The 144,179-nt window shown below is 42.6% G+C and overlaps 2 protein-coding genes and 2 pseudogenes across 4 annotated transcripts; 3 read left to right on the top strand and 1 right to left on the bottom strand.

Moving 5' to 3' along the window:
* The first annotated feature begins 35,442 nt into the window (after nucleotides 1-35,442).
* On the top strand, nucleotides 35,443-38,697 carry LOC147619898 (uncharacterized). Of its 2 annotated transcripts, XM_086772660.1 has the most exons (6): nucleotides 35,443-35,612; nucleotides 35,714-35,801; nucleotides 36,133-36,331; nucleotides 36,634-36,765; nucleotides 37,280-37,540; nucleotides 38,125-38,697. In XM_086772660.1, the coding sequence occupies exons 3-6, from the start codon at nucleotides 36,173-36,175 to the stop codon at nucleotides 38,326-38,328; spliced, it is 756 nt and encodes a 251-aa protein (XP_086628786.1). In that variant the 5' UTR covers nucleotides 35,443-35,612; nucleotides 35,714-35,801; nucleotides 36,133-36,172; the 3' UTR covers nucleotides 38,329-38,697. The 2 variants fall into 2 exon arrangements, with proteins under 2 accessions (XP_086628786.1, XP_086628787.1); XM_086772661.1 differs by lacking the exon at nucleotides 36,133-36,331.
* A 2,103-nt stretch (nucleotides 38,698-40,800) lies between these two features.
* On the bottom strand, nucleotides 40,801-117,875 carry LOC147619895 (uncharacterized). 2 transcript variants are annotated; one of them, XR_015270100.1, is made up of 19 exons: nucleotides 116,981-117,875; nucleotides 101,768-101,971; nucleotides 101,545-101,628; nucleotides 93,048-93,107; nucleotides 92,571-92,615; nucleotides 92,249-92,454; nucleotides 91,550-92,140; nucleotides 91,307-91,421; nucleotides 91,027-91,224; nucleotides 90,712-90,801; nucleotides 74,675-74,737; nucleotides 60,512-60,586; nucleotides 60,333-60,383; nucleotides 58,303-58,380; nucleotides 57,903-58,037; nucleotides 57,676-57,783; nucleotides 41,725-41,790; nucleotides 41,381-41,513; nucleotides 40,801-41,281 (listed from the first exon to the last, which is right to left on the bottom strand). XR_015270100.1 is itself a non-coding variant. In XM_086825756.1 (18 exons), the coding sequence occupies exons 1-18, from the start codon at nucleotides 117,275-117,277 to the stop codon at nucleotides 41,445-41,447; spliced, it is 2,535 nt and encodes an 844-aa protein (XP_086681882.1). In that variant the 5' UTR covers nucleotides 117,278-117,875; the 3' UTR covers nucleotides 40,801-41,444. The 2 variants fall into 2 exon arrangements, 1 of the variants encoding a protein (XP_086681882.1); XM_086825756.1 differs by having other exon boundaries at nucleotides 40,801-41,513.
* Nucleotides 81,452-82,316, top strand: LOC147619897 (uncharacterized; annotated as a pseudogene).
* On the top strand, nucleotides 82,465-83,636 carry LOC147619896 (uncharacterized; annotated as a pseudogene).
* Nucleotides 117,876-144,179: the final 26,304 nt, after the last annotated feature.

The following is a 144,179-nucleotide window of genomic DNA, read 5'->3' as shown; positions in this document are numbered from 1 at the left end:
TGAAAACCTTGTGCAGTCAAGTATGCATGTATCTTTTCATACCAAGCTCGTGGAGCTTGCTTTAAACCATATAAAGCCTTTTTCAACCTGCACACTTTGTTTTCCTGCCCTCTTTGAACAAAACCACGAGGCTGCGATACATACACCTCCTCATGCAAATCTCCATTCAAGAACGGAGTCTTTATGTCCAACTGATGTACATTCCAACCATTATGAGCTACCAATGCACAAATGCTACGAATGGTAGTCATACGACAAGTGGGAGCAAAGGTCTCATCAAAATCAATGCCCTTTTCTTGAGCATAACCCTTTACAACAAGCCTAGCCTTATAGCGATCAACACTGTCATCTGGCTTTCGTTTCAACTTAAGAACCCACTTACATCCAATGGCCTTCTTACCAATAGGCAAATCACACAAAGACCATGTACCATTCTTCATTATAGCATCATATTCACCCTGCATTGCAGCCAACCAATTTTCTGATTTTTGTGCCTCATCAAATGAAAGAGGTTCTTCCTCTTCACACATACTAGACACAGCCAAAGCATAACAATCTGATGCACAAGAGGCATGCTGAAAACCTGAACGAGTACGACTAGATATAGGTGCATCAATTTTACTATCACGCAAGGTTTGCACCAGCCATTTAGGCATACCTCGAGCCTGCTCATTTTCAACCCTATCCTCAGAAATTACATCCTGTAAATCTGCATCAAAAATAGGCTGATCTATGATGTCGTTTGAAATCTGCATAGGCTGAATTTTTGCCACATTAGGACTTACATTTGAATTCCCACTTGTAAAGAGAGGCAACAATGTATCAAATACATCCCGTGAGCTCACACCGTCTCTTTGGTACATGATAACAAGGGCTGCACATCATCTTCCACAAAAACAACATCTCGACTAATCAAGATACGCTTTGACTGTGGATGATACAATCTGTAACCTTTGCTCTTAGCACTGTAACCAACAAAAATGCATTTGACAGCCTTATCATCCGATTTTCTGCGTTGTTGCACAGGCACTAAAGCATAGGCCAAGTAACCAAAGACACGCAAGTGACCAATAGAAGGTTTTCTGCCATGCCAAGCTTCATAATTGAGTAATCATCAATGAAAGTCACGAAGTACAAGTGTTTACCAAATGACGGAGTTTGCATAGGCCCACATACATCACTATGTACAAGTTGCAATTTGCGAGTGGCCCGCACAGAACCATCCTTTGGAAACGCAGAACGTTGCATTTTGCCCAAAATACAGCCTTCACAAACATGTTTCAATGGTGCCTCAAGAGGGGGCAATGAAGCAACCATATCAAATTTCTGCAAACGCAGCAAACTAGCAAAGTTCAGATGACCAAAACGAGCATGCCATAGTTTTGCATCTGAAACTATCTTTTTATCAGAAACTGCATTTGCTGAATCTTCCACACACTTGTCATAAGAATTGAGCCTATACATCCCATGAAACAAGGTGCCAGATACAATAATCGTATCACCAGAAGTCAAATCATGAACAGTACATCTGTCATCCACAAATTTGACTACAAGTCCAAGTCTAGCAAGCGCAGAGACAGACAATAGATTCTTCTTTATCCCTGGCACATACAAAGCGTCTGAAAGTGTGAAAGCACTACCATTTGTAGCAGTAAGCATAATTTTACCAATGCCCTTCACTGGGTAAGAAGCATTATTGGCACATGTGACAGTATTCCCATTAGGGACAGCCTCAAGAGAAGTGAACATATCACGATGCGAGGTAATGTGCTTTGTAGCACCACTGTCAAAATACCATACATGAGAGTCAACAGAAACTGCCAAACATGCATCATGTACAGATGGGTCATACTGGCAATACACGCTAAACGCCCATTCTGTATCCTGCACAACATTTGTAGAATCTGCATTTGTAGAAGCATCCGCTATTGTGGCTGCATTTGACTCTTTCTTCTTTGCCTCTTTAGCCTTTAGCTTAGGGCAATTCTTAATGACATGATCATTTGCCTTACAATAGTTGAACCTGGTCTTTTTCTTGCCTTTATCAAGAGCCTTCTCAGACTTATTGTTGCTACTTGTGGAAGGAGAAGAAGTTGCAGACCTACTAATACGAGAAGAAACAGTGGAAGGGGCTGCCTTACCACTTCTTCTCTGCTGCTGGGCAGCAATAAATGCTTGATCAACTGCACGCTGCCTGGCCTTGTTTTGCTTGGACTGCGCTTCTTGCAAGAGCTTGTTGACTAAAGTATCATACTTGACAGCATCATCAGGTTTGTCCTCTCCACGTGGAAGCAAAAGTCTGATATGTCTCAGGTAAAGCATCAAGAACAGTCTGCACAAGAGAATGATCAGGAATAATCTCACCTGCAAAAATCAACTGTTCTTTGAGATCTTTAATCTTAGCAAGAAAAACATTCATGTCATCATCTTCCGGCATAATCTTCAATTCTAGCTCTTTACGTAGGTAAGAGATTTTTGCCTCGTTACGACCTACATACAAACCAGCTAGAATATCCCAAGCCTGTTTTGCTGTTTTAGCTGAACGAATATGTGGGGTGATGTTACGTTTGATAGAAAGTGCAATCAAGGCATGAGCATGCGCAACTTTACCATCCCAATGAGCTTGTTCAGCAGTGGGTAAAACAGCAACAACAGTAGAGCTGCTAGAACCTGCAACATCCTCAAACAGATCCTACATCCACAGAACTTGGACGTACATCCATACCCTGCACAATGTTCCACACTCCTTTTGTAACCAAAACATGCTACATCATGTATGCCCAAAGTGGGTAGTTTCTATCTCCATCCAATTTGTCATCAGTAGATAACATGCGAAATACATCATTGCTGTTATCAGCCATGGCCATTGACTGAAACTGATGTAAAAGCTACCTGTAATGAAGCAAAGACTGAACAGAAAATAACTCATGCTATGTAGCACGGTCCACAATAGAGTACGTATGTCTGTTTTGTAGAAAACTACACTGTCAAAATTTCTGCACAAAATGACAAAAACACCTGTGCAGAACTTGAAATGCAAAAACGGAGCCCGAAACGACCTCAGATGCGATTTCTGAGAACGCCAAGCCCTATGGGCTTTTTCGCAGAGTAAAGGGACCTGCAAGCACTCGTAAAAGCTCACCTCAATCGGAGAACGTGAGTCGGAGGGTGCTGGCGGCGTAGCCCTGGGAGCCGATGCCTGCTCTGATACCAATTGTTGGAATTAGGGTTGCATGAAAGCACACAAAGCTTGGAGAAGAAGAAGCAAGAATGCACACAACACAAAGTGTATTAGATTGTGTCAATGTACAAAAGATAAGTTAGCCCTAGAATGATGGGTGTATATACAAGCCGGGGGAAAAAACCTCCTAAAGATGGAAAAAGTGCCCCGGCGGTCCTAAGTGTGTTCACACACATCACTGCCTATGTATATGGCAACAGCTCTAGTGTTTGAGATATTTTTGTAAAAGTGGAAAAGCAAGCCCAATTTTGTACGCACAACTATTAATAGCTCCTTGGGCTATTTATTGAATACAATTCTCAAAATACTCATGTCATGGAAGTGGAGCTACAAGCATGAGGGGGGAGATTGCACCCAATAGTATCTTGATGGGGATGTTGTTCTATTTCTCTTGTTTTATGTCATGCTATGCTCTATCATATCAATTTGATTCAAGTCTATGCTTTAATCTTTAATGTATTTGTGAGTTTTTAATCAAGAAGTGCATAAGTTCGTGTGACACGTGACTGAAACTCAAGCTTCTTGAGCACACTCGAGATTCATTCAGAATTGGAGTAACAGGACGATGCTGAGATTAACCTTTTGACAAACTTCAAACCTAAATTTAACACGGTTTAAGAGCTAAGTTTCTCATCTTTATTTATTTATTCTCATCATAAATTACACTTTATTTATTTATTTGTTTGTAATGGCCAATCTACTTGCACAACCCACTATGCAAGAGCAAATTTTTGCACTTTAAGAGAAAATTGTAAGTGAGCGTGAACTCCGACGCAAGCTAGAGTGACATGTAAAGCGTTCTAAGTAGTGCCAACATGACTCTTCTAACTCTGATGAGGAGGAAGGTGATCATGTTAGGCACAAGTTGCCAAAGCTACTTTGCGTGCTCAAAGTTCTCGGAAAGATCACAGATTAGCCAAAAGGTGTTCACTTTCCAGAACTATGATGGCAAAAAATATGCATGAGTACTTATAGCATGGCTTAGTTAATTGGATGACTATTTTTCAAGCGAAATTGTTTTTCCAGAAAAGGACAAGATTAAGTGTGCTTGTAATCACTTGATTGAAAGTGCTACTTTATGGTGTGGAATGTGATCAAGGAGGGTAAACATCGACCTATGCCATGGAAGGAGTTCCAAAAACTTTTAAAGAAGCACTTTCTACCTTCTTAATATACAAGACCAAAGCTCATTTACGATGGGATACTTTATACACCAGGTTGAGAAAGAGGATTTCTAAGCCCACAACATCGACAAATTATGGGACATTCTATCACAGTTTCAAGTGATTGAGAAAGTCAAAGAAAGAGAGCAATGAAGAAAATTCATTGCTGGTCTTAAGCCTACTATTAGGGCTGAGGTCAATATGTTTCATTGCTGGTCCTAAGCCTACTATTAGGGCTGATGTTAATATGTTTCATCCTCATAGTCTTATTTCTGCTATGGATCTTGCTTTAAATTTTGAATGTAAAACATCTATTTCTAGAGATTCCAGAATGCAAAAAAAAAACCTTTTACAAAGTCTTCTAAACCATCTTTTCCTTCAAGTACTTTTGATAAATCCAAAATGCACAAGAGTGAAGATGTGGTCAAAGGAGATGCTTGAAAAGACAATTACAACAAACCCTCTCATAGTCAGGCTCAAGAATCGAATCATCATGTGTTTCAGATGTCACAAGCAAGGACACCTTGCACAAGACTGTCCAGAGAAGAAAAAGAACTCCACACCTATGGCTTGTCTCAATGTTATTGAAGATGATGATATGATGATTCTTTCAAACAAGAGAGTAATTCTGTTCCTGACTATTCAGATGAAGGTAAGGTCTCAATTCATGTTTTATTAATAATTCAAGGAAAAATAAAAGAAAAATCAATTTCTATATTGCGTGATGATGGTAGCTCACATGACTTTATTTTTGAAAAGGCATTGAAAGAATTTCACCTAGATGCATCGTACTCTAGTTATAAAGTGAAAGCTGAATTTTAAATACTAAGTACAATTGCACGAAAGAGGTTAAGAATCTAGAATTGGAAATGGATTCATTGAAAGAAAAGACAACATTTTAGGTAGCAAGGTGTTGATGTTATCTTAGGAATACCATGGAGTTATGAACATAATCCCCAGATTGATCATGAAACCCATATAATGTGGTTAATGGAACGTGAAAAAGAAATTTGTCTCCAATGTTAGACCAAGGTGACTTAGGTCCACTTTTGACTCATACCCAAACAAAAAGAGCTGTAAGGAAAAAGAAGAAGACGTTTTTATTCTTATCAACCAGCTTAGTGCTGCATAGGCTAACTCTAAACCAAATGTGTCTCATGATCCTTTCATCTCTAAGTTCTCTAATTGCTTTATGGATGACCTACCTCTTGGCTCACCCAAATATCATCTAGAAGATCATAAAATTGAAATAATCTCTCGTAGCTCTCCGCCATGTAATGCTTCATAATGAGTTAACATGTTTGAGCAAAAAGAGATTCAGAGACAAGTTGAAGAACTATTAGAGAAAGAATTGATTAGACCCAACAGTTCTCCATTTGGTGCTCAAGTTGTTCTTATTAAAAAGAAGAATGGGAAATATTGAATGTGTATTGACTATCATGCCTTAAACAATATTTCTTTCAAGAACCGATATTTGATACCATGAGTGGATGACTTGCTAGATAAGCTTAAGGGAGCACAAGTCTTTATTAAGATTGACCTCAAGTTTGGTTATCAGATTCAAATGGATCAAGGGATATCTTTAGGACTACTTTTAGAACCCAAAACAGTCATTATGAGTTTCTAGTTATGCCATTTGGTTTGACTAATGCTCTGGAATATTCTTGAAACATCAAATTTTTGTTGGTGTTTTTTGATGATATCTTATTTTTCAATAAGAAACATCAAGAGCACAAACATCATTAGAAAAAGTGTTCTCACTTCTTTAAGAGAATCAGGTCTATGTCAATTCTAAAAAGAGCAAATTCTTTCAAGAGGTAATTGAATACTTGGGGCACATTGTTTCTGTCGAGGGTATTCGAGTAGACTCCAAAAAAATTGAAAGCATTGCTAACTAGCCTAGATTGCGTGATATTCACGAACTCTAATATTTTCTTGGATTGTGTAAGCTACTATAGGAAGCTTGAAAGAAATTTTGCATATATTGCACATCTTTTAACTGAACTCCTTAAGAAAGCTAGACATTTTATTGGACTAGTAAACAAGACTATTACTTCTCTGAGCTTAAGAAAGCATTGACTCATGCACCAATTCTTACACTACCAGATTTTCAATGATTATTCTTTGTTGTAGTTACTGATGCAAGTGGACATGGATTTGGTGATGTTATCATGCAAGATGGACATCCCATTGCTTATGGAAGTCGTAAGCTTAAACCAGCAGAAAGAAATTATAGTACATATGATAAGGAATTAGCTACTGTTGTACATGCTTTAAGATGTTGGAAACATTATTTAATGGGATTTGAATTCTTAATCAAGACAGACCAACAGAGCATTCGTCATTTGACCTAGCCATTATCAAATGGGCTTCTTTTATTTCCAGAGTTTCCAACCCTGTTAACAATCTAAAAATGGGATTGATCATGGTGAAGGACATAGATTAAGCAACATAATCAAGGTGGATTAAACCACACTAAGAACTCCATGAGAGAGAGAGGGAGATTGCACACTCAACAATAGCTCTATTCTATTGCATATCACAATGAACCATACAATGATATAGAGCCTCTAACCTTATCCCACTTTACACATCATCATTCATGTGGCACTCCCTTTTCCACTCTTTTGGTTAACACTCACACACCATTCAATATTACATGTGGCATTCTTATCTTGCCACAATATCTTGCACCTCTAGGGTGCTTTCCCACATATACACAACACCACGATTACATCTCTCAACACCCCCTCTTAATAGAGGTATTCCACAACTCACCCATCATCCATCACCCATATCAATGTAGCATTGCACAACCGCAATCGCTACCTCTCAACACTCCCCCTCAATGATACATTGGAGTGTCCATCAAACAAACATGTGTGCGTGTGTCTACCAAATGGATCTGTGACAGTGGCTTTAGCTAAAAATTAACAATTACCTCGAGTTTTTTTGAAAAGGGAAGTAAGTATATTATTCATAAATCCATAAAATACAATCTAAATCAATCCTGTGAGAAGCGCCTTTGTGATTTTGTTTCCCAAAGATACGATTGTGGTTATAAAGAACATCAAGCTACTTCATGGATGCAAAGCAATCAACAGTAAGAGAAGCATCAACTTCTTCGTGGATGCAAAGTGATCATTAATGCTAAGCTTCAAGAATACATAACAAAGTCAATGTGTTGGGCTAGCATACACCTATACATGGTGAGTACTCATTCTAAAAATACTAGAAGCGGCTAAAAAGCACTAAAATAATCTTTCTTTTTAAGGTTTTTCTTTAGTTGATAAAATGTTCATGCTAAATATTTTTATACAAAGATAAGAAATTCGTATTCCCTTTGTAAATCTATTTCAAGTGTTTCAAAGAAAAATTAAAAGCACATATTTGTTAAACAAGAATTGCATTTGTAAATCTATTGCACGTTTCAAAAGAAAATTTTAAATAGCATTGTTGTAAAAGGTTCTTAAATAACAACCATAAAGGATATGTGGTAATTGTATTAAAACCATTTTACTAAAAGAAATTAGAAGAGAAACAATTACTTTAACAAAAGTATCTTAAGGCAAAAAAAATTGGATCCTTATTAAAAAACAAGACTAGTAAAAGCTTAAAAAAAGAATCACAAAAAGTAATGACAAAAAAAAGAATCACAAAAAATAATGCAAATGAACTCTTTCTAGTTTTTTAAAAAATTCATAAAATCGTGTAAAATTGCCATAGTTGTAGGGAATCTTTAAAAATTTGCACCTTATGATTTTTAAAGGTAAAATCATGGTGGGTTTTAAAGTTTTTTTTTAAAATTAAATAGAAGAAGATATTTTTGATTAACCATTATAATGAGTCAAAAAACAACCCATTTTACATCATGATAAAATTAGTAAGTCAAGTTGGGATCAAATAATGTAAGCCGTAATGCCATTATCCAATTTGGGATGTTAGTAACAATGTTTGAGTAAAGATAGACTCTATGCACTTTATATATATGGAATGAAAACCATGATTAGCTAAACTAAGTAGTATCATGACATTATCCATGATGGGATGTGAATATGAGTGAAGGTAGGCTTTGCACACTATGCCATTATCCAAATTGGGATGTGGATAAGAGTAAAGGTAGAATCTGTGCACTATGGAATATGAAAGCCATGATTAGCAAAACTAAGAAATATTACTAACCTTGTTTCATAATTTCTTAGTTATCTTGATTATTTAGCTGTGAGGTTAATTATTTGCCTTGATGCTTTCTGGCTCTCGATTTCCAACATTGTACCAAAGCTAGGTTAGTTATGAGCCTAGGGTAGGATTAGGGTTCTTTCACTCTTCCCTCTTCACTCTACTCTAGTCAAAAATTCATTTTCATGGTAGAATATATGTGTGTATACATGTATGCATATACACACATACACACAAACACACACACACACACACACACATGTGTGTGTGTGTGTGTGTGTACACATACATATATATATATATATATATATATATATATATATATATATACATATCACACACACACACACACACACACACACACACATGTGTGTGTGTGTGTATTCGTGTGTGCATGCGTATATACATATGTGTGTGTGCATGCGTATATATATATGTGTGTGTGTGTGTGTGTGTGTGTGTGTGTGTGTGTGTGCATGCATTCGTATATATATGTGTGTGTGTTTGTGTGTATGTATGTACACATACATACACATATGTCAACCCAAGTGTTTTTAAAGTAATTTTCTATTTTTTCTCGACTTTTATAGGATAGGACATCATCTTTTACACAGAGAAGCACTAGAGCCAAGAGAGGGGACTACCACCACATGTATTGAGACACAAGTGGGAGTTAGCAGGAGGGGTGAGGGGATGCAGTTTTATTCAGGACACACTTACAACATAGCAATCAAGAGGGATGAGGAAGCCTACTACATGTAGATTCAGTTATAGTTTATAGCCCACGAGGTGCGCCTATGTCGAAGTATACTATTTCATCCCACATTTTTCATGATATGCCCCCCTAGGACCAGAGGGAGTATCCATACACATCTATCTCAAGGGCATATGAAGAGCATGGTTGCTCTATCTAGTGGCACAATACATTCATGTGTGTGTGTGTGTGTGTACATACATATATATTCATATATACAAATGTATATATGCATGTATGTATACAGTATGTGTGTGTGTGTGTAGAGAGAGAGAGAGAGAGAGAGAGAGAGAGAGAGAGAGAGAGAGAGAGAGTAAGAGTCAATAAGATCTTCACTACAAACTACGTAGTTGTGTCTAGTCATCAAAGCACTAACAGTTCAACAACATCTTCACTGCAAATTATATAACATTGGCCCCTTCTTAATTTGCAAACACATGTTGGCATTAGCCTAGATGTAGAGAAGGTGGCCTCTTTCTATGCTCACATTAGCACCACATGTCTGTAACCACATGTTGGGATTAGCCTAGGTGTAGAGAAGGTAGCCTCTTTATATGCTCACATCAACACCACCTCAAAAATAATTCTCCTTAGCTTAATGACCAAAAATCATGTCGATCTTTTCACATTCGTATGAAGTGTAAAGAGAAAATTAAGAACTTATGTTTAGAGCCTCTTCTTTGTAATGGCATCTTTACAAATGAGGATAAGTATTAGGAGATACAAAATTTCTAAGTTCTAAGACTAAAAAAATTAGTGTAAGGAGACCTTAATAATCATGCTCTAGGGCCTTAACAAGACATTAACAACAATCATGCTATAGGACCTTAATAATCATGCTCTAGGACCTTAACAAGACATTAGCAAGCATGCTCTAGGACCTTAACAAGACATTAACAAGACATTAGCAAGCATGCTCTAGCCATGCAATATGAAAATCTACTGTATTATTTTCTTTAAATGCCTTGATTTGATGAAAATATTAGGGTACATTTAATGCCTTAATGTGATGAAAATAGTATTTTCTTTAAATGCCTCGATGTGATGAAAATATTAGGGTCATGCCTCCCTTTCTTGGTTTCATGCAACTAGTTGCATGTCCCTTTGCATCCTTATGGGAAAGGTATATATACCTTAGTTTATTATGGTGACAATGAGGTTCGTTTCTCACCTTAAATCTCAAGATATAACCACCCATATATATGCATAAGAAGGTGGAACATTAACGCTAAACACCCAATCCCCATTTTTGCCTTGGAAGGGCGATGCCATATAAGAACAATGGATGCATGTGAAATTGAAAGCTCTAATCCCAAGACATTTTAGTTTTGGAAAGAAGTCCTCTCATAAAGATAAAAATTTCTAATTAAACTATAACATCGTAAGATCATGGGCTAACTCAATAAATTTTGGGTTTTTTTTTTCCATTTCAAATCTCAAGAGGTTCACATTATATGAAGCTCTATGGATGCCCCCTTCTATAAACTTGAAAGTGATGAAAGTATCACCTTATAAATTTGAAATTTCCTTATGTATGCGAGTGTATGAAAAATAACATCAATTCTAAGTTGGTTTAAATATTTCTAAGTAAACCTTATGAGAACCAAATTAAGGTTTTTATTTTCTATCTTTAAATATATGGTAAGAAAATGATTACCACCATTGGTGAGCATGAATTAAGAGGCATAATGTCATCAACAATGTAGTATCTTATAAAAGACTCATAAAAGATAAGTGCCCATTCGAGCAGGTAAGTGGCAATGCACCTTACGGTAGGTCAAGTAGGTGAAACCATGTTAGCCTACAAAGTGGTTAACCTACCCCCTTCTTTATGGTGATCCCATCCTCGCTTCACTCATCGCCTTCTTTATGGTGATCACATCCTCACTTAACTCATCGCTAAGTTGGAGAGGTGCGGCTAGTCATGTGGGTATTCTATGAAGCAAGGTTAAGTGGTAGATTAGAACCAATCTAGCTTATATACAAGGCTTATTGATTTGGATATCCTTGGTGGTAGGAAGCTTGTCAATGCTAAATGAAAGCCATGTGTACGATATTGAATTTCTTCATGCAGGGCCTCCTTCACTATTGCCAAGTTAGAGAGGTGCGGATGGTCTTGTGGGTGAGTGGTAGGTTAGGACCAATTTGGCTTATATACAAGGCCTCTTGATTTGGATATCCTTGGTGGTAGGAAGCTTGTCAATGCTAAATGAAAGGTATGTGTACGATATCGAATTTCTTCATGTAAGGCCTCCTTCTATTGTGGAAATGGCTTGGTCCCTTCACATTCATGCGGTTGGTAGAAGTGGCCTAGTCCTTCTTGGCATGACAAGATATTGTGCCTAGACCTCACATAGCATGTGATGCTTAGAGAGTGGGCTCCTTTGTGGTTAATACAAAGGGGCTACTCATGGCATGGAGTAGGCATGGGAGTAGGTCACCATTCTTGAGAAAAGGGAGACCAAAAAAGCCATGGAAGCTTGAAAAGTTAAAATTATGATTAGTAATAAATAATGGTGATTAGTAAACTTACAAAGTTATCCTTTATACTACCAAGCCCCATGTTTATACTCACTTAAGCCTTTGGCCCCCAAACTTGGCCTCTCTCTCTCTCTCTCTCTCTCTCTCTCTCTCTCTCTCTCTCTCTCTTTTTCTATCTCTTTATTTGTCTCTCTCTATTGCACACTTTTGTGAGGTATTGATAATAGTCAATTCCATACCTGAGACATTGAATACAAAATCTCTCTCTCTCTCTTTCTCTTTATCTCTCTCTTTTATCTCTCTCTCTCTCTCTCTTTCTCTCTCTAATTTTGTCTCTCTTATCTATCTCTCTCAATCTCTATCAATAGCAAAATAAAATTACTCCAATAAAATGATACATCCCAATAAATTGATACAAGCTCAAATAAAATTACTCCATGGAATTTTTTTTAATAAAACGATACCCAGAACATGGTTGCACATCCCATACATCTCTGAAGTAAACTTAGAAAAAAGGTTGTCTACTAAACCAATTCAGGGTAGGTTCGTTCTCTGCATAGACATTCGGTTACCTCCCTTTCTGTCAAAATTAGTTGGTGAATAAAATTATTTTCATTTTAGCTCAATCCCATGAATCTCATGTACACAAAGTACAAGTGCTTGCATGCTAAGTAGGGTTTTTGCTAGTTGACCCTTCCCAAAAAATCTGGACATGAGCATGATGGATGCATTTTGATATGCACATCATAACTTCCCACATGAGAACCTTCTCCAAAAGTCTCAATGGTGAAAGTCTTATGTTTGGAAGATTGAAACACCTACACTTGTGTAACTTGTGCATTTATGTCTAGTGCTTTCTTGATCCTTTTTATAGTTTCTTTTGAAATGCATGTTCTGTATCTTGTGACCATCTCGTGACATATCATTTTGAATATGTTTGTCTCTTCTCTAGGCACTTCTGGTTTACTTGAGCTCAATGGAGTTTGTTGCTCCCTTCCCAATGGCTTACATTGTAAGTTATACCTTGCAAGCACCAATGCATTTTTCTCTTCAACTGTCAGATTTGTGCCTTCAGCCACCACTGGCCATATAGTAGACACATTGTGTGGGGGATGGTCAATGTTCTTGTCCATAGCCCATGTATGCATGATGTCATTATTGCAAAATGACATCATTTGACTAGTCTTCTCCCAGCAGCATGGGACCTTGTTGAAAAAACTGATGGTGTAGGTACTCCTTTTGCACATCCTACAATCATGAGACCACACTTACTACTACCTATATAACCCAAACACTTTACTATGTTGCCCTTTGGAGTTCTCCTAATTGCCCAAAATGTCGTGTGTATGAGTGCTTCCATTATGATTTTGTCACTTGATTCATTTCTTGTGTCCACATCTTCATCCATGAAGGGTATTTTCCTATGACGTCTAATAGACTTCCTATCTGTCACTTATATGTTGTACTCAGGTCTATGACTAGCATCATCGTCCACATCAATTACATTACATTGTTGTCTCTTGGGTCGGATTGATTCTCGATCACCTGCCATGAGTTGGGGCCTTGTACATAGGTTTATTGCAGTGGTACTCTTTATTGTTCTTACAACTTGTGCTGGGCTGCTTGGAGTTGCGCATTTGCCCTCTCAATGATCTTTTCAAGACTTGGACCTGCTTTGATATGCTTTCCCATCATGTATGAATTTTTCTTTGCACTCTGTAATAAAGCGTTAGCCATGTTTGATACACATGCATTGTAGAGTGTTATTTTTTGTTTGAAACCCTCCCTAACTAACCAGCTTCCATATTTAGACTCTGACAAGTTTGTTCGTGGTGTGCATGACTGATCACCACTCTTCTCCACCTATGCAATAGTTAGAGACATATTAGAAACATCAATAAAGACATTGGTATTAAAGACACTGGTTTTAAAGACATTGGTTTTAAAGACACTGGTTTTAAAGACAGTGGTTCTTATACATACTGAAATCAGCATATTGCGCACTTCCCACCAGCTCGAGCCAAAGATCCATGGCAGGTATATTTGAATCTTTCACATTTCCACTATGCCACCAGCTCCAGCCAAAGATCCATGTGCAATGCGCACTTCCCACCAGCTCCAGCCAAAGATCCATGGCAGGTATATCTGAATCTTTTACATTTCCACTATGCCACCATTGTCGGATAAGTCGCCCTTGAGCTAGTGCAGCCTTTTTTGTTGACTCGGTCCACTACTTCTCGCACATGCTCTTATGCATGCCTTGGAAGGCCTTTATAACATACTTTGCGGTATGTATATTTAGGCTTTGTGCCCAGTGAAATAAACATGAGTGTTCTTAAGCTTTCATTTCTTGTCCTTCATTGTAGACTTCTCTAATAGCATTCCAATTTGCTTGGGCTTTATCTGCCATGAAACCAAAGAAGTCCGCCTTTTCAAATCCTTGCAATCCCTCTTCAAACGTAGCAAGTCATCATAGCCAAACGATGACTTAGGTGGTCTTTGGCGTGCGTGAGCTGCTGACCTTAGAAACCTACAAGAAAGGAAATTTTAATCACTTTGTATATATGGCCTTAACAAATGCTTCCATAATTTAACTCACCACTTGTTCTCAACTAGCGGGCCGAGTTCTTCTAGCACATTATTGAATTCTTTATCCTTGATCTCCTTCTCGGACTAATGACGTTATCACCAACTCCTTTGGCAACACACATCTACACCTTCCTTGGACCAGCACACCTGCATCTACTTTAATTACTCTTTCAACCATTGCTTTAGTCTTATCAAGCAATGCCTTTGATGTTCTGGCCTGGACACCATGTGAATGAATTCCGGTGTGTATTAGAAGCCGTGTTAGACTATCATCACTAGGCATAACATAATACACATAGCACGCACAAGATGCCTTGCAAGTAGCTGTCTTTTTGAAATAGTGAAAATTGAGCTTTCCATCATTAATGGCTAGGACACCAACTTCACAAGTTTTCTTTATGCACCCTTTGATGAAACTAATGTCATTAGGAAAGCCATTGTTCAAATACCAAGGGCATGTGGTGTGTAAACAATCCATTTCACCAATGCAATGGCTTATTCTACACAGCCCTGGAAAGTTGACATTTAATGTAGCTGCCTTGTCAACATGTGGCCATTGTACTTATGATCCATGCCATCCATGCCTGCTCTAGAACCCTTGGTGGTAGAAAACTCAAATATTACATCCCCATCATAGAATCTAGGAAGCTCATTCACCTTAAACACCCGTGGTATACATCTCACCAGCTTTGTCAAAGTGTTCTCCTTCCTCATGTTCAATAAGAACTCTACAGTGCTTTTCGATTTCAAGGGTGAAAGTACTTCATAGTTGGGTAACTGGGTGTGTAGAGGCACTGCATCTAATACAGATGTCTTCTGTAGCACACTATCATCAAAATTTGTTGAACTTTCCATATTCACATAATTAGAGGTACCAATTCATGTATTGGATTTTGAGCTTACACATACCTCATATGTAAGAGATTTCAGGTCATCAAGACGGTAGAGCTCCTTGCCTTCTATATCTTGAAGTGGAACAAGGGCCTCACGTGTCTTTATTTGTTGTGATTGTGATCACCTCTAAACCCTTGAATTATAACGATGAACATTTTCAAATAAGAAATTATTTGTTCACAAAGCCTTTGCCACCATTGCTCAAAGGCACCCTCATCTCACATGTATCATTGTTGGGGAAAATAAGCAGAGCCTCTATAATAGAGATAAAGAGAGAGATGTGTGTGTGTGTGTGTGTGTGAGAGAGAGAGAGAGAGAGAGAGAGAGAGAGAGAGAGAGAGAGAGAGAGAGAGAGAGAGAGAGAGAGAGAGAGATAGACAGGGATGTGTGCATTTGTGTGAGAGAGAGGCAATCACTAGCTAGGAGGTCCTAAATAAATAATTACCAAATATCATTTACGTTACCGTTTGTATTAGTATTAGGGTTAGGGTTAGTGTTAGTTTTAACCATTTTAACTTTTGTGTTAAAAAAAGTAAAAATTGTTTGTTTACATTCATTTTGATTGTAGCATGTGTGATGCTTGTTCAACACCTTAGTGTTCTCCTTTGGAATCTCAAAGACTCCAAGCCACCAATTGTCCTTCTCAGATTGAACACTGAAAGAAGGGATTCTATCCTTGTCCTTTGCATATGCCATTGCTTCATTCATATATGTGACTCCCATTCGCTCCAATCTTTTCCCTTTTACTAGTTGAACCTCATCCAACTTCAGTATTTCATTATTTTGGGCACCTATTGATTACTCTATTTTGGATAGAACCCATATTATTTGTTGGCATTGAATAATTATTTTCATAGAGAATATAAAATCTCTCTTGTAGATATTTAAATTTTGATGCAAAGGTTGTTAATATTATTGGGTCAAAGTTTATCACCCAATTTTGAGAGAAAGACTTACACATAAAGAAAAGCAAGCTATTTTTGTGTTCGGAGCTATTTTGAATCCCAAAGGCTATTTTTGAGAATAATTGAATAAAAGACCCCATGAGGAAGCGTGAGCTTACTCATGTGTGAGGGCAAATTGGACCTAACCTTGAGTATTGTCTTTTATTGGTACAATACCAATAAAATCAAATTGCTTATAATTAGATTTATTAAGGTTTGGTTAGGCTTGGCACCCAATCGAATAGGCTATATGCAAATGTGTTGGAGCTAATATTTTCATATCTAGCCACACTAAGGAAAGAGGGATATCTTCCGATCGCACACCATCCTTAGGATCATGAGATAGCTTGAGCAAGTGTCCGGACCATCTAGGAAGGATCCAAAAGCTACATTAGAACCTATAGCCTTGTATTTTTTCTAATACCAACCGAGTTAAATGATGTGGTCGATTGTCAGCTAGGTGTAGTTATGTTGAGAAATGTGGTGCCACTGACTATAAGAAAGGTAGGGGGAGTGAGTATAAGTAAGCCCAAACAAGTATCAAGAAGCTTCCACATGAGCAAGCTAAGTTATCCCACATGAGCTAGCAAAGTGTTAATCCCATTTGGATTAACACCATGATCCTCAATTGAGGACATTAATAAGTGTCATGTAAAGGCACTATAAAGTTGTACATTATGAGACATTGGCCACCCAAGGCCTAGTTAGTAAGCTTTGGGCTCCCAAGTGTGAATAAGGGCAAATTGTATATAAGGTATTTTCTCATAATAAAAGGACACAATCCCCTTTGTGCTATTGAGAGCTCTTCCCTTGTACTTGTGAGAGAGTAAAGAGTGAGAGCATTCTAGCATTGTGCCTCTTTCATGCTTGTGTGTTTATGCTTGTATGAGAGAGTGAGAGAGAGTGTGATTGGCCTAGGTGATGGTGTGAGCAACTCCATGGTGACAGTGTGGAGGTGGAGCTTAGAGTTTGGAGCATACATGTGAGCTTGGAGGCTTCAAGAGACACAAGCTCAAAGCATTGGTAAGCACCCCACACGACGGTTGTGTTTCATTGCTCATCCATTAGGTGAATGTGTAGCGTTCCCTCTTGGAGGTGTGGTCAAGCATAACATTTTTGGTGCCGCTCTGCTGCCGGGGAAACACCTTTGTTTCTTCCATACTCTTTGAGTTTCAACTCCTATTGCATAGTATTCATTGTTGCCTTTGCATTTTGGTAATGCATTGTATGGAAAATGGAAGGATAAGGTGTGTGTGGTTGAGAAAAAAAAATATTATAGTTTTGATATGCTGTGAATGTTGTGGAAAGTAGTTTAGGAAAGGATTCATTGGTTACTCTTGATAAGTTTGATGTTAGCACCACAAAAAACACCGTCGTGAAGAAGCAGGTTGTGTGTTGTTTTCTTCTTTTTTCAAAAATTCAAAAAAATCAAAAACATAAGGGACCATTGATTGAGCCAGGAACTTGCATTTCAACCCCTAGCATTGGCACGATCTAATTTTCATCAATTGCATAAGTATTATGCACCCAAGACTACAAATTGTCGACGCGAAAAACTTCACATGAAAGTGCAGGAAGAAGTTCACGACGTGAACCATTTTCGTGCAATTTCATGCTCGCGAGTCGCTCACAAAATCAGCACCGAGATTTTAGCCAAAAATCATGGGATTACATTCCAAAATTAGAAACCCGTATCCTAACACCTCTGATTGACACGATTCAGTCTGCCAAAAATTGGATCAGTAGACTTTCATGACGAGAAACACTTTCGAAGTAGTTCACGACGTGAAACACTTTTTGTTTCACGACGTGAACTCAATCCTACTGTTTCACGAGAAGACCAAAATAAACGAATTGACAAAACTAAGGCTGTGAGGGTCAGATAAAGAAGGAATTTAATCTTAAGGAGAAAAATTGGATCACGTGAAAGTGCAGTAGACTTTCACAATGTGAACCATTTTCAAAATAGTTTACGGCGTGAAACACTTTTGAAGCAGTTCACGACGTGAAACACTTTTGAAGCAGTTCACGGCGTGAAACACTTTTTGTTTCATGACATGAACCATTTGTTTTGCAGTTTCACGACGTGAACCATTTTTTCATGACGTGAACTAAGTCTTGCTATTTCACGATGTGAAATTTTCTCTGTTGAATCAGTTTGGGTTGGATACTATCTTATCAAATCATACATACATGCACTTAAAATCTGGAAAACTCACCGGAGATGATCTTACGCCTGACGATAGTGCATCAAATCATCTAGAAACTTCCTATCAAAGAAGTGTGGGATCAGCACAGGGATCAGGACAGTCTGCAAACAACAAGCACACACTTAAGTGTCTTGAGAAACTTGACCATCGCAGAAACCAGTAGTGAGGAATCCATGGAAGAAGGGTTGAGATACACTAGGTTTGGGGAAGGTGACAAACCATACTCTCTAACCAGGTCCAGTGGGATCATTGATATAGCCCAGGGAGTTTTTGGTCTCCAAACCAGTCATGATAAAGAAGCGCAATCTGCGGGCATGGGTCTGTCAACTAGTGCGCTGGACTCGGTCCAAGACAAGAAGGGCCATTCTAGATGTTGAATTCTAGGCTATCAAAATACTAGCACCCCTTGAATTAGACGAGATATGGAAAGTGAAGTTAGGATGGGTCAAATATTCTTTCTCACTATCCATCAAGGAAATGGAATTGGACTTCCAAACGAAGTGAGGTGGAACGACAACTCTGAGAATTAAGCTTAAGAAAACAAGAGCTTGTTACTCATAGGACAAGAGCTGAGAGAAAGGAGACAGATAATGTTAACCATCACTAATCACGAGGAAAGAAATCTGAAATTGCTATAGGTAGAGGCGATGGGGATATGCTGAATCTGGAACCCATTAATGAGGAATCAAGAATGGAGGAAGGGGTTACAACCAGAGAAGAAGAGGGTAACATAGCCAACTTGGGTGTAGAAGTTGAGGACCAGCTCTATACCAAGAAGGACACAGAGCTAATGATCAATCACTCTACATTCTTACAAGATATGGAGCTCTTAATTACACAAAGACTCACAGAGGCTACTATTGGGGAATCCCACCAGGATACCACAATCGGACAAGTCCACGAACCTGAGATACCAAGAAGAGCCAATATGGGTAGGAGATGAGGTCTAGGAAGGGGGGGAGCAATTCCCCAGAGACCTAGAAACGATCCAACCATGGACCTTAATGGAGCCACAAGGACAGACTTGTTGAATATTGCAGCAGAGCTGAGATGGGTAGGGGGATGGTCAAGGAGTTGGGTTCTACTCTAGAACCTCGACCTTCCTAGATGAAACCCCATATCATCTCAAAACTTGTTTAAAAATTCTCTGGGGATGGAGATCCTATCCACAGCATGTAGAGATTTTTGAATCTACATGTGAAACCTGCGGACCAGTCAGTGATGTGACCATGATACATGCTTTTTTGTTGACCTTAGAAGGAAAAGCTCATCAGTGGTTCATAACCCTTAAGCCTGAGGACAAGGTTAACTTCACCAAGTTAAAAAATATTTTTGTGTCTAGCTTTGCACGTAGTGGTCATAGGTGGAGCCCTGTGGCCCAACTACATAACATCAAATAGAAGGGAGATGAGTCTATGAGAGACTATGTTTCTCACCTAAAACACTTGAATTCAAGATGAAAAAATTGGGAAAGATTGACAGATGATCAATTGTTACCTTGTTTCAAGAGAGGGGTTAGAGATCATCCTCGGGGGGTGCACTATATGGAAGCCCCTCCTACGACGTGCGTTCAAGGGGTATTTAAAAAACCCCTTATCTGTGAATTTTGAGCTAATAAAACTACCCCTTTTTCTTTATAGACTTACGGGTTTTTTTCCAAAGTACAATTAAAATACCCCTCTTGTAATTGTATTTCTGTAAATTTACCCAATATTTTGGATTAAAAAAACCCCACCTGATGATCGCACGTGGTAGACTTACATTTTTTGAGGTGCACCCCCCGAGAGATCATCAAATGCATGATTACTTGGTACTAGCTTGGCCAGCTACCCTTGATGCATGCTGCAAATTGGCAATCGAATACGAAGATAACATGTTAGAATTGCCACAACTTGAGGATGTTAGAACATTGGCAGCAACCACAACTTCGTGTGTCTCGAGAGTCATCAAGAAATTGGAACTCGAAGTAAACGGACATATGACTGTGGATGAGCTTAGCAATGCCATATTGGAGAAATTAAAGGTAAGGGAAGGAAGAGAGATGTCAGGCCATGGGCATAGTCACCTTTACCCCCGCAGGGAACTGGTGTGGAACTCTATATGCAGACTAAACCATACCACCATTGAATGTCCGCAGTTAAGGACAAGACCATTACTATATTGTGCACATTATGTAAAATTGGGCAATCATGACACATCATCGTGTAGATTTCCAAGGTTTCAAAATATAGCATAACTGCAACCAAATAGAGCCCCCCTGGCCTTTCCGCGGCACCACCTGTGCAAACCACTGCCCCCACTGTTGTACAACCCAACCCTTCTTACTTACCTAGGGGGATGTTCCGGGTACAAGATGCTTTGCCCTTGCCACCACTAGTTCTACCCACCACACAACCACCACAGGCCAAGATCAATCAAGTAGTGATTGAAGAGCCATCAGAAGATATTGAATTGGAGTGGGAACTAGAATTTAGTGGAAAATACTATGAGGATATGGGTGAGGTCACGCCAGATTATTATGTCCCTACAGAATAACAAGCCACTACCTATGTTTCAAACCACGGTACAGTGGAAGAGCAAGGAAATCAACTCAAATATGAGAAGAGGACCTTTATAATGCTATGGGTGTGGTGGGCCACATTGAGTAGCTGAATGTCCAAATAAGAATATGACTCATACACACCAGCCACAACAAGTGGTGACCACACCCAATGACATGCCAATTCTCACTTGCACTAAGTGTGGAATTGATCATCTGGTCAAAGATTGCCCCTATCGAGCAAGTGGTTTAGCCTCTACTACTAATCAGGCCACCATTCGTACCATTAGTGTACAATTTGAGAAGATCACACCGCTCAATGTCCTAACACGAGCTCAAGCTCAATTAGGTGAAAAAGGAAGGAATCGGGCAAATGCTATTAATTCCAAATCTGGTTGTAGGAGAAGAGTGAAGAAATTAGGAAAGGGGGACACGCAGGTTACAATCCAAGATGGATCCGAAGAAGATACAATTGATACCCGGATCCACACAATCAAAGGAAGAAGGGGTCAAGGGATCGATCTGGAAGGGTTAGACCTAGGAAAACAAGGAGAACAACTAGAAACCGCAAAGGGGGTTGGTGAATATCCTAATGCTGAGACGAAGAAATAAGGAAGTTAGAAGATGCCAAGGCCCTAGTTGAAAAGTACCAACAAATTCATGAAACTAAGCCTAGGGCTAGCTGAGTAAGGGGATACCATCTATCCACTCAATGTACCACCCCGCAATAGGGCTTTGAACCTACCCACCCCGATTTTCGAAGGAACTGAAGCAGAATCCCAAACAAACACAATGACTAGAATGTTCGAGGAAAATGAGTTGAGGGGGGGGTCCATTCATTCTTTCCCCGTGGAAGAATACGAGACACCTCGACGAGACACCTCGATGGGAAGAACACTCTATATCTAAGGAACCCAGGGATATAGGAAGCCTAGCAGCTGTGTTATCCACATCTATCTAGATGCCCTTGGGTCAGTTGTTACACGCAATTCACCCACCCTATGGACAGATGTAAAAGAATGGGTTGAAGGAGGTCTAAGGCCAACGGAGAATATGGATGAGGCTTTGCCACCCTTGGTAGAAAGACCCTTGAGGCATACAAAGCCAACGTTTCGCGATCCCGCAAAAAAAGAGACAAGATGCCACTAACCCCCATCATTGTCAAGAAACCATTTGAGAAATGGGGAATAGATTTTGTGGGGCCTATAAGTCTGGCGGCTCATCCATCACAAGCCCGCTACATAATCGTAGCCATTGATTATTTCACAAAGTGGACGGAGGCCAGAACTTCAAAGAAAGAGGATGCGCAACAATTGTGAAATTTGAATATGAGCAAATCATATCACGATTCGGCTGCCCATTGGAATTGGTGAGTGACCGCGGCTCACATTTCATTAATGAGGTGATTAATCAATTGCTTGCAGGATTCTTGGTAATCCATCAAAAATCATCACCATACTACCCTCAAGGTAGAAAGTACCAATAAGATTTTGTGTACCATCCTGACGAAAACTGTGGAAACAAGTTGAACAGATTGGGAGCATAAGCTTACAACAGCTCTTTGGGCCTACCGTACATCCTATAAGGTGGCAATAGGATATACTTCTTTCCGTCTAGCTTATGGTGTTGAAGCAGTTATGCCCATGGAATACTTAGTCTCTAGCTTAAGAATTGCTATATAAGAACGTCTAACTGAAAAAGCATTAGCTGAAAGGCTAATTGACTTGGAAAAACTAGATGAAACCCAGTTGATAGCATCACACGGACTCATGGTTGAAAAGTTGTGCAAAAAATAGTGGTTTGATAGAAACCTCAAGCAAAAAGAGTAAAAAAACGGGGGACCATCCTCATGTATGGTGTGGGAGCGCTAAGAAAAAGAAACTCAAATACCGCGGTCTAGGACCATTCCACGTATCAGAAATCACACCTCAAGGGTCTGTCTGAATAGAGACAATTGACGGCATCCAAATGGAGGGCTATTTCAATGGGAGTAAACTAAAAAAAATACTTTGGACCATTAACCCAGGAGATGCTCTTCCAAGAACACCTCTTAAAAAAATAGAAGCAATTAGCAAAAGAAAAGATCCAACAAGCGCAAGGCTAAAGCTAGGCAAGCCAAAAGCTAAAATGTAGAAGGACTTGATTCATGTCAATATGGCGTCCATAACCATGGTGGACAAAGAGGATCTAAACATTGAACCAGCAAGACTCAAGTTGGGACTCACAACAAATAAGGGCATTGCAACAAATGTTGCATTGATAGATACGGGATCGACGAGCCACAACCTAATCTCATATGATACTTGGATAGCCTTAGGGAGACCAAACCTGGAACACACGGATGCAAAAGTTTGTAGTGTGCACTTTATAACCACAAAGGCCGTTGGGTATTTAAATGTTAACATTTCCATAAGTAATAATCCCTTGGTTGGAAGGGTGTTTGTAATGCCTGCAGGTACAATGGAAGAGGAGATGATCTTAGGACGATCCTAGATCTGTGCCAACAAGTGCAATATCCAATGGGAAGACAGAACAACATCGCTAACCATCGGTGAAAAAGTCATGTCCATACCATTATGGACCTCGGTAAATCAAGGCAAACAAATCGCTGTGTAGAAGTGGTACTTCAGAAACCAGAATCTACACCCACTGTGTTCAAATTGCCTACACAAAGCCTAACATACAAGAGTACATATAAATGGGTACCCAAGATTCACCCAAAGGATCAACCTGAGAGGAAGGAACCAACAATGAATGATGAACGTTCTCATGAGAGAACCCAGTTCAAAAGTCAACCATTGACACCACCTACTACAAAGTGGTGGTAGAAGGTCAAGAACTTGCAGAAGCCTCATGACTACTCTCAACAGTGGATCCGAAAAAGGACCTACTCTGCAAGCACAAGGCTACTATCAAGGCAATACAACAATATGGCTACCCAAAAGAAAATCTATGACAGACGCCACAACAGGTTTGAATCAATATACAAAAGAGGGTAAGGGCTTTCAGCATCAACTCCCCCCAAAAGAACAAACCCCACACCTGCACTTGTGTGGAGAAGGAAGCAAATTTAGTAACGTGAATTGAGAATGACTCAAACAACAATACCCACAGTAAATAAAGAATTGGACGTAAAGGAAAAAGCAAGGGTGTCCCCAGTATAAGCAATACACAACCAGACACCGCAACAAAAATATCTAATTGGGTGGAAGGAACACTAAAAATCTCCCAATTAGAATTAAAAATATTTCATCAAACAATGCCTAGAAGTACCAAAGAAAACCTTTGGTTTCCATGGTAAAATTAAAAGAAAAGGAAAATCAATGCATCATCATGTGCATGCAGGTGTGTTTGAGCACAAAAATTCAATTTTATAAACTTCATGTGAAATAGTAGAAAAATACTTCACGCGGTGAAGTACCCAAAATGTTTCACGACGTGAACTATTTTTGGTGTTTCACGTCGTGTGAAGAACCCCAAACTATTTCACAACGTGAACCTTTTTTTTAGTGTTTCACGCCATGCAAAAGTACAAAGAAGTTCACGCCGCAAAACGGTAAAAACTGCAAAACCAATCACAAAACAACATGTGGATTGATAATTTAACGTAGCTGCCCTGTCCGATAGCTACGCTATAAAATCGATTTGCTTTCTTGATTTCGTCACTTTCATTGGTGATTTTACGTTCTCTTTCATCGATTCCTTGTGCGCTTTTGACTCCTTGCTCAAGACATCACCTTCCCGACCTCTCAAGGTGGGAGATATACCTTTTCTTCTTTCTTTTTGCTCCTTGTTTTTTGTTGTTGTTTCTTTTGAATGTGTATATTTTTTGGGATAGGTGTTGAAATTGTATCTCTTTTGATTATTATTACCGATTCATGAACTGATCAATAAATGAAAACGTAAAAATGCAAATGTAAAAACGTAAGATATCAACCTTCCAAGAAAAATCTCCATGAATACATAAGGTGTAGGAAACAAAAAAAAACTAGCCTCATTGTCACGCAAAATTTGTAAAAGTTTGTAACTTCGCGGGAGACCTTCACGTCTTCACATCCCATAACTTCATGGGAGAACTTCACGTCCCCGAACTTCACGAGAGAACTTTACGTCCCCAAGTCTGCAACTTCACGGGAGAACTTCACGTCCCCGAACTTCACGGGAGAACTTCACGAGAGAACTTCACGTCCTCGAACTTCACGGGAGACCTTCACGTCCCCAAGTCTGCAACTTCATGGGAGAACTTCACGTCCCCAAATTTCACGAGAGACCTTCACGTCCCCGAACTTCACGGGAGACCTGCACGTCCCCGCATCACATTCACGTCTGCTGCTTCATGCAGAAACCTTTTACGCCTTCAAATTCACACATTCTACTATATGCAAAGGCCCTCACGAACCTTTCCCTAACATACTAACACCAATTAACACCAAAAAAGAAAAAGAAAAAGAAAAAAGGGTGGCTTCCACCCGTCATTCGACTGACAATATATGGTTGTACAGATGTCTATGTCAGAATCTGAGTCCTGAGAGCAACCACCTCCAACACAAGCCAGCAGTGCCAAAGGGTCCCAGAGTGCCAGCAAGCTAAGGAGCAACTTCTTGGGCCCTTACTCCCAGTCCTTCCAGGAGGGAACTCTCATCATCATCAGAAGACATGTCACTACACCACATGGGAAAATCACTCTACAGTGCCACAGTAAGGAGTGCCTCCATCTATTAGAAGATGTGGAAGTAAAGGATAAGCTGAAAAAAGTCGGCCTCGGTAGAATGGCTATAATGCTACCTAGAGGGATTGACACAGACCTCTGCGTAGAATTTCTCCATACATATGACAAGCAGACAAAGAGAGGAAAAATTACAAAGGCAGATGGTACCACGGAAGAGCTGCTCATAATAGAAGACCTCATTAGAGACGCTTTACAGCTCCCGCGCGGCAGTCAAGGCCCACAGACACACAATAGATACAATTCCCATCAAGGAGATGCTAAAGAGAGATTCTTATAACTCTAATGGGGTAGAGTACAAGAACATCAAGGATGAAGCCATGGAGAAAGCTTGCAGGGCAATGCCGTTTGATGATGCAAATCAAACTAGTTGACAGGTATAACAGGCAGCCTTAACAGGATTGCCAAAGCTCATGAAGAGGAGGAGGACGATTGGGCCTTTTTTATGCACAAAGAAATGGAAAATTATCTCAAGGCACATCAGTCCAAGGTCAACAACCCATACCTGTTAACACAAATAGTTAACCATGTGGCACAGTGACCAGTGAAAGATGAACCAGAGGAAAACCTGTCGCTAGCCCTAATCCCCAGTCAACCTACACTGAATCTAGTGGAAGGGTGGATGAAGGACAAGCAGTGTTAATGGAGACAGAACAACTCATAAAGTCAATCAAGAAAGATCAAAAGAAGAAGACTGGCAACAGGATGAGAGGGCTACTAGTGGATGTTACCACATGATCTTAGCAATTGGAAGCGGCTGTGGCATCAGAGATCAAGACATACCAAGAGGCTCTCCAAGAAAAACTACAAAGCCCTACTATGCAAGAATAACACCAACAGCTCTCCCCTCCAACGAGCCCTGTACAACTAATATTCAAAGACCTCTCCCCACTCAAGGATTCACAACTAGCATAGATACACAGAGAGGAAGCTAGAGAACAAACACAGAAAGATCATACCTTGGAAGGACCAGCATCATACGAGGAGGCATCAGCTGCACAACAAGAATTAGAGAAGCCAACAGAATCTAGTAAGAGGCCACACTCCCTAGAGACGTCCATGCCAAGCAAACAAAGAAGATTGGATCAAGATGAGCCACTACCGCATCTTGGTTCTTTCAACAAGGAGGTGGATTCTCAACAATTCCTCCAAGATACCTTGGAAGGCCTCGACACACTCCTCCATGATCCCCTTACAAAAATAAGTGTGGCCACTAGTACCAACTGGGAACAAGAACAGAAGGTATGGCGTTGCCATTTGTTGACAACACACATGCTGCACGACAAGGATGTCAGCCTATGGAAGTAGCTAGAAGAGGCCAATGCACAAACACAAAGTGTGAAAGATACCTTGGCGGAATTAGAGAAAACTCATAAAGAAGTAATCATAAAGAGTTTACAGGCTGCAGAATAACAAGAAACAAGATACAATGCATTAGAGAGAAATAACTTGGTTTTGAGTCAAACCATTGTACAAAAAATAAATGAGAATATTGACTTGAATGCAAGGCTAGATCAAGCAAAGGAGCAGATACAAAAGGAGATAGCTCACACACAGAGCCTAACAACTAGGCATGCCAAGGAAATGCAAGAGTACCAGGAGAGTGCAAAGCTTATTGAGGATACGCTTCGACAACAAATAGAGCTCCTCATAGCCAACCTCAAAGAAGAACAAGAAAGAGTACAAGGACTGCAACATAAATGAGAGCAGGTTAACAAAGCACATGCAGAAAAACTCAAGGCTCTCAATGAAATAATCATCACTAACCAAACAGCGGGGCGTAGGGAAGCCAAGAAACAATATCACAACTAGAAAACCAATCACACGATGCACAAAGATTGGCAACACAACAGGTATTTCAAATTATTGAAGCCAATCAAAGAAGCTACTGCCAAAAGAGCACAAGAGGTGGCAAAAAGAAGATTCGAAGCGCTGGATGCTGAACGGATGATCAGAGAAACAACCATTTCTACAGAGCTCAATAACATTTATATCTGTATGCAAGAACTGGCCCACCAACTGGGCCACACAAGAAAGGAGTCAAAGGCCGGATCCCACAGATGACTTACGTACCCTCCTTGAGCGCGCCTCGGAATTGGGACAATTGCCAGTAACTCCTCGGGCCCCTTCTCAAACTCTTACCTTGTTTCTGTCTACACTAACACTCTCATTACTTCAATATGACATTAACTTAGCTGAAGATATAGGTTTAGGAGAATTAACCCTTATTAAACAAAATACCGAGTGAGATGCTGACCCAACCATCATTATGGGCATTTTCAGTGGGGATCTGATATTAACTAGCCCACAAGATATCTTCTTTTATCCTTTGCATCCAACCAATAGTCCCTCAACCTCTGTAGTTGGTGTCATGTCTTACAAAATTCAAAAATTCTGGACAATAGGATCGACAAACTCGGCCTGTTTGTTCCACATGACATACCAACAACACCAACCAACTACGAAGTTGTGGCTAATACTTATCAATGGGTAATCAGTCACCACGGGTGGTTAGAAGTATATAATACTCACCAACATTTAAATCTTTGTGGGTCCACCTTATATCACCCACCAGTGGGCATCCTTAAGCAATATACTAATATCCATAAGCATTTAGAAGCTATGCTTACGAACGTAAGCAATAATTTTGATGCAACTCACATAAATTACCCAGATGTGGATAACAAAGAAATCCCCGAAATTCAAACCTTTTTCCAAGTTCATAAACCTAGCCACCAACCCCCTAGTTCGGGTCACGGGGTGAGAAGGAAGGTCCATCTTCTTTTTTTAAAAACACCTACCCTGTGTATACTAATATCGCCAATAGGCTTCTTGATCCCTATCCAAGCACGTCTACTACTACTTCTTCACAAGCTAGATGCATCTACTCTTCCTTCTCCCCACCAGAATTAGAATTTCCCACTAACACTCTCACCCTCGAGGAGATATTGGCCCTGTTCCGTCTCCACCAAGGCAACCCTAGGAGGTATGTAATCTTCCTCCAGTTGATAATGTTACACCTTACACTGACAATAATGTTTTGGATTCCTTGATAGCTGTAGAATATGAAGAGTACATTTAACAAGGTAATCCAATGTTAAAGCCAGATCTTATGTTCAAGGCGCTGATGCAAATTACCCCATTCGATCCTACTAGAAAGATTCTTTCAGAGACATATTCTATAGTCACCCCTACACGGCAACATTATGTGCCGTACCCTCTCCGGGCCAGTCGTCCAGAATTAGAGGAATTACTACAATTAGCTCGAGAGGGAACATTATGGGCCAATGTCACAAAACACACAAGGATGGCAAACCCTCATCTCTCAGCACCTCATATAAAAGAGGTCACTTTTAAGTAATCAAATGTAGCAAGCTCTCAAGCCTCTTTATGAGTACAAGTCTCAATCTTGTTACCTAATCGTGCTTGAGTCTAAAGCTTAATTAGTTTAGTTTATTCATCATTATGATCACACTTAGGTATCATCCCCCTTAGCTTAGCCCTCAGGGGGTGCACTTCTAAAAAATCATATGTATCACATGTGTTTAAGGGGCATTTAAAAAACCCCTTAACTAAAATTTTTCCTCCAATAAAACCACCCCTCTTTACTTATAAGCTAACGGATTTTTTTTTGAAGTTGAATTAAAATACCTCTTGTTCTTGTAATCCAGTTAAAATTTTTCCAAAATATAAATTAAAATACCCCTCCTTTTGATCGCATGTGGTACACTAAATTTTTTTGAGGTGAACCCCCCGAGGCTTAGCCTATCACTAATCAAACTATAATTAGTACATGATTAATTAGCTTAGCTTAGCACTAATCACCCTATAATTAGTACATGATTAATTAGCTTAGCTTAGTACTAATCACCCTATAATTAGTACAAGATTAGTTAGCTTAGCTTAGCACTAATCATCCTATAATTAGTACAAGATTAGTTAGCTTAGCTTAGCACTAATCACCTTGTAATTAGTACAAGATTAGTTAGCTTAGCTTAGCACTAATCACACTATAATTAGTACAAGATTAGTTCACCATGGCCAAAATCAACTAATAACAAGTACATATACTTCCTTATACTATATACCATATCTTTGAAAAAAATCCTTGAGCAACTAGCCTAGTTGTCCTTTAATTTGTATATCCCTTTTGTAGCCTATAAGAATTTATTTTCTTGTGGTGATTCATACAAATTCCAAGTTTGAACTTTGTTGTAGCTTCTTTCGATTCCCTTTTATCACATGCATGTTCAAGGACAAGTGGTTCTTCATATTACTTAGTGTAATACGTGTAAGTAGGACAAATTTTGTCTCTTCAATGTTGGTTCAAATTTGGACACATTACCTCGTTGGTATGTTAACCTTTGGGGTTTTTTGCTTTTCACCAAGTCTATGGAAAGTTTCGAAGGGCTTGCACCCATCCCATGTAGAGTGAGATGATTTGATTTTCATGGACTTTATTCTTAAGAGTGACTTGCCTAATAATGATACAAGTGAGATGGGTGTTTATAGTGCACTACCAACACCATGTCATATGAGGATAGAGAACCAAATTTGAGAAGGACTTCAAGGAGAGTTTAAGGGAGGGTTCTTGGGTTTTATTCTTAAGGGTGACTTGCCTATTAATAATGATACAAGTGAGATGGGTGTTTTTTGTGTGCTACCAACACCATGTCATGTGAGGCTTAGCTAAATAGATATGGCAATGTAGTGAGAAAGGAGAGTTCAAGGGAGGGTTCTTGGGTTAGCGAGGAGAATGACTTTGCAGGGTTCCAAAGGAAGGCTTCTTGGCTTAACAAGGAGGACTTCAAGGAGGGTTCTTGGTTTAGCAAGGATAAGGACTTCAAGGAGGGTTCTTGGTTAGCAAGGAGAAGGACTTAAATGGAGTTGGGTTAGCAAGGAGAAGTACTTTAAGAAGAGTTCCAAATGGATTTGGGTTAGCAACAAGGAGAGGTTTATTGAGAATGTAATTAAAGAACTATAAGGAGAGGACTTAAATGGAAGCAAGGAGAGGTTTAGTGAGAATGTAATTAAAGAACTATAAGGAGAGGACTTAAATGGAGCTAGGTTAGCAAGGAGAGGACTTAAATGGAGCTGGGTTAGCAAGGAGAGGTTTAGTGAGAACATGCTCTTCATCTTCTTCATCAATCTCTTCATTGTAATGACCGACATGATTAGTATGTGAAAGCCCCATGTAGCATGATGACCATTGATGCGGTCAATATGTGAAAACCCCATGTAGTACACATGTGTTTAAGGGGTTATTAAGAAATCCCATATCTGTAGATTTTTATAATCTAGGTACAACCCTATGTAAGTTTTAAGATGATAAAAGTATCCTTTTTGTATTAATATTTTCATTTTTTAAATAAAAAATATATTAAATTCATGTGTTGTGTGCTTGCTAGTATTGTTTGTTTTGAGGAACACTTGTCCCTAATGGTACAACAAAGGAGACATGTTGTGATTACCGTAACTATGGTTGTTGGGCTTCTTGTTAGTCGCGGGGTTAGCTTGGGATAACCCTCTCTTAGGATTAACATGAAATGTTTGAAACATTATGGCATCCAACATGGTTTGACCACTTTCTGAGAGGGTGAACCTTGAGGTTACTAGTCTTCCTCCCACTTCTTCATTGGAGCTTTGCCCAAAGATAGGGTCATTTAGTTCTCTATGAAGTTTATGGCGCTGTTTACAGAGCCAGTTGGTGAATGTGGGCTCCTCGGAGGACCATGGTGTCTCCTATTTCTAGGTGTTCTATTATTCCTCTACTCACATTTGTGTTTAGTGTTAGCTCATTTCTTCCCAAAGCTCCTCTTTTGATGTGGATTGAAGGAGTCTAGCCTTGTTATCAAGGGGGGAGGGAGACACTCTACTAAGTGGTTAGTCATTTTCTTGGATTGAAGGTTAGGTGGGTTTGAGGAAGTCTGGTTTGATGCACTATAGTCAATTGTATTATTATTTCCGGGTAGTTGCAAGATCAGGGTGCCCAGTTTTGTCCACTCAAGCACCATGTAAACAGTAAAAAAACAGGCATTTGTTTACCTTTAGTGGCTTATCTCTCAGTAAATGAAGGAATTTCGTTGCAATTTCTTTTGTTGGAACATCATATTCAAAGTTGAAAATATAGTTGCATGATTTGATTAAGCATTAGATAGTTAAAAGTCCTCATTTTCTTAGGTACAAAGTTGAAAATATAGTTGCATGATTTGATTAAGCATTAGATAGTTAAAAGTCCTCATTTTCTTAGGTACAAAGTCAATGTATACACTTTGTCCCAAATTTGAGCTGATTCCATAAAATGCTAATATCTTTTACATATAAACTCATATGAGATTCCCACTTTGTACCTTAGATCTTCACATAATATGGAGCTTAACTTGATTTTTTGAGAAAATTTTAAGATATTTGTCTATTTTCTTTAAATATTTCAAGGTCTTTAAAGTGTTATAATATACGCCACTTTTTGTACCCACAATAGCTACCACTTAAAATCCTTAATCTTGTAGATCAAAAGAGTGGCCAGATACTGAGACATTAGTAGAATGTGGTAGTTAGTAAAAATTGCAAATCCAATGGTTGGATTTTTAATGATCTCTTTTTCAAAATTCTTCCAGACTATCAGAAGGCCTGTAAATATTAATAATCTAATTAGTAAAATTACATTTTTAATGTGAATCATCTAAAACCTATAGGGACTAGTGTACTTGTAATGGTGCATCTATGGAAAAATAAATTGGTTCACTCTAAGTATGGAAAGATCATTTGTTTATCATTTCATCATATTTTTGATTAATTTTGATTAATTAGACTAATTTATATTAATTTAAGTTATATTGGGTTAATTTAAGGGCAAGCATATTTTCTATTATTTGCTTGATCTCATTTTAAGTACCTTGTCCTCCAAAATTTGCTCTCCAAGCATTGTCCCAGTCCAGCATAAACTCGATAAAACTGGACACCCTGATCTTGCAACAACCCTTCCAACAATTAGTTTCTAGATCAGGTTTGTATTAAGGAGAGCGGTCTTTAGTGCTTCTTGAACTAAGTTTGAAACTCAAACACGTGTATTCCGCTACTTATGGTCTAATCAAGCTACAAAAAAATAAATTAAGTTTTTTGGGATTTTGAATTCGTAAATTTTTTATTTTATTTTTGCTAGGCTCATGTCTTTAGATTCACACCTCTAAACTCATATGTCCAGGCTCACGTCCATAGGTTTATGTGTCTATGCTCACGTCTTCACGCTCATGTCTATAGGATCACTTCGATAGGCTCACATCTTTTTGTATGAACAAGGCTCACATCATTTTTGTATGAACTAGGCTCATGTCTACAAGTTCACGTCTGCAGGTTCACATAGGTAGGCTTATGTACTTTATTTTTATGAAATAGGCATACCGAAAGGAAAAGGATTTTCCTTGGAATTTATAGCTAGTACAGATTGTATGACAAGAAAATCCTTAAAGGACATGAGTAGGTATGTCCTTACAAGTCTTTAAGGCAGTAATAATGGGTTCGTACAGTATTGGGTGTACCTACCTCACGTCTGTTGGCTTACATCTCCAAATTCATGCCTACGTCTGTAAGCTCATAAGTCTAGACTCACATATTTTTTTGCGAGATTGTGGACTCATGTCTCTAACCCGAGAGCTGGTTTGGCCTAGTTTTTGGAGTTTTTTAAAAGAGTTTTTAGAATTGATGGGGAGTGATTAAGTGTGAATGGTGGTTATGCAAGTATTTAAGTATTTTTAAATTATTTTTTAATAGATTTACATGCTTCTAAGCTACTAATTCAAATAATGCATCAAATGCATGAACATATTTAATTATTCCACTCTAATCCCCACCTAATGAACCTTAATGCTCATGTTGTGTTTAGAGTGGATTTCACTCTTAACCATAATTGCTTATAGCTCTATTCCTTGGCTCACAATAAAATATAAGCCTTTTAAGCTCTAAATTATGCAAATCACCAAGAAACCAAGGTTTTTCCCTTCAAAGATATGAAAACAGAATGCCTAGATGCAAATAGACTTCAAATCAAAAGAAAAAACAACAAACCAAACATGTCCAAGACTCTAAAACTGTATGTTTTTTGGAGTGTGACCTCCTAATCAACATCGAGCAATATTGGGTAATCCCAATAGCTTGGAATGGACTAATGAATGGAGCTAAGCCGTAGGCTAGTCCTCATGGGCAGTGCTAAATATGTTCAAGTCAAGAGTTTACCTTAGCCTTACTGAAGCATGTGTGTCATTAGGCATTACCTTAGATCCACAATTGCAACTTCCCGATGTGGGTGCACGAGCTTGTTCATCCTCACTCCGTTGTTCAAGTCAAGAGCTTACCTTAGCCTTGATGAAGCATATGTTGTTGGCCATAATTGCAACTTCTTGATGTGGGCACGCTAGCTCATTTTTCCTCACTCCACAGTCACACCGGAATGCTTCTTTGCCAGTGAGGTGAAGGGAGAGCTCTCTTCGCCTAGAGGCAAATAGAGATAGCCCTTTGCAATGGTTCTCTCTCACAAAAGAAGACAGAGCAAGAAAGGAAGCTAATGCAAGCAAAAAACCTACAAGCAATCCTATCTAGCAAGCATCCATCAAAAGCGATAGAGAACAAGCAAGAAAGAGTAGAAAAGGAGGTATTCTATTGTAAGGGAATGATTGTGTATTGCTTATTAAAAAATGGCTTATATATAAGTGACTAGTTTTCACACTAGGCCGACCAAACTTAAAAATAGTCCAACCTCTATTATTAGTCTTAGGCAAGTACGTACGTGGAGTCCCTATACTTTCCTGATTTTGACATTAAGCTCAAGGTATTCCAGTGTCCTTATGAAAGATAAGAGCAGGTAAGACGATAAAGTGTCTTATAGTGTATGTTGGGCAAGGGTAAAACCATGTTAACCTATGGAGTGGTTAATATATGGCCTACAGGGGACATGTCTACACAAATTGAGGGGGTCATAGGCTGAGCATTACATGTGGGGGATAGTCTTTGTTGTAGTGCATGTGCAGAGGGGGCGGGGGGCAGAGGGGGGGGGGAGAGAGAGAGCACGATGGAGACAATGTCGTGGAGGAGTAGGTTGGTTGTGGCAGGAGGAGAGCGAGAGAGAGAGAGAGAGAGAGCACGATGGAGACAATGTCGTGGAGGAGTAGGTTGGTTGGCAGGAGGAGCATGCGAGCAGTGTCATGGAGTGGGGGAGGAAGGGAGCAAGAGGAGGTTGAGGTAGGGCCAAGAAAATGTGGAAAATAGGAGCCTGGACTTAGATACTAATCTTTTACATTGATGTGAATCAATACCTAAGTGAAGAGGATACCCAAATAGAATTAGGTCGAGGAACACGACTTTCTGTGATGAACGAGTAGACTCTCCTCTCAGAGGTTTATGAACCCTTCAAAATTTTGTTAAACATTTTCCCTTTTATGTAAATACATAAGGATCTTTAAAAAAAACATAAGAATCTTCTGTTAAGCATTTCCCTTTTATATAAATACATAAGAATCTTTTATAATCTTTTGTTAATTGTATAAATACATAAGAATATTTTATAATCTTTTGTTAATTGTATAAATACATAAGAATATTTCGGGGGGAAAAAAAGGATAATATGGTTTTCAATAAGTATTGCTTTCATGCATTATTTTGAGACGTGAAAAATCGTGAAGTGCATGATGGAAAGTTTTAACAACGCGGCTGTTGGTCCAAAACACCGATTCGCATGATTTTTCTTCTGATCAGTGCTAGTCCACTCCAAACCCTCGATTTAATTAACAAATTCCAGGATTACCACTGCCCTTAATCAACTCGGTCGATTATTGCTAAACGCTTTAAAATTTGACAAAACCTTTAACGGATCCGACGCTCTGCATTGCTTTGATCACAGGTATTTTTCCGATCATACTAAATCTCCAATTATTCTGATGATTATACATCTCAAATCATCCTGATATTATTGCTGATTAATTGATTCTTTACTGTGGTCAGGTTCCTAATTATTAGTTAGTGATCTACAAGAAGCCGTGCTGCAGTCGGAAAACCTTGCCTTCGTATGAATAATCTAAAGGATTCCAAGGTACCGACCGATTTTCAATAACCTGTTCTAATTTATCAATTCTATTGATTATTTGTATGAAATTATCGTAGATAATGAAGCTCTGGAAGCCTGCTAATTATTGCATGGGCACGCACTATTTATCACTAATAATCTACATAATCCCAGTTTAAAAAACCTAAAAGTTCAGTTGATTAAACCTTTAATGTAATCAGAAACAATGCCAAATAACTAGCAACAGCCATTTAACTGATTTTTACTAAACTGCTAATTTAGATGATAATTAGCAATGCCAAAATAGCGACACTTATCGAAGGAGTTTATAACTAATATGATTAAATTGCTAATCTAGATGATAAACAATGCCAAAGTAGCAATACTTATAGAAAGAAATGGCTGCATGTTATGACTTGGGATTCAAGAAGATCCTCAGAAGGCCATTAATCTCTTCGGATTGTGCAACAAACAGCAACAATCACACTAATTATTTTCCTGCAACAAGCAAAAGAGCATCCGGTTTCTATGATCTCTTTATTTCAAGAGAAAAACCGGTATAAATCTTTGTACTTCACTTATTAATTGACTTTTACAATACATTAATAAAGCTATTTAACAGGCACGTTCCCCAGATTCGATTGTATAACTGTGCTTTGACCATGGATTAATCACTTTACAGGGGTTTATCAAAATCTGAACTGATCACATTACATGGGTTTATCAAAATCTTAACTGATCACCATTAAATAATGCCAATTTTAGATTGATTTTGTGGTTTGAGTTGGACATAAGCAACATATTTCCATAAGATGGTTAGTTTATACACTAATCAAATCTGCCCATTTTTTCTTATTAGCCCAAACCCTCTTCAAAACAATTCGAAAACAGCTATGGTTATGAGAAGATATGGCGCCCAACGAGGGCCAAGGTCGAGGGAGCTGGTGCTTCAAGCCTTGGGAGTAACATGACAAGTAGAGAGCCTGACCAGGTGAATTTTCTTAACCCCATGGTGGTCATGTGTTACATAAAATGCAAAGTATTTTGCTTCGATATAAACATTATTAATGAATAATTGCTAATATATATGCTCTTCATAGAATGAATAAGAATTAATCAATAATCATTGAAAAAAAAGGGGCATGTATGGCAAATGCATTGATATAAGTAGGAGTTGGAATGTTAACTCATGTATAAGCCTTCAATTATAAATGCACTGATAAGTAGGGGTTGGAATGTTGACTCATGTATAAGCCTTCAATTATAAATGCACTGATAAGTAGGACTTGGAGTGTTTACTCATGTATAAGCCTTCAATTATAAATGCACTTATAAGTAGGACTTGGAGTGTTTACTCATGTACAAGCCTTCAATTATAAATGCACTGATAAGTAGGACTTGGAGTGTTTACTCATGTATAAGCCTTCAATTATAAATGAATTTTTATATGGGTCTTCAATTATAAATGTTTTTTTCCTTCTAAATTATAAAATGATGCCTTGTAGTGGAGGCCATCTATAAGATACATTGATCCAGGGACGGGGGCATCGATATACTATCAACCATGGAAACCAAATAAAAGGCATATCATACCAAAGGCTCAAAACGTTGAGAGTACTGGGGATAAATCAACAAGGAAAAAGTACATTACAGTTGGCAAGCCTCCCAATGGCTCGGAGTGGCCTTCTCCACGGGCTCCAGGAACATGTATTCCAAGACCACAATGGGAACCTCCTTTTAGAAAAGGCAGCAACGATGATCTCAAGGTACCCTTGAAGGCTCAAACTTATATTTATGCATGCACACATGCAAGAAAGCATGTATCCCCCCCCCCACACACACACACACCCACACACATGCATGCATGCATACACATGAAAATTCATGTGCATGCACACATGTGCACATATGTGCATATGTGCATGCACACTCAAACACATGCTTGCATGCGTGCATAAACACTCCCCTTAACTCACACACATGCATGCATGTGTGCGCACACACATACACCCACACCCCACACGCATGCATGCATGTGCACGCATGCGCACACACACACACACATGCATGCATGTGCACATATGTGCATCTGTGCATGCACACTCAAACACATGCTTGCATGCATGCACAGATACCCCCCCTCTTCCCCCTAACTCATACACATGGTTGCATGTGTGCGCGCACACATACACCCACACCCCACACCCGCACACACACACACACACAAACCCCATCCACTCTATTCAAGAATACACACACAACCCTCCTCCACCCAAGCATATGATTTGAGGCTCATGTATTGGTTGGGTCATAAATAATCAACTTAAGTGGCCACCAATTGTGGATGCAGCCTACAAAGAACCCAAGAAAACATCTTGAAACATTTAGAGATGAGTATGAATCTAGTGGAGTAAGAACCACCTTGGATCCAAAATCCTCTCTACCGCCTGTGATAGGCAAGAGGCGTCTATGCACTTATAGAAATGAGCAATTGTCATTTGGAGTTGGAGCTGCATTAAAATATTCGGACTACAACGAAACAGTTCTTCTATAAATAAAATGCACACATGTACATACAAAGAGAAATGCAGATCGTCAACATCAACAACATGTGTCCTCTAAAAAAAATGCACACATGTACATACAAAGAGAAATGCATGCGGATCATCATCAGCATCAACAACATGGGTCCTTAAACTATGGTAAAGCTCATCTCACTAAGGAATTCCCAAAGGTAGATTACACATAAGACAACACTAAGATTTGTGACTTTGTTTGTTTATTTGTTTTGTTGTTTCTTTGGCTTGAATTCTTTGTACACAAAATGTAAACTTCCTACCAAGATGAAAAAGTGTGGCAGAGATGAGGATTTCCATAATGTTTGTTCATGTATATTGAATTTCATATTTGTGCAAAATTTAGAGCTATTCCATCAATGCACCCCTAGCCCATTTATGTGTCTTCTCATTTGAAATTCATGGGTTGCCTATATTTTAAGGTGATAAGGCAAGGCTCACAATGTGTAAATATAACAACTGGGTCACACCTTTGGTCGCCTAATATTATGTACATGGTTTCTCAATTTACATAAGTCTACTCTTAAGGTATTTATTAAAGTACAAACTTGGGGTTTTTCCTCACCTTAAAGCCACTCACCAGTTTCCAAATTAGAAGGCTCCAAGCCACTCACCAGTTTCCAAATTAGAAGGCTCCAAACCACTCACCAATCTCCAAGCTATTCACACCAGAAGGCTCTATTATATTTTAATATTTTGAAATTTCTTGTTATATTGTATAGGGCTTGCTCATAAGAAAATTACCCTAACTTATTATTGGTATGGGATTTTGATATGTCTAATCGAGGGCATACCCATTGGTACATTATCTTTAGGACTCCAAGTCATTGAATTTGTGTGCGTGTGTGTGTGTGTGTGCGCGCGCGCGTGTGTGTATGCGTGCGTGCGTGCGTGTGTTTGTTATGCATGCATGCGTGCATGTGTGTATGCTTGTGTGTGCATATGAGAGAGACAGAGAGAGAGAGAGAGAGAAGGTGTACCTAAGTAAACATCACATCAGAAGATCAAAAGTACTAACAAATTTGGTATATATAGTGCATGATGATACTAGGTGCTTATATTGGTTTTAAGATGTGAAGGAAAAATGAATACTATTTAACCCTAAGTTTGAAAGTGAAGGCATAGCTAAGTATACATAGCGCATCAAGAGAACTTATAAATTTGGCATATTATGTAGTGTGTGATGACACTAGGAGTTTTCATAGATTGCAATTAAGATGTGAAGGCAAAATTAGTACACTTTTTAACCATAAATCTCTCTCTCTCTCTCTCTCTCTCTCTCTCTCTCTCTCTCACACACACACACACAGCTAAACACAACAACATGCCCTCGCTTTGGCAACAGCAACACCCAACTCTCAAACTCAGCCCTAGAACATCCCTACTCTTGTGTGAAGGATGTTATTAAGCAATTATAGCTTCGAAAAATGGCCTAACACGCCATTTAACCAAATCTTTAGTGGTTATAGTCAAGCTGATTGGCCCCATTTGTTCTCGAATGTCTTTGAGAATTGTGCTGTTGTCTTATTACCTAGTTTTGAAGGTGTTCCACCATATGTATAAGATTAAATTACCTGAGTTTAACACTTTAAAAATTAGCACTAGAATTGTCATTAAGCCATAAAAGTGGCTTTAACTAGAATACTAGCTTAAGGCTTATTTCTACATTTTATAGAAATTTGAAGATAAATAAACTAAAAGACTTATGAAATCACTTGAGTATGCTTAGTTTTCACATGGAAAGAGTTTTGAAGAAAAAAATATATATGTAGAAAATTTGGGATTTTCAAAAGAACACTAAAATTGGCTTTAAAAGGGTGTTACAGCCTTTCTTTGGAGAAGCATGTAAAAAATAATGTTTCTAGTTTATGAAAAACATATTTGAGAATGGTTTATATTTTACTGAAAGTGTGTTTCAAATTGAAACTCAATTTTAAGCATCTTAGCAAAGTACACAACCATGGAAAAGCATGTTTTTTTGTTCTTGATACAGCTTTTCAACTACTATCTTGCATTGGGAATGCTTCTCTATAGAAAATTGATAATATTCATTGAACAACTTAGTGCATAAAAAGAGGACATAAATGTGCTTATGGAAGGCAAATGCCTCATCTTTGGAACCTGCTGAAACCATATTGTGACCTAGATACTATCATGAAAAATCCTTTGTAAGAACTATTAAAAAGCTAATTCTACTTTAATCAGATTCTGACCAAAAATAGTTGCATGGCATGTCAAGTCCATACTTACCTCAACTGAAACAAAAGCATACAAATTCAGGAATTACACTACATGATGGCAATCGCCCCGTTCGCACTGCGCGACAATAAATTATGAAAAAAGGTGTAAAAGTTAAATTGATACTATGTTGAAGACAAGCAAATAAGCAAAGGACAGCCCACTTACATTCAGACTCTTAAAATATATTATGAGTTCAAACATAGGGAGCATTATTGAAAAATCTTTATTAAGAGGGGAAAAATAAACAATAAGAGTGCTCAAGTTTTCTTTTCATAGCAAGCCCAAAACAAATTCTATATCAGAAGTTGTCTTTGTATTACAGCATCATATTCTAAAATCAATTTCTCATTAACATGATCCTTTTCTCCCTTCTGGGCTTTGAAAGTCATCCGCTCAAGTTGTTAATTCATGTCAGATGTGGTGAATGATGGTCCTTCAGAGGGACGACAAGAAGATATGAGGCCATATAAAATGATGCCCATTTGCAAGACTGTAGCCCTACTCACATTAACTTGTATAACTCTTCATTTCATGTACATGACCTTATGAATATATTACCACAAGCATGACCCAACATGGCAGCTTGTTACACTGGTGAGGTATTTTCCCCTCCAAAAGAGAGCTTCAGCACCAACCAATAAGGTTGGCTCTACATAAAAATCGTGAAGCCTCGTGTGTAAGGCCCCTTTCCTGATTCAATTTTCACTTTTTTAAGTTCTAGGCTTGAATCATTAGTACTATACTTTCCCCCCACAATTGAGGGCTCATCAGCATGACTGATAATATTACCTTCGGCTTGGTGTAAAGAAACCAGGTTGATTTTATATATTATATACATCACTATAGACCATCGTTAATTGCTCTCAATAAATGAGAGAACAGCATCCGTATGCATGGAAAAGAGCTGAGTATCCACGAAAAGCTGCTCACACATCAAGAAAATCATTCCTTAGAAGGAAGCATCAAATTTGAATAAACAAAAGGAGAATGCTATATTGCCAACATTCCCAAAAACGCATGACTTATCCATCCTATGAGACATCAACTACAAAAGGCCCATTCAACATATTCAATTCTTGCATCTACTATATGATAGAAAGTAAATGACATAAGAGCATTATAAAGGACTTAACCTTCATAAAAGGGTGATCTTTGCTTTCAAAGTCTTCCACAAAACTATCCTTCAAAAGCAACGACACCTGTGAAACAAGGTGTTTGTTTCCTGGTTAACAAAAATATGCCCAACACAAAGTAGACAGGTATATCTACTAGTAGACAATTAATAGAGAGAACCCTTGCAACTCACATCAAATATAGAAAGTGGACATGACGGAAGGTTTTCTATGTAAAATCATGAATAGCCCAACGAAACGAACAAGAAACATAATTTCAAGAAAGGTGCAGAAAGGTGAAGCAAGCAGGTGTACCAAAGCAGCCACTGAGCTTTACAAGTGGATGCACGTTCTGAACATCCTTTCTACTATCCTGATCAAATGGTGCCAGCTTCAAATCTATCTTTTAAAAATTTTGGCACCATCCAATCGCTCAATGATACACACTATCAAATCCTTCTCTACTATCCTGATCTAGTGGTACTGCCTTCAAGTCTGTCTTGGAGCTTCCACTTGATAGATACCCCCGGCTAGCCCTGGAGTCCTTGAGACAGTTGACACTTGAGGGAGATACAGAGTGCTGGTATGCACAGGTAGGCACTTGGTTTGGTATGCACGGTATGCAGATGGAGGCACTCCCCCCCTTCCAGTACAGCATAGATGCCCCGTCATTTGCTCTCAGCCACACAGAGCGGAATAGGGTTATCAGACTGGATACTCAGAGGACATGGAGTTCACCTAGCCGTCCACTAAGGACAAAGATGGCCTTCTACAGAGATCACCTCCTATGCCTGACAAAGGATGGGTTCATCAACTGTCCACGCTACATGGACATACACCTATCTTTTGGGGTGAGATGTGCCATTGGCCAGATCCGCACCTCGTCCCACCAGTTGAGAGTGGAGACTACCAGATATGGGCCTAGGGCGGCCGCACCAGAGCACAAGATATGCCAGCTCTTTCACACAGAGCCCGAGACAGAGGACCATTACATATGCTGATGCCCCGTGTACTATGAGATTCGGGGGAGGTTCCACTGCCTCTTCCGAGCTGGGTTCGGACCACTTTCCAGGATCATGGACTTCCCGGATCAGAGATGCCTGGGCCTTTTTCTTCTAGAGCTCCGTAGAAACAGGGAGTCCTTAGTGAGATCCAAATCAGTTGTACTTGCTCGAGGACCAGCACAGAGAGCTCTCATTGACTTCTTCCATACCAGCACTTCGAGGGCCGATCCACCCATCATACCCAGACCACACGCTAGTGTAGGAGCTCGGCCGAGAGGTGTGACACTCGACAGAGCCACTGAGTTATGCAGAGCTCGACGCCCCAGACCCCATGGCCCTCGCCCACGGCCACGCCACCACACGAAGATCCGGGCCATCATCTCCCATCATCGCAGGACCTCGTGCCAGCTCATTTTTACCACCTTGAGCACCATGTCACAGCAGCCCATGAGGGATGTATTAGGGTGATATGAGAGCTCTCTGCTCATGTACCTAGATCAGATTTTAAAGTTCTAGATTTTTGTTATCTTTCTTTATTACTATTTTGTACCCAGGATTATGTACCTCATGGATATGATGTAACCTTTTGGTCTCATAGGTCATTTTGGCCTTTTGAAGACGTTAATACAACTTTCTTTCTTTCTCCTATGTTTTGCTTCCACATTGTGCAACTTTATCATTGCCTCATATTGTGTCAAGGATAAATAGGCTCATGGTTTCTCATGCCAGTTGTCTTGGTCAAGGATAAATCACATGGCTCTAGTTTCTCATGCCCAACCCAATACAAGGCCTAGTGCCCATTCAACACATGAGATGCAGATATTCTAACAGCTCATACTGTGCAAATGTCTAAAGAAGGAAAGTTGATGAAGATGCGACCACGGACACTCCAGCATTGCAGATATTGGATACACCGCAGAAGATGCACTTGCCCACTTGTCTCCTCAAAACACAATGCCACCTTGAACAGCGAAGAAATCTGCTTGGCTTAGAATTCCCACACCAGTGTGTGCAGTGAACTCCAAGTATAGAATGATGAGCTCACAGACATACCACGCCCATAATCTCCCAACGATGAACTATGAACACATCACGTCTCAAAACCTCGAACAATGAACTTGGAACACATCCAATCCATACTCTCTATTACACCAAACAATGAATTTGAAACGCATTCAATCCATAGCTACCAAAGCTGGCCTGGTCCTGCCATTTTTGTTTTCATGCTTGGAACTCCGACGCACGGTTCCCATGCACCTGATCCCACTCTTCCACGTGAGGTGATACAAGCAATGTATGTTTCCAGCTCTACACAGAAAACTCTCCTGCAGTTTGAGGATTTGCACCTCCTGGCAACATACAGCCACAATGGCTGTTCTAGCCTGTTCTCTTGCTTCTATTCATTGATTTGCAAGTCTCCATACAAACTGTTGTATATACTGTGTGAGAGTTTTGCTGGGCACACTCTTCCTCGGAGAGGAGCAGCAGTTGCAATGGTTCATCATATTGAGGACCGAAAATGGAAGGATAGATCATAGAAGAGATGCCCAGGCAATGTCTATTATTGCTTTGTTTGTGAAGAGGTCAATTATACCTCATATCAGATTTTGTCAAATACCAAATGATGCTTGGGACAATATGTTAAACACGTCAAAAGTCAAGTATGATGCTCGAGTTTTCTTCTTGAGAAACCAACTGTATAACTTGACGATGCACAAAGGCGATGCTATGACTGATCACCTCAGAACGATCAAGGATTAGAGAGAGCAATTGCTTAATACTCATAAGGTTGTTAATGATAGACAATTGCTGTCTATTGGAAATTATAGTGATGGACGTTGTGACATTGAGGGAGAGTGAGCACCTTCAATTATTTAGAAATGTGCAAAGGCTATTTGTAAATGGGCAAATGTAGAAGAAGAGTCTACAAAACATAGCCATCTCACTGGGGTGATACAAAACTGTCCATGGAATCTCATCATGGAATACCAAGAACATGGAACATGAGAGGAGCATCAGCCCCCAATAGATGGTATACCACTCTCCAAAATATCAAGCATGGGGCTTATGAGTATGGCCGAGAGGTCTCCCTCAGCTACGTCACGTGGAAAGGTAGCTCAATGGTGGTGGAGCATGTCCTGTATCTAGAGCTGATGAGGGGATCATGGCTGACGTCCATTTGCCAGGGGCGTCAAGCATGCTGGAATGCACAAGCCCAGTCCGAGGTAACTCCTCTCGGGTGAGGTGGATCCAGAGCACCCAAGGTGGGTCCACAGGATCCACTGTTGTATGGGTGTCTTCCACCTCCTCTGTCCGGAAGAAATTGGAGATGGTTGGCTAGCAAGGGAAGGGTCGGGATAGCTACGGAAGCTCTCTCAAGAAAGTGTCCGTGTGTCTGCGGAGCTTAAGCAAGAAAAGCCCTAGGCAATGCTGGTCTGGGAAGTCAATGATCCTAGAGAGTGGACCAAATCCCTCACAAAATAGACAGTGAAATCTCCCGTGGATCTCATAGTATACTGGGCAGCAACATAAAAAAGTCACGGAGAGAGTTTTTGAGTTGAGAGCAGCAAGGTATCATTACCAAAAGTCAACATTGGAGCACTCTCAACAATTGGTTCCCTAAAACCCCAACAAAAAAATATCTCCTTATAGCAAACTGAGGCTTAATAAAAGGCTGATAAGAAGCCTGTCAAGAGCAAGCAGTAGAGCGACAAGAAGAAAACATCGAGGCATACAAGACCAACAATTTCAACAGCTTCTTTATGTGTAGAAGATAGCAAGCATCAAGCGGACAATTGCAGCAGCAATCTCTCTAGGTGGCTCCTTGCAGTGTACAACAAAAGCTCTCTCGTGAGGTTGCCAAGGAAAGGCATTTATTCTCTCTACAGAACTAGAGGCCACTTCATACCCATTCTGCAGGCATTATGGATGGCTTCTCAAACTCAAGCTTCAACAAGGAGGTCTAGTAATCCAAGGTGAAGCAGCACACCATGCATAGAGGCAGAAAAGTTCAGGCCACTCACAACCTACAGTAGCTCCTCCAGTTTGAAGCAAGCAAGACCAGAAGGTGGGGCAAGAACCACAGCGCCAACGCAGAGCTCCCACAATGCCCGAGTCCATCCTCTACAAGCTCTCAACAGCCTCGGACTCGTCTAGTGCGAGTAAGTTGTAAGGGTACTCCACTTCTATTTGTCTCCATCCACCTGGAGCGTAAGATTTTCCCATTGTCATGTCGGTGGTTATGATTTTAGGGAAGGGCCAAAATTGGAGGCAACTCGCTTAGACTGCTCTAACCAATGAGTATGGAGTATAAGGACAAGCATGCAAGAGCACCAAGGTATTTCATCACTAAAGAGTGCTGAAAATTATAGTAATGGACGTTGTGTCATTAAGGGGGAGGGTGCACCTTAGATTATTTGGGAATGGTTCATGTGTTTAAAGGTTTGTAAATCAGTAGACGTAAAAGGGAAAGGGTCGAAGAAGAGTCTGGAAGGATGGTCAAATAATGATGAGTTAGAGATTGCATTTACTGCAATCAAAGTTGTCAATGAGTTTGTCATGATCTCCACATAATGTGGGTCATTTGTGTGGCACATGAGGTGGGATCATTGTGCATATGAGCTCATTGGGGCTATAAATTCTAATGTACTTTGGCTGTTGGATTTATAACAAGGTTTGCAATACAATTAGCACTTATGTTTTGAGTTGATCCTTGTTATTAGCCCTCTATTATTTTAATCATTTTACTATGGATTTACTAAGAGGCTTTGACCCACCATGATTTTTCACATGGTTTCAGAGTCATCTCCTTGTAGCCAAGGAGTTTAAACTTTAGCCAAATAGGACTGTAAGCTAGAAAAAGATCACTGATAATGAGTGATAAGATAGTCCTTTTCCTTGTGTGATTAGGTATGTGAGATTATTAAATTGAGTTTAGGATAAGGTATTGTAAACCGGCCTGACGGGCGGTGAAACAAACACTTGCACATAGAACACTTCAACACCATTGAAGACCTAGAAAAGGAAAACAAACAAGGGGAGCTAGAGTGCTCCTGCAAACAGTACACGGACACCGATTGGCCCCAAATCGCAGTGGCGCCCCTTGCGGTATTTCTTTAATTGATTATAAGAGCTTTGATTACAATATAAGGCTGAGAACTCAGCCGTCGCAGTAGAACCCTTGAAGCCTGCAAACAACCTGCATCTGGCTTCTTGTCCACTCGGCATCCACAAACAAATCCAGCCATTGTTCACATCGAAAGACTCTCTCACATTGAGTCTGCATACAGAAGCTTTCTCCCATAATCAAGGCTGCCACAACCATCCATAGCCTCTCACACTATGAACAGCATCACACCCTGACACATCCAGTGCTTCTCCATCACAACACAGACTCCCAAACTCTCTCTCAAAAGAGAACTCGTATCACAGCACAGCATACCATACAGTCAACACACCTGTACCAACCCTCTCTACCTTCCAAGGGTACTATCCATCTCTGTCATGGATTCCCTATCCCCTGTCCAATCAGAGATCCAAAGGAATATGAGAGTGATGTCCCAACTCTTGATCATAAAAGGAAAGATTTCCTAAAGAAGTATGAAGATTGTTTTGCACATACTCTTCTAGGAGAGCTACCTCCTAAGAGACCAAAAGATCATTAGCAGATTAGCATCATGCTAGGAAGCTCACCTCCTAACAGATCTCCTTATCGTGTGAGTCAAGCTCAACAAGAGGAGAATATGAAGCAAGTGACCGAGCTATTGGAAAAGGGTCTGATCAGACCTAGCTCATCAACTTTTTGCTCCCCAATCTTACTGGTTCAAAAAAAGGATGGTTCTTGGCATATGTGCATTGATTACACGGCTCTTAAAACAAGATCACTGTGAAGAACAAGTTTCCTATTCCTAGGATTGACGATATCCTAGATAGATTGGATGGAGCCACTATCTTTAGCATGATTGACTTGAAGAGTGGTTACCATCAAGTCAAGATTGTTCTAGAGGACATTCACAAGACCGCATTCAGGACTACTTTTGGACTCTATGAGTATTTGGTGATGTCTTTTGGTCTTACCAATGCCCCGGCTACTTTCAACCGAATGATGGAAAGAATATTTCGAGCACATAGAAAGTTTGCAGCTACTTTCTTTGATGACATTATTGTGTATTCAAAGAATGAAGAAGAGCATCGAAAGCACTTGGATATGGTGTTTCAGGAATTGCGGAAGCACAAGTTATATGTGAATGGTAAGAAGAGTGAGTTCTTTTTGTCAGAGATTCACTACTTGAACTATATAGTGTCTAAGGAAGGGGTCAAGATGGACCCAGAAAAGGTCAAGGCTATTATGGAATGGCCAGAGTTGACTAGTGTGCATATAGTTCGAAGATTCCTTGGCTTATGCTCTTACTATGAGAAATTCATCAAGTGGTAGCAAGTCCACTACATGATTTGACAAGGAAAGCCATGGGATTTCGGTGGGCCAAAGCTGAGAAAGAATCCTTTGAAAGCATTAAAGTTTTATGCTAGCAAAGGACCAGTGTTGATTATTCCAGACTTATCAAAGTCTTTTATGTTTCAGTGTGATGCCTCAGAAGATAGCGTTGGAGCAGTCTTGAACCAAGAGGGCCATGACGTGGCCTATGAGAGTCGAAGACTTCAAGGAGTCGAAAAGACCACACCCACATACGAGAAAGAATTGATGGCTATCATTCATGCTCTAAAGATTTGGAAGCACTACCTTATGGTGGGTGTTGAGTTTATTATCAAAACGGATCATCAAAGTCTTAGGTATTTTATGTCTCAACCTAAGATATCAGAAAAGCATATAAGATGGGCTAGTTATTTGGCCCAATTTCATTTTCAGATTATGCATACCCATGGTAAAGACGACAAAGTAGTGCGAGCTCCGCTTCTCCCCCCCCCCCCCCCCCCCCCGCTGCTTCTCGCCATCGCGCCCCCCTCTCCCCCCCGCCAGTCCACCGCTTCCTCCGCCGTCCTCTCCCCCGCCTTCTTCATTGCGCCCCTCTTCGCCGTTTCTCCCCCGCCTTCTGCCTAGCGTCCTCCCCCGCCTTCGCTCCCCTGCCTCCCTCCTCGTTTCCGCCTTCTTTCCCCCCGCCTTCTCTTCCCTCGCCACCTTCCACGCTGCCTGCCCCGCCATTCCCCCCGCCGCTTGCTTCCTTCCCCCGTCATTTTTTTCCTCCGCCTCTCTATCCCCTTCGCCTCCTTCTACCCCGCCTCTCTTCTCTCCCCCGTCACCTCTCCCCCCTCCGCCTTCTCTCTCCTCCCTATCGCCTCGCCCCTCCGCCCACCGCTAACTCCTCCCCGCCTCAGCTTCGCCCCGCCCCCGCTATCCTGTAGCCCTCCGCCTCTTTTTTCCTTGCAGGGCTGTGTCCCTCCCGTTGGTGACCCCGGTTTCTGGCCTTTTCCCTCTGGAGGACTCCATGGAAGCCGCTCCGACTAACCCTGCCGATTCCGGTCTCCGTCTGGAGTTCACAGCTGAAGATCTTCAGTTGTTTGTTTCCACAGTTTCCGCTCTTGAGGCCTCCTCCTTGGTCTGCAAGATAGTGGGTAGCCGTCCGATGCGGAGAGAGCTTCGCAACCTTCTGCAAGGCAGCCTTGTTGGTGTGCCCGCCAAGATCGTCAGCGTAGATTTTTTGGGACGTGGCTACTACCAGGTGGATTTCGAGTCCCCACAGGCAGCTCAGATGGTGCTGGCTCGGAGCCCCATTGCCCTCCGCTCATCCCGGGCGTTCCTGGCGCGATGGACTCATGGTTTCGACCCCGCTTCTGGCCCGCTAGCAGGCGCGACAGGTTTCCCCGTCACTATCTGCTTTCCTGGACTCCGTAGGGAGTACTTGCCCCTCTTGTCATCCATTGGCAAGGCGTTCGGGCAGGTGGTGGAGACGCCTCAGACAGCGGCTTCAGTGATTGCTCGGGCAGCAGGACTCCCGGCCATTCGGGTTGTGGTTCCGTCACCGGAGTCCCTCCCGAAGACGATCCTTCTCCCTTGTCTTTCTGGAGGACATATGATACAGCGCGTGGAGTATTCGGGCCTCCCCGGCCAGTGCTACGCATGTCGGGAGATGGGCCATCTCGCACGCGCCTGTCCCCGCAAGGGGGCTCATCCTTCACGCTATGCCGCCTCTGGACCCCCTGTGCAGGAGACCCGAGGGGTGGCCATCCACCTCAGAGACCGGACATCCCTGGCTCGCCATCATCTGACGAGCAGGCGCCATCATCTGACGAGCAGGCCCCGGCGGAGGATGCCGCGCAGTCCCAGGAGGCTGGCGGGTGGCAGGAGGTTCGCCGGCGGAAACGCCCGGCCCGCAGGGTCCGTCGCAGACGCCAGCAGGCAGCACAGGCTGGCGGACAGGCGACCCCGGTTGGCGTACAGGCACCTACCCGCACTTATGCTCCTGTCAGGGATAGGCGGCCAGCAGGTCCCACCCCGATGGACGAGGATTCAGACTCAGTGCCCGTTGAGGCCGCTGGTGGAGCCTCCCACGTGGAGACCCCGCTCCCGCCTCCCCCCGAGGGGGGGCCCGCCCCCTCCTTGGAGCAGATTCCTGAGGATCCTGGGCCGCACTCTTCGACCCCCGGCTCCCCTTCCCCTCACCCGGAGAGCACTCCTTCCACCCTCCCCTCTCCCCCCCCAGCCCCCCCCTCCCGCCTCCCCCGGCGGCCCCCCCTGACACCTATCCTCTGGCAGATGCCTCTCCATCCTCTCCTCGCTCTCCCTCCTCCTCGCCGCGAGCCTCCATCCCTCCCTCGGCCTCTCCAGGTTACTTCGCCAGACCACCCACTGCCCCGGGGCAGCGCAGCTGGATAGGCCAGAGCTCAGTCCAGCGGCTGTTCCACCGCCACTCCGGGCCGGTGGAGATGGCGATCCTTGCTTCGCCCGTTACAGAGTTCTCTCCAGCCTCCCCTGGGGGGCCCCCGCGAGTGATGGGGCTACCAGTGGATTACGGTTTTTTCAGGTGCCTCTAGCTGGACGCTGGCCCATTCGAGACACTGGTCGCGCCCTTGCGAGTTTGCGTGGTATGCCATCCCTCTCGTTCTCCCTCAGTGGTGAGCAGCATGGTGGCTTTCTCCTTTCCTCTCAGTGTTGCCCCAGACACAGCATGGGATAGCAACTCTGTAGAGGAAGTTTTGCGTGATCAGATACTGGAGTTTTCTCACCACTTCAGTGACCTGGGGCTCACGGACCTATTGCAGACCCGATTACACTCAGCCCGCATGAGCTTGTTTGGTATAGGAGACTGGCGGGCGGATCCGGTCCACACCTCAGTTGAGGCGGTGCTTCTGATTCTCCTCCATGCCGCCCCGAGGGTGCAGCCTACCTTTAGATACATATATGCAGAGGATTGGTCTCACGCCTATGCCCTGGACAGGGCGAAGGCGGAGTGGGGCTGGACACAGAGACAGGTCACCCTCTTTTTGGAGAGACTCCGCACCCGGACAGACAGTGATTATTCTCCCTCCAAGCCGGCGCCCAAGACTCACAGAGTGGAGGGCAGATCATCCGGGCCGGCTGAGAGGGGTGAGCCAGTGGAGGCTGCTTCACTTGCCATAGCTCATCCATGAGGATCCTCTCATGGAACATCCAGGGTCTCGGTGGACATCGCTGCTACATTGGTCGGGGCAGACTTCGCCAGGAGATCCAGAGGGCTCTCGTTGGAGGACCCATAGATATCCTTTTCATCCAGGAGCACCACCTTTCTGCCGGGCGTACCTGCACCTGCGGGAAGATCTTGCCAGGCAGGAGTCACACTTTTTGGTCACCGGCATATGGCTCCCAGGGGAACCAGGGTGGAGTATGCATCTCAGTCAGCGAGCAGCTTCTATCCGAGGTTGTGGACTCTGGCATTCTGGTCCAGGGTCGTGTGCAGTGGATCATCCTTCGGGTTGGGGAAGACCGCATTGGCTTCCTCAACTTCTACGCCCCTAATGGGGCGACTGGGAGAGCCGAGTTCTGGAGCACCATTAGGCAGTCCCTCCCCTTGGCAGACCACTGGTGCCTCGGAGGGGATTGCAACATGCTGGAGGATGCAGAGGATAGGATGGGGGGCAGCCAGGAGACCATTCATGGGCCGGAGCTCGCTGCCTGGGAGGAACTAGTGCTACAGGTGAGAGGCCAGGATCCGTGGACTCTCCCGGAGTTTGGCAGGTTGCAGGGGAGTCTTTCTTTCTCGCGCTCGGATAGACGGGCCACAGGAGTTAACCTTTCCCGCATCGACAGGTTTTACATTGATGAGTGGGCCTGTGATAGAGGTGGCACAGTGGGCATACTTGCAGGCTCCTCGTTTTCAGACCACTTTCCAGTGCTTCTCCAGATCGAGGACCCCACGAGAGGAGAGCAGGGCCAGAGCGTCCGGATTCCAGATTGTCTCATAGAGGAGCCCGAGATTGCGATCAGAGTTGAGCAGGTCTGGCAGGAGCTACAGTTCAGGAGAGGATCGGCAGCCAGCGATCTTGACAGCAGCTTGCAGGAGATCAGCCAGATGCTCAGACAGGCTGCCTTGGACCGGCTGGAGGCCTTCAGAGAGCAGGAGAGGAGCCTACGGGGGAGTCTAGCGTCCCTCCAGAGACTCCAGGAGAGGGATCCTACGAGCCCTTGGATCTCAGAGCAGATGGAGTCAGCTCGCACTGAGATCAGATCCATCGAGGAGAGGAGGGTGGAGTTCCGATTCCATGCTCGGGCTTCTTTTTGGACACAGGCTGGAGACAGAGTGACTCGAGATTTCTTTGAGGCGACAGGGCCTCGCTTCAGACGAGAGGGTCTCAGGCGTCTTCGGCAGGCTGATGGCCAGGTTGTGGTGGATCCCCCCAGGGTTCGGGCTATAGCCACAGATTTTCACAGGGATCTTCTCTCTGCTGAGCCAGCAGATGACAGGGTGAGAGAGGCTCGGGAGGCATACTGGAGCTTCACGAGACCGGTTGTGCCGGCCCATTTGCAGCACTCCCTTCTCTCCCCCTTCTCGGATACGGAACTGGAGGAGGCTCTTCAGGCATTACCTCGGGGCAAATGCCCAGGAGAGGACGGTCTTTCGGTGGCTTTCTTCCAGAGGTACTGGGGCCTCTTACATAGGGGCTTCAGATTGGCATTCCAGGAGATTATGGAGTCAGGAGTCATGCCGGACAGCATGGCAGAGGGGTTGATCCACTTGATCCCCAAAGAGGGAGGAGACAGACTGGAGATTAGACAGTGGAGACCGATCACCTTGCTAGGCACGGCCTACAAGGTCCTAGCTAAGGCGATCAACAGGCGGCTTCAGCCTCACCTTCCGGACATCATCCACTCCACGCAGACAGGCTTCATCCAGGATAGGAGCATCCTGGATAACATTTTCTCTTTCTGGGAGGCTACGGCTCTGGCTAGATTTCGACAGGAGGATCTGGCAGTGCTCCTTCTCGACTTCGAGAAGGCATACGATCGGGTGGACTGGGCCTTCTTGGAAGGCACTATGGAGAGGATGGGCTTCCCCCCTCAGTGGATTCGTGGGGTCTCTGCACTCTACACATCGGCTCATAGCCAGGTGCTGATACAGGGCGTGCGCGGAGAGAGGTTCCAGCTCTCGCGCTCGGTGCGGCAGGGGTGCCCTTTGGCGCCCTTTCTTTTTCTTTTTGTGGCGGAGGCCATGAGCACTTTTTTGACGGCACAGGATACAGGTTTGCGGGGCCTCCAGCTTCCCATCCGCACCTCGGAGGAGCTCCTAGACTCGGAGTTTGCGGATGACACTGCTGTCTATCTTCAGGGAGGTGAGGAGAACCTCCGCCGCTTCGCCTTAGCCATGGACAGGTTTTGCAGAGCTTCGGGCGCCTTGATCAACTGGCACAAGTCGTGTGGGTTGTGGGTCAGCTCTATGCCCCCCGCCCCCCCCCCGACTTGGAGGCCAGTTGACGGTTTTCAGTGGCTGCCCCCCGGCACTACAGTGCGTTATTTGGGATGCTATGTGGGCATTGACATATCTCCGGAGCAGCAGATAGCCCCCCTTCTTCTGAGCATTCGGAAGAAGCTTCTGTATTGGAGTACCGCTCGTTTATCTCTGGCTGGCCGAGTAGTTGTGGCCAACCAGGTTCTGCTTGCTACTATGTGGTACATCACTTCTTGCTGGGCCTTCTCTCGGGCGTGCATTGGCCAGGTGCAGAGGCTCATCAGGAACTTTCTTTGGTCCGGTGGCGACGGGCGGCCCGCCAGGGCCAAGGTGGCATGGGCGGTGATCACTCAGCCGAGGGAGAGAGGCGGCCTGGGCATTGTTGATCCTATTTGCCAAAGCCGAGCATTGCTTGGCAAGTTGGTAGTTCGTGGCCTCCTGCCAGGCGCTGAGCCGTGGAAGGAGTTTCTTGTTTCCAGGATGCTCAGCTGTACCCCTTCTCTTAGCGGCCCCTGGACCCCCCGGCATCAGGTGGATCTTTACAGAGCAGCGATCCAGAGGAGTGGGCCTTGGCTTCGAGGAGCATTTTGCAGCTAGCCTTCTGAGGGCCTGGGCGCATCTGAGGCCGTCACTCTTCCAGACTCCCCCGGGCACCGATGAGGAGCGCCTGAGGCAGCCTTTGATCTGGAACCCCTTGATTCGTCTCCCCAGTGGCCATATGGTTGGATCGCGGTCTCACGTGTCGTGGGGCCCGCTGAGCTCTGGCCGAGCCCAGTCCCTAGACGACTGGATAGGTTTTCAGCAGCTGCCTCTAGAGGCTCAGGAGAGGAGACTCAGTGGGATGAGGGGCAGAGAGTTCATGAGACAGGACATTGAGGCGGCCATCCCCCGGGAGTGGCGGACCCCAGTACAGGACCCTCCACCTCCACAGTGGATGGGTGTCTTCACTCGGCATGAGATCCTTCTAGCGGTCTGCGGCACAGCGGAGAGAGTCGCCCCACTCACTTTCGAGGTGGGAGAGGGTGGCCAGCTTCAGAGGACACGACTAGATTTGGATGGGCTCCAGGGATGTATTCTTCAAAGGGTGCGGGTGGTCGGCTTTCATCAGAGACAGTGGCATGTAGACCCCTCACCGGCCTCGATAGGGGAGGACTGTTCTTGGAGATTATGGGCTTGGGACAGCATGCCTCTTATTCGCCTTCAGTGGGATCCAGGTGAGTGGTTTTGGCGAGATCCCTACTTGGCCCCTACCAGCCCAGGCATCCCCTCTTTTCAGTACACAGCGAGGCTGGGGCGGAGGATTCAGAGACACAGGATAGCGAGCACCCCGGCGGCGGCCGAGCATTGGCGGCGACAGGGGCTCTCCCCTGCCTTTCTTAGGGACTTCTGGCAGCGCCTTTGGGCTAGCTTCCGGCCCCGGAAGGTGACGCTGTTTCTCTGGCTCACAGCGCATAGAGGACTGGCTGTGGGGGCTTGGCTAGCTTTCGGTAGTCACCCAGCGTCCTGCCCTCGGTGCGGCCATGCACAGGAGTCGCAGCGGCACTGCTTATGGGATTGCCCACAGGCACAGCAGGTCTGGCAGCGCGCTCTCAGGATGGTTTTTGCAGGCTCACCAGGCGAGATGCTGGTGACGTGGGGTGCGGTGGCTTGGGCCACGGACAGCGGCCCGGCCCTTGGATATGAGGACGTCCCTGGCAGTGCGACCATCCAGGTCTCTGACAGGGCGATGGCGGTGGTTCCGACGCCAGACTTCTCTTCGGCAGCCCCTCAGGAGGGGGTCGGGCACAGATGGGAGTTGATCAGCAGCATGACGACTTGGCACATTTGGAGAGCCCGATGCAGGGAGGCCATTGACCGCCAGGCGACTCCACCGGCGGAGGTCATACAGGCCCTCTGGGTGGACATCATTCACACCTTGAGAGGTCACTGGGGGAAACTCCAGGGCGACTCGGATCGCATGAGAGGGCGCCGCAAGGCTTTCCTCCGCATTTGGCAGCCTGGCCCTTTCCTCACCGCGAGGGGCGAGGATGTCACTTGGCACTACAGGCCTCCAGTTTGGCTTTTCTCACCTCCCACATGTACTACTAGGTAGCCCCCCCCAGAGAGCGGCCAGCCATGGGGGTGGAGCTCAGGAGTTCACTGTGTTTTTTTATCCCTCCTTGCGAGGTGAGCTTTGTAGCCTTATGGCGTTTTCTCATTAACTAATAGAAGGATCTTTTTTCCGGGAAAAAAAAAAAAAAGACGACAAAGTAGCAGATGCTCTATCTCGAAGACTCATGACCCATGCAGTATCTATGGGGTATCATTTGGACTTCACTACGATGAAAGATCTTTATGTTACAAATGAGGATTTCAAGGGCACTTGGAACAAGTTGTAGAACGGTTATGTCATCAAGGAAGGATTCCTTATGATGCAAACCCGTTTATGTGTAACTAAGGATTTGAGGTCAAAAGTAATGGAAGAATGCCACGCCCCACCTTACATGGGACATAGAGATATCTTGACAACAACTCAGACTTTGGAGTGTTATTTCTATTGGCCTAGCATGAGAAGGGACATTGAGCAATATATTCGAGAATGTTTGGTTTGTCAAAAGGTCAAGTTTGATTGACAAACACATAAGCAATAAGGAGCTTAAATTCAGTAGAGTTAGTTGCCATCCTTGCAACATCAATCAAAAAAAAAAAAAAAACCACTCTTATGAACCAATCAAACTCTTTGGTAACTCTTGAAGGAGTGGATTAAAAAACAAGACAGTAGAACAAACTAGGGAAATAGACATCTTGTCCTAGCAAGAAGCATGGTATCATCCTTTCAAACTTAAAGGATGTTGTCATCAGCACAAACAATTTCTGCAAGTGTGGTATGGAAAATCTATACACAAAGCCACTACCTCCCAAAGAGACACTCGACTTATGTCAAAAAAAAAGAAAAAGATCCAAGGGAGTATTCCAACATAACTTGTACAGGAGCAACTCCAGAGCCTTCCAGCTACACTTTCACGGATATTGTTATTTGACACACCTACAAAAATGTCCCAAATGTCCCAAAACCTGCCTCTGTTGCAACTCATGACATCCCTCTCCCCTTCTCCAATAGCAGGTACCGATCTCATTGAAGAACATGTGAACAAAACAAAAAGGAGTGAGACCACAACCACAAGCAGAAATAGCATCACGTAGCATAGGAACTAATGTACTTGGCCTAACACCAACATCTATGAATGTGGTCAATAGCGTAGCAACTATTGTACTTGGCCTAACACCAATGTCTATCAATGTGGTCAATGTAATCACTAGCTCTGCGGCTATGACATCCATATCCTCTGTGTAAACAGAGTCAATCCCTTTGATAACCTCATCAGTCACTGCTTATGACTCCTACATTGGATCACCTCAATTACCAGGGACCCAATCATTCAAGGGCCCTCTGACTCTGTTGCTGGCACATCATCTTCTATGGCTTTTATGGGATCCATCAAATGGCATAAAGAAAGCTTGCTTCATTGTCAGGACCCAGGAGTGCAATCCCTCGAGGCATTGAGTGCAGGAAAAAAGCTTGCTTCATTGTCAGGACCCAGGAGTGCAATCCCTCGAGGCATTGAGTGCAGGAAAAAAGCTTGTAGCCATCACCAAAGCTCTAAACTACTAGGGCAAAAGACCATGGGAACTTGATCACATGATTGCCCCACACATTGTTGCGATCGTCATTGGCAATGTTAGGTACCCTCACCTCCCTTTCTCTCACCTCGTCTCGTTGATAGATCACTTTCTTTGGAATGGAAACAGAAACGACACATGTCTACGCAACAGAAACATCCTGAAGCTAGGCCGCAGAAGGCATGACTTTAACATTATATAGCATTGGAAAAATAAAAAACAAGGGAAGAAGATGAGAAAAACTTTTTGTAGGAAACAAGGGACGGGGATGGGGACTCTTGAGAAATGATGAAAAGTGAAATATGACATATATGTTGCATAACCTTATGAGTAGAAAACTCATGAATCAGTTGTAAGTATATGCACCTAAACACACTTCTAAGTTGCCAGAAAACTATGAAATGTGTGTACAATGGTGGAGAAACGCTCACCTTGTCATTATTTGACTGAACATTTGTGATAGTATGAGAACGCAAGTTTCGGCAGAGTGACTCCAAGTAGCTTCTCAAGACAGCTAAAAAACTTTCAGCAGCATGAGACTGTGAGGACACCCCCAGAACAGAAATGGTACAGTCAATAACATGGTGGTCTCTCAGTTACATCCTTACAAACATGCATGCTTGTCAAATAACAACAGGAAAAGTCTTATGATGATTACCTGAGCATCATTACACACATGTACAGGGTGCCTTTTAGCAAAATCTGCTTCGGCAGCAAGCCTCGAGTGATATGGCTCCAAAGCTGAACTGAGCTCTCTTCGATGAGGCAAAGGAGGAGTAGATGGCATTGATACCTGTTAACAATTTGAGAATGTCAGTAATTAGACAATGTCCAGCACGCACCTGACAGTAAGGGTCTTTACAGATAATCCCCCACATCAGACAGGTGGGGACTTGAACTGGGAAGTTAACCATCTGGGCAGCCAAGATCCCAGAATATGGTGAGCAGAAGATTGGTCATTATAGCCAGCTTATGCTACTTGCAGTTTTTGGCTTGGGATGTTCTATGCATAGAGTTGAAAAAAAGACAGATTTCACACAAGAAATTTGGGTTCAGACCTTGTCTCTTTGTACATTGATGATGACCACACTAGATGCTTTTGTCCGCAAAGCAGAGGACTTGTGCAGCACACCAACCTACAGATATAAGGTTGTCATATCACACAAACTCAGTCAAGTGTGTAGAGCATGAAAGAAGATGTATACCAAAAAACTTGCTCCAAAACAACCAATTTTAGCTCACTCGTGACCCCAAAAGCCTTCAGACTACCCCACCTAATGCAATTCAGCAAGTGAATATAAACCATGCTGGAGATGCCAAAGACAAAAACTTTGGTTAAATGTGTCTCCAGCCTTACAACCAAGTAAAGGCCCTTGAGAACTAGAGAAAATTCAACAGAAATCCTCTAAATCTCATAAGCGTTCTTGGATGCATGTGTCATGTGCTATAAAGGTATTTTCTTTGGAAAGGATGTGTGTAAGTTTGTATGTTACAGTACAGTACCGGACACTATACAGTATGTATTTGTTGCATGCGCGGAAGCATTGTTGTACTGATCCACAGCCCTAAGCCTGATTAAGAACAAGATGCTAAATAAACATGTTTAAGACAGAGGAGGGAAGAGAGAGAAAGAGAGTTAATGTCAAGGTTTTCTTGTATTAATAGTATAAAAAGGTGACTAAAAGACTATACATCTTCAAGGCCCTTCGTCTAACCCCAATATGGTGACCTTTGGCCTTCTACATGCTTCTACTAAATTCTAGACTTCCACTTCTTCAAAACATTCTTAATGAATGATTCAATTGATGACTTTATGCTTTTTAAGATGCTAGAGGTGTTGGTCGGCCACTTCACTGTTGTCAGCCTATTTGTTGGACACGAATATTCATGGAATAATATTTAAATGTTGTGCTTTCTTCAATGCTTTGTCCCAAGTGCTGGCCTTCTCGCTGTCGCCTGGCCGACTGCCTGCCTCCTTGATGACAGGGTGGACACTCTGCCATCCTCCCTCCCTAGACTTCTGACTTTGACCTTCTACTTTGATACTTTGTCTGAACACATTTCACTTCTGATCTCCACTTCCAAGTCTTGCTGAAGAACCGAGCATCTGTTCCACTATTGTTCCCATGCTTGTTATCTCTTTCCCTTAACACATCGGTGGGTCACCTACAAGAATTGATCATGCCTGTTGCTGGGCCTTTGGAACTGATCTGAGAGCTAACTGATGTACTCATTCTCAGTACATACCCCCATAGAATTCTTTCCTCCAGCTTTGCATGTTGTTGCAGACCACTCCATATGCTATCTTGGCTGCATTCTTTTGATGGATCTGCGCACCTCCTTGGGACTATGCTTAGTGGCTGAGCCAGAATGTTCTGATACCAATGTTGGCATGTGTGGGAGCCTTGGTGTATTGATCCACAGCCCTAAGCCTGATTAAGAACAAGATGCTGAATAAACATGATTAAGGCAGAGGAGAGAAGAGAGAGAGAGAGTTGGTGTCAAGGTTTTCTTGTACTATGGTACAAAAGGTGACTGAATGACTATACATCTTCAAGACCCTTGATCTACCCCAATAGAGTGACCTCTAGCCTTCTACATGATTCTATTGACTTCTAGACTCTTGACATCTTCAAAAGATTCTTGATGAACGATGGCTTTATGCTTATATAGATGCTAGAGGTGCTAGTCGGCCACTTGATTGCTGTTCGCATGTTCGCTGGACAAGCATATTCATGGAATAATATTTAAATGATGTGCTTTGTTCAATGCTTTGTCCCAACTGCTGGCCTTCTCTCTGTCGCCTGGCTGACTGCCTATCTAGGTGCCCTCCTAGCTGCTGACTACTGTTGTGACTGCTGCCGATTGGATACTCATGCGATGATGATGATGATGATGATGCTTAACATGCTGTCCTAAATGCTGTATGCTGTCCTAAATGTTGTATGCTGTCCTAAATGCTGTATTAATCAGGGATTATACTGTTCATGCTGAGGATTAGGCCATGGCACGGGTGTGCACATGATAGTAGTGCTGCTCTAACAAAAGAGAGGAAAGAGGGAAAGGACTGAAAATTTTGAAAACTTACAATATATGGAACCGGTGCATCCAAGAAGTCCAACATCTGATTGGGGAGTATCTGAATTCAGAATTAGGACACCCACTTAAGTAGCAATGAAGGCAATGTACATATAATATAAGCCTGACCATTAAAAAGCTTTGACATCGTCCAAAAATAAATAAAGAATCACATAGTAGCTTGCACACCGGCAACATGAGACTTTGCCATTGAAAAGGTCTAATAAGAGGGATTGTTGACAAAACCACCGCTGAAAGCACGCCCTGTTCAAAAATCAGAATTTCAGACTCAGTACTGGCTACATTGAATTCAAGCAAACAGAAAATCTCTCTCTCTCTCTCTCTATTGTATTCTTTTGTACCATGATGAGATTACATGGACACTATTGTATCACTTTTGGTCTCATAGACCCACTGGGTCTTTTGAAGACATTTAATATAACTCTCCTCTCTCTCTCTCTCTCTCTCTCTCTCTCTCTCTCTCATTTTTCATCTTGTATAATCTCAGATTGAGAGATCCTAGCTTTCAGTTTTCAGTTTTAGTCTATTGCTTTTTTATTTTTCATCCATGACGAGATTTCATGGACACTATGTGTCATAGTTATGGGAAACGGTCCAAAATGGCATTTTGTGAGGGCCGAAACGCGTTTCAAGGTAGGCAAGGGACTGAAACGTGTATCGGTAACCCCGAAACAGCTGCCCGAACATTTCAGCTAACAAGGGAAAGTTTCAGCTTGCCGTTTCCCACAACACCACACGTTTCGGAGATCTTTCCACCCAAATCAACATGAAGTAGTAAGAAAATGTCACACTACAACAACTGATGTCCATTTTATTCCCCTTTTATTCTTATAAACCATAAAATTCATGTCATAATGGGATCACATGTGCGTACAAGCAATCATGAACTTTCAAAATCTCCCCTCCCTTAGCCCTCCTTGCGGACGTGGCATTTCCGTTTCCGTTTCAACTCTCCTCGAAATTTTCATTTCCATATCTGTTTCCGTTTTTTTTTCCCCGTTTCCCTCAACTATGCTATGTATACATCATTTTGGTCTCATAGACCTTTTGAGTCTTTTGAAGACGTTAATATAACTTTCTTTATTTCTCCCCTCACAGTTGTAGACTCACCTTTGCTAGATATTCTGGATGGATGAGGATGCTGATATCACACCCACATGAGCCCTCCTTTTCTTGTACCAACTTGGAGATGTATCCTCCACATGTATTTTCACATGTACTCACATGTTCACCATAGTGCAATGATGATGATGAGATAAGACATACAGCTAGTCCATGTTTTTGTAGGAGTTTTTTTCAGTTTTGTCACTTTTATTCCATGGCCTAGTATCATATGGAATTCTTGTTATCACTTTTGGCTTTTTTTTTCTGGACATCCAGAAGACATTGACAGTTGAACATTGATTTGTCTCATAGGTCGAGTTCGGCCTCTAGTAGACGTTAATACAGCTTTCTTTCTTTCTTTCTCTCTCTCTCTCACACACACACACATATGGTCTTCTGAAGACCCCGGATGGAGACCCTCGCCGACCACCACAAGATCACCCTGACCCCAATGCCCCTACTCGTCGATGACAGGCGAAGCAATTCACATTGACAGCACATGTGCCACATATGCCACCCTGCCGAGTCCCACTAGTCCGAGAAGATGCTCCCCCCTACAACTTTAAAGCTGAGAGATCCTCCAAAGCTACGAGAATGCCACTCCGCAGGCAATGGATGTGGAGAGCCTCTATATAGTCATAGATCTCAACGACCCACTTGGATCCCCTCACATTGTATCATTGTAGCATTGCGCCACTGGCAATTACATGGCTGTTGTTTCTTCTCTCAGCTCTAGTTGGGTTTTTAATCGTGTTTTTTTCTGATGATTTTGTCACTTCATGGATACATTGTAACACTTTTGGTCTCATAGACCCTTTGGTCTTTTGTATATATTAATAGAACTTTCTTTCTTTCTATATGCACACATCAACAAAATTGCAACAATGCCACTCATGTATGTCTAGTATATAGCATTCTCAACAAAACCTTTTGAGAAGATGCAAAGAATCTTGGCACTGTAACAGGAATCACTAGTCCTATGGTGGTAACTAGCGAATCTTTTATAGTCAAACTTCATGGCATGTTGGGATAATTTTAGCAGATAGTGAGCTTGTAATAAAAGCTATTGAAGTCATGCTTGTTACCCACTCCAGTTATCATTCCCCATGACTACTTGTAAAGAGCCCACACCATTTCTTTGTAATGCAATCTCATACAGCAGCGTGACTCATAAAGCGACCTGACATTGAGCTTAAATGGGGAAGTCAAAGGACTTCATTGTATCGTTAGAAAATAGCAAATAGAGCTAGTCAAGTAAAACTGGGAACTATTTAAGTTCTAGCCAATCATAGTGTGAAAATTGTTCCTTGTATATAAGGCACTTTTACAAAGCTTTGGCCAGTAACAGTGAAAATTGTTCCTTGTATATAAGGCACTTTTACAAAGCTTTCACCAGCCATAGTGTGAAAATTATTCCTTGTATATAAGGCACTTTTGTAGAGCTTGAAGGACCATGATCAAGGTTTCGTTGTGAGCTATGTCGGGTGGAACTCCATGGTGCACAGAGAGAGAGAGAGAGAGAGAGAGAGAGAGAGAGAGAGAGAGAGAGAATGTTGACCTAGGAGAGAGGCGACACTGGTTCGAAGAGAGAGAGAGGGAGGGGGGACAGGTTCAAACAGAGAGGCGACACAGGTTCGAAGAGAGAGAGGCGACACAGGTTCGAAGAGAGAGAGAGAGAGAGGCGACAGGTTCGAACAGAGAGAGGCGACACAAGTTTGGAGAGAGAGAGAGAGAGAGAGAGAGAGAGAGAGACTGTAGAGGGGAGAGAGAGTGCTGCACGAAGGCGTGTGTGTGTGAGTGTGTGTGTGTGTGTGTGTGTGTGTGTGCATGAGAGAGAGAGAGAGAGAGAGAGAGAGAGAGAGAGAGAGAGAGAGAGACCAAAACGCGGATCGATCTATGAAGGTGCTGATTTAGGGTTTGCAGCTACTGATTTAGGGTTTGCAGCTGCTGAATTAGGGTTTGCAAGTGCTGAATTAGGGTTTTCAGGTGCTGAAATAGGGTTTGAGAGAACGGGTTTTCTTTGCTTTTGTACATGGATTTGGATGACCCGGCTGCTGCTGTTGGTGGCATGGCTGCCAATAGCCTTAACATGGATCTTATTGAGGAGATGATCGAGAAGGATGTGGGTTATGCTTCAGATGCCTCGGAGCAACAAAAACGTCAAAGGCTTGATGTTGATGCAAGCTACACTCCGGTGAATGTTGGAGAGAATGCAGAGGAAAGTTCTCAGGTACCTTCTCCGGAGTTTGCACGTTTGCTCTGCAGATCACTGGTGAGCTTCTGCAAGAATATGTGAAGGCAAATAGCGTGCAAATGGCTGCAGTAGATAATGGTAGTGTGGCTGATGTATGCATGGAGACTCCTTTGTTGCTACAATAGCTAGCAGATTTTCATGATCGTGCTTCTATCTTCTTCTTTACTGGGCGTATTCCGTTGTTGCCTTGTCTTAGAGCATGGTTGGGCCGCTTGGTGTCGCCTGAGGCACTTGAGGAGATTTATGATGGTCCGAGACGCTTTTATGAAATACTTTTTCGCACTTCGGAAGCCCGTAGGGCAGTCTTGGAGCAGGTGCCACTCTTTTTGGATGGGCAGTTGGTTCATGTAGTTCCGTGGAAGCCTATGGCAGAGTACCAAGATATGTTGCGCCAGGCTTGCCCAGTTTGGGTTGAAGTGAAACAATTCCCACCAATGTTTTGGCGTGTTTTACCAGGTCTCATGCGAGGTATCGGTGATGTCTTGGTGGTGCCTCGAATGACATCTAGAAACCGAAATCGTCTATGCATGTTGTGGGATACTGGGAGACCTAGGCCGACACATTTGCGAAAATGCAATGCTTCAAAAGGTTTGTGACTTGGCAGATTGTCCTGGGCCTAGTACACGGCCTTGTTGATTCCTTTTCTGGGAAGGCTTATGAAAATTGTACAATGGAATGTAAAGGGTATTTCTTCGCGCCAAAAGCAATTCAAGCTTTGGCGTACAACTTTTTGTCATGGTTGGGATGTTTTGTGTGCAGTTGAACATAAGCAGCATAAGTTGGCGGGCAAAGCCTATGTATATAAGGGGTTTCATGTTTTCTACAGCGGACATCCTACTTCGCAGTCAGGTATTATGTTTGCTGTTCGTTCGCAGTTTCAGCCTTCTCTTGTGATTCAAGATGTTCATGGAAGATTTCTAGTGATACAGATTGTTTGGGATGATACGCCTTTATGGTTGTTAGGGGTGTATGCTCCAAATAATGCTCGTGCACGCCGTTTGCTGTGGAATGACTTGTGTGCTCTTTCTATCTCTCATCGTGGCTTTGTGATGGGAGACTTTAATATGTGTGTCTCCAGGGAGCAAGCCACGTTGCCTCATTCTGTAATGGATGGCCCGGAGAGAATGGCGTGGGAAGCTTTTACAGCAAGGTCGCTAAAACAAGACATGTGGTCTTGGTTGCATCCAGATGAAAGGGGTTACACTTATGCCTCACAACAGTTTCGGGGCACTTATGCTAGATTGGATAGGATGTATATTTTACATCAAGATCTCTTTTTGCCAGAGGTTCTTACTATGATGGTTGATCAGCAACGGGTTTTCTCAGATCATTGGCCGCTTGTGTTTGAAATGGTCTATCATCCTATGGATGCATATAAAGGCTTGTTGGGATGCTTGCCTTTGCGCTTAAATCACACTTTTTTGGAGCATGAAGTTTTTGATGTTTATATGCGTCAGTTGATACGACATTTCTCCACAAGAGTGTCCATGGCTGATTATCATGCTTGGCCAGTGTTCCTTACCAACACTCGGAAATTAGCGCGGCATTATGGTCTTGCTAATGCCTCTATACAAAAACAGCATGTGGCTCTTCTTGAGTCGCTTTTAAAGGGCTTGCAGGCGTTCATGTTTACTGACTCTATGGATGCTGAAGTTGTGGATGCCATAGAATGGCTGAAAAAGAAGCTTTCTAGGGTGCAGGAAGCACAATATGTTCGCTTTCAACTACTTGCACGTCTTGATGCTTTGCGGGATGCTTACTGTCAATCTCATCGCTTCTATGATAAGTTGCATCAAAAACATATGCATGAGAATATTGTTAGGCTGATGGATGCCCAAGGCAACCTTGTTACTCAACCTTCTGAGGTTATTCAGCATTGCATCAGGTTTTATGAAGATTTGCTTGCCCCTCGAGAGGATGTCTCGCCGGCTGTCTTGGCTGCAAGGGAGTCATTGTTTGCTGAAGTACGATATCAAGTTAACCCTGATGTGGCGGTTCAGCTTCATGCTCAGCTCAGCTACTGGATGCATATGTTTTTTCGTTATGGTCTACGGCGGCTCGGCTGGCTCATCTTTGATGCTTTTATCTGGGATGCTTATTTGGCTAGGAAGCTTTCTTATTAGTGTACAGGTTTGCATGGTCATGATCCTTTAGAGGATCTTTTGTGGGCGTTTTTTTGGGGCCATAGGTTCTGTGTGAGCCATGTGGCTGATGTACATTTTTACATATAATATAAAACACCATTTCACGAAAAAAGAGAGAGAGAGAGAGAGAGAGAGAGAGGCCAAGTGTAGAGAGGATGAGAGAGTAATATGTAACAATGCTTAAGAGAGAGAATATCTGCACAACTTCGCTGTGAGCTATGGTGGGTGAAACTCCATGGTGGAGAGAGAGAGAGAGTGTGTCATATGTAACAATACTTAAGAGAGAGAATACCAGCACAACTTCGCTGTGAGCTATGGCAGGTGGAACTCCACGGTGGAGAGAGAGAGAGAGAGAGAGAAAGATATATTAAGCGTCTACTAAAGACCCAATGGGCCTATGAGACCAAAGTGATACAATAATGTCCATGGCATATCTCATCATGGATTGGAAAATAAAACAGAAAGAAAACATAAACATAGCTATCCCACTGGGGTGATACAAAACTGTCCATGGAAACTCATCATGGAATACTAAGAACATCAAAACATGAGAGCAGCATCAGCTCTGAGTAGATGATATACCACCCTCCAAAATATCAAGCATGGGGCTAATGAGTATGGCCGAGAGGTCTCCCTCAGCTATGTCACATGGAAAGGTAGCTCGATGGCGATGGAGCATGTCCTGGATCTGGAGAGCTAATGAGGTGATCGTGGCCGACGGCCGGGGAGTCGGGGGCGTCAGGCACGCTAGCGTGCGGAGGCTCAGTCCGAGGTAACTCCTCTCGGGTGAGGCAGGTCCGGAGCAACTCGTGGAGGGTCCACAAGATCCGCTATATCGGTGTCCTCCACATTCCTGGGTCCGGAAGAGACTCGTGATGGTTGGCTGGCGAGGGACGGGGCGGGGTGGCTGGGGCCGAAGCTCTCTCAAGAAGGTGTCCCTGTGTCTGCGAAGCTGAAGCAGGAAGAGGCCCATGCAACGCTGGTCCTAGATCAATGATCTTGGAGAGTGGACCAAATCCCTCACGAAATAGACTAAGAAACCGCCCGCGGATCTCATAGTATACTGGGCAGCGGCATATGTAATGCTCCTCCGTCTCAACCTCTGTGTGGCATAATCGGCAGATCCTCTCCTCTTTGGGTCTCCGTATGAGCTTCCCGACTCTGAAGATGTGCTCAACTCTACCTGTTTCCACTCTGAGGTGGTGGGAAAAAACCCGTATCTGGCCAATCGCAATCCGCATGGCATGGCCCATGGGACATGCGAACACTCAAGTAGCCCGGCTGCTGGATGAATCCATCCTCAATGAGAGTGAGGAAGTATCCTACTGGGTTCTAATACTGTACAACTGTTGCACTCCTGATGATGAGCCAGTTTGTCACCATGCACTGAGTGCAGAGTGCATGTGACATTCCCTCTTGCTTAGCTTGGAGGCAGGTTCATGGCTTTCAAAAATCCGCCTCCAAGTAATCCGCCAACAACTGGGGGTACTCTTGGAAGAACTCCTTGTCGAGCCATACGGCTTCGTGAGTGCCTCGATCTCGGAATTTCATATAGAATTGATGTATCCGTCGACCGGAACCATGCTTCCATCGATGAAGAAGGATCTGCTCAGGCTCAATAACTTCTGCTTCGTCTTACCACGTCTGGCTGCTGTTCATCTGAAACATCAAACACTTCTGGACCAACATATGGTTTTAGCCAAGAAACATGGAAAACATCATGCATTGTCCAACTGGTAGGCAATTTTAACTTCATGGAGACATCACTTAACTTTTTGACTATTGGAAAAGGGCCAAAACTATGGAATGAAAGCTTGGGACAATGTTTGCCCACTTGTTTCAATCTCTGTTTCATGATACGCAAATAGACCCAATCCCCTTCCTTGAAGTGGATATCTCGTCTAAACTTACATGCCTGTCTGTGAACTGAATAATGGCCAGGCTCAAAATTGAGGGCCAAACTGGGTTGAGTACCAAACTCTGTGGAATCGATATACTGATCTTCTAAGTCTTTTCCAGAGATGTTGAGAATGGTAGACTCCTGACTGGTCTGGATGCTGGTCTTTCTACAAAGAATATCTGCTCTACTGGGTTATGCTGACCAGGGATGTACTTAATCATTCCTCCAACTTGTTGGAAGAGCTGACCCTGTCTAGTGTGCTGAGCACTCCGCTGGGCACTTGGCATAGTCTAAAGCCACTTAAGTGCTTGGTGGTCTGTTTTCACTGTGAAAGCCTGTCCATAAAGAAAAGGCTTCCAATGTTTGAGCACTGTGATCACACCCAAAAGCTCTTTGTCATATACCGAATAATTCTTTTTGGCGACATCCAACTTTCTACTGTAATATGCCACGGGTCGATTGTCCTCCTGGAGGACTGCACCTATGGCTACATTGCTGGCATCGGTGATGACCTCGAAAGGTTCATCCCATGATGCTAACTTTAATACAGGTGCTTCTGAGGCAGCTTTTTGGAGTGCACGGAATGCATCAAGCGCCTTGCCTGTAACTGAGACTTTCTGCTTGCGAGTCTTCACCCCCTTGAGCAAGTCAGTAAGAGGTGCTGTAAGGTTGGAAAACTGATGGACATGGGTACTATAGGCCTGACAAAGACCTACGAATGAACGGATTTCTTGGGCGGTCTTAGGAATGTCCCAACCTAAGATCTCCTGAACCTTTGATGGATCCAGTCTAATCCCATCGGAACCGATGATAAAGCCCAAATACTGAACTTCCTTAACACCAAAGACAGACTTTTTGGCGTTTATGTAGAGCTGATTATCTCCCAAAAGTTGCAAGACTTTCTCCATATCTTTCTCACGCTGCTCCGCAGTTGGCTGAGAAGACTAGTATGTCATCAAGGAATATGAAAACACACTTCCCAATGTGGACTGCGAAAAATCCTAGACATCATCTTATTGAACGTTGCGGGTGCATTTGTAAGCCCAAAAGGCATGACTACGAACTCGTAGTGACCACGCTCTGTTCGAAAAGCTGTTTTTGGAATGTCAGCTTCAAAAATGCAGACCTGATGGTAACCACTCTTGAGGTCGATCTTCGTGAAAAACTTAGCACCGTCTAAACGCTCCAAAATGCACTCTATCCTTGGCATAGGAAACTTATTCTTGATAGTGAGTTTGTTTAATTCCCTGTAAGTCTACACAAAGGCGTGAAGACTTGTCCTTCTTTTGGACAAATAGGATAGGTGCAGCAAATGGGGAGAAAGAAGGCCGAATGAAGCTCAGATAACTGCTTTTCTAACTCGCCCTCTAAAGTCTTGGAAAGACGATAGGGAAACCTGCTAGGAGGATCTGATCCAGGGACCAAATCAATGTGATGGTCCTCAGGACGAGAGGGTGGGAGACTGGGCGGGAGATCGTCCCTAAGCATAATGTCCTGGTGTCTGGATAGGAGGTCTGCTAAATTGAGGGACTGAAGATGTAACGGATGCTACTAATGAGGGAGGGGCTGTTTGAGCACGAACATAAAGGAGTGCTCCTTCTGCTCCCTTGCGGATAGCTCGTCTGGCCTGGAGATGCGAAATCAATGGGATGCCAAGAATGCTTCTATCCCCATGAATCATGACAGGCTCAGGAAAACCTTTACAAATAGTAAAAGTGTCCTGCCCCCAGTCGGGAATAGGCTCATACTGATCGGAACCACTGAATTCCTAAGATCATGTCACACCCCAACAGAGGTGAGACGATGAAATCTCGTTGAAATGAGGCCTTCTGAACTTCAAAGGCAAATTGCTGTGCCTTCTAGGAAATGTGGGTGCGACGACCGGGTGTAAACCCGTCCACATCCAGATGATATGGGACTAATGTACAGTTCAATTTATTAGCCAACTGGGGAGAGATGGCGTCTTAAGAACTACCCATATCGAAAAGGACTACAAACTATCAGCCTTGGGCAGAGCCATAAGCTCGGATGAGGCTCTTCTAAGAAGCATCGCTCTCACCCTCCTGCTTAGCATCAAATACCACGGATGGCATAGGATGCATGGAAGGTAAAAGTTGAACTGCATTTGAGGTAGTAGGCGGGGCTGGAGGAGCTGGGGAGGCTGTGGCAACTGTGGCAGAAGGAGCTTTGGCGACTTGTGCCGCTTGCCATTTGTGGCAATCCTTCTTACCATGCCCTATAATATGACAGAAAAAACATCTATTTTATGACTGGTACTTCCTTTGCTCCTCTGGGGGAAGATAACCTCCAGTAATGACTGCTTTAGCCTTTTCATCAGGGGTTTTCTTAGGTTCTTTATCTTTCTTATCCCCTGAACTGGAGCTATTACTGCTGTCCTTCTTAGCATCTTTAGAGGACGCGTTACCTTTCCCTGTCTGTGCAGCTGATTGCTACTGCTAGGGTTTGGTACAGGACTAAGATGACTGCTTGGGCTTGCCCCCGTTAAGCTTCATTTCTTCATTCTGAGCGAGAGTCAGAGCCCGGTCATATGTACTTGGTTCAAAGTTACGAACTGTGAACCGAATGTTAGAGTCCAATCCACGAATGATTTGCTCCATCTTAACCTGCTCAGATAACCCTCACTACTGTGCTAAAGTAATAACCTTACCGGAAAACTGAAGCACTGGGGATCCGTTCTGTCTGAGTCCATATAGAACTCGTCTTTGAGACCGTTCATGTAATGGGGCGGGAGAAATCTGGTCTTCGGGTCATGGACAAAGATGTCCAAGTCAAAGGCTGTGACACCTGTGGCCTGGTCTGTATGAATACTAGACCAATGCTACCACCAAGTGACTACCTCACCAGTGAGATGGGGAGCCGCTAAGTGGACTTTGTCTTGAGGGTCTGTGATCCTACCTAATGGAAAATGAGCATTAAACTAATGAATAAATTGATTAACTGATGAATGATCACACTTACCATCATACTTACTGAAGTTTGGTTGACTGCGAATGATGGTGGTTGATGCTGCTGCGGACTGCTACACCTACGACTGGGGAGACTGAGGAGAGCTGCTGATACCTCAAGTGTATGGCCTCCTTTTCCCGTTGGTGCTCGAGTAACATACGTTCTCGATCAAGCTCACGTTGGTGTTCCCGAGCGGCGAGTTCAGCCTGACGCCAGTCTTCGTCGATCCTGCGTTGGGCTTCCTCATAGTCCCGTCTTTCTGCTTTTTCTCTTTTCCTTCGGGCCTCATCCTCTCTCCTTTGTTGTTCCATCTGAAAGAAGAGGGAGATGTAGTCGGGTGCTACTGGAGGTGGAGAAGGACGTGCTGCTGCTGCCTCCAAGAGTTGGAGACGCTCCATGAGCAGGTGGTTCTGAGCTCTAAGAAGAGCTCTGGTGTCTGCTGTAGACGGAAGAACATGGTCTCCTTCGGGGGAGACGTCTTCCAGCTGATGAGTACTCTCTTCTGTAGACATGATGCTGAAGTCGGTGGTCATGCCGCAACACAATCTAACCATCCAAGGATGCCCCCACGCTAGGATATGGTGTGTGTGTGGACAATCTGAATCTGATACCAATGTGATATGCAGCGGAAGTCTTTGTATTGGAAGATCCTGTCACACAAATGCTCACACCGTCTTCTGTATCTTGAGTTTCATGAGTTTAGCAATCCACTTTAATACTTCAAACTTTAAAGAGATATGAGAGAGAGATATGAGAACTGTACACCAGATTGGGTCCCGAATTACCCACCCACTGAAGGGCCCCCTATCCCGATAACGAGATAGTATTTGCTTTATTTCTTTAGAGAGAATGACTGTGGACTGTAGATAAGCCAAACGCAAGATCTCGGAGGATCGGAGATTGGCTGAACCGTACACGGCTGTAGAAACACCTCGATGAACTGATCTCGAGCCTATGCACTCTTCCCAAGGGCATGAGGAAGGGCTGCACACCTGAGGCTGAGAAAAGAAGATGGTGGACTGTTCTAAGCTATGCTAGAATGCTGTAAATGCTTATGAATGCTATGTTACCTTCACCAGAGGGCTGGTGTATGACTGGATGATGCTGATTACTGATGTAAACTGCAGTGGGACTGAAAACGCATGAAAGGGGCTGCTGGAAATCTGCAAATGCAGGGCTGAATGGCTGTTTTCTGGCATAGAACTGAGGCTGGACTGAAACGCTTGCTGAATACTAATGCTGGACAGAAAACGCAAGCTGAATACTGGCCTGAATAGATGCTGCAAGCAGGCGGCTGTTCACATGCAGAAAACGCAGGAATCTTATGCTGATTTGGGGCTGATCTGATGCGCTTATGGCTGTAGGACTGCTGAAGATGCATGCGTTGGAGAACCAAGATTGGCTGAAGCAAACTCAAGCTCTCCAAGGGCTGGATGAGACTAGTCTAGTAATGAAGGCAAGGGAACTCCTAGGGCTGAGGAGGAAAGCTCTTAGCACACTGAAGACTGAATGAGAAACTAAGCCCTATGCAAGCCTATTTATACTAACTAGAGGTTGGTCAAGTTGGCTCGTCATTTAATAAAGTTTATATTTATAAATGACAATAAATGCTAAATAAATACTATAAAATATGGGAAAAATACCAGATAAATCCTAGTAAATTCCCTAAGGCTTCTGGGATGTTCTAAATGATGCACAGGCATATGAATGCATATTATGCAAGATGCACAGTGCTTTCTGATGCAAACCCTAAGGCTTCTACTAACTCTACATGCATGAATGATTCTCTCCAAGTGGGTTAAGGGACTTGACTGACTGACTGACTGACCCGCTAAGGCTAAGGAATGACCTACGTAGCTCGTGCTTGACTTATCCTGGACTGAGGATGTACAATGGGGTCACGGCATACGACAAATATCATCCTACTGGGTTCTAATACTGTACAATTGTTGCACTGCTGATGATGAGCCAGTTTGTCACCATGCACTGAGTGCAGAGTGCATGTGACACATGTACACACAGGAACAAGTCCCAGTAGAAAGTCAAATCCATAGTATCACATGAGTGGCATCAATCCCTTGCATAACAGCCATGGTGTCATGTGCATGCCCGTGCCATGTCTAATCTTTAGCATGAACAATCTTAATCCCTAATTAGTGCAACAATCAGGACAGCATATAGTGTCATCAGTAGCATCAGTAGCATCAAAAGCATCAGCAGTAGTAAATACATCATCGTCTAGCATGATCTACAGCTTAGGATCAGCATCATCAACCTCATCTGGGGGGCATGCAACCCTGTCGGCAGGCAAGCAGATAGATGTTGGTAGCCAACATAGGGTCCCAAGCACTAGGTAGGACAGTACATAATTGGATGACTAGTAGTGGGACACATCAGGCAGAAGCGTAGCATTAAAGAGAAGGAAATCTAAATATTTGTCCAGCATAACTCGCCAACAACACGGGGAACTGGCCGACCTGGTCCTCCAACATATATAGAAGCATAAGTCATAATTCAGTCATTCAATCATTCCATCATCATTAATTATCAATATAAGCTATGTAGAAGGGCCATGGTCACTCCCATGGGGCTGACCATAGCCCTAAGTCATATACAAGCATCATGTAATCTTTTTGTACCATGTTAATACAGAAAACCTGACACCCAATCTCTTTCTTCTTCTCTCTCCTCTATCTTAATCATGCTTATTTAGCATCAATGTTCTTAATCAAGCTTAGGGTTGTCAATCAGTACAACAAAGGCTCCTGCGCATGCAACACATGGATGCCAATCCAATGTATACACATAATGAGAAAGCACGGGTGGACCAGTTGGGTGGCCAAATGGTGACATCTCCCCCGGCTTCTCAACAATTGTCCGCAACTGAAAAGCATCCAAATACATCTGAAGCAAGTGCGGTAGATCTCTAAAGAACTCTTCATCTATCCATTTAGCATCAATGGGAAGATAGTTCTTGAACTTCACAAGGTAATGCCTAACAAGTTTGCCTCCATCAAGCTTGGGTTCCTTGTGATACACAATCTGTTCTGGTGGATCCTCAATGACCGGTTCACTGGGCTCCGACCCTACATACTGAAGGAGATTCACATGAAAAGCATTGTGTATATACCATGACTAGGCAATGCCGACTTGAAAGCCACTTCATTGATCTTGTTGATCACTCGAAAAGGCCCATAAGTCTTTCTTTCTCGAAATTCAACATAACCCAACCATTCTCTTTGACATCAAATTTACGGCGAGTGAGAGCTGAGAGTTGAGGTAGTGCTTATCTTGTCAGAGCGTTTGTATTTGCGTTATATTCATTTCCTTTGTTATCATTTCCCTTGGATTTATTAGCTGAGTTTCCTTTCTCTCCTAAATCCCCTCCATCCTCAAGAGCCAATGTGAGAACGGCGGCTTGAGAAGCGGATTACCTTCTATGTGGATTCCATCGCCACACAAACGCACAGAGGTACAAAGACTCCTTAATATATGCTCGACCCAATTCCAACGTGTCTGTATTTGAATTATATTCATTTCCCTTGGATTTATTAGCTTAGGTTGCTGCTCTTTGCCTTTCTTCTCTTAAATCCTCTTCATCCTCGAGAGCCAATGTGAGAATGGCAGTTTGAAGACTGGATTACATTCTCTGTGGATTCCATCGCCAAACTAACACACGGAGGTGGGAAGACTTCTTATATATGCTCGACCCAATTCCAGCAGGCCAAATAACTATTCATTCCCATGATTCTTGACCAATAACAAAGCAAACGTTTTATAGAGGGTGGAGGACTCAAACCATCAACTTGTGTGAAATATATTCTCCAATGCACAAAATAATCTTACAAATAGATAGCTACTTCCCTTAACAATACACATATTTGAGGTGGTCATTCATATATTTTATGCCAATAAAAACAATGAACCTGAGAGAAAAATGCATGTTTTGTTGGAAACCTTACTGGGTTTGGACAAACTACTACAATCTGCTTCTCTAGCAGCATACTGGTAAACAAAGCAAGCACCTGAAAGGAAACCATATATCAACTTTCAAAATTATATGGTTAGCTTGGAGTGCAAATATTTAAAACTGAACTATAACACAACTCCAACAGCAAGACATACAGAAATACAAAGTAAATAAAAATCCTTACTTGAAGCTGCATAAGTTTAGCATTAACTTCAGCAACCCAAACGTTAATGTACTATATTTGAAACTGACACCAGATAGTTTACAAAGGACTTGAGAAAATACATTACAGTCCATATTTCTCAGTTTCCAGTTTGGGAGGGAGGGAGGGAGAAAAATGCATGTGCACACACCCACACAACAGATGAGATGAGTCTTTTAACATCACAGCAAAGCCAACATAGCTCATGCAATCGACACAACAACAAAGATGTGCCCGAGACCCACGATTCCTTGATAAGAAGCTCGATGCAAAAACTACTACACCAGTACTTCACGTACACGAAGAGGATATTAGGCCCCGTACTTACACAGAGAAAGAGTCATGACTGCACACATAGAGAGGGAAGATGACAACCAGCACGATAATGATCAGCACAATTAAACAAGGTTAATTAGGGATTAAGGGTGTGAAGAGATGATCCGTAGGAAGCATACTTGCGTTATCATATTTTGTCCTTTTTATAGGAGAGAGCCCCCTTTACAAGGTGCATATACCTATGCTGCCACCACATATGCCACATGTTAAACTATGATGCCAAGTGTTCCTAAGAGCTGTCACCTACATGCATCATTGCTTACATAAGATCCTCTTAAGAGGTTGTTCCACACACAAAAGAACCCACACTAGCGGTTGTTCACACACACTAGAACCACTTTATTTAAAACCTAAGATTACACACAGAAGAGTGCTAGTTTACACAACCACCTAACACTCGTTTATTCTTGTTGGGTATTTTGGTGTCTTGTAGTGTGTCCATTTGTGTGATGTCACATGTGGAAGCTCTGGTAGTCTTCTTTCAGCCCAAAACACCATCCTGGAACAACTTGATGCAAAACGCAAGCAAAAGAGATGGAGAGAAGAGAGAGAGAGAGCTGAGTTTCAGTATATTCATATAGTACAAAAAGGTAGTACATCATGGCAAGCCTTTGGCTGCCCCTCAAAAGGTGGAAAACACAGTCTAGTCCACTCGAATGACCCTACTCCCTAAAGGAGTGAGTGACTCAACTAACAACTTGGCATAGCCTTTTATAGGCCCTCTTAATGCAAGAGACCTGGCCGACCTGCTGTCGGCCAGCAGCATCCTCTACCTAACCTGAAGACTGTGTTGGCCAGCTCTGTAGCTGCAGCCAACAGGTTCCTGTTCCACTCCAGGTTTTTGGAGATCCAATACCTTCAATGATTTGGGGTTTTTTCAACATTAAGCCTCCAGAATCAAATTGGAGCTTCTCCATCGACAAAAAATTGGGGTTTTCCCTCTGGTCCTCCCAGTTTGTGCATATATAGGTTCTCTGCCTTGGCCTTAGAGCCTAAAAGATAGCCCAAGTATCCATCGCTTGGCAACGCCAAAGGAAAAGGACATATCTTCATCAGCACATCGCCAGCATGGGTTCTTTCCACACGGGATGTCCCCCAAAATCTGAATCTTTTGGGTTCCTTTTTGTAATGCTCCATCATTCCCTACCTTGAGCATGGTTTTTTTTTTTGGGGCAGGGGGCGCGCGGGGGGGTGGGGGGGTGGGGTGGGAATGGGATGTTGGGGAGTGGGGAGTGGGGGATGTTTTGTCTTGATATGTAGGCTGCCTTTTGTCTCCTGAGACAAGACATGACCTCTGTGTCTTTCGCACTAAGCCATGCTACATGAGCCTCTGAGCCTACTTATTAGCCTCTGAGCCATGTTCATGAATCTATGAGCTAGTTGGGGACTATGTCTTGATTTCTTGCTAGATTTAAGGTACTAAGACTATTGAAGGTTTGGCATGCATCACCTCCATCACTCTGAAGGGGGGTTTGTTGGGTATTTCGGAGTCTAGTAGTGTGTCCATTGGTGTGAACACCCACTTAGGGTGTCAACAACCCTTACTAAGGTCTAGGTCAAAAGATGAGGCTTGATGCCTATAAAAGCAACGTACATGGCGGAAGTACTATCATAATTCATTCATCATTGTGTTCATGCACACTTTGTATACATCATTTTGGTCTCATAGACCCTTGGGTCTTTTGAAGACATTAACATCTCTCTCTCTCTCTCTCTCTCTCTCTCTCTCTCTCTCTCTCTCTCTCTACTGATGTATTGTAGGGCTAGATACTTACCTTCAGTTCTTTCTTTTCTTTTCTAGACAGTGTATCAGATGTCACATGGTTGTAACTTTGGTCTCATAGGTCACTTTGGCCTTTTGAAGACGTTAATATAACATTTCATTTCATTTCATCTCTCTCTCTCTCTCTCTCTCTCTCTCTCTCTCTCTCATATTTCCAACAGCCCAAGATGAAGGCTTGGCTTTTTGACACCCTCGTCACACCAGCCTTGATGTATGGAGTACCTTCTGCGGTCATTTATCCGATGAGGATTGGCAGCAAGTTGAGAGCCCCTAGGTCATGATGTTCTCACATATGATCTGTAGCAAACCATCAGTCCCAAACCAAATTATCCAGGCAAAGTTTGTTCCAGACAGTGTATCAGATGTCACATGGTTGTAACTTTGGTCTCATAGGTCACTTTGGCCTTTTGAAGATGTTAATATAACATTTCATTTCTCTCTCTCTCTCTCTCTCTCTCTCTCTCTCTCTCTCTCTCTCTCTCATATTTCCAACAGCCCAAGATGAAGGCTTGGCTTTTTGACACCCTCGTCACACCAGCCTTGATATATGGAGTACCTTCTACGGTCATTTGTCCGATGAGGATTGGCAGCAAGTTGAGAGCCCCTAGGTCATGATGTTCTCACATATGATCTATAGCAATTATCACCCACTCTTTCTGGCCTCTACATTGATGATATCTCGAGTTTCATTGACAGATTAGGCGGGGCTGGTCCCACACTGGCACGCATATTGATCCCCCTACCTACTTTATGGAGATGACATTATCCTCCTTTGAGATTCAGCGGAGGGGCTTTAGAGACATTTGGATGCCTTACAAGACTTTTACACTCAGCGCAATCTTCCTGTTAACCTTGGTAAAACCAAGGTAATGGTCTTCAATGCCTCTCGATTGAGTTTCACATACAGAGGGAATCCTGTGGAGATTGTCTCATCCTACGTCTACCTCAGTGTCACTTTCAGTGGCCCACGCTTCATCATGGTTCCCACAGCACAGGCCAGAGTGACACAGGGATATGAAGCCTTGAGCTTACTTGAGCGGCACTTCTTCCACGCACATTTCCAGGAGCCCACGACGAAGGGTTGGTTTTTTGACACCCTCGTCACATGTATGGAGCAGCCTTCTTGGGGCCAGATTTATCCGATGAGGACTAGTAGCAAGTTGAGAGCCCCCCAAAGTCATGATGCTCTCATGTATGATCCGCAACAAGCCTTCAGTCTAACACCAAATTATCCTGGCAGAGTTTGTTGCAACCCCAGTGGATGCACTCTTCCAAACAGTCACATACCTCCATCGCATGAGTCACAAGGATCCCAACAAGTACCCGAGGCTTGCCCTCGAGTCCTCGAGACACCTAGCACTCGAGGGTGTTGGGAAAATTCAATGTAAAGAAGTGTGTGTGAGTAGGGTTAGGGGGGAGAGTAGATTAAGGTTTGCAGGGATTAGAGAGGGGCAGCACACAAGAGATTAGACATAAGCAAGATTATAAAAACATTAACCCTAAGCTAAAACACGGGACACATTGCGGGCTACATCTTGCTCAATCTTGTTGTATATTCATATAGGGGTGGCTATTATATAGCCTAAAGTACAAGATCAAATAAAGATGCCCAATCACATTGGGTGACATCCCTGCTTACATAATCCATACGAGGGGTGTTTCACATGCCCCTACTCACACCTTCCTTACATTGAATTTTCCCAATAAAGCCTCCCTCAATGGAAAGGAGTCATGAGCTAAAAATGGCCTGCACTAACCCAATAGAATATCATGCTTGACGATGGAAATGATGGCAACTCCACGATGTCATGCCACAAGAACAAATACTAATAGGATGGTCTTGAACATAATCCTCGAAGCCAAGTTCAGGATGAAAGAACAGAAGCCTCCCATGAACTGAATCTCGAAGCCGAGAGGTGAGGGATGGAAACCCAAAATGTGTCTAAAATCAAGTGTGAATGACTGATTGCTGCATCACATATACATCAATGGGAAACAAAAGCTAGAAGTGTAGACGGCATAAAAAGGAAAACCCTTTGGATGTAGCATAAACACAAGCAAAAACATGAAAGCCCCAAATACAAACAAAAATCCCTGATTGGACATAAGAACCCCATAGAAAACAAAAGAACCCCCAAATTTTACGGAAACCCTAATGGCTAGAACCCCCCCACTCATGCACCACAGTTCAAGAGCTTCAATTGGCTGAGTCAATGTTGCCCAAAATCTGATCATAAAACACCAAAAAATGAGAAAAGCCCCAAAATTTTCACGAATGGCTTTAATTCTCCAAAATTCCCAACATTGGATGCCCAATTGACACTTAATGGCACAAGAAAAGCCCAATTTGACAAAATGGCCCCAATTTTGAAAAGCCCCAAATTTGGACAGAAAGCCCTAAATTTGCCCCAAAATTCAGCGTGCAAGAAAAGTCCTAAATTTCACAGAAAGGCTTCTAAAAGGCTGAATATTGAAACAAAGGCAAAAGCCCCAAAATTGATCACCTAATTGACTACCAATTTTGTAGAAATGAGAAAAGCCCCAACTTAATGGCTTTAATTCTCACTAATGCCATTGGCAGAATGTCCTAATTTCAGAAAAGCCCCAAACATAACCAAAAAACCCCTGTGAGGAAGATGCGGGTGGGAATTGAACGTTATCTTCCCTCTTTCTCTCAAATAGACAAGGCTGAGCTTGCGAGCGGAGAACAAGGCCAAGACAGAGCTGAAGATGCAGGTGGACAGTGCTCGCAAACAAGGCTGAGGTGGCAAAGGCAGAAGCTGAGCAGGCGGACCTGGGCGCAGGTGCTAGCTGGGCAAAGCAGAGGCTGAGGGCAGGTGACACGATGAGAGACTGGCTGGCAAACAGCACCCAGGGCAATAGCGCCACCGCTGTGTGACTGGCGGGATTCAGGCGAACCACCGACAGAGGTGGTTGCCTACACACTAGCACCGCCCAACTGAATGGCGGGCACGCCGGCAACGGGCTCTGGGGGCAGCAAGCAACTCTGAGATGGTGGCAGAAGGCCCTGAGACAGTGGCGATGGGCTCTGAAGCGACGGCAATGGGCTCTAATACCACTTTAGGATTAGTGTTAGGGAGGAGAGTAGATTAGGGTTTGCAGGGATTAAGCTTCCATGTGACGAGTCCACTTTGACTTCGTCCATGGAGAAGTAGGCTTGGTCTCCTTTGCTTGCATCACCCCTGGATCTATTCTTCCTTGTCTGCACCTCTTAGAGAAGTAATCCAACCAACTCCTCGAAGGATATAGAATTGCCTCCTCCTCTCATAGAGAGATTCACAAAAGTATGAAAACTCTGATAGGACTCATGTAAGGAGTTAAGAATGGTGGTGACCAATTTTCTGTTATCAACTACCTCATCTATATTCAGCAACTGTTCTTTTAGGTCTGTTACTTGGTAAGATGATGTGCAACGGAATCACCTTCATTCATGGTCAAGTCGTCTAGCTCCCGCATCAAGTACATGACTCGTGCTTCATTACGGGATTGGAACATGGTCTCGACGACCACCAAGGCAGCTCTTGCAGAGCTACAAGATTGAATGTGAGGTGAAGTTGAGCGCTTGACCAAAAGAGCAATCATGGCCATTGCTTAACCATCACGAGCATCCCACTGTCTTTGGTCTTCAGTGGGTCTAGGAGGCGGTGTTGTAATGCCTGACACAACTTGTGCCACACTCTAAGTTTCCCTTGATGTCGAGGTGGGAGTTGGTGTAGCAAGACGAGGCTCTTGCCCCATGACAATCTCCCATAGCCCTTTGGTAATTAAGAGGTTCTTCAACATGAAACTCCATAATGAGTAGTTGGGACCATAGTTTTTTTCATATGCGTCCATTTTAGGTTCCGTGTGTCTGCCCACGTCAGCGTCCGCTCACATCCGATAGGGTATTCTGTACGGTGCCCTAAATTTTGGGGCTCTTGGGTTTTTGGTCCATCGATTTGACGTTTCGCGAATCCACCTGTACCCGACGGTCGACCATGTTCACTATTGAGGCTCCCAACTACCAAGCAAAACAAGTCACAAGGCTCGCCTTCAGGTACAACTCTACGAGTCTCCTTTAAGCTTTTTTCTGCCTGCGCCCCCCTCTTTTCTACATGCGCCCACCTTTTTTCTGCCTTTGCCCCCCTTCCCCCTCTCGTGAGACACTATCACGACTCACGTGTGCACTCAGCACTGAGCAGTGCTACTGCCTGCTGGCATGTGCAGTGTGCACTGTGTGGGGCATGTGCAGTGACAAGTTCACAAGTTACAACTTACAAGTGTGCACTATGCACTGTGTGCCTTCCCCTTGAGCCCTCTTCAAAGTTCATACTTCAAACTTCAAAGTTCAAGACTCCAGTTTGTTCAAACTTCAATTTTGTGCCCAATGTCGGCCTCTTCAACCTCTAACGAAGTTTTGTCTAAATCACCCTTTTTAGTTTTTACAAATGGGTCGATCCAAGCGTCCGGAGTGGCAATATGTGACCCAAGTAAAGACCCTTGTGAAAGGGCAATTCACCTATAAATATAATTATTGCGCTCATCAATGGGATGGAGGCCCGCTACGCATTTGAGCACACATTTTGGGCTTGGTTGGCCATGGTGTGGAGCCTTGCGCAAATGTATCAAAAGAGGTTAAAGATGTTTGTAGGAGGTTGCATGCAGACAGTCGTAGCAATGTTCATGGCCGAGAGGCTTTTGTGGATGCTTTGGTGGATAATATGGGTGGAGATGTATCTCAGGGTGTAGGGTCCGCATCAATGGGCACACAGGGAAGTACACAAGTTAGCGGTAGTGCAAATGTTGGGTCATCATGTAAGAAGAGAAAGATGTCTAAAGGGAAGGGGGATTTGGCAAATGCATGGAATGTACAAGCACGAAAGCAAGCAACCATTGCAGTGCGCAGATTCTTTTATGCGAAGGACATTCCCCATTGGAAAGTGAGGAGTCCTTCCTTTTTGGAGATGGTGAAGGCAATTGGACATGTTGGCCCTTCTTATGTGCCTCTACCTTACCATTGCTTGCGCACCAATGAGTTACTGGATGAGGTCAAATGCATTGATCATGAGATCAAGGGTGTGCGCGAGAAATGGAAAAAATATGGATGCACCATTATTTCTGATGGATGGTCAGACACTAGGCGCAAGCCTATCATAAATTTTCTTGCATGCTCCATTCATGGCACTGTATTCTTGAAATCTGTGGACACATCTAGGGAGTTTATTTTCCAGCATTTAAAGCAGATTATCATTGAGGTTGGCCCGTGCAGGTATGCATGGATAACGCATTGAATTGCGTTCGGGCTGGGGAATTGGTTGAACAGGAGTGGCCGACCATTTTCTACACTAGATGTGCATGCCATTGCTTGGACCTCTTGTTTGAGGACATTGGCAAAATTTCTTGGGTTGCGAACGTGCTAAACCAAGCAACTCAAGTTGTCACATTTGTCACAAGTCCACAATGTTGGCATTGTTTAGAAAACTCAGTAAGAAGGACTTGGTGAAGCCTTCTACAACTCGATTTGCCTACTTTTTTATTATGATGGTTACTCTCTTGGATGATTGATGTATGTAGGGTGTGCACAAGCTAATGATTGATGATAAATTTGTAAAAATGAAGGCATCAAAGACCCCTCAGGCAATTGAGGTGTCAGACATTGAGTTCTCTGCATCTTTTTGGCAAGAGGCAAGAACCATTGTCAAGATATGCGCTCCCATTTTGAAGATTCTCCACTTGGCTGACAGGGAAGGAGCCACCATGGGCCTCATGTATGAGCTTACAGATCGTAGGGTAGAGCAAGTGCAAAACATGCAAGGCATTGAGGCCAATAAGATAAAAGAGATTGAAGATCTATGCATTGGTAGATGGGGAATGATGCACACACCATTGCATGTTGTGGGCTATATCTTGCACCCTGTATGGAAAGGAAAAGAGCAAGATAGTGACTCAGAGGTGCATGATGGATGGATGGCATTGTTGGAAAAATACACTAAGGGTGATTTGACCTTGCAAGGAGATCTCATTGATGAGCTGCACAAGTATAAGCAAGAAAGCGGCACACTTGCTCGTCCCATTGCAAAAGATGAGAAAAGAATGCAAGAGGGTGTGAAATGGTGGGAGACATTTGGGGCTTGTACACCCAAATTACAAGCTCTTGCACATAGGGTTCTTTCTCAAGGCACATGTGTCTCCCCATGTGAAAGAAATTGGAGCACATTTTCTCTCATTCATACTGAGAGAAGAAACAGGCTTCTTCCTTCTCAAACAGAGAAGCTTGTTTTCATACACAAAAACTTGAGGCTCATCTCCAAGATCAAAGAAAGAGACTCTGAGAGAATGGAGATCACATTGGATATACTTAACAAAATAAAAGATGAGGAGTGCTTGATTGCCTTGCAAGATTTGCAAGAGGCTATTGCAAAGGCAGATGAGGCTTTGGAGCCTCTTTAGATTGCTCCACCCTCTACAGATGGCCAGCCATCCTCTAGCCATGTTGGGACATCACGCTCAGTTGCTACCGAGGCTTATGAGTTTGATGATGAGGAGGAGGAGGAGGAGGAGTTTGCAAATGAGGATGAGGATGAGGAGCCCATTGATCATGCTGAGGATGACGGGAGCTTTGATGAGGCTTAGGGTTACTTAGTATTCTTCCACTCTCTACTTATGTTTTTTCCACTTCCTACTTATGTTTTTCCTCACTGCTCAGAAGTCAGTCTACAGGTTTTGTGGCTTGCCCACTGAGCAATGAGCACTCCATCATCCATGTTTTTGCTCGCTTCCACTCATGTTTTATTTAGTTTCTTGAGGCTTGGACCTCCTCATGTTTGTCCACATGGCACAGCCTACAGCCTACAAGTGACAGGTTTTGGCATTTTCCCACTCCACACTCCCTAGTCCCTACTTATGTAACATGTTACATGATACATCATTGATCATACATGTATGATGTAAAAAGGTTACAGTAATATAAAGTCCAGAGTTTGGATTCTGGCTCTACATCATTTATGTTTTTTCTAATCCCAAAATCTTTGCAGTTTCAAGTTTCTTTGGTTTTTTGTGTCATATGTAGCATGTTTTTCCTTAAATTTAGGGTGCCGTATGGTATCCAACGTATGGAATTTCTTGGGGGTGTGAACCGTACTTTTTCCATACTTCCATACCCGTATGCGTTTGCCATATGGTTGCCGTATGGAAAAGGTTGGGACCATCAAGCCGATCTTCAGTTGTCATGAATGCACCAAATCCGGAAAGCTCAATGGAAGCAGCTCTTTGCGACATCCCCATAGTAGTACAAGATTTCCCGAAGTTGGAGAACGAACTAAGAATAGGAAAGCCCTCCCTTGATGTGAGCTCTTGGGAAAATATGAGAAAAAGAGAGTTACGGGACTGTGCACACAAGGCACCGGGATATGACGAGACTGAAGGTGCCATCGTTGACGTATACCAAAAATAGGGTGTATACTTGAATGAGCTAACACAAGACTCCAGGAGCAATGCACATGAACAAGGGTGCCTATGGATGCTCCCACATTAGAAAACCTCCCCTTATGAACAAGAATCCCCAAGTATGCAGCACAAAGGCCTTGAATTTGACAAAAAAAGTATGAAAAAGAAAGCCCCAAAAAATTGCTTGTACCTCTGTGAACATGTTGGTGAGCTGGTCTATGTATTCCCTCTTTTCCTTAAACACACAAGGGACCTAGCCGAGCGGGAGCTGAGAACAGAGCAGAGCTAGAGCCGGAGCTGTGGGCGGGTAGCGAATTGATGGAGTCTCAAAGCAGATGCACAGGTAGGAGCTGGGCGGAGGAGACGCACGCAAGTGGCAACCGACGAAGGTGGTGCCCAGGAAACTAGCTGGCGGTGGCGGCTCGTTGGAAAGAAGCGCTACTGAGACTGGCAGCTCCGGGCTGACCACCAGCAACAGTGGTTGTCTACGCACTAGTGCCGCCCAATTGGTTGGCGGCGGTGGGCGGCTCTAAGACGATGGCCGCGACCGCGCACGAGATCGTCTAGATGTAGCAGAACCAGCTCTGATACCAAATGTTGACTAGTGCCTTGAGTAGTAGTGGGGAGAAGAGAGAGAGAGAGATGATAATCAACAAGATAATCAGCACAAGATTAAGGGGATTGAGGAAGTACAAGATGTAGTGGAAAGCACAAGTTCATTATAGAAGTAGGTCCTTTTTATAGGAGAGACCTCATTACATATTCTAAGCATATGCTAGATGTGATGACACCACATATGCTAAATATGATTCCACCACATATGCTTAGTATGATGCCACCACATATGCCTTTTAAGAGGTTGTTCCTACACAAGAGACTTATACATACTAGCAGTTGTTCTCACACATTGGAACCGCTTTATTTAAGGCTTACATCTATGCTCACGGTTTCACAGCAGTAGACATGCTTGTGTTGATGTCAGCAACAGCATATAATGAAGTTCTGGAGAGGCATAGCTGAGGCAGCCACAGAAGATGGGGAAGAGGACAGCCCGTTGTTGTCGGGCGCATGTTAGCGAGAATGGAGGGCAGCTTAGTAGAGTAAGGGAGACCAACGTGAAGAAGACGAAGTAGGCGGCACAAGAAGCAAGGCTAGGTAATGACGGTAGTAGAGGCCAAGCGCAAAGCGGTGTCAGATTCGGCAGTGGCGACGGCATTCAAGCTGAGGATGATGTGTGCTGACGGATGATGTGTACTGACATTGCGCCGACTTTGGTGGTGTAGAATGAGGCAGCTTCGAATCTTAATGTAGGCAAGAACAGGTACGAACTATGATTAATTGGAGGAGGAGAAGTCAGACAGCAAACAGCGCAAGCGTCAGCAGACGTTCAGGTGAGCAAAGCACCGGCGGACGTCATCATTAGCAATTGAGTGTGTCGGTGACAAAGGGTGCAAGGTGCTACGGCACCACAGACAGCTCAGGGCAGCAGAGGTGCGCGCAAGCTGGTCACCAGAGAGGATTGCAATGCTAAGAGCTAACTAGCTCTGATACCATTTGTAGGACATGGCACATTATGCGCACAGAAATGAAATGAAATGTTATATTAACGTCTTCAAAAGGCCAAAGTGACCTATGAGACCAAAGTTACAACCATATGACATCTGATACACTATCTGGAAAAGAAAAGAAAGGATTGAAGGTAAGTATCTAGCCCTACAATACATCAATAGTAGGGAGCATCCGGAAGCAGCAACTAGGGAGAGTGGGAAGCCAATGCTACTAGTCAAAATGGGGTACATGAGTACATGGATACATGAATACATGAATATGGGGGAGTACAAAAGTGACAGTGAGTACAACAGTATATGGCTGGAGTGGTAATCATCCTAGGAGCTCTAGCGTGGGTCTCTGCCGGATGGCCTCGATATCTGCCACAGTGAGATGCCTGGTCGGACGAGCCCGATGCCTCGCAATGATGCTCTGAATCCTCCAGTGTAGGCACCGTCTCTGATGTAAGGATCCACGAACCCTCGGGCGTCTGGATCTGCCCAACTGGATAGCTCTCTCAACTAGAGTCCCACGGGGTGCCCACTGTTGGGCTGTCGGCTGTGTCCCCTCCCGGGTAGTCCCTCTAAAGAAGTCAGTAATCTGCCTCTGTGTGGACTCCCTGCCAGTCGGGCGTCTGCTCCTCATAATGGACTCTCTGAGCCTGCGGATCTCCAGGAGATAAAAACCCAAGCATCGCTGATCACAATAGTCCATGACTCTAGCCAGTGGTCCAAATCCCTCTCTGAAAAGGCAATGGTAGCGCCCTCGAATCTCATAATATACTGTGCAGCGACAGATGTAGTGCTCCTCCGTCTCTGGCTCTATCCAACAAATCTGACATATCCTGTCCCCTGGAGGTATGCCTCTAAATCTGCCTGTCTCTATCTCTAACTGATGTGAAGAGGTGCGGATCTGCCCAATGGCGCACGTCAATCCATGAGACAAATGGGTATCCATGTAGCTCGGTCTAAGTATAAAGCCATCCTCAGTGGTGCGGAGAAGATGGTCTCTATAGAAAGCCATCTTTGTCCCTAACTCCTGTGAGGGCTCTAGCCATGTCCTCCTAGTGTCCAACTGAATGAGGTCCTGTCTGATGACTCTACTAATCTCAGAATGTGTCAAGGTGAGAGAGGGTGCCTCTAGAGAGTACTGGAAGGGTGGAAGTCTGTCTAAGCTGAACCCGTGGAGCTCAAACCAGGATGCTATCTGCGCATACCAACATGAAGTGTCTCCCTCCATGGCTAGCTGATGAGAGGACTCTAAAGCAAGTCGTGCATACCGGTGTCGGGGAAGCTCCCAGGTGCTATGAATGAAGGACACTGATTTGGCAAGAGCCTCGACTACGATCGGTGGTGCTCCCATCTCGGCTCGGATGATCTCATGGGGTACCGAGGCCTTAGCCCAAATCATCCTGGAGATCATGGACACAAGTGGTCTCTCCATCGATCTCCATCCATCGTATGTGCGTCCTGATCGACTGTGACGATCTAGGCTAGGCCCCCAGATCTGTACTCCATATAGCATAGCCGATGTGACCAACGTGTTAAAAAGCCACAGCTTAGTGCGTGGCTCCTGAAACTGTACCTATGAGCACATCCTCTCTAGACCTCCTAGTGCTGCATATCCTCTAGTCAATCTGGCCTCTGCTGCCCCCCTCATGGAAAATGTGGGCCCAGTGAACACCACTGCAAGATATGTGTATGAGTCAACATACTCCACTGTCTCCTGCCCATATGTGAAAATAGGCGCTGATCTCCAGACCCACGGTGAGCTGTAGTGTTAAACACCATAACCTTGGTCTTACCAAGGTTAACTGAGAGCCCACTGTCCTGTGCATAAGCATGTAAAGTATCCAAGTGCCTCTGCATACCCTCTGGTGAGTCTGCTATAAGCACAATATCATCAGCATATAAGAGCAGAGGTATCCAAGTGCCAGCCAACTGGGCTCCTCTGTCCCCTCGTGTCCCAATATAATCAGAGATCTCATCAATGTATAGTCCAAATAGAGTCGGAGAGAGCGGGCAGCCCTGTTTCACCCCTATAGTGGAGTGTACTGGCTGGGAGAGACCCTCTGAAGTCCGCACCTGCCCAACTACTGTCTCATAAAGTGCCATAATACCCCAAATGAGCTCACATGGAACCCCCAAGTCTTGCAACCTGCGCATCAGTCTAGCTCTGGGCACTGTGTCAAAGGCCTTGCGGAAATCCACAAAGCCACAGTAGATCCTCCTCCCATGTGCTCTGCCCTCCTCAATGATAGCCCTGAGGGTAAAGATATGATCCAAAGTAGAGAATCTCCTCCTGAAACCGGCCTGTCCCTGAGCTCGAACCCCTTGTCTCTCTGCCCATCTGTTCAACTCATACTCAAGAGTAGAGGCATATAGCTTGGCCAGCAAGTGACCAATCATAATGGTGCGGTAGTTAGTCGGCACGCTCGGATCTCCAGACTTGAGTACCGGCACAATCGTGGAAGTACTCCAAGTCCCAGGAAACCCCTCACACATGGCTCTATTAAACATGAGAGCTAGCAAGTCTGCAATCATATCTCTAGCATGTATGAAATGCTCGACTACAATGCCCTCATGATCCTGTGCCCTCCCTGTATGCAATCTGTTGATGGTCCTCCTCACCATCTCTGTTGTGAAGAAGGTAGAAGTGGGTGGACAAGGCTCTGGACGGTTCGGTAGTGGTGGCTGCTCTCGTACTATGTAGAGGGAGGCTGCATACTCGCCCCATGTATCTGGAGAGGTAATGGCCGGAGGCGGGGGGTGCACTCTAAGCAATCTCCAGGCCTCCCCAGAATCCTGACTCAAAAACAACTGATAGATGTCTCTCTCCAGCCGAGCTAAGAATGCTCTCTTCTTCCGCCGAATGAGGGATCGGAAGATGATGCGTGACTGTCTATATGTAGTAACACCTGTGGCCACCTCTCTCTGTAGCCGGGCTCTAAGCTCCCTACAGTCATCATCATACCAACTATTCTGGGACATGCTCCCAGGACGTGGTCGTACTGTGGGCTGCGTGTGTGGGAAGGCCGTCGCTGCAGCTGTATGTAAAGCCTCTGTCAGGATCTGTGTGAGCTCTGCTAATGGCCTCTGTGGATCCTCTGCACTCAACAAGCTGTAGATCTCTGCGGTGTATACTCCATCAGTCTCTCTACAGAAGGTATATCTCGGGTGATAGGAGGACTGCCCAACCTGGCGGGTACTGTAGTGGAAATCCACCGTAAAGGAGAGAAGTGCATGATCCACCGTTACTCCGATGGGCCTGGGGCCAATCGCAAAATCCTGGATACTCGGGATGAAGGTTGGCGAGGCTAAAACATAATCCACTGTGCTGGCCCCATGTCTGTGTGGAAAGCAAGTAAAGCCACTGGCAAGTGGATACCTCTCTAGGCCATTTAAAATGGCCAGCCCATGTGCAGAGAGAGAATGAGAGAGCGAAAGAGAGGGTGAATTGTAGAGAGAGAGTATATTGCACAACTCAATATGAGATTGATTGATGTTATGTTTTAGACACACCAAGTACAACGCTTTTATAACCTTGAAGGTCCCTCTACATGACATAAGCAATGATGTCAAGCAAGTATAAATATCTAAACATTATGTGAACCACTATAAGAGTGGGTTCACACCAAAACACACACATAACACAAGTGAGTGTTCACACCCTTTTTGGGGACACACACACACACTGATGGTGGACACACAAACATGGTTACACACACATACAACTCCAATGTCGCTGAAGCAATCCCCAAATCTAGAGATGACGAGCGGAGTTTCTAAACCTCACAGGTGGCTAGGGTTCATTATTATTGATAATCCATGATTATTGGCTATTTATGAGTGAATGGTTATTTATGGCTGCAGTAGTCACTATATAAGACTTATGGGTTATTGAGTTCATAGACTAACTATTATACTTGACAGTTGGTATGTGCCTAGACCAGAGTAGTCTTACTCTTGCCATGGACATGGTGGTTCACATGCGGTCTTGCCGAGAGTCCCTTAAGATAGGCTCTAGTGGTGTGGGATGCCAGGGTTGAGACTGGCTTGGCCTGTGGGGAGATTCCAGATGGAATCTATGGTTTGGGAGGTGAGTTTGTCACACCCATCTGTGTTGTTCTAACCTTGTGTGTTTAGCTTATGTATGAAGTGATCCTCGGGAGGAATCTTACATGAGATCAGGGAAGGGGGTGCCCATCGGCAAGCCATGTGACCCAAATCAATTTGTGGTGCATGCATTCCAGCAACTCTTATGACCCTCCTATGCAAGCTGTCTAGAGGACTCCATGCCAAATCATGGGAGACGAACTCTATGTAGTGTGTTAGACATGTTGTATGTATGCGACGGCCTTGAACATGGCGTCTGTGAGGAGAGGGGTTGATCTGAACCAATACTATGACATGTGGTACCAATGGCTTACTCATGATCATCTGCTCACTAAGATTCACCACCACCACCAACATGTTTAGGGTCATGAATCACATTCCTCTTAATGCTAACAGTCCCCAATAGTAGGCATTAGTCTTACTCATGATCATCTGCTCACTAACATTCACAACCACCACCACCAACATGTTTAGGGTCATATAAATCACACTCCTCTTAATGCTAACAATCCCCAATAGTAGGCATTAGTATTGCACCATTATCGCCATAATTCGAACAACTCATTTCCACAATACCCCCAAAAAAAAAAAATCCTTACATTTTCAAGGGACAACACTCTGCATACAGTAGCTACTGTCCAACTTGAGATGGCCGCAGCTTCCTCAGCAGCTGCCAAGGCACCCTGCATCTGTGTTACATAAAGTATGCTAATCAACAACTACCACCTGAAGTGAAGTGCAAAGACAATAACTTAAATCTGCTCCCAAGGGCTCTGGCTATGGCCACAGCTTAAGATTAATGTGTGATTAATAAGCCAAAGATTGAGATTCATGTGCGATTAATGGTGGGCCACAGGTCAAGTAGGACCTTTTGCTAGTGATTATAAATCCGAAAGTCCAATCTCGCAATTTACCTCGACCACTTCTAGGCTTGTTCTGCATAGTTTTGAGTCAATAGTTCTTCCTCCAAGGAGTGTTGAAGTTTCATTTGCAGGCCTCGTGAACTTCAAAGGATGCAGGTGTTCCAAAGGCTGAAACAACAATGAGGAACCCCTTGCAGGAATGGGAAGTTTGTAGTACTCATACAAAATTTGTAGCAGGCAATGATCCACCTGGAGATACAAAACAGAAGATCAACTTGTGTATCATTGCAAGGGCTTATATCCATAAGGCAGTCATCCCTTTGATGTATACCTCTGGCCATACAAGATCAAGTTGTGAGTTGAAGTTGTATTCCTGCCCAGAAGACGACGCATCCTCTGCGTCATCATCCTCGGAGTAGACACTTTGTCTAAAGCTATCAATCATGCTGCCAAAGTCAAGAGATGATCATTATTTCCGCTGTTGACATGGCATATGCATGGAACTGCATACATATGCTTCCAATAGCTTCATTACAAAGAAGACTTTCAAATGGAAACAAAGACAATAAAGTACCTGTTAACTGAATCCACACTTTCAATACGTTGCAGCCTCACTTCCGTGTTTGAAGACGACACTACGTCTTCAACACTTTCATCTCGAACTGATACCGTTTGTTGCTTACAAGTCACGTCCTCTTGAAGCTTCATCAAATTCAAGACTACTTGGTCTTCTCCATTACTGTGCGCCTGTGCTACTGCGGCATGTCCCCCCTCTATTGCAAGTCTACTTTGCACCACGGAGTCCGGGATAACTCCCAAAACTAATTCTGGCCTATTTCCTTGTAAAGAGGGGTTACTCAAATCATCGTTAGAACCTAGCTTCTGTCCACTGGCAGAACTATCACCATTGTTAGGCGCACAGATTCTTAGCTCCTCCTCTAAAGAATTAGATGCTTTTTCTGGGTGGCAGCTGGAATCGGGATCTTGTACTGGCGAAGACAAAGAATCGATGTTCTGCTCAGTTTTATGTGTGCTTTTCTCAAAATACGATGGCGAGAGTCCATTCGCCTCGGCACCCACTCCACCTCCCCCATTTTCAAGCCGACTTACTGTCATCTCATTCACACACTCTGTTATTCTATCCAGCCGCTCCTGTGTGATGATACTGCAAGCCATGTTTGAAAAAGAAAAAACGGTATAAAGGTGAACAAATATTAGGCCCGTATGAATAATTAATTTTTAAAACACATTCATAATTCAAGATGGAAGAGACCTGTTCAATACTTCGAAATGGAGGTTGAAGAAAGGAAGCTTAGAGAGGAGGCAGTAACATCTATAAGTGGTCAAAGAAAAACGACTTAGTGGTGCTGGTGGGTGTCTTGGTTGTAAATCAGTATTCATGGTCATTATTCCGGGTGGCTGCTTCACTAGTTCAGGTACGTATACGCAGACTCCATACAGTGTAGCATTGTCCGCAACCTGAAAACATGCACCAGTAAATCAGTGTGCACAAGGAGACTAACTAACTATAAAGTGCATTCACTGAAAAAAAAGGGAGTTTTCGAATCAACAAGACAAGAAAATAAGGTGCAAACCTTCAGAAGAAAGATGTATGAAAGGTCATCCCGCATAACATGGTCCTACAAACGGCAACAAACAAGTTCGCTATAAACTATAAAAAAGGTTGGAATATATTGGAATGGGCTTTGGCACAATAAGATGGATAGTGACTGATTCACCGCTAGCTTTTAAACACGTGCATGTGCACGCACGCATGTGTGTGTGTGTGTGTGTGTGTGTGTGTGAGAGAGAGAGAGAGAGAGAGAGATTATTTACACAAGCATGTATACACTTGTATACAATATATATAGATAGATAGATACATGCATTTATACACTCACACACACGTGCGCGCACATATACACAAATACAAGCACACACATCTGAAGCCAGGAATTCTCAAAGTACGAAAGATGACACAGAATACCACACAAAAAAACTCGATGAAAACTACACCAAGTTATCACTATTTCTAAAAAATAGAGGGCACGGAGATAAGACGTATCTTATACCTGGCCATATACAATTTCATTCAATTCGCTTAATGATGGAGTCCGCTCCACCAAGTGGGCCTGCATAATTCCAACCACCAGTCTTACATTACCTTTCCAGTATTGTAGGCAGTAAAAAGCCATGATTTCTCGCTAGCATCACAGTGTACACCAATTTGACTACCAGCTTAAATATCACATTTCTTGCAGAATCATCCAGTAGGTAAGGTAACTTACACCAAGTAAAACTATACTCGAAGCAACATGCTTATAATGCCTACTAGAGGTCCAAAAAAGGGGGTCTTTTTATCCTTCCAGTGAGGAGTCCTAAATTGAGGCATTTTCATGCCAATGGCGACACGCTGCTCTAATGATGTTGCTCTTAAGGTGCTCCTAAATACAAGCAAGCATTCAGAACAATATGATGGCACACCTAATGAAAAGTATGACCTAGAAGTATGATTCTATTATCCTTCTTCTATATGATGGCACACCTAATGAAAAGTATGACCTAGAAGTATGATTCTATTATCCTTCTTCTATATTTTTCCCTCAATGCAGCTATAATTCTGAGAGAGACACAAACACATAGATAGAACGATTTTATTAACATCTACAAAATACCCAATGAGTCTATTAGACCAACATGCTAAAAAGTTCCATGTGTAGATTGCGAGCATGGAAACAAAAATTACTAAAAATGAAATGAAAAGAAGACCCACGCACTACGTGGGCCTCCCATGTACGTGGTACTGAAAATCCCGAAGCAAGATGGCTAGAGATACCCAGATCTCCTCATCCAATGATAGTACCATCCTCCTCCACAAGCGAGCGTAGAGCTGCGATGGTGTCCCCTGCCCGTGGAGTGACCTCTCCATGGCAGTAGAGAGTGTCTTGGATCTGCTGCTGATAGGCCGTAGGTCTAGATCCCCAGAAGCCAAGGCGTCTGCCGCTCTCTCAATAGTGACACCTCAAGTACGTGGGGCCAAAGGATTCTGCAAGCGCGTGGGGTTTAGTCTCTGATCTATATCATCCCTCAGACTTTGTAAGCTTGTGGACAAAATCACCTTTTAAATTAGCATGAAGGCTTTACAACGGCAATTAGCCAACAAGGAGTGTTGAACAAGTGCTTGGGAATGGTTGAATACAAGTGATGATGAGAGGCCCCTTTTATAGTGAAGCAAGGAGGCTGGCTGACTACCTCTAGGACAGCCAACTGCCCACAACTCACTAAACATGCGAAAAAATATATAAAATCCCATAAAATGTGTACCACCCAAATACACTGAGATGCTCCAAATTCTAACACCCCCTCTGCAACTCATAGTGTGCAAGAGTCTGAAGAAGATAAGTTGATAAAGATGCAACCATGGACCCTCCAGCACTGCAAATACTGGAATCACCTCAAAGAGAGCACCCGCCAACTTGTTTCCTTGAAACAAAATGCCACCACGAACAGCAAGGAACTTTGCTTGGCTACGAATTCCCACACAAGTGTGCAATGAACTCCAAGAATAGATGATGAGCTGTTGGACACACCACACCCATAATCCCCAACAGTGAACGGAAAACACATCACATCCCAAAAGCCTCGAACAATGAACTCAGAACAGATCCAGTTCATAATCTCTACTACACAAAAGATAACCATGTCTTGCTAGATGTCTAATGCTCGGAACTCCGAATCACGGTTCCCATGCACCAGTAAGTGGAGTTGTAATCAGCCCCCTCTCCCGCCCACAAGCCTCCTCTGGCTGGAAGCACATGGGGGAAACTACATGTATACTAGAGAAGTACACCATCTGGGTCCTCCTGAGCCGGAAGCGCCTTGGGAGCCCTAGAAGTGGTACTAGAAGAATCTGTATCACTGTCGTGTGTCATGTCTTTGCCCTTTTTATGAGATGAAGACTTGCCCTTGGTCTTGTCCTTCTTCTTGGACAAACAATCCTTGGACAGATGTCCTCTCTTCCCACAAGAGAAACAACACCTCCAACCTTTCTTTTGAAAGGAGGAAAGTTCCTAGTCAAAACTATTGACAGACACCTTCAACTTACCCTATGAAACGAGAAGGGACTCTTCCTCCAAGAGTAGGGAACTAAGATCATCAAAATCCAACTGAGTGGATGTGACCTGGCACCTTAGAGATCGAGAAATCACATCATAGTCTAAGGAAAGCTTGGTGAGGATAAGTGCAGCCAGCTAAGCAAAGGACAAAGTAGCACGCATAGCCAGTAACTGATCATGGATAATCTTGGCCTTCAAGAACTGCCTGCATGGAACTGCCTGCATGGAATAACAAACCGTAGAGCTTCCCTTGCAAGGTAACTGCCCTCATCGGCGAATCTCGAGCAAAGAGATCCTCCAATTTAGACCATAGCTAATGAGCGCTGGTGGCTGCCCCTTCTGGATTAGCTCCAGAGAATGTCCATGGCAATTCTTGCACATGACATCCCCCTCTGCTAAACTTGATGACGGGATTCCAACCTGTTCTTGGATGACTGTCATCATCCCATTCTATTCCCGAAGTCCCTCTGTCATCCATCCGTCTCTAGCAACCCTTTTCCATGAAAACCCGGCCCAGTCTCCAAAACCACTCTGACTCTGAATAAAATCTATGCATCTGTAACACGCGGAAGCTCTGGGGGTCTTCTTTCAGCCCTAAACACCACTTAGAACATGCTGATGCAAAAACGCAAACACAAGGGAGAGTAGAGAGAGAGAGAGAGAGCTGAAAATTCAGTATATTCATATGGTACAAACAGGTACCCTAAGTCTACAGTCATAGACTGCCTTCTTGAAAAGGTGGAGAACACCAAAATGGTCCTACACTAAGGACCCACTCCCAAGTGGAGTGAATGAACAACTCAATGAGCACTATGCCTATTTATAGGCCCTTGGACAAAAGGAGAACTGGCCGACCAGCAGTCGGCCAGCCGTCTGGACAAGATCTCATAAAGCTTGATGCGCCTACAGCCGATCGTCCCTGTGTGCAGCCGACAGTCCTTCAATGTCTTCCATTGTCTTGCTCCACGTCCAACACTGGCCAAAACTGCACTTTATGCTCCAAGTCTTGGTTCTAATCATCTTTTCCTTGGCTGCCCCTTCTGGATTAGCTCTAGAGAATGTCCATGGCAATTCTTGCACATAACAACTTGTTTGGCAACACCACATGCAAGAAGCTCACCACAACTGATGTTGAAGCAGAAGACAAAGCCACAACTCCAAGAACCTGCCTGTGTAGGACAAAAGCAGCTTGTAAGGCTGGCCGACAGCAAGGAGAGGACTGGCTGGACCAGAAAACGCAGCCACGCACTTCACAGCTTGCCTCTGAAGGTCAAAACGCCGCCTAGAGGGCTGACCGACAGTAACAAGAGAGGGCTAGACCAGAAAACGCAGCAGGGCAATGAACCACAGCCACTGTAGAAGACTAATCTGCAGCCGGAGAAGTCATAGAAGCAAAATGCAGAGCAAGATAGAAGACAGCGAGCAGTCTGCAGAAGGATGGAGCAACCTGAACCTAAGCAAATGAACCCAAGATTCACCAAATTCTAACAAAATGCTCCACGTAGCCTCCTTTGAGGCTATCAAAGGGTGCCACCGTTTGACTCTTGGTAATTCACACATGGGTGCCTAAGTCTTTTGGCACCTAGTCACTAAGCCGGGCCCCTTTTCTCTATGGTTCCCACGTATTCTCTATGGAGCTAGATTGTGTGTTCTGTCCGGGACAACACGCGTAGAATAAGCTAAGCCAGAGGGGTTGTCTCATATGAAGGCAGGCCGCGCACCTAGCGAGCACCCTACTCAAACCGCCACATATGAGGCTCAACCCTTGAGACCTAAGGTGTGTGCGCCTAGTGGGCTGGCCAACAAGCAACGGAAGTGCATGGGTTGGCGAATAAGGTGGGTAGCCGCATGTGGGCTGGATCATAGTCGGCCATGTGCTTGGTGCCCGAGATGTTAAGTATTAGCTTAATTAAACATGATTAAAATATCTTAATGCTTAAATACTTGAGTAAACATGAGGCAAAGAGTGGAAAACTCTCTTGTTTGCATTGAGTCACAAGGCCTTGTTAAATAGGACCTGAAGAGGTACAAATGAAGAGGCACATCCTTGATGAAAGGGTGTGACACTTGAATGAATAGTTATGTCCTTTGGACGTAGAGATGTGTCCTTTAATCGGTAGATGTGTCTCTTCGAATAGACGTATCCTTTAGTGATGACCCATGTGACAAGGTGTAACCCTTCACTGGTGTCCTTTCAATGATTGAAGGCTAACCCAATAGTAATTAGAGAGATAAAGTCACAATTGTGACATTCCCTCCCACTTAAAATAAGACTCCAGCTAAATAAAAGACTTTTGATGTTACTGAAGATCTTCATCATTAGGCCATTTATGCTTGTAGTGAAGCTCACACTGAGAAATGTTGAACAAGTTTCCTCTGTTGTCTTGATGTCGTGCTTTAAATGCTAAATTCCAAGTCGTAGCATCATTCTTTATTTGTCTACTTCCAAATGTTGGGCTTGAAGTTGACTTGGCTATGTTGCGGTGTAGAAGAATCGTCTGAAGGTTCAACCATGAATTCTCTTGATGATACTTGAATAGTATATGTTGAAGTGTTCCACTTCATAGTAGTAAAGTACTCATCCAAGTTGTTAGAAGAATGCTTGAAATTATTTGCAATGTTGAAAACATTATCCTCTTGTTTCATGTCAACTGTGTCATCCCATGTGGGTAAGGTTGAAACAAGTGTTATATGCCTTTTGTAATTTTTTTGTCTTCAAAGAAGTCCATTGTTGGTGACTCATCATGTTGAGATAAAGAATTCAAGGACTTTTCAATATCATCTTGTTGTTCTTCTAAAGTCATGCTGGAAGAATCCTCGATATTGTCATCAACTGACTCAATAAAGTTTGCCATAGATGTGTAAAGGTTAGGAATAAACATGAAGTGCATGAGCTACTGCATGTTTTCCTTTATCGGAGCAGTCTTCTGAAGTTGAAGATTCCACGTTACAGTTTTGAGGAGCATTGGGTCGTTTAGGGCATTCAAACCATCTATGGTTGCCATTACAAATTGTGCACAATCTTGTCTTTTCACAAGAAGACGAAGCTACTACACGGACGAGGAGTGCGAGATTGGTCCCGTTCAGCGTCCCTTCCACGATCAAATGCACGTGGTTGAAAGAACTGCTGACGCTGAGAATGATTAAAAGATGACTTGTCCTGTTGGCACGGTTGTTGCAAATGTTGCCAAGGGGAGTTGGGTCCGAATCTAAAGTTGCTTAATGTGGATTGTTGATAACCTTCACGAGCCATGCGTGAATCATTGGCATAAAGATCTTGAGAGGCTGATGTTTGAGAATTCGGTACGACAGGGTTGTACTTTGGCATAATGAATGGCAGTAGCAAGGTCGACAGGATTGTACTTTTGCACATCGGTACGAAGTGTGGGGTTTAAACCTTCAATGAAGGCATGAAGCTCGTCCACTGGGGACAAAGAACCAATCTCCGGTATCAGATTAGTGAACTCCGAGATATAAGAAGCCAAAGAACCAATTTGGTCCAAGTGGCGTAAACAAGTTCGGGCTTGAAAATCCGCATTGGCAGGAACGAACTCCTTACGAATGACCCGCTCAAATTTTTCCCACATCATAACCGTTTTTCCAACATGCTGTCGCCCTTGCCACGACTAAGTAAGGACACGGCAAATGTAATCTTCTTGGCATCGGTAAGGACCATCAAGTTAAAATATAGGCGAAGTTTGTAAAGCCATTGTTCAAGTGTACGCTTATTGCGTTGTTCTCCATAGGACACAGGAGTTTAACTTTCAATTTCTTTGTTTTACTAGCTTGCAAAAGACGATAAAGAGTCTTAAGATCATCACCTTCCACCTCAAGGGGGAATGTTGTCTTCATTGTCCGGTACTCATGCTGTAGTGTCAACTACTGGTACACAACTGGTATGAGAATAGCGATCTGTCTATAACTGTTGGATCTGAGAAGCCATACAAAAAGGTTACGACCCGTGAAGAGAACGATCCAAGCTGAAGAGGCGTGAATCAAGCAACCAGAGTCGGAGAAGATAAGGAGGAAGCATGCCAGCATGAGAATGAAGACCGTGTGTGCTCAGGTAGTTCTTAGCTTCTAATCAATTGTTTTTTTTGTGATATAGAAAATTGGAAAAAATCATAAATCAAGAAAAATTGGACAAAGGGACCAAAATTGGCTAGAGCATTCTCTCTTGCTCTTCCATACAACCCTTGCAAACGTTGATTTTAGGGTTAGGGCTGGCCGATTTTTAGGGCTGGGATTTTTTTATTTTTGTGGGATTAGGGTTTGGCTGTGGGCATCCTACAGGTTCGAGTTTGTTTACTCTGATACCACTGTTAAGCTTTTACCTTAATTAAACATGATTAAAATATCTTAATGCTTAAATACTTGAGTAAACATGAGGTAAAGAGCAGAAAGTTGTGTTGTTTGCATTGAGGCACAAGGCCTTGTTAAATAGGGCCTGAAGAAGCACAAATAAAGAGGCACATCCTTGATGAAAGGGTGTGACTCTTAATGAATAGTTATGTCCTTTGGACGTAGAGATGTGTCCTTTAATCAATAGATGTGTCGCTTCGAATAGACGTGTCCTTTGGTGATGACCCATTTGACAAGGTGTGACCCTTCACTGGTGTCTTTTCAATTTGATTGAAGGCTAATCAATAGTAATTAGAAAGATAAGAGTTCAATGGACAGAACCAAAGGATGAAGCTTTCGGTCGACCGGCGCACCGAGAGGTAGGCCATATGTGTGATGGGTCTCAGGAGTGGACTTCCTATCTTGTTGGACACAAGGGATCGTCACAGTGGATGATGAGGCTAGGAGCTCGAGAGCAAATCAACCCTAATGGTGGAGGGGTGCATAGGAGGTCAACGGAGTGACCTACTACGGAGATAGTCAAGAGTCTCAACACCTACGGGTGCCAAGGTAATGTGTATCTAGGAGAGTGAAACAGGACTAGATGGATTGAGTCATGACGATGATGCACCCAGTAGCCTTGGGGTTTAGAAGGCTTGTGGACGAGCATGACGGAGTGTGCTTGGACAAGTATCGTCAACGTGAGGGCACACGGCAGGTTGCTCTATATATACCTAAATGAATCCGGGAACATGCCCAAATTCACCTTATATCATTGGAGGATGAGCACCATAGATGGATGTTAGGTGCGAATACTATGAGAGAGAGTTGGCTTTTCTATGAAAGTCTTAAGACAAAGAGGATGCAAGAGATTGATGGAGTAGTCCTTGCAACCATAACCGTGGAGAGGTTACTTTTGCCTACACCCTAGAAGTAAGAGGTAGAGAGTGTTCTAGTGGTGCACGATGGAGTGAGAGAGACTACTAGGTTCGCAAGGTAACTCGTGATGAGCACTAAGCGGACGCCAAGGTCACGCAAAGGTGTGCTTTGTGATGATAGCTTGCGCATGGCTTCTCATGCGCTAAGCATTCTCATGAAGGAGAAGTTCGAGTGTACTCAAGAAAAGGAGTTGCACACGAGAACAACTCATGAGTACACAATAGTGTCACATTGAAGATCATCGATGGACAAGAAAAACATAAAGTTATAAGTACTAAATGAGGATTTGTAAGAATGTATCTTTAATAAGACTATAATCTATATTTGTGTACGAGAGTCTCGTCTCTATGATGGATTGTCTCTAGTGTTGTTCTTGGTTGTCATGTTCAAAGATCAATGCTATTGATAACAACATTGTGTGAATATGCTTCGTATATTGCAAATAAAAGGAACAGTGCTCTATGTTGTGGTAACTCACTTGTGGACAATGGTGTGTTCATTACATTGTGGGATGTGTATGTGTCATATGCTAAAAGAGTAGTGTATGCATAATGAAGTGAGAGGGACGGTAAACCTAATGCGTGAAGGAATGCATCCACATTGCAAGACATCACTAAATGTATGAGACATCTTGAGGGATTGAGCGAGTGTTTGGTGAATTTAGTAAAATGGACTAATCATGGAATGGAAGAGCAAGCGAGTTTTCAGGGTGAAGATTCTGCCTTCTGGCGGGGGGGGGGGGGGGGGGGTGTGGTGGGTTGGGGTTTGATTGGTTGTGGTTAAAGGGGTCTTCTTGGCTTGCACGATCAGTCCATTTAAATATCCCAATAGTGATACTTCTCTTGCACAAGAAGCTCTTTATGTCTTTGTAGAGTGGAACGTAAATCTACTCAAACAATGAAATTATTGAAAATAGAATGGAAAAAGATAGTAAAAGCATAGCAGCTGCAAAGCTGTAATTAGCTTTTAGAAAGGTACCTAACATGGAAGAGACTAAGAGACTGCACCTTGACCTCATAAAAGTCTACTCACAAAACCTTCATACCAAAGACTGCATCATGCATGGCAAAGACTACATGCTGTAGCATCCCCCAAACTAATGTGCCCATGACATGTAACCCTAAACATACATCTTTACACACAACTGATTTCACATCGAGCATAATACACTGACCTCGACTCCGCCCGGGAAACAGAAGGCAAGTAAGTCCTTTTGTCTCATGGGTAACCTTTTTCCAGGTGGAAATGCAAAAAGAATCTGCAACAAAATAGTCACCATGTTTTCAAGAAGTGCTCAGTCTTTTCATGTACACACAAGTCTAGACTTCATGACATAGACCCTTTCACCACCCTTTCCATGCAAAAGCCAAAATCGACTAATCATATTGTAATATGACCTCTGGGTCCGGGATGGGAGGAGGGGACCCCCGAAATTGTTGTCTCATAACGTCTCTAAGCCGATCAGGAGCATCGAGCTCTCTTTCCCCAGTCCTCCTCTTCAGAAGTGCTGCTTCTAATGCCTGTGTCTCTGCTTCCGGATGAAGACCAACCAGAATCATGTGTTCAAATAAGAAGTTTGGTTCATCCCATTTTTTACGCTCCTGCAATGCATGTACTGCAGTAAATTAGGAACCGTATGCAAAGCAACTGTATTAATTGCAAGTGATGCTGCAGTAGTGTCTACAAAGCAACTTTAATGTTTGTAAGTGATCATGTAGCAGACGAAGCATGGGCAAATAAGAACATTGAACTCGTGATATATTTGCTGGCAAACAGTGAGCCCGCGTGACTGGTGGATACATCTTGTTTGGCTCACACAACCATAGTCACTAGAAACGTTTCAAAGTTATTTTCGTTTCAAGGTTTTATCCAGAAACATTTTGTCCCTCAGCAAACATTTTCACAAAGCAATATATAATAATAAATGAAGCTTTTTCAAAAGAGAAGAGAAAGGAAGAGAAAGAGGAGAGAAGATGAAGGAGGCGGTGAAAGAGGACAAATACAGGAGGAGAAAGAAGAAAAGAGAAAGAGGAAGAAGAAGAAGAAGAAGAAGAAGAAAAGAGGAAGGAGAAGCAGGCTACAAAGGCACTGATGGAGGACAAGAGGGTTGAGGGCTGCAATAGGGGGATGCAAAAGTCATGCATGCAGAAGGGAGAAGGGGAAAAAAAAAAGAATGAAAATTTTCAATCTTGAAAATGCTTTTCACCAGAGGTTTTTTAGCATTTTAGAAACGCCTCTAGCTATAAACGTTTCAGAGGATTTCTAACCCTAGAACTCCCTCATGCACACAATTCACTCAAACACAACAAATACTTAACGTGGAGTATGTACATTTCTCAACTAAAATCAGCAAGATGGATGTAACAACAGTGTATGTTTTGTTCCTTGCTTGGCCTGCCTTCAATCTCTGCCATTTGTCTTTATCCTGTCCCCTATCCAATTCTCCGGAGCCTAGAAGCTCAAATGAATTCTCTGCTTACACAGATGGGTAGGAACTAGATGACACTAGCTAGTAGCTGTGAGTTATGTCACTCTCTCCCTGCAGCTGTCCTCCATTGCATGACCTTTTGCATTGGAAGTGTAAGAACTGGCTCTTGTTATACAAAACCACCTCATGTACTGGATAGCCTCTGTCCTCCTTCCTGGTCTCCTATACCAATGCAAAAAAACACCCCCCACTAAAGACCACTATCATCAGCCAGCTCTAGCTCATCCATTATATAACGTAGAGAAACCAGCTGGGCCATTGCAAAAGAAAATTTTCGGTATGGGCATCTACATTAGGTGTAAAGACCGACTTGTTGGTTGTTGATTCTCCTTGCATGGAACATTAGCAGCATCAATAACTCCCACACACAAGGTCACATCATAAACCTTCTTTAAAGATCCCTTCTTCCTATTTGGCCAAGACCTCGCTACATTGCGATAGTTGTTGCTTTTAGAACTACAGATAAACCTCATCACCTTCTTTGAAGCTGATATCTTTCTCGTGCTTGTCAAGTCCTTTGCCTGTTTTAGAAAAGGACTTGATTATTTAAATTCAGCAACGGTGAGGGAGTGGATCCAAAATCCCTCTAGGGATGGAATAAGAAATCACTCTCAATCTCCCAACACCTCACACCCACTCTATCTTGCAAGGTATGCACTTTCAATCCCATACGCAAACACAATTATAACTATCACACTCCTGATGATATTAAGCTTAAGTATATACAATAGTACAAGCTAAGACTTAACCTTCAAGAGATGGTTGTACACCACTAATTTAGAGTAAGAAAAGAACTATACAAGGACTTTCTTCCACTCTCACATCCAGAGAGAAGAACTAAAAACATGGCTAAAGATGAGGACTCCTAGAACAAGAGCTTCACTAAGAAAGGTTTGATGCCCAATACAAAGAAATGGCCCTCCTTATATAGCAATTAGAGGCATCATGAGCCCATGGGTACATACCATGGCCACACATGGGAGACAAAGTTGAAGTGGATGAAGCTAATCCATGCATGTGATACATGTGGCGGATAGAAGTGGGGTAGAGTGTGAATGGGACAACTCCCAAGTCAATAGCCACTCCACACCTCTTTATTACAAGAAGACTCCTCAATATTAAAATGAGATTCTTTTCAAATCCCACTTTAATAGTCAAAGATGTTATTAAGCTTAATCTAATAATATGCGCAAATATAAGCAACCTCTTAGCTAGAGGTTGGTCACATGCTCCATACACATGTTCCTTATTGTCATATAAATACATGGATTTTTTTTTTTGGCTTATGATGATTCCCCACTCAACTTTAAGTCAATGCAATTGATTTGAAGTTGAAGGAACTTACTCAAGGATTGTGCCATCTTCCTTGAAGCTCATTGTTGCTCTAGTTAGGAAAGGCTTTAGATATATAGAGTTATATCCTTTGTTAGTTGCCTTCCCTATAACCTCTTTAATACCATTGCTCCACAGTCCAGCATTTCAATTGCCTCAAATGGCCCTTTCCAGCAGGGTAAGGACTTCTTGTCAAAAGTCTTATCGTGACAAGCATCAAACATCAACACCAAATCCCCTTTTTTGTAAGTCATGTGTTTCTTCTTTGACTTCATCAAGGGTTTATCAAATGCAACCTTTCTCTTGACCTGTATTTCTTCCATATTCTATCTTGCTATCCGGCGGGTTTTCTCCCACCTTTCCTAGCTGGAGTCTTGAGTTCCATCTTCTCTACATCTTCAATTATGTGTTGCATCAACACCTTCAGGATAAGGAGTTCGTATTCTAGGGCATGATGGCTTCAATTCCATGCACTAACTCAAAGGGTGTGTATTTGGCAACCTTTTCACTAAAAACCTTGCCTTAGGTCTCTGAATCCACTCCAGATCTGATGTAGAGATCTTTGCATCTACTTCACACATGACATGGCAGACATATACACTGGCAGAGTAGAGGATGGGCTCCTACTCATGGATCCCCTGGCACCTATGGATACCATTACAGCCCAGCTGGCATCACTCCTACACACGGCTGCATTACATAGCTTCCCACATCGTGTCCACTCAGGAGAGCCTGCGAGATCTGGGACTATGCCCCAGAACAGATGGTATGATGACGAGTGTAGAGCCCTATACTCACGGCTCCGCATACAGAGAGCCTTGGGAGCCAACACAGAGCAGGAGTCGACGAGAGAGATGAGGAGACTTACTCGCCGCAAAAGGTGGGCCTTCGTAGAGATACAGGAGCTAGAGATCTTCCATTTCTTCATGAGTAGAGATATCCCTATCTCATGGCGGCACTTCAGAGAGCCCCGGACACCAACACCCATTGCAGACCCACAGACATGGCACACATATGCAGAGGGCCTATACCACACCCCACAGCAGCCACCTATACCTCAGCCAAAGGAGCCTCGACCTACCACAGCTAACTTCTTTACCCACTTGATGGTAAAGGAAGCTATCCGCCGCCTACAGCATGGACGGGCCGCCGACCATATGGGCCTACAGGGTGAGCATCTCATATATGCAGTAGATTCTTTGGCTCCTTTTCTTGCACACCTGTTTAACAGGGCACTAGCAGAGGGTTTGCCTGCGGAGTGGACGATGCACACCATTGTGCCGATCCACAAAACAGGGGATATGCTCGATCCGAGCAACTACATGACGGTTATGGTTGGCAACGTGTTGGCAAAACTCTATGGAGCAAGAGCTTAGCTTATATGCTGAGCGAGCATGTTTACGCTCATCAGGGCAGGCAGGCTTCAGGAGAGCTTTCTCTACCACTGACCATGTAATCACTTTGAGATATATGATTGATCAGGCCAGAGTGAGGAAGAGAAAGCTCTATTGCTGCTTTGTGGATTTCCGCAAGGCATTTGACACAGTACCACGAGAGAGGCTCTTTCAGCGCCTACAGTCTCTTGGCATACCACCAGATATGACATGGGGCATCTATGCATTATATGAGCAGGTTTTTGGGTGAGTCAGATGCCCAGGATGTATGTCCAAGACTATTGCCAGCACCATTGGTGTGAAGCAAGGATGCCCACTTTCCCCCACGCTATTTGGGTTATACATTGATGAGGTGGCTGACTTCATTACACGGGGAGGCAGAGATGGAGTTCATCTAGTAGGTACCTCACTACATATTATGCTTTATGCTGATGATATTGTATTAGTGTCTGAGTCTCCAGGAGGTCTACAGCAACATCTACATGCACTTGATGATTTCTGCACACAGAGGGGTCTTACTGTGAACCTTGGGAAAACCAAGGTTATGGTCTTTCATACATCGAGACAGGGCAGGAGTCAGCTGACATTCACTCTCGCAGGACGCCACGTGGAGGTGGTGACATCATACGTGTACCTAGGGGTTACCTTCTCTGCAACAGCCACGCGCTTCACCATGGGTTCAGCAGCCAGAGCCAGATTGACATGGGGATATGCAGCATTGGCTATGCTAGAGAGACAGTGCCACCAGGCCCATTTTCAGGAGCCCCGGACGAAGGGGTGGCTATTTGACACATTAGTCACACCGGCACGGATGTATGGAGCAGCGGTATGGACACCAGGACTTGCTACCCATTGGTGGACACAGATAGAGAGACCACATGCCCTCATGATGGCACGCATGATACAGCAAACCGTCAGTACCTCTTGACATTATCCGAGCAGAGTTTGCTGCGCCTCCTATGATGGTAGAGGCCATATTCCAGACTATATGCCTGCTAGACAGATTCAGAGAGATGCCACACGACATATTGTCATTCAGAGCTTTTGAGGCATCTAGACAGCTGGCTGAGGCAAGAGACAGAGGATCATGGTATGCACAGGTCACACATTGGTTCTCACAGCATGGCCTAGACATGGATCATCTACCACCATTCCAGTATGACAGGGATGCACCACATATCCATCTCTCATAGTGAGAGGAATAGAGTATTGAGACAGGACCTATGGCAGCTCTATACACGAGAGACATGGATATCACCTACACAGCCTCTTCCACCGAAGATGCTCTACTACAGAGATCACTTCATGAGTATCACTTATGATGGATTTATAGAGAGGCCTAGATACATGGAGGGCTTTTTACCACACAGCTCCCGAGTAGCTATTGGTCAACTTAGAGTCTCATCACATCGATTGGAGATCGAGACTGGCAGAGCAGCACGGATCCCTCGAGAGGAGAGGGTATGCTGCAGGAGGAGGTGGAGAGTGAGGAGCATTATGTATGCAGATGCAGAGCATATACAGCCATCAGAGAGAGATATCCCATTTTATTCAGAGAGCCACATTCCCTACGCCAGATCTTTGAGGCAACAGACCAGCACATACTGGGAAGATTCATTCTAGACATACAGCGTCACAGAGAGACATCATTACAGGCTCAGACAACTCCAGAGGGAGGACGACAGACACAGATTACTACATTTTTTCAGAGATCCACCCCTCTCCCAGCCCCTACACGACAGGGAATTACTCTCCAGAGAGCAGAGACACTCAGAGCCCGCAAGAGACAGAGGACACCTGGCTTTCGGACACCACGCCTATACCAGAGAGAGATGACAAAGATCAGAGCTCACTTTCACAGAGAGGGTGCGGAGCGACTGGCTCGCTTCAGAGCAGACCCACGCATGTTCTTCAAGGAGCTGTGGACACCCCCTTCATTGATGTATACCATTCTATACCCCCAGTATGGTACAGGATGGAGCTAGCTAGGTTGCATATCATGATTGTATACTCCATGCATATAGCTTTGCATTCTCCTAGTAGTAGAGCTCCATCACCTCCCCCACTCATTGTACTTATTGCACACCCAGATTCAGCTTTTTTAGTTCAGTACTTTTTCATTTTGTTGGGATGACAGAGGATACCCCACACAGGTACACCGATTTGTCTCATTGGCCGAGTTCGGTCTTTTGGAAGACGTTAATAAAATCTTTCTTTCTTTCTTTCTTTCTTTCTTTCTTGCCTTCTTGCCCTATCCCTAAACACAAACATGAATCCTTCTTCTTGGAAACTGATACGGGTACCCTTGGCTCCACCCCTTGGATGAACTTCATCCCTTGGAGTGCTCCATAAAAGCTTATCGGGCAGCCCCAACTGGCTACCAACTCTCATGAAACGCTTTCCTTGGGTTTTCCTGACACCAACCAACTTCTGAGGGTCTTGACACATGCTGCGTTTCTCTCCTTAGACCTATGCACTTCTTCTCGGATACCAACAGCACATAGCATAGCTGAGCCTGATGCTCTGATACCACTGTGACATGCCAAATCTCTGGTTAGTCTTCTTCCAGCCCTAAGCACTGCTTAAGAACACTTGATGCAAGAACAAGGAGTGTAGACCGAGAATAGAGAGAGAGAGAGAGAGAGATGGCTCTGTATTTCAGTATAGTCATATAGTACAAAAAGGTACATGTTTTCTGGCAGCCATAGGCATGCCCCAAAAAGGTAGAAAATCCTATCCTACCTATGCTACTGTGACCCAACTCTTGTAGAGAGTCATACGATCTCCTATGAGCAAAGCAACGCTTTTTATAGGCCTTGGAAGGAATAATGATCTGGCCGACAGCAGGTCGGCCAGTTCCATGGACATGCATAAATCATTCGCTGCCGACACCATTAGATAGATGTTCAATCTGCTGGCCGACAGGGTCTTGGTCCACACACCATGCCTTCCATGAGTAACTAGCAAATTGCCACCTCCAACACCCTCCTTCAATTCGAGCACCCCGAGCTCTAATACCATGTTGGAGTATGCACAGGCAGAGGCATAGACAAAGAAAGAGAGAGAGAAGGAGAGAGTGCAATTGTTGACAAGATCACCTTTTGATTAGCATGAGGCTTTTACAATGGTAATAGCCAGCAGATGGGTGATACAATGTGCAGGGATTGGATTGATTACACAAGTGATGAGAGGAGCCTTTATATAAGGAGGCCATGAACTGGCCGATTGCACATGGAGCTGGCCGACTGCCCACGACTTGCATAGAAAAATACATAAATTCCCAAAACACTGAGATGCACAATATTCTAACACCGAAAGAAGATAAGCTGATGAAGATGCAACATAGACACTCGAGTATTGTGCAGTACCGGATACACCTTGGAAAGAGCACTTACCAACCCGACTCCTCGAAACAGAATGCCACCGTGAACAGCAAAGAAATCTACTTGGCTCCGAATTCCCACACAGAATGATGAGCTGTCGGACAAACCACCCCCATAATCCCCCAACACTGGACTATGAGCACATCACGTCCCAAAACCTTAAACAATCAACTCAGAACACATCCTGTCCATAGTCTCTGCTACACCAAAGCTGACCTTGTCCTACCAGATTTCTAATGCTTGGAACTCCGACTCACGGTTCCCAGGTGGAGCTGCTAACAGCCCCCTCTCCTACCCACAAGCCTCCTTTGGGTGGAAGCACATGGGAGGAAACAATGTATATAACTAGAGAAGAAGACCATCCTGGTCCTCTTGGGCCGGAATGGCCCTAGGAGCCCTAGATGAGTCACTAGAAGTATCTGAATCACTGTCCTATGTCATATGTTTGCCCTTCTTCTCAAATGAAAGCTTGCCATTGCCCTTGTCCTTCTTCTTGGACAAGCAGTCCTTAGACAAATGTCTTTTCTTCCCACACGAGTAGCAACAACTCCGACCTATCTTCTAGACTCTAGAGTAAGTGTCTAATCTTGATCGTTAAGAGACACCTCGTGAAATGAGAACAAACTCTTCTTCCAAGAGAAGGGAGCTAAGGTCATCAAAATCCAATTGCCTTGTTGTGACCTAGCACCTCAAAGCCTAAGAAACCACATCGTACTCCGGAGGAGCTTTGTGAGGATTAGTGCAGCCAACTAAGCAGAGGACAAGGCAGCACCCATTGCCAACAACTGGTCATGGATAACCTTGGCCTTCATAAGGAATGACTGCATAGAACTACTAGCAGGGAATACCAGACTGTAGAGTTGCCCTTGCAAAGTAACTACCCTCATCGACCTCCAGCTTGGACTAAACTTGATGTGCACTGGCAAGAGTTTGCACAGCCAGTGAGACCTCCTTCGTAATGGTCCGCACAAGCACCAAGTGCCCCTTCGAATCATGATCCTCCTAGTCTTGTAATTCCACAAGGAATTCATTCTCCTGAACAACCTAGGTCCAACGTCTCGAGTTTTGAAGGCACTCGGGCTTCTTCTCATTGCCCTGAACAATCCCCCACAAATTGTCACATGCACCCTACACTAGGGTACATAGTGACACACTGGCATGATCATCAGTGCAACATTTGTACAGAAGTAGAACCTTTTTTAAATTTATTGGTCGTACGCCGTGACCCCATTGTGAGCCCTCAATCTAGGACAGTCAGGTACGAGTTACGTAGGTCAATCTCCAAGCTTTAGAGGTCAGTCACATGTCAGTCCTCTTAACCCACTTGGAGAAAGCATCATTCAGGAGCATGTATTTGTCAACCTTAGCATTAGATGCATGTAAGCATTCTAGGTTCATCCACATAGAAGGAAGGCCAGCCCCAAGGCAGACCCAGCTTGGGCTAGCCTTGCAAAGGCATCCAAGGCCTTTGCCATATAGTCGGGCAATGGCCAACACGTATTGCTACAACCCAACCAGCATCTAATGGCCAGCCAACAGGAAATAGTACCTGACCAGCATTTAATGCTGACCGACTGGCATTTAGCAGTCGTGAGGGTCTTTTCAGCAGCCGACTGGACATTTCCTCAATCGTGGGACTTTCTGCATCAGCCGATAGCCTCCTAGGGGCAGGCGACTGCTATTCTGAGGAGGTATAAAAGGCATGGCCTCATTCCCACATTATTCAGTCAAGTATTCAGCAAAAGTACTTTCAGCTTGCAGCATCCTATCAACTCCAGGCTAAGAAGGAAGCTCCTCTTCTCATTCAGCCAGCATACGTGCAGTCCTACAGCTTTCAAGACTTACATCAGTGGCCAAGGAGAGTCTTCAGCAGAGCCTCGGGACAACTGGATACTCGGCTGACGTATGGTCTTCCTCCTCCTTGCGTTGGGCATTCATATCCTTTGTACTCAGCATATCATCTGAAGATATGGCCATTACTTTGCTGTCCCACTTGCCTGCTCAGTATTCCGCTTTCTACTCCTCTTTGATTACTAGTGGTGTCACGTGCACACCAGTCAGGTGTACAGTGACATGGCATCATTCTAGCATTATTAGCATCATCAGGCATCATCAGATATTTTACTGGCATTTATAGGCATTTTTACAGGCATTTATGGGGCAGCCGACAGCATTTATGGACATGGCATCTGGCCGACAGCCCTTATGCTGGCCGACCAGCAGCATGTTTGCATATATATACAGGCGCCTCTCCATTCAGCATTCCAAGCTCATCATTCAAGCATTCAGCAGTGTGTTCTCCAACGCATCTCCTCCAGGAAGCATTGGGAGCAGCAGAACCAGTCCACGCATCAGCATAATCAGCAAACGCATCAGCATCAGCATCATTTTCAGCGAACGCATCATCCTCAGCATCATCATCAGCAAACGCATTCAGTTCAGCCCATCAGTTTGCGTTTCATCATCAGGTCAGCATTCAGCATCTGTTCCAAAGCCTCCCTTCAGCGTTTCCTTCCCAGGAGACAAGGGAAAGATAGTGGACAGCAGTTCATTCAGTTCATTCAGTATATTCAGCATATAGGCAGCATATTCAGCAGTACAGATCCATTTGGATCTCATTGTAACCGCATTCATTCATCTAATATAGCTGCATTGCATTGACACATATTTATCTGTCTCTTAAACATCAGTAAGTGCAGTTTATCTAGACTAAGGTTGTGATTACTACGGTCGAAGACCTCCCTCATGTCACAAGTGGCAGGCTCAGCACCATTACCTGGGAGGAGCTTGTGCCCATGGTCTTGGACCAAGAGGAACGTTTCACGAACCCTCCTCACAGCAGAGGTTCAGAGGCCTCAACTGGCCAACGGTCGAAAGGCCGGAACAACAAGGGCAAAGGGAAGGCTTCACCAAAGAAGTCTTCTGAGAAGAAGCCCGACACAGAACAAGAGAAGCTGAAGGCCGAGCGGTCCTGCAATGATTGTGGTGAGAAAGGCCACTATTGGAAGAGTGCTGATTCTTCAGCCTCAGTTGTTGCGAAGAATCCTGCATTTGTGCACTTAGAGATGACGGACTCCGATAATTCATCATCTTCGAGCGAGGAGGCAGTTGGCTTCACCGCGAAGGATACCCGGGAATGGATTCTTGACAGTGGTGCTTCCAGGCACATGACTCTGTCCCGTGACTTCTTTTTGGATCTGAAACGGCAGTCAAGTCGCATTTTCATTGGCGACAACTCCACTATTCCGATACACAGTGAGGGCTGGATGGAGATTAGTCCCGACGGCAAGGGGGGCAAGCATGCTTCCCGTGTTCTTTACGTCCCTGCTCTTGGTTTTCATCTTCTATCAGTGCATGAAGTATGCAAGACTGGCTTTCGGGTGGAATTTGAGGAGCATTCCGTTGCTCTACGGGACCGTGAGACTGGCTAGGTTGTTTGCAGATCCCAACCTGTATCTCTTTCGGGAGCGGGGCATGGTTACAATTATCATCCTTTATGTGGATGATCTTATTCTCACCGGCGGTCATGTGGAGCACATTAGCGTGACGAAGGCTGCCTTGTCAAAGGAGTTTGAGATGACCGACCTCCACTTCTTTTTGGGATTGGAGATCTAGCAGACCCAGAAGGGGGTTTTTTGTCTCTCAGCAACGGTATGTTCATGAGTTGCTTGAGGCCTTTGGGATGGAGAACTGCAAGCCTATTACTTCGCCGATGGACCCGGACACAAAGTTAACTGTTAATGATCCTTGTGAGCCAGTTGATGCCTTGCAGTATCGGAGGTTGGTTGGTTCATTGATCTGGTTGCTGAACACCAGATTGGACTTGAGCTTCTCCGTGGGGCTGTTGAGCTCTTTTATGCAGACGCCATTGAAGTCTCATTGGGACGCAGGATTGCGGATCTTGCGGAATCTGCAGAGTACGAAGGATCTAGGACTCTTTTACACACGAGGGGTGAGTCAAACTCCAAGGTTGGAGTGACTCGGATTGGGGAGGAGACCAAGACACGAGGAGATCCACTTCAGGTTACAGTTTTACCCTCGGCTCAGGAGCGGTTTCTTGGAGCAGTAAGAGGCGTCCAACTATTGCCCTATCTTGGAAGAGGCAGAGTACCGGGCTTCTTGTGGTGCTGCTTGCGAGGTTGTGTGGCTGCGGAGGCTGCTAGGGGAGATTGGGTTTCCACAAAAGGAGCCCACAGTCATCCAGTGCGATAACCAAAGTTGTATAGCTATTGCGCGGAGTCTTCCATGCCCGGACCAAGCATATAGAGATACAGTATCACTTTGTCCGTGAGAAGATCTTGGCTAGTGACATCTTGCTACTTTATTGTTCGACGGAGGACAATGCGGCGAACCTCTTCACGAAGTCTCTACCTCAGGCTACACTCAGGCGGCACTCCAGCTCCCTGGGGTTGATTTCACAGCCAGGAGCTGAGAGGGGGTGTTAGAAGTCATCTCCTGTCTTTATCAGACACCAGGGCCTCTGTTGTGGGTGTGCCCGCCCTATATAGGTGTTTTCTCATTTTTCCTCACTCCCCGTATTTAGCATAAAGCTCCTTCTCAAGGGTTGGCCAACGAGATTGAGTGTCGTCCAGCTTTCGACTCTCAAAAGTAACAAGTCTACCATCTTGGAATAGAGCAGCCCCGTTCGCATAGTCACTCACGTCAGTCTCAAGAACATAAGGCTGACTAGGATCGGGTAGTGCTAAGGTAGGGGCTTCCTTGACTCTTATCTTTCAAAATTCTGAAGGCCATATCCAAATCGTTATTCCAAGGGATAGGTTGATTCGACTTACGTCCACGACCTTTCAACAAGTCGGTCATCGGTAGTGCGAGTTGAGAGTACTCCTGCACAAATTTTCAAAGAAAAACAACAAAACCAAAAAAAGAACGAAGTTGTCTCTCCATCTGTGGTATTGGCCAAGCCAAAATCTTTTGAACTCAGTCATGTCAATACTCAACTCGTCTCTTGTGATCTTGTGTCCCAAGTAAATGATTTTTGTCATAAAAAACTCACATTTACTTAATTTAGCATACAGTCGATTCTGTCTTAAAATAGTCAAGACAATCGTGAGATGTCTAACATGATCCTCAAGAGTACGACTATATACTAAAATATCGTCCAAGAACACAACCACGAACTTCCCCAAATATTCACGAAAAAGATCGTTCATCATTTGCTGAAAAGTGGCTTGAGCATTGGTCAACCCAAAAGGTAATACGAGAAACTCGTAATGGCCATACCTAGTCCGAGAGGCGGTTCTTTCGACGTGCCTTTCATGAATACGTATCTGGTGATAGCCAGTACGTAAATCTATCTTTGTGAAATACTTTACTCCAACTAAACGGTCAATCAAGTCATCTGATCTAGGGAGAGGATAGCCGTTCTTAATTGTCACCTTGTTCAGTCTCTTGTAATCTACACACATTCACTAGGTGTTGTAGCCACATGTCCACAATCTCCTTGGTACGCTGTTTTTTCTCGCCCCCAAACTGTCGCGGAGTAATATTGGGACCTAAAGCAAATGCCAAGGTATCCATGCCCGAGAGAGTAGACAAAGTAGTGGTCAATAAAGAGATGGAATTCTGTAAAGCCTCCATTTGCGCAGTGACCTATGCCTCGCGCTTCGAGAAAGAAGCTTCGAAAGTAACTTTAAACTCCTTAAAATCAGATTTAGTTACAAAATCTTCGAAAAGATCGACGTCAACGGCCTCGATAGCCGGCAAGTCTTCACGTTCGGGAATGGGTTCCATCCCCGATTCTTGGGTCGACATCTTGAAGAGGAAAAGTGAGAGAAAATCTTTGCTAGAAGCAAGGAATAGTGCTAGAGAGCTCGAGGAGACGTGTGGCTGGAAGCCCACTCTAGGGGTATTTATAAGTCCCCCTAAAAGCGCTTTGCTTTTTTTAGTATGGCTTTTGTGTTTTTTTTTTTTTCAAAAAAAACCATGCTAGATGGCTTTTATAAAAGTCACAGATAAGGCTTGTAAAATCCACACTAAAAAAAACACATAGGCCACACATAAAAGCCACGTATAACACATGAAAAGGCACACGTTTTGTTTTTATAAAAAAACACACTGTCTTCGATTTGTTTTTTTAAACCCCACGCTGCAGGTTCTTAAAAAAAACGAAACGCAACGTGCGCTTTAAAAAAAATGAGGGCTAAAAGCAACAAGGCACTAAAAAAAATGGGCTTAAAAAAAGCGGCGCAGTCGGCTGCCCGACGCCTAACAACCCGCAGGAAAGCCTTCGCCGTCACCTACCAACAGCAGGAACGTCGCCTAAGGTTCGATGCTTTTGTACGCCCTGCAAGACGGGTTCCTACACTTTGTCGACTGGTCTGGCTGCTTGCTTCCACGCACAGCCAACATCTCCCTCTCTCTCTTTCTCTCATTGTTCACACTACCGACTAGCCGACATGCACTTGCTTTTCTCTATCGCTTGCTGATTCACAACAGTCTCTTGCTTCTCTCCTTGCCAATAACAACTCTCTTCATATGCAAATCAAGTCGACCCTTTGCAAGACCAAAACCCCGACACGGGTTCCAACGATGCAAACATAATACAGTACACCGAATTCTGAAAAAAACAGCAGTATAGACGAAAAAAACAGTAGTCATCTTGCTCATACCTCTTTCTTCTCTACCTACCGACTTGCACGCTCTTCAAGGCATGCTCTGATACCACTGTCAAATCCCCACGGATCTCCTCATAGAGCAATCCTGAAACATGACTCGAAACCGACAAAACAAAGCCAAACAACGTGAAGGGGGTGCATACCTGACTCACAACCCAACCATGACAGCCGTGGGTGGGCAAAACCCACAAGTCTTGGCTATCCCCACCGAGCCATCAGCTGAGCTAACTAGCAAGACGCACCGACCAATCTCTACCCCGTGACGTCCCATACCGCCACGGAGCTACCCTCGCGAGCCTCGAGTCTACTACCGGCCCCAGTTGCATGAAGCAGGTGCATGTTTGCACTAGATCCAGGCTCATGACCGTAGAGCTCTCGCAAAGACTCGCGAGACTCTATGAACAACTAACCTTGGCCACCCTTTTATAGGCTCTTGGCCGGTCACCGGGCGTCCACACTTGGGCGCCCGCTCGTCAGTCCAATCCCTAGCCCAGCTCGCCAATCAGCCTGCCTAGCTCCAAGCTTCCCCAGGCCTCGAAGTTAGTCTTGTGTGCATGTTGCACACGGTAGATACACTCTGTGCCGATGACAAACAGGCTCCTGGCAAGTGCAGGTGCCACGTGGCAATTGGCCAGTGGTTTTATGTCGGGGACAGTCCTCTCATTAGGCTGACAGTCCTCTATGCAAGCCGATCAGCACCAACGTGCATGTGTGTGTGTGTGCGCACGCACGCCCAAGGAATTCGTTAAATCAGGTGTTGAGAAGTGTATCTCTTAGAGCGTGGGCTGGCCAGGAAATCTGCAGTAGCACCCGGGCCGCAACCCGATGTCTTCATTTCTCAGTTATCTTGCACTTCTTTCTTGTACCTAATATAGATTAATAGTTTAGGACTCATGTGTGTGGTGCATGTGTGATTCTAACACTGGCTTTTTTATCTCTGAAAACCCTAGCACATAGGTGTAAGCGTTCTATAGTTGCTATCAGAGTCTAGTGAACTTGCAATTTTTTTTTCCTTTCTTGGCATTACATGCATACATTGGTATTACTTAGAGGAGGCAGGTAAATTTTCATCTATGTATGTTTACGTGCATGCATGATTATATGCATATCTTAGACCTATGACTCCATTAAAGATGGAGAGTAAGTGAAGTGTATGCATGCTGAAGCTTCCAGATGGAGCATTACTTAGAGAAACAAGCTTGCATCTATGTATATATAGTGTAAAAAGTAAGCATGCGTACTTTGTATACTCAGGGGATGAGGCATTACTTATAGTTATGCATGTTACATGAAGGTATGCATGTTTGATGGGGATTTAACATCAATGAAGAGGCTCAAAAGAACCCAAATGATGAAAAAGGGGTATGAGAGAGCTTACCAGCATTTGCACTTGAAGCTGAGTCCACTGTCTCTTTTGGCTTGTCAAGTGTTCAGGGTTGAAGAAGCCCTTTTTGTTGTTCTCTTTTGAAAGCCCCTGTTTCCATACCCTTGTGATTTGCCTTTGGAACTTCTCAAGGGTTTTGTTGCTGCTGGTGTTGTTTGATGAGAAGACAATGGAAGGCCTTGGGCGGACAGCTGTTGCAGCTGCTACCACGGCCCTGGCCACTTCCTCTGTTGTCTGTGTGAAAGAGGTCCTCCACCCCTGCTGATCCAATTCTTCCTGCTTTTCACCCATTTTCGTGCTCAAAAAAATGCTAATTTGTGTCCCTACTGCGGCTGCTGCTGCACCAGTTGGAAATGGGTCCAAAAACCAAGAACCCACTAAAAAAAGATTGCAAATTGGCCCCAAAACCACTAAATTGAATCAAATTAGACCAAACTGGAGAGCAAATGAGTCTGCAGGAAAGCTCACACAGCAGGCAGCTATGAGCATTTGCTGTGAGAGCCATGCAAGAAGGCTTACTTTGACAAGAAAGGTGTCAGCAGAAGGGGGCAGATAGGAAAAAGAAGGGAGATGATCAAAAAGGGGGGCAAATTTGCCGAAGTGGGTTTTTGCTTGGACGATCAAACCGAGAAGGAAAAGCCTTCACTGGCCACGGCGATGTCCGTACCAACAAATGAAGTTAGGAAACACTAGAGTCTAGACAACAACAAGAAGAAGAAGAAGAAGAAGAAGATAGCTTGAGAGTGGAAGACAAGATGGCCCAGAAGAAGAGCTTTCTGTTTCTTTTGCTTTTTGTGTCTTTGGAGGTGTATACGTGTGTGTGCGCGCGCTCGTGTGTGGGGGGAGAGAAGCTGCCCAAAGCTTTGCTGGCGTGGTACTTTGTTTCTTTGGTTGTGGAATGTGTTCCTACGAAAGACTTCAATCCGACTAATTAGTTATAATAATGACATTTAGCAAGCACTAAATACAGCTTAAGTTTAACCTTTGTAGGACCTCATCTCCCAAGGAGCTCAACTGTTTTAGTTGTCCAAAGCCCCACCCCATTTCACATGCTCTCTCTCTAATGCTAAAAGAGTGTTCAATGCAGTGTCCAAAGGAAAATATCTCTCTCTCGCTCTCTCTCTAAATCTCAATATATATATATATGGAGTTCAAGAGTACCTATGTTAAAAGAGTGTTCAATGCAATGTCCAAAGGAAAATCTCTCTCTCTCTCTCTCTCTCTCTCTCTCTCAATATATATATATATGGAGTTCAAGAGTACCTCGATGGATCCCCTTTAACCAAGGTAGACATGGAGCTCTTAAGCTCCATGCCATGAAATGGGCCCCACATTATCGGCCTAGTTGGGTCCCCATTAACTAGGGCAGGCATAATTTTGTAATCCACTTAGGGGCTTTACATGGATGCTCTTGAAGCCTCCGCTTTTTTCCTGAAAAAACCCAGAGGGGGGGAGATTAATGGGGAGATATCTCCCCCATTTCACAAGATTCCCCTCTGCTTCTTTCTGAAAAAAAAGATCGCTTTTTTCACCCCCAAATAAAACGAGGGCATTGAATAATGTGTAAACCCTTAGTGATCACGGATGCAAGTTCTCATCCCTTGCACTTTGTGCCATCATAAGGATCACATGTGGTCAAATTTCATTGCTATCACACAAAATGAAAGTCTCTCTCTCTCTCTCTCTCTCTCTCTCTCTCTCTCTCTCTCTCTCTCTCTCTCTCTCTCTCTCTCTCTCTCTCTCTCTACGATTTTTTATCTCTTCTCAAGGACCTTTTTGGTCTTTCGTAGATGTCAATGACTTTCTTTCTTTCTATCTATCTCACACAAAAACACATCCACCCAAGCCACTATCTATATCCTTTCTATGTCTAAAGAGTGCTCTCTCCAACACACCTTACATAGCTTTTCCTCCCACGTCTTGCTTCACTCCCCATAACGCTATTCCCTCCACCTTGCCCTTCGTGGCCATTACTTTCTCCAACCCTCCCCAATCACATTTCCCAATCATCCCAGTTTTCACTCCCATTCAAATGCAACATTTCAAACTCTTCCTAAAAGGCATGCTTTTACTCACCATTATCATTGCACATCCACAAAGGCATACTTCTATGTTGACCCAACAAATACCATCCCCTTTGAACGATCACACCTTTAATCTTTTCCAAAGAAAAATGTACATAGTCCCTTCCCTCTTGGTTTTGCCATGGCTTCAAACTTAATGTATTTTTCTTCTTTGAATTTTGATATTTCATTTTCAAAGGACAATCAAAACATATTCAATGATGTTGTCCTCATGCATGTTTCCCAAATGGAAAGTGCCCTTACCATCAACAAACAAAGTCAAAAGTAAGTTATGATTAAAAAGAAATTTCTCAATTTATAGCTTGGTAATTCCTACTTTATGTGCAAGTAATAAAGGTAAATAAAATTTTTAAAAAATTAAATGCTAAATCATTATGACTCACACAATCACTCGGAGAGCCCAAAATACATCGATTGGCTAATAAACCATCTAGCCTCCGTAATTTGTACGCAAGTTCACAAGAAAATACCACAACTATTTTGCTCAACTTTGTATTTTTTTGCAAATTACAACTTTTAACTACATAGATGCTATTAGCTCTAAAGTGTTTGATATATATATATGGATAAGCACATAGAACATGATTGATTTACTGGAAAAGTAACACATTTTTTTTTCTTATAGCCCTAATACACACTTTTATATATAAGGAAATTGTTATCATAACCATTGCTAAATTTAAAGGCTACACTAAGGTTCAATGCCCATTTAAACCTTCAAAGGAAACACACCTTTGAAAATTAGTTAGGCCACCCCAAGTTCAGTTTGTTGTTTCATGTAAAGGCAAAGGTACCTCATAGGCCTTCAATTTTGAAGCCCAAATCTTAGCCCTAATCATAATGTCTTCAAGCTAGTGGGTGCACTGAACTCGTGTTGTTTTAGTGAGAAAAATAACATACTAGATGCATCATTCTTATGTCTACCAAAAACTTATAGTATAAGAAGCAAAAGCTTATGATGTTCACCTCACAACTTGTGATTTTCTTGATTCTAACCTACTTTATGCAAACAACTCCATATTATTATTAATATCAAAGTTTTTTGTTGTTTTGGATGCTTTAGCAATCCAAAACAATCTCAAGCAAAAAAATATGCATATCTTATCCTCATATGTGGATGCTTTGGATGCTTTAGCAATCTCAAGCAAAAAAATATGCATATCTTATCCTCATATGTGGATATGAGAGGTGTAGCCAACCACGTGTAATCTTTTTTCCAATGACAGAAAGACCTTCTTGGCTACTATGTTATCACTCTATCAAATGGGAAATGAAACAACCTGGGTTCAATGCGCATTTAAAGAGATGAGAGGTGTAGCCAAGAGCCCGTAATCTTTCTGCCAACTACCCGTAATCTTTCTGCCAACTACCCATAATCTTTCTACCAATCACTCGTAATCTTTCTACCAATCACTCGTAATCTTTCTACCAATCACTCGTAATCTTTCTACCAATGATAGAAAGTCCATATTGGCTACTACGTTATCATTCTATCAAATGGGAATGAAAGAAATATCTGCATATTAGGATAAGATATAAAGTTTTTTTTCTTGAGCATGCTAAAGCATCCAAGATAATTGAAACTTTGATGTGTACAATAATATGGAATTGTTTACATAAAGTATGTTAGATTCAAGAAAACCATAAGCTTGTAAGGTGAACATCATAAGCTTTTGCTTCTGATACTAGAAGTTTTTGGTAAACAAAAGAATAATGCATCTAGTATGTTATTTTCTCAGTGAGGGCAAACAAATAAATGATAACACCCTAGTGTTATCAACAAAAACATGTTTTGCCTTTATGTGAGCAATTTGGTTTAGTTGCAATGCATGAGAAAAGTATTTTCAAGGAGGGGTGTGTGTGTGTGTATCATAGCTATTAATGAGGAGAATCAAAGAAGTATCCAGAATATAGCATTTGAAAGCTTTACATAAATCTAATCTCAAAATCTAAAGGGTATTCAGACCTTATACAACAAAGGTTTCTAACATGGCTCTTTTGTAAAGTTGATAAGCCAAATTATGAGGATGACTAATGTCTACTTGGAGAAGATTTACACTTTAAGCTTACTTTTATAGTTTATGACCCAACAAGCAAATCAAAGGAACTCCCTTTACACTTCTTGAGAAGGTTGTTGGTTCCAACCTATTGCATCAAAATTTGTGGAATGCGTGTTATGGGGTACTCCAAGAAGTCTTGAGTACATATTGACAAAAAATTAAATTACTTGCATTATTAGTCTAGATAAGTAGAGCATGAGTATGCTATTAGGAGCTCCTTTTTTGTCAAATAGTTTTGAGATAGTTCACTTTTAAATAAAAAGTCAAATAATAGTTTTGAGACAATTCACTTTTAAATAATAAAGGGGACTTTAAATAAAAAGTGCCCCTCTGGAATTTTTCACCTACCATGGGTAGGCTTTGGTGATACTTCTTACGTAAAGCCCCTTTTTTAGCATGGTTAAAACCATAAAAATGATAAAACTTGTGATTTTTTTATGGGAAGGGCATACCCCTCCAAGTTAAATTCACAAACTCAAATAAAGTGGTGAAACTTTCATGAGAGTTCATACCTCTTTACATCACACACGCACACAAAAAAACATGCATGCATATGTACACACACCAATGCTCTTTGCATGCCTTAATATCAAATGAGTATTTTATCAGCTCAATTAAATAACATGTACTCACCATGAAATGAATATTTTTTAACTTAATTTAATAGCACACACTATGGACTTCTTTAGAAAGAATGGTCAAGAAATGCCCCCAATATTATACATTGATTCCATTGTGTGCATTGGCATGCTTATGCCTAGGATCTACTTCTTAATCAAAGAAAGTTACCAACTTTCTCTATTCTATACCAAATCACCTCCTCCCTTATCCACAATTCACTTATAGGGGAAATCACTATAACTTTGCACCTACACTATAAAAATACAAATTTAGGTGCTCCCATCAATGATAACTTACTTCAATTGTTGTTAAACTACATATACAAAGCCTTTTAAAAAAATAGAGCTATAGCTTTTGGTAAAGGAGTATATATCCAATATAAATAAAACTATTTGTAAACATGGTCAATGCTACTCCATCATATTAATAATAAGCATCCTAAAGATAGCCAAGTAGTCTACTTGTTATTTGTCATTTATGGATTAACAACTTTAAAGTCTTATGGGAAAGGCTTGCATGAAGCCATCCATCAATTTTTAATATAACTATGATGTGCAACTTGAGATGGCACAAGGGTCCATGCATAGGCTAACACTTTTTATCCAATAAATTAAGGTAAAGGTGAGTTATGGTCTAAAGACATGAGTGAAATCATCTTAATAATTTGTATATAAGTCAATTTCTCTACATTCTAATGAGCTTTATTTTACAGGATCAAGCTTACATTGAGTGTTACCCTCTTATTGTTGTTCATAGTTCTTTTTACTATGGCATTCTCTTTGTACGTGCCATGGACTTTGAGTACTTACGCCTTGTTGACTCTCGATCACCACTTAAAGGAGTTGGTGCATTGTACATGGGAGTACCTGCAGTGCTGCTTTTCATAGTCCGTATGACCTGTGTTGGACTAGGAGTGGTAGAATTTGCCCTTTCAACAAGCTTATCAAGACTAGGCCATGCTCCAATGTGTTTGTCAAGGTTGTAAGAATTATTATTTTTACTTTGCAAGAGGGCATTGGCCATCTCTGTAACACAAGCATCATAGAATGATATTCTTTGCTTGAAACTCTCCCCGGCTAGCCAACTTCCATGCTTGGATTCTGATAAGTTTGAGCATGGTGTGCATGCTTAATCACTACTCTTCTCTGCTTGCAATAATTACTCAAATAAGCTAATGATAATAATTTCTCTGTAAGTTATGTTTCCAAAAACCCAAACTTAACAAAAGATAGGGGTAGTAGTCGTACCTGAAGATGGAAGCTCGATGAAGAGAGTAAAGTAGGAAGGACTTGTCTTCCCAAAAGAGCCTAATTGGTGCTATGTCATACCCCCTTACACTACTCTACATAACTTTTCCACGCACTAACAGCCCCTAGATTGCATTGTGAATTTACATTGCGACTTCAACCCATTTTGAATATATTCCTTTTCTTTCCTCTCACCAATCTAAGCAAACTAAGATTAATAGCTTGATTTGTTTTTTGTCATAGCCAAAACATATGTAGGTATGAGCAACTACATAGTAAGATTTCCATGCATGATGAAACAATTACCATTTTTATAGGTAAGATTGGAATGTGTGAGTGAGGTAATAGTAGCTTTGTGGTGGAGTCACCAATTTTAGCTAAGCATAGCTCATCTAGGCGACATCTAGAAGAAGAGGAATCCGTAGGCCCACCAAACCACCTTAGGCCTTATCTAAGCCTTGTCACAATAGTGCAATTTCTTATACGGGTAGTGATGACAAACCTTAGGAAAACCATGTGTTTGCTTATCACATTTGTGTTAGTAAATTTTGGGGTTGCTACTATCAAGGGACTACATCCTATTGTGAGGCCACTCAAGTGCCTAACCAATGAGAAGAACAAGACAAGTAAAATATATTTAAGTTTTATTGTCAGCTTAATGTACAAGGTTAAGGTCTAGAGCATAACTTAGCTCATCGTATTATGCTCGAGGTCAAGGTCTAGAGTGTAGCTCCTCTCATACCCAAAAAGAAAACCTAGAGTCTCTAGTCTATCCATCAATGGGTGAATAATAAACTACCATTACTAAATTTTAAAGACACCAATCACTTACAGTTCTTCTTTATCATGATCGGAGTTCTCTAGTATATCCAATCACTTAGAGTTCTTCCTTATCATGATTGGAGTTCTCTAGTCTACCCACCAATCATTAGAGTTCTTCTTTATCATGATTGGAGTTCATACATGAAACTTAGAGACACAAAAAGGAAAGAGTGAGAAATTTGCCCAAGCCATTGACCATGGTCAGTGGCTTGGGCAAATTCTACAAGTAGGCAATTCTCTCAAGTACTTGTAGTAGCACTTGTGTATGTGTTTGTATCAATTCATTGTTGTCCTTGTTGTTGATAGGAAAAGAAGATGATTAAGTTCCCTAGTCTATCCACCAATCACTTAGAGTTCTTCTTTATCATGATTGGAGTTCTCTAGTCTATCTACCAATCACTTAGAGTTATTTTTTATCATGATTGGAGTTCATACATAAACCTTAAAGACACAAAAAGTAAATAGTGAGAAATTTTCCCAAGCCATTGACCATGGTTAATGGCGTGCGCAAATTCTACAAGTACGACATGGTAATTCTCTCAAGTACTTGTAGTAGCACTTGTGTATGCATTTGTATTAATTTGTTGTTGTCCTTGTTGTTGATAGGAAAAGAAGGGAATTCTCTCAAGTACTTATAGTAGCACTTGTGCATGTGTTTGTATCAATTCGTTGTTGTCCTTGTTGTTGATAGGAAAAGAAGGGAATTCTCTCAAGTACTTGTAGTAGCACAAACATGCCTTCCCAATGTGCCTTATGAGTGTAGAAGTGGATGGGTATAGAGTTGCCAATTGCTAGGTAAACATGTGATAACCTAATAAGTGCCACACCACAAGGTTCAAACCAGCAAGCTTCTTGGACCAATCAATTTCTCAAATTACACAGTGTTGAGAAAAACAAGCAAAGGGTAAGAGGTTGCATCCTTTCCAAGGTCTATTTATCTCATTGTAGGGTGTTTGGGTGATGAGAGATAGTGTAGTAATGGCCTCAAGATAGTACTTTACAACATGTATAATAGAAGGATCTAGAAGGAGATCAAGAGGATGGAAGAAAAGGAAGCCTAAATAACATTAGATGATTGTTTTAAAAGGGCAACATTAGTGAAAGACATGCTAGGATACGGATGATGAAACCTCTTGTTTAACATCAAGACCTAGCAACAAGAGGCAAAAATGGAAGGATGATAACCCCCAAGATGCCACCATAAATACAACTAAGGATTAGCAGTGATGATAAAAGAGCAACTAAAGGTGAGTGATTTGGCAGAGATGATAAAAGAGCAACTGAAGGTAAGTGATCAAAACTCTAATTGGCTATATATATTGGTGCTCAAATTGTAATGGTAATCACACATCCAATGAGTATTCTTGCTCAAGAGCAAGGAGATACATTAGGGGGGCTGTGGGATGTCTCCCCAAAAGGTCCCTTTCTATTTTCTCTCACTAAAACTTAAAAAATGAGAAAGGGCCAATTGGAGAGTTTTGGACTTTAGAAATTCACATCACTCCACAGGTCTCATAAGCAGTACCTGAATTACTATGGAATAAAATCATGGCTAAAAATATTTAAGCTTTGACAATGCAATAAAGAGTCTAGAATATCTTGAAATAGGTGTCTTCTTAACACCTATTTTGAAATAGATGTCAAAGAGTCTAGAATAGCTTTGAAATAGGTGTCTTAATAACAATATAGAATATCGTGAAGTAGGTGTCTTCTTTGTCTCTTCATTCTATTATAGCTGGGAACATTCAAGTAATGACAATGGAATAAAGAGACTATAATATTTTGAAATACATGTCTAATTAAAATATGCTTTTGAGGATATTAGCCTACCAATATTAAGCGCGATAATCAAGATTCTAATCTAAAGATCTTTCACTATAGCTCATATTATCAGTGTGTATTGTTCACTACTATCCTTGACTATTCTTATAGTTTGGCAACTTTCAATTAATATGTAATTTATCATTATTTCATTCTTACATAAATGTATCTAACACTTTTCTATTTACAAATAAATAAGAAAATGAGGCCACCAAAGTCAATAACTTGAATTACAAAAACAAATTATTATGAAGCCCTCGTGTTAAGTGTGGAGAGAAGGGAGAGAAGGGAGAGAAGGCCCTCGTGCTATGCAGAATGATATGCTATTTTTTAATTTGAGGAATATAAACATAGATTGGGAACCAACTAATGTGAGTTTATTTTCACAGGTTAATCTCTTGCCATTGGAAAGGAGCAAGCATTTAAAATTTGGATGCTTCAGCAATAAACTATTTTCCTAGATTCGTGTGGAAACTATCCTCAAGAGTTTGTATTTGAAATCCTTGGTAAAACTATTAAAAATGGAGGGAAGCATCATAATCAATCATAATCAATCAAAAGTTTTGTAAAAATGAGTTGGTGGCACTGGCCTTGAAGTCTAATTTGTATACCCTATTGTATTTGGTCCTTTTGAGACCAAATTTTTGGTTTAAATACAAAAATATGTTTAATATCTATTTTTGACATGATTTGTGATGTCATATGTTTGCTTATACACGCATTTGTATTTCTGAAAGATGACATATAAACACCATTAACGACAAAATGTGTGATATTCATGTAAGTCAAATTTGAACAAAGATGATGCTTGATTAGTATTCTCATTTTCATCTATTTTTGGATTCCCATAAATATTTTCACATTTTGTATCTTCCTCAAGATTTTGTCCTGGTTCCTTAGTTTGGACATCATTCTTTGATTACATTGCCTTTTCCAAAAAGCTTTTTCTTCTTCAGCCTCTAATGACTATTTGTGTGTGGTTCCTCCTCATCTTTCTTAACTTTGTTAAGCTTTTAATGATTATTTGTGTGTGGTTCCTCATCATCTTTCTTAACTTTATTGAGCTTCTAGGATTGCTCTCTTTCCACTTCTTGAATCCTTTTCAATGTTTGATTCCTTGTGTTTTAGGGGTTTGTATTTGTTGAGTGGTTTTTTTTTTATCGTCGTCTTCACCACTATCTTCTAGGCCCATAACTTTTATACTTCTTGAATGGCATTTTGGTTGGGCCTAGTAGAGAATTTTTTGCACCTCTCATAAGAAGCTTTATTTTACACACGTAGAAGAACGTAGTCATATTAAATCCTACTTGCTTGTTTGTCATGGTCTATCTCTTTAAAGTTATTGACAAGGGCTTTGCAAAACTCTACTTTCAAAACATTGATGTAGTTTTTTGGTGAGAACAACATTTCATTCAATTGGGGGCAAAAAATATAATAGATGTATGAGATAAGAAAATAAATCAAGTACCAATAGTAGCAGGGCCACCGCATGGACTACACCGACTTACTGCATTTGAAGTCCTTCTAGATTAAACATGTATTTTTTCATAAACTGCATAACATACCATCCACAACTTAACCCAACTCCTTGTTATGGTGTATGATAAGAAATGATTTCATTAGGCTCATATGAGAGAGAGAGAGAGAGAGAGAGAGAGAGAGAGAGAGAGAGTAGCCTTGGGATGTTTCCATCATTGATTTTTCATAATACAAATAAGATTTTATGCAGTTGGGATAGGAGAATGATTTAGCCTTCTTTGTACAATCCTTGATTATAAATTTAAGAGACATTAGAAATTAAAGTTGAAATATGATACTTCAAAGATGTTACTAAATTGTAATTACTTTACTTACCCTTGTGCAATTTAAAGACATACATTTCGTGCTGAGTCTAAGTGAATAAATTTTCTAGGAGGGATGTCAAACCCTAAATTTCATAGATTTTATACCATGTATCTTACTCATGTTTTATTACAAAAAGAATATATTTCTTATGTTTCCATTCAAATGTCTCCAAATATCTTTGACTGGATCTAAAGTCTTTTAATTTGAAATCATTCATGAGCTGCACACACTAAGAAGGATGCTCAAGATGACAAGACTATGTCTCATTCCAATGGGTATATACTTGTATCAAAAACCTGCAAAAGTAGAGTGTGTTGCAGGATGTACTCTTTGAACCAACACAAACATTATAGACTTACAGAAGTATTTGGAAATATTACTGGGTGGCTACATCTAAGACCTCGTCTCCTATATCTTTGACTTGATCTAAAGTCCTTCAATTTGAAATCAGCCCCATGAGCTACACACACTAAGAAGGACGCTCAAGATGACAAGATTATATCTTATTCCAATGGGTATGTACTTGTAACAGAAACCTACAAAAGTTAAGTGCATTAGGGGATGTGATCTCTAATTAAACACAAACATTATAGACTTATAGAAGTATTTGGAAATATTATTGGTTAGCTACATCTCCCATACCTCATCTTCTAGCTCCAAATTCTCCTTCATCACTTAAATTTATTATTGATCACTCTTTTTCATCACAAAGAGGAAAGGGATGGAACATGACCTCTTTTTCGTTTTTAGAGAGCACTCTAATATTATTGAGGTTGAGCTCTAAAGATACTTCTTTACTAGATGGGTTTTCTTGTCCTCCTTGACTACTTCAACCTTCATGTGTCTTAGGATCACTATGAAACTATTGTGCTCACTGTTCGCACGACTAAGGTGTGTAGAGAAGGCTATCACTTTTTCCTCTTAACTTTGAGACAAGGTTAATGTCTCTTTTAGCATTATTATTGCCCTCTTTCTATGTATGACACACTCATGGACATCACATAATAGTTGAGTGAGGCTTCCTAAAGTGCATAAATAGCCTAAGCCTCTAAACTTTGAAAGTGTTTCTTGTACAAATCTCAAAAATGACAGGTTTAGAATCAAATTCACAATGCTCTTTTGATATTTTTGAATCTCCTGGAGAGCTTTAACACTAAAGCAAACATATTTTTTCTTTACCTTTAGTGAAGTTGGCAACCCATGCTTGGCCTTCTCTTCATCCCCATTTCAAGCTCTTCTAGGTGGATTGACATGTTTTCTTATGGATTTGATCTTTAAGATGGTTGCATACCAACAGTAAGAGGACTGAGATTACCGCCACTATTTGTCATCTCTCTCTCTCTCTCTCTCTCTCTCTCTCTCTCTCTCTCTCTCTCTCTCTCTCTCTCAGATACACTAAGCATAGAGGGTAATTTGGATAAGCAACATGGTGTAGAGGCGATTACACCTCCTCGCTTGCTTTGTCCTCAATTCCATCATGTTTGAGATATAGAAAGCACGATGGTAAACTTGGTAGCAATTGTTTCTTCCCCTTTTTTATTGTATCCATGTTGTTATAATATTTCTTTCCTACCAGTCAAACCTACCCTCAACTCTCAACCCTTGCAAAAAACCAAACAAAGATGTTTCAAGGATATACAAAAGCGAAGAGGTTAATGTGGACTAAGTGGTTTCATCCCCACACTTGTTCTATCCCACGAAGAGAGAGAGAGAGAGAGAGAGAGAGAGAGAGAGAGAGAGAGAGAGAGAGAGAGAGAGAGAGAGAGAGTAGCCTTGGGATGTTTCCATTGATTTTTCATAATACAAATAAGATTTTATGCGGTTGGGATAGGAGAATGATTTAGCATTCTTTGTACAATCTTTGATTATAAATTTAAGAGAAATTAAGAATTAAAGTTGACATAAGGTGCTTCAAAGGTGTTACTAAATTGCAATTACTTACTTACCCTTGTATTATTTAAAGATGTGCATTTCCTACTTAGTTAAGAGAAATTAAGAATTAAAGTTGACATAAGGTGCTTCAAAGGTGTTACTAAATTGCAATTACTTACTTACCCTTGTATTGTTTAAAGATGTGCATTTCCTGCTTAGTTAAGTGAATACATTTTCCATAAGAAATGTAAAACCCTAAATTTTATAAATTTTATATTGAGTTGTTAACCCCATTTTGTGGTTAACTAAACATCTCTCCACTACACATGAGAGAGAGAGCATAATAAGTGTCATGAAACAGCACTATAAAAGTTGTAATTATGAGAACGGCTAGCCATGCCCAAGCTTAAGTAGCTTTGTAATCATTTAGTTCATCTCTTTTTAAAGTTTGGGCACCCAAGTGTGAATAAGGACATAATATCGATTTCTCATAAATTTAAAGGCACAATCCCCCTTTATGCCAATTGAGTCTTGTGCTTATCTCCTTGCTCTCTTGGGCATGTCTATGGTGTGCGAGAGAGTTGAGAGGACATAATTTTCTATTCTTGGTGCATGTTCCTCTTTTTCTTATGTCTATGAGTTCAAGAGTAGAGAGGAGTGAGAGTCCTTGTGAGGGGAAAGGTAACCTCTTAGTGACAGCGTGAGGGAGGAGGCAAAGTAGTGGAGCTAGCAGCCACTAGTACAACTTAGAGTCTTCAATAGATATGAGCTCGGAGCTGGCAAGTTCCCACAACACGTTAAGGTAACATTATCCATTGCATTCAAGGAGGAGTAGTGTAGCCATTGACATTTTTTGCAATGCTTTAGGGAAGAATATTTTACTCTTTCTACTCTCTTTATACTCCCATCATCTTCTTACAAGTCCCTTTTCCCAGATATGGCTTCTCGAAGTTGTGTGGATGATTGAAGTGGAAAACAAGTGGATAAGTTTGTGAGAAAGGAGAAAAACAGAGAAAAGGAATGGTTGTTTTTTGTTGTTTTCACATTTTGAATGATTGTTTACATTAATAAAGAGTTTAAAAACCAAAAAATAATTCATTTGCATCTACATCTGCATTTGCATGGTGGGAGCTCATCAATCATGACATGATTATGCAGTAAACACCCTTTTTGCATCCCTAATTCTGTAGGAATTGGTAATTACACATTTGAGTGATTTTAACTATGTGCAAATTAAATTTGTGCGAGTTAAATCCTTTTCATGCACTTAAGGGTAGAACGTCTTATTGGTGAGATGATAATGCACTTAAGGTCGGGAAGACTTATTTGTGACGACATTGGCCCTGATAATAATGTATCAAACCAACCAAGATCCTCCTACCAAAGAAGCCTAGGGTTAGCTCGCTCGCCCAGCACATAAAGGAGTGTGTTTGGTTTACATAGACTAAATTTCATTGAATCATCAAGTAGCGAGAAAACCATGGAAGACCCTCTTAATGAGGAATTGGTGAGGGGATAAGTGCAATTCTTCTCCAAAACTATGTGGTGGTGGATTCATGGGCTTAGGCCGAGGAATCCTAGGATACACCTATAAGCCTAAAAGAGAAGCTGACCCAAGGATACATGGAAAAACCAACATGCTGGAGTCACTAGAGGCCAAGGAAGGGGTGGAGCAATCATAGGAAGGGTCGCGCATGAGGCCCGAAGCCAAGTAGAGTGACCCCTCACATGGGAGTCACTCTCACATGGGAGTCACAACACCTTTTGAGCTATTAAGAATGGATGAAAAAATAGGTAGGGGGTTTCTGGGGAGTTAGGTACCACACCAACACCACAAAAGGAAACACCCATCAAGCCCATGATTGTGTCAAGATGGATGTAGAAATTCTCACATGATGGGGATGCCATACAACACCTTGAGATATTTGAATTGATGTGTGAAACTTGTGGGCCTATTAGCGACCAAACAAGAATCTTTGCATTCTCTCTTACATTATAAGGGAAAGCACACCAATGGTATCAATCGCTCAAGTCTAATGATAGGATTAACTTTACATGGCTTAAGAACATGTTCATACCAAGTTTTGCATGAAGTAGAGACAGGTGGATCCCCGTAGCTCAACAATACAACATTAAGAAAGAAGAGCATGAATCTATGAGATATTACTTCTCACATTTAAAAAACTTAAATTCAAGGTATAAACCTTGAGAAAGGTTAATAGATGAGAAATTGTTACCTTACTTCCATAGGGGAGTAAGACACACAAGGATGCACGACTATTTGTTGTTGCTAAACCAGCATTTCTTGATGATTGCTGCTTGAATTGCCTCAGCCTGATGATGCCAAATCCAACACTTTGATAGTTCCATTGCACGTGCCGAGCCGAACAAGCACAATAACCTTGGAGAGATAAATTAAGGATATGACCTTAGACAAGCTAAGTATTGTGCTTCTAGATAAAAATAAAGCTGTAGTAGGTAAGGGATGTGCCCATTAACCAACATATGTACCCCATACGAGAGTCGGTATAGTGTTCGATATGCCAATAAAATCACACAAGCACTAAGTGCCCTTACTTGAGGCCTCACTCCCTGACATACTTGTTGTGAACATTGTATGCGACTTGGGAACCATAAAACTAGTATGTGTAGATATCTATGTCAGCAACAATTACCTCAATTGCCTCTTATGTGGTAAACGTTAGCTTTATCGCACCACTTAGGCAAGGGAATTCTTCAGGCGTAAGTGTGTTAAACATGCAAAACCAAACGAGGGGAATGTATAGAGTACATGAAGTGCCTATACCGGTACATTTTCCACCACCACAACCACCAGCACCTAGAGTAATGCCAATGAATCAAATGATCATTGAAGAGGTGTCAAAAGAAGGAGATTATGGAAAGGAACCTTGACAAATCATGGAGGAGTTATTAGATGACACTTGGGAGGTAACCCCAGAATATTTTATGATGCAAGGGAACACACCAGTACCAATGTTCTAGACTACAGCGCAATGAAAGGGCAAGGATATTAATGCCATAACAAGGAGAGCCCCACTACAATGTTACCAAAGGACCTCACCGTGTGGGTGAGTATCCTCACAATGTCAATATAACAAACCCACAAACTACCCAAGTAAGTACACACCTAGGTTTGAGTTGTATGAAATGTGGAATTGACCATCTAATTAAGGATTATCTTTATAGAAGCATAGGAGAGACTTCGACGAGATCACTAACCCAAGCACGAGACTCTAAATGATTGGGTGTGATCAAGAGTGGTGGCAACACCACTTACCGTCGTCGAGTGGTGACACAGCGTAAGCACGAAAGACCCCAGGAAAACAATGGAGAATCTCTAGCTAAGTCTTCTACTCATACATCAGGGAGAAGAAAAAGGGCTAAGAAAGTGGGATGAGACTCTATCGTGGTGATACAAGATGGTTCTGGTGAGGGAACAATCAATATTGCATCCACTAAATCAAGCCAAGAGAATGTGATAGGAAGAAATGAAGTGGTAACATAAGAAGAAGCCAAACTAGCCATTGAACCCAAAACATCAAGAGGGGTGGGTGAGTACCAAAATTCTCAAAAGGAGACAGAGAAATTGGAGGCCATACAAGCCCTAGTTTAAGAAATCCAGAAGAAGTTTGAAGAATGGGTGCAAGCCAACCAAACCACTAAAACAATCTATCCTAGATGAAACATTACGTGAGAATGAAAATAGTTTAATGTGCAAGAGCATGTGCAAGAACATAGCAAGGGCAAGACCGACCTTGAAAAGAGAGGAAGAATGATTTATTCTCAAGGATATTTAAGGAAAGAGGAGACTATCTTCATCAAGCTCTTTGATCCTTTGATGGTGGATCAAGAGTGAGAATCATCATGAAACAATGTTAGGAAAAGTGGGAAAAACCAACCTTAGAGCAAATAAACCTCATTGTGGAAATGGTAGATGGTACCATGTCTCCCATAGGTCGCGCAACGACCTATGGGAGTTTCGCAGAATCTGAAGTTGAAAATCTTCTCATTCCACTACTGCCATATGTTTATGGTCATGAACTTTTCTAGACACATGGCTTTGTACGATGTGATACTGGGTAAACCTTTTAAGAGGAGTGCTAAGCTAGCTCACAAGTGGGCTACAGATCACATTTATCTATGAAAGAACTCACAAATCCTGAAAGACATGCATACATGGAAAACTCATCGCATGGATGGAGGATTTTTTGGAACAATATTGATACCATGGAAAGGACCACCTTAGTATAGTTATGTGCAACCAATGGACGATCAAGAGAATCACAGGAAGAGGCCATCTTGTATGCCTCGCTTCTGAATGAGAATTTTTGTGAAAAGCTAGATGCATGTATTGGTAAAACAATCGATGTTATGGAAAAGGCTGGGACAAAGTATATGGAGCCAAATTGGGAGAATGTAGAGACAGTCATCATAGTGCACATGATGAGGCTGTATGTAATGGAGGAATCTTGATGGGGAAGCCCTTTGGAAGAGCTAGATTCTAAAAATGATTATGTAAAAGAGAATTTGGATTCAATTGCAAGGTTGAAGTTTCAAAGATGGATGAAGAAGAAGCGTTATCGTGCTAACCACAGTGGCATTCTTAGAAGAAAACCCATGGATGCTAAGGTACATCGAGGCCACAAAATTTTATGAAGAGCTCTAAGAATTAGGGAGAAGGGTTAAGCCAAATAATGCTACAAGAACCTTGAGATCCAACAGTGAGCCAAAAGACACCCAAGCTCACAAAATCAAAAAGAAGAAAAGAAACAAGGAAAGGGCTACCAAATCCAAGGAAAAACAAAAGATGATAGTAAGGGTAAACATGGCTATTCTAACCCTGATAGAAGAGGATGACCTTGAGATAGAGCCTGCTCATCTCAAAGTTGGACTCTCTATTAAGGGAACAACGATAAATCACATTGCTATGATTGACTTAGACAACTTACTTTCATATGAAACACGGGTAAAGCTCAACAAACTAGAGCTAGAGTTGACTCTAGAGAAAGTCAAAATTGTGCATGCAAGAACAATATAGGCCTTGGAAAAAAATTAATATTTCTACTAGGAATAACCCTTGGTTGTGTGAGGTTTTTGTTATGCTTGTTGGTGCCTTGGAAAAAGAGATGATGCTTGGACAAAGTTAGATTTTAGTAATGGGATGTGAAGTGGATTGGGAGCAAAGAACGGCATACTTGTCATCAAGAGGATTCAAGTATGCTTTACCGTTATGGAGTCCATTAAGCTCAAGCATGGATTGGAGGACTATCCAAAAAAGATATTTTGTCTCTCAGCTCCATAAATACCACAAGAAACATCAAAGGTGAAAGATGGTGCATCAATCAATCAAAGAACTACCTCTCCCACAACAAACTCCAAAGAGCCAGAAGGCTATTGTTTACAAATATTGGGTCCCAAAATGATTATTAAAGGCACAAGGATACTATGAAAGAAATCGGAAGATTTGGTTACCTAAGCACAGGGGCCATGAAAATGCATCTCTACCATGAAAGAAGACACTCAAAGTCAAGTAATAAAGAAGGAGTGGGTGTAAAATAGAATCCAAGTCAAAACACCGAGCCTCACTAACCTGGCCTAGGTGGTCAAGGTTAGTTGGGAATGGCAATGCAAAGAGGTCTTCACTTAAGTTTTGACTAGGAAGCTACAAGAACCTTAAAAAAAAGCCAACATCACACCAAGTGCCAATCAAACTAGGGTAAAATAGGAGAATTACATGATTCCCTATCCCTAAGAAAGCTATTAGCAGACACGCAAGAACACATCTCTAAACTGGATATGCATCCACAAGAACCTACTACAAACTCTATGGTGGAGCAAGAGTTAATGTGTTCCAAGGATGACCTACAAGTGCTATACTAGGAGACCCCCTCTACATCAAGAGTTTTATCCAAGCATACTTGGGTTTAGCTAGTTAAAGGTTAGGCCAGATCCAAAGAAGTAAAGAAGGTAAAAAAGAAGGTGCATCACCAAAATAGGAGGATGACACATGATGTGATCACGATCATGGAACTAGCTCCAACAAGGTGGACTAACATGCTAATTGAGTTCTAACACTGCTAACAACCCTTTGGAAGCCTCTCCACTCAAAATTGTGATAGATTCATCACCATGATTCTATAGGAATCACGTTCGTGATTCTTAAGCTTGTAGAATCATGTCAAGGCTCAAGCCAAAATTGGTATGAGCCCTAGAATGAATATATAGCCTCCCTAAAATCTTTACAAGTCCAAAAAATCAACGTTTATTACCATGATCTTTCCGGGACTAGATGGTGGATGGCTTGCTAGATGTTGGCAGCAGGCACATTGCATACTGATGTATGTTTGAATTTCTTTGACTTTGTGTGTTGTTTTTGATGTGTGGACAATACTTGGATTTATGAAATGTGATAGTCCATTGGGCTCGAGACTACTTGGCCAGTACCTGGAATACCCAATAGACGCAAAGGATGCATACTTGTTTGTTGACTAGCTTGTGTCTAGTTTTTGTAGAAGGTGAGTATGCATTTATTATATCTTACACATGTGACAAGCTATGAAGAACATATACCATACAGTCTCGTGATTCTTAACCCTGTAAAATCACGGCAACAAAAGTAAGTCAAAATGAAACAAAACCTTAAAATCCTAAAGCCCCATGATGTGTTGAGACTGCTTGTTCTACTTGAATTTCACCATTCTCATACATTTTACTCGATGTGATTCTCACTGTGATTAGTCGGCGTACTCGACATGATCATGGCATGTATACCCAAGCTAAAGGGATGCTACACATGTCAGTCATGCATTAATGTCCTATTGCCGTGATCCCATCGGCTATAAATAGGTGATTTGTCTCTCTATTTTTCATCATTTTCAAGTTTTCCTTCATCAAGCTTTCACGGTTTCTGCAAATCGAGTGTGCTTGCTTCATCATCATTCACCATCACCACCACACAGCATACTTGAGGTAGGAGCATCACCCTTTCTCTTTTTGTTGAGTTCTCTATCAATGCATCATATATGTACAAAAGGTAATCATAAACATCATTAAAAACCATCGTTTTCTGAAAAACACAACTCAAATCTCCTTCTTTCTCTCATAAAATCCCCATGTATGTAATCACCAAAAAGGGATAGACATAACCTAGGTGAACCCTCCTAAACCCACAAAAACAAGAAAATAAAAAAATAAAAAAATAAAAAATTGTGATTGTGCTATCTATATAGTCATAATGGTTTGCCACCGTGATCATGGTGTCCAAACTTTCACAAAACTGATAATTGGCATGCCAGAGCTGTAATTGGTGATTGCAATGGTCCTTCTGAGAGTAAATTACAACAAAAATATAACCATGATTTTACCCTTAACAAAATCACAACCGTGTGCCACGTTAGTAAATTACGGCAAAACATAAACAAAAATAATAATACAATGATACCAGTAGAGTACCAATGGCCCTTTTTGAGATGAATTTCATCAAAACTCTCATTGTGATTTTACACCTACAATGGCTAAGAGGAATTAGAGCATCTAAAACATTTTAAAAAATCATTTAGCCCCTCCAAGCTGTAAAAGAAGATGCTAAGAGCCATTTCCAAGGTAAAACTCTACAAAATCCTCAAAGTGAATCTCCACCTATGAAATCATGGTCAAGATTACCACATCACCAATCACGATGCTATGTCATCTCTACAAAATCATGCCACTACCCCACCAGCATAATTATGTGATCACGGGTGATGATCCATCATAGAAACATCAAATTCATAGTCCTTAACCCTCCCCAAGGGTTCTGATGCACAAAGAAGTGAAATAATAATATGTTGCACACCATGATTATATAGCCTACTGAATCACAACCATGATGTGACTGACATATTCCAAAGAGTTAAAAATCAGCCCTCCAGTGCCCTCTACACATCTTTACTGATATCAAAGTCATAGCCTAACACTAGGAGCCCCAAACTAATAACAAGAGAACACTAACAAAGGAAGAAGGTGCTCCTACCAATCCTTTGATGACTAATATCTTCCATTTTTCAGTGCCATGAAAGGAGATAAACCCTAACCCTTTTGATGAAGACCCAGGGTCACCACTGACCTATGGGGGGGTAGAGAAGAAAGAACCCCAAAGAAGAAAAGCAAGAACAAGGTAGCCAAGCTAATGCACCAGGAAGCCAGCTACCTTAGCCCACTAATAAATAAATGCCAGAGGACAATACATAGCCACATAGAGAAAGTGAACAACAAAAGGTCTATTTTTAGTGCCATTCCTCGAAGTGCATGGAGTTAGTCAATAATGATGAAGTGAAGGAGAAGTTGGCACAAATAGGGCTACGGAGTTTTGTAGAGCAGTTCAATGTAATGTCATTAACCAGTCATGTGCGGAGTTCCTAGCATCCTACTAGCAAGGTACAAAAAGTGAAACGGTAACCTACCTCAACGGATCCAATATGTCAGTATTAACCTTTGAGAATCTCCTAAGAGAAACGTTACAACTATAAGCAGAGCAAAGCTGACACCTTTTTCCAAGAAAATAGATTTCTCAAAGATCTACCTGGTTGACAAGGTGAACAACAACGAAGTCAAATTCTTATATCTTCGGGATGACCCAAAGTATGAGAAAGCTTGTCGAGTGGCATCAATGATTATGAAAGTAAAGCTCACTGGTAGATATAACAAAGTCGATATGCATAAGGTGTACAAACTACACAAGGGAGAAAATGATGACTAGGCCAACATCCTACATAGGGACTTCACCCATTATCTAAGCAAGCATACAACAAGATAGTGAACCTTATATCATGACCAAGTTGCTTAGCCGTGAGCCCCTTGTTATTAGCGACATAGGTCCAGGACCCTAAAGATTTTCTAATCAACCCAGCGGCCTTGCAGAGGGGCATAAAAGAACACTTGGCAGTGTTCTATGCCCCATCAGACCCAATGACCTTATAAAGGGGCATTGAAGAACACTTGGCAGTGTTAGCAAAGACCATAGAAGAGTGCGCTAACATTGCCTTTTGCAGAGGTGCATAGAAGAACATTTAGCAGTGTTCTTCTATGCCCCATCAAACCCAATGACCTTGCAAAGGGGCATAGAAGAACCCTTGGTAGTGTTAACAGAGCCATGCTAGGGAAGAGCCCCACACAATAGGAACAAGTGAAGATGAAGGGGCAAGAGTAAAAATTGTGCAGACCACCCAAAGAATTCCCAACCCTGTCCTATAAAAACACTAACTATAGCAACACAAGCTGGAGAGGAGGAGCATCCAGGTGATGACATACTAGGAAGCCCCGCACCATAAAATTACAAAAGAACCAAGCACAACAAAGCTTTCATCACCCACACAAGTTGCGATCGAGTGACCAAGGCCCATGGAAGCAATTGAAGACTTAACAAGTGACACTATTCTACTGGTTGGTTTGTTGGCCAGGGTTCCTCTCCCGATCAAGCCTTAAGTGTGGTGAGATCTATTGTACAACAAAGGATAAAGGATGCCCTATTGACTTCGCTGCCAACACAAACCATTCCCAAAGTCGAGCCTTAGACCTCCCAAAAACATGAATATGAGGATAGCATCCACATAAGCTCTAAAGATGAGGCCAAGCTTGAAGTAAAGAGGCAAAGACAACAGAAAGAAAAAGAGATGGAGAATCCATACAAACCCCTTTTAATCCAACTATGTGAGATGGACAAGTCTACAAAAAGGGAAGCTATGCATGAGTTAGAAAAGGGTGTTCTCCACTACCTACACCCAAAGTACAATAAAGAAGAAGAATACCTAAACCAACCAACAAAAAGGACTACAAAATGGAGGCCTCTGTCTCTGACAACTTGAGCATCCTCTTAGCCCAAATAATGGAACAAAATTATCATATGCAAGCCTCTGCCCAACAAAATACTCAAAAGGTATGCTAGAAGCCTAGAAAAGGAGAACGAGAAGGCCAAAGCTCAAGAGGACCAAGCCAAGAAAGACATTGATGATAAGAACAAGGAGTTGGAGGAGGACAAAAAGGATCTAAGCAAGAAGATCAAAGACCTTGTCAAGTAGTTAGAAGAGAAAAAACAGGTGCTCGTGCAAGAAAAGGAGCATCATCGAGAGCTACAACTCAAGGTCAAAAGCATCAAAGTGATGCAAGAAGCTGAAGTGAAAGATTTAATAGCCAAAGCTCAAACAGACGTGCTTGCAGCAAATAACCAACTCAAACAAAGAGGATAGTTGCAAAGTCCTTTAAAAGAGACTTGAGGAGAAAGAGAAAGAGCTTCAAGCCATACAATTCTACTTTAAGGCTCAAATAGCAGCATTAAAAAGCCAAAAAACACAAGCCAAAGAGATCTATGAGTAAGCTACAAAAATTATGACATCTAGGTCAATGATCTCAAGGAGGTCTTTCATGCTGGCAGAGACAGAGAAAGTGAGTTTGCTTCAATGGCACCAGAAAGTGATTTCTCATCTGAATGACCAAATCAAAGATGCTCACATGGTCAATATGGGACTTCAAGTGGAATTCAACATCCTAACTAAGGTGAAAGAAGACTTTATTAGAAACAGGGTTGCACGAATTCACACACACATACACAACGGAGAAGCTCAAGGGAGCACACAATGAGATGATAGATAGATAATGAATGTGTGATGTATAAAGATGACAAGTATAACCTAAGATGGGTGTATACTAGCATGGGGTAAAAAACCTCCTGAAGAGGGAAAAAGTTCCCTGACTTGTCCTAGAATGTTCACACACATCACTACCAAATATGGCTACGAATCCCCCCTAGAGTGATGATGTGAACAAGGGGTGAGCTAGCACTAGAAGTATAGAGATGTGCCAGCCTCTTTGGACTTTGATAGGGAGCCCAGACTAGTCCCCAAAGGGAAGTATGTTTAAAGCTTTGCAAAAAGCTTCAAACTTCTCTTGTGTGGGAAAGCCTTTGTAAACAAATCTACCAAGTTATCCCGTGTTGGCATATAAGCCAAGATGATTTCCCATGCAAAGCATCTCTCCTTGATATAATGATATTGTACCTCAATGTGCTTTGTGCGAGCATGAAAAATTAGACTCCTCGCAACAACTACCATAGCGCTCTAATTGTAAGTGAAGATGGTAGTAGCTGAGGACTCGCTAATACCCAAATCAGCAAATAAGGTGCTTGAGATAAACACACTCAAATGTAGTTGTAAATACTGCCCTATACTCGGCTTCACGGCTAGAGTGGGTTGCTTCTTACACACTCAAATGTAGTTCACACTTGTTCTAAAAAATGTACACTTTTTCGAACTGAAAAATTTTCAATGTTTCACGCTTATTCTAAACGCAGAATTACAACAAATCAAAATTTATAGAATTTGCAAAATTGGTCATCGTTCACTCTTTTGAAGCTCAAATTCTCTTCTAGTACTTAATATTTTTCCACTGATCGACGTTTTGATGCTTCACCGACTTTCGGATAATTGGAGATTGCGTTGGACGGCCACATCACTCTTCTATTTTTCCACAGGTTACACGAACTTCACAATTATTATAAAGAGCAGGAACTACTATAAGTATTTCTAAACTTTTACTATTTTTCATCAATTATGGCTAGTTTTCCTGCATTCCCTTCTTTTCAAGAGCAACTCACTGCATTGCAAGCACAATTGGTCAATGAACAGACTCATAAAATTACATTAGAATACCAATTGAAATCTCATAAACGGAACAAGCATGATATTGAAAGAAGTGATAATGACAAGGATTCTATTCTTCGAACGATGAAAGCAACTTTAAATGTTCAAAACGGCTCGGAAAGAATCTCGCATTAGTCGCAAGGCTTTCTCTTTTCAAAATTTTGATGGAAAGAAGGACGCACACATTATTTTAGCTTGGATTCGCCAATTTGATTACTATTTTTCGGGAGAGAAATTTTCTAAGAAAGACAAGGTCAAGTGCGTTGCAAATCATTTGATTTAGAATGTTGCTTTATGGTGGAATGCTACCAAGAATGGGTGACATAGACCTCGTACTTGGGAGGATTTTCAGCATGAAATTAAAAGACACTTTCTACCTCCTCAGTACAAGGCCAAAGCCCAACAAAATTGGGACACTCTTAGACAGTTGAAATGGGAGGATGTCCAAACTTACATTGAATATTTTTGGAATGCTCTCATTCAAATGCAGTCTATAGAAAAAGTGCATGAAAAGAAGCTTAAAAGTAAGTTTATTTCAAGGTTGGATCCCAAGATTAGAGCAGAGGTTAACATGTTTCATCCTCATACTCTTACCTTTGCTAAATATCTTGCTTTAAATTGTCAAAAGAAAAATGGTGTGCAAAGGTTCCAAACAGGAGAATCGTACTTCTAAATTCTCCAAAGCTTCGACATCTTCTAGTGGTTTTGACAGGCGTTCTTTATTCAAACAACATTTTAACAAGGGTCAAGATCAAAGAAACCAGCAATTTAACTATAAAGCAAAGATTGGCAACAATAATAATGGAGCAAGTCAAGAACCAAAGATTGGCAACAATAATAATGGAGCAAGTCAAGAACCAAAGAAGACAAATGTTCCAAATTTAGCGACTCGAGATGAAAAAGTGAAGAATGTCTGATTACATTTGCCATCAAAGGGGGCACTATGCTAATAAGTGTCCAAGAGACAACAACAACAACAAGAAGCCAATTGCTCGGCTTAACATGGTGGATGGAGATGAAGACACTGGTACTGGAGACGATGATAATGCTTACGATGACAACTACAAGCCAGAGTCTGATGGTAACGAGTTCAACGGTAAATCTGATCAAGAAGGTACTTCTTACCTTGATCCTTAATTTTTTTCACCACATACTTTACTTAAAATGAAAGGAAAAATTCATGATAAAGAAATCACAACCTTGCATGACAATGGTAGTACACATGATTTTATTTCTGAACATCTTGCACATGCTCTTCATCTTGACATGATTCCTTCTCGTTTTAAAGTAAAGGCTGCTTTCTAAAATCAAAGGCATAATTGCACTAAGAAAGTGAAGAATCTTGCTTTGTCTATTGCATAATTTTTTTATGAACGTACTTTCTTAGTAGCACCTTTGCATGGTATTGACATGATTTTGGGAATGCCTTTTCGACATCAGTACACACCACATATTGATTATGCAAAGCACACAATGTCTTTTATGCATCATGGTAAGAATGTTTGTTTACAAGGAGTTTCTGAAGGTAAGGATCAACCACTTTTGAGCCATACGAAGGCCAAGAGGGCTTTGAGGAAGAGGGAGAAAATTTTCTTAGTTTTGGTTAACCGGCTTAGTGCTGAAGAACCACCTCCCATGGATACATCCCATGAGTCTTTCTAAATTCTCTGATTGTTTCCTCAATGAGTTACCTCCTAGACTCCCTAGTGCATGTCCTGAGAGAATCATCACATAGACATTATTCCTAGAAGTGCACCGCCTTATAGAGTACCTTATAGAGTTAACCCTCTTGAGCAAAGTGAAATTCAAACTCAAATCGAGGAATTGCTTTCTCGAGGACTTATTAGACCAGGTAGTTCACCATATCGAGCGCCAGTCATTCTTGTAAAGAAGAAAAATGGTACTTATCGTATGTGTGTAGACTACAGGACTCTCAATAAGAACACTATCAAGAATAGATTTCCAATTCCTAGAGTTGATGATCTACTTGATAAATTAAGGGGAGCCATCGTCTTTAGCAAAATTGACCTAAAATCCAGATATCATCAAGTAAGAATGACCGAGCAAGATATCTATAAAACTGCTTTTAGAACTCATACTAGTCACTTTGAGCTTTTAGTGATGCCATTTGGTCTTCCTAATGCTCCTGCGACTTTTAGTCGTATGATGAATAGGATCTTTCTTGGCCATTAAAACTTTGTGGTTCTCTTTTTCAATGATATCTTAGTTTTAGTAAATCTAAAGAAGAGCACAAAAAGCACTTGGAAATTGTATTTAATTTGCTCAAGGAAAATGAGCTTTACCTTAATCCCAAAAAGAGTAGTTTCTTTGAGAGTGAGATTGAGTATTTGAGACATATAGTTTCTGCTAAGGGTATCCATGTTGATCCCAAGAAAATAGAAACTATTGCATCATGGCCATCGTGACCCAAGAATCTTCATGAGTTACGATATTTTCTAGGTTGTGTAGCTACTATCGCAAGTTTGTCCGTCATTTTGCATATAAGGCACATCATCTCACTAAAATTCTCAAGAAAACCAAACCTTATGAATGAACCAAACTCTAAGAGAAATCTTTTCTTGGCAATAAAATATGCACTTACTTATGCACCTGTGTTACAATTACTTAATTTTTCATGTCCTTTCTTTGTGGTTGTAACCGATGCTAGTGGTAAGGGCATTGGTGTTGTATTAATGCAAGATGGTCATCCTATTGCTTTTGAGAGTAGGAAATTTCGTCCAGCTAAAAGTAAGTATAGCACCTATAACAAAGAGTTGTCTGTTGTAGTCCATGCTTTAAAATTTTGGAAACATTATTTGATGGGTTGAGAGTTTCTTATAAAAACTGATCCAGCAAAGTATCAAACACTTGCTTTCTCAACCACTTATTTCGGATAGACATATTAAATGGGTACTACTACTTGCACATGTACTATGTATAATAGATATCTTTTGACCTTCAAAAATCATCCTTACGAAAACACTAAATGGATGCCTAAGCGGTTTTTCCACACCTATCCTGACCTCACCCAATCTTACTTTCAAACACAAGCCAGTTGATATGATGCAACTGAAAATAGTTGCTATCATATCAACTGAAAATAGTTGCTATCCCGAGCAGGAGGGATA

This window comes from Cibotium barometz, chromosome 32 (genome assembly GCF_041138505.1).
Source record: "Cibotium barometz isolate CiBa-2024 chromosome 32, ASM4113850v1, whole genome shotgun sequence".
NCBI lineage: Eukaryota > Viridiplantae > Streptophyta > Polypodiopsida > Cyatheales > Cibotiaceae > Cibotium > Cibotium barometz.
The sequence above is the reverse complement of the archived record's forward strand: the minus strand, read 5'-3'. Positions and strand labels throughout refer to the sequence as shown.

Coding starts and splice junctions, on each gene's coding strand:
- LOC147619898 (XM_086772660.1), top strand. CDS start 36,173: ATGGCTGCATGTTATGACTTGGGATTCAAGAAGATCCTCAGAAGGCCA. Junction 36,766..37,279: donor CAAGTAGAGAGCCTGACCAG/GTGAATTTTCTT, acceptor GATGCCTTGTAG/TGGAGGCCATCTATAAGATA. Junction 37,541..38,124: donor GCAGCAACGATGATCTCAAG/GTACCCTTGAAG, acceptor TTGTGGATGCAG/CCTACAAAGAACCCAAGAAA.
- LOC147619895 (XM_086825756.1), bottom strand. CDS start 117,277: ATGGGTGAAAAGCAGGAAGAATTGGATCAGCAGGGGTGGAGGACCTCT. Junction 60,587..74,674: donor TAGTAGTTTGTCCAAACCCA/GTAAGGTTTCCA, acceptor ATTTTTGAACAG/GGCGTGCTTTCAGCGGTGGT. Junction 60,384..60,511: donor GGCAAAGTCTCATGTTGCCG/GTGTGCAAGCTA, acceptor TTCTGAATTCAG/ATACTCCCCAATCAGATGTT.